Source organism: Rhipicephalus microplus, chromosome 6 (genome assembly GCF_043290135.1).
Source record: "Rhipicephalus microplus isolate Deutch F79 chromosome 6, USDA_Rmic, whole genome shotgun sequence".
NCBI lineage: Eukaryota > Metazoa > Arthropoda > Arachnida > Ixodida > Ixodidae > Rhipicephalus > Rhipicephalus microplus.
This window is the reverse complement of record NC_134705.1, coordinates 149,298,831-149,419,831: the sequence shown is the minus strand read 5'-3', so window position 1 is coordinate 149,419,831 and position 121,001 is coordinate 149,298,831. Positions and strand designations below refer to the sequence as shown.

The 121,001-nt window shown below is 44.4% G+C and overlaps 3 protein-coding genes and 1 long non-coding RNA gene across 6 annotated transcripts; 1 reads left to right on the top strand and 3 right to left on the bottom strand.

Moving 5' to 3' along the window:
• Positions 1-21,162: 21,162 nt before the first annotated feature.
• Positions 21,163-39,614, bottom strand: LOC142765609 (uncharacterized). The gene is made up of 6 exons (XM_075866869.1): positions 39,519-39,614; positions 38,690-38,759; positions 25,414-25,482; positions 22,810-22,923; positions 21,828-21,929; positions 21,163-21,300 (listed from the first exon to the last, which is right to left on the bottom strand). Exons 2-6 carry the CDS (start codon positions 38,742-38,744, stop codon positions 21,251-21,253), a joined length of 390 nt encoding a protein of 129 aa, XP_075722984.1. The 5' UTR covers positions 38,745-38,759; positions 39,519-39,614; the 3' UTR covers positions 21,163-21,250.
• A 3,045-nt stretch (positions 39,615-42,659) lies between these two features.
• Positions 42,660-44,598, bottom strand: LOC142764998 (uncharacterized). Its single transcript, XR_012884003.1, has 2 exons — positions 44,319-44,598; positions 42,660-42,759 (listed from the first exon to the last, which is right to left on the bottom strand). It is a non-coding gene; the product is annotated as an uncharacterized LOC142764998 (long non-coding RNA).
• An 11,691-nt stretch (positions 44,599-56,289) lies between these two features.
• LOC142766049 (uncharacterized) lies at positions 56,290-56,967 on the top strand. The gene has a single exon (XM_075867869.1). The coding sequence runs from the start codon at positions 56,290-56,292 to the stop codon at positions 56,965-56,967; it is 678 nt and encodes a 225-aa protein (XP_075723984.1).
• Positions 56,968-66,745: 9,778 nt separating this feature from the next.
• On the bottom strand, positions 66,746-113,827 carry LOC142765610 (uncharacterized). Of its 3 annotated transcripts, XR_012884329.1 has the most exons (8): positions 113,661-113,827; positions 109,138-109,223; positions 108,476-108,625; positions 104,933-105,034; positions 84,377-84,498; positions 83,642-83,808; positions 69,367-69,468; positions 66,746-67,094 (listed from the first exon to the last, which is right to left on the bottom strand). XR_012884329.1 is itself a non-coding variant. In XM_075866870.1 (5 exons), the coding sequence occupies exons 2-5, from the start codon at positions 109,211-109,213 to the stop codon at positions 97,826-97,828; spliced, it is 369 nt and encodes a 122-aa protein (XP_075722985.1). In that variant the 5' UTR covers positions 109,214-109,223; positions 113,661-113,826; the 3' UTR covers positions 97,601-97,825. The 3 variants fall into 3 exon arrangements, 2 of the variants coding, with proteins under 2 accessions (XP_075722985.1, XP_075722986.1); XM_075866870.1 differs by lacking the exons at positions 66,746-67,094; positions 69,367-69,468; positions 83,642-83,808; positions 84,377-84,498 and adding an exon at positions 97,601-97,866 and having other exon boundaries at positions 113,661-113,826; XM_075866871.1 differs by lacking the exons at positions 66,746-67,094; positions 69,367-69,468; positions 83,642-83,808; positions 84,377-84,498; positions 113,661-113,827 and adding exons at positions 97,601-97,866; positions 113,317-113,370.
• Between the last annotated feature and the right edge of the window lie 7,174 nt (positions 113,828-121,001).

Sequence of the window (121,001 nt, the reverse complement as noted above, 5' to 3'; positions counted from 1 at the left end):
TAAATGGGTCATCGTAGCTGCTGACTACTTCACCCGCTTTGCAAAGACAAGAACCCTGTCCAAAGGCAGTGCCGCTGGAGTAGCAAAGTTCTTCGTCGAGAACATAGTCCAGCATCATGGAGCTCCAGAGGTCCTCTATATCGACAGAGGTAAGACATTTCCTGCGGGCCTATCAGGCTATCATGAGTTATCACTGCCGGATGACCGCCTACCACCCAGTGACAAATAGCCTAACAGAGCGTCTGAATATGACCAGCCCGAAATGTTGGCCATGTACGTCGACGTCGAGCACAAGACATGAAGTGCAATTATTCCGTATGACACTTTGCATACAGCACGGCCGTACAAGAAAGGACGCATATAACGTTTAGGTAGTTCTGCGGAAGGACCCTAGCAATGACGATGAATACCATGTTACCAACGCCAGCGACGCAAAAAACGTCGACGTGACTGCCTACCTTCAGCGCACCGAAGAAGCCCGACAACTCGCCCGCCTACGCATCAAGACCCAACAGACAGCCGAGTGCCATGGTTACAATTTTAGATGACGCTTCGTGCAACACCAGCCCAGCAACCCTATTTATGTGTCGACGCCGATACGCCGAGGTGGACTCAATAAAAAATTGGCCCCGAATCTGCATGCTACCCTGCAAATCTTGTCGAAAGACGATAGTCTTGCGTCTGGAGAGTGTAAACAAGACGTTGATTTGATGTTCTGCGCAATAAAATCGGTGAATGGTATTCTGGAGGCGCTGCGTTAGAGTGTCTCGAGCATGTAGCGGAGGCGAACGAGCGCGTCGAGGCACGTTAGGCAGGACCGCTGTCTGGCAGTTACCTTCAAAAACGAAGGCGTGCGCCCCAGCAGAGAAAAAAATCACAGCATATCCACGGAGTGAATGATGATTGGTGGGGAGCAGCGTTCGTCAGTCTGTCTGTTCATTCGTTCTTGCGTCCGCCTATCTGTGTGATCCTTGGTGCATCCGTCCGTTTGTTCATACGTCAGTCTGTCCGTCCATCTTTTTTTGCGGCCATCCCTCTGTCTCTCCATCCGTCCGTGCGCCCCTCTGTCTGTCCGTCCGTGCGTGTGTCAGTGCGTTCGTCCGTCCATATGTTTAGGGAAAACTCCAAGCACAGCCATCTCACATCTTTTCATCATGTATTCATCATATACAAATGCCCTCATCCAGGAGACATTGTGAGGACCGCTATTTCGGGTATGTACCACTGACGGTTACGTACTACGACGGACGCACAAGCCACGCCATAAGGAGCTTCGCCCCTAAAATGCGCAGCTGTCTCGGAGGTGATACGGTGTAAAGCGCAAAGCGATGGGCAGGTGCCACCAGCATGTCATCATAGCAAAGCGTTGAAAACACTTACCTTTTTGAGCGCCGCGTTGCACTGTCAGCGCAGCGCAATAAACGCTACAGTCCTTAATGTTACTTGTGTGTGACTTTTCTAGTATATAGGCACCCATACAAAAAATCAACGTGTTGTTATGGCGCCTCAGACATGCGTAAAATTGCTTTTTAATTGACAATCGCATATTTATGACTGCTAAATCTTGAGTAACATTGGTGGGCGCTGCGGATGGGGTTGGCCGTTTGGTGCCGTTTGAGGTAACGTTAAGGGCGGAGAAACAGACAAATGTACAGGCAGACCAAAATTTTTCCGTCGGAGGTCCTTAAGAAAGACTATCGTCTTTAAAAACTTCTGTGGCGGTACTTCGGACCATACAGCTTAGTTTGACGTATCGGCCCATGCGGCTAAGAGGCTGTTTCCATGATGTCCCGTTGGCATCACGAACTTTGAACGGTGCCGTGCGCGAACTTAGTTGTCCACGTCACGCACCTTAAGCTGTTTTATGCGCAAATGAACCTAAGTGCTATATTTTTTGTGTTTACTTTATATTTTTTGTAATTTGTTGTTAATATACTTTCTTTCCTTACTATTGTACTTTGATCTTTTGTTAAAGCAGCGGAACAATGCTTCCTTAAGAGGGCAATGCCACACTCCCTTCTCGAGTTTTATAATCGCCCCAACGCAACTGTAATTTCTACCTTGCGCAAGCCGCCCTGATGAACTGTGAAACCCCGAGATAATAATTAAACCTTCCGATGCGATTACGTGCACAAAACAACATTACAAGTTCTTCTCTAATTTACGCGGCCACTAGCAATTACGCTGGAATATTTGATGGCACATGTGTGTTTGCCCATGTGCATAGCCGCTTGTGAGTTTTCCGACGAACGACGCTATGTTCGGCGATGTTAGTCTAGAGTACTAATTGCTTGCTATAGCCCCATTCCATGTTTGTAAACACAGGTAGGCCGACCTCGACATTCGGCGTAAAATTGTAGTGACGTCCGCACGTAACTTCCGCCATAAGTGCTGAGGGCTGCGATGTGCACCAACAAAGCGACGTTGTGAAACGCCATAAGCGTCGTGAAAGCCATAATCGCTGAAGGCTGTGATGTGCGGCAACAAACAAAACTAAGTTGTGGGACGCGACTCACATCCCACCGCATTGCAGCTCGTTGGCATGCCGTTTCTTTCTCTCGTTGCTTGACTAGAAACACCACATGTACCATTGAAAACCCAGCAGAAACTATGGTTGGCAGAGCGTCTTTTGCCTACCAAGACAGCGCCACCACATTTTCGTGACGCAAGTCAGCTGGAATTTGTCTATAGTTTGAGTTCCTATTTCACGGCAATAACTTCGGTCAAATGAACTCTTACTTTGAACACGCCGCCTTTGCCTTCGTCAACGTCACGACCACGTGATATTACGCCTGCACTGTCTCCAGAAAGAATTTGGCGCCGTATCAGCATGTTGCACTGCAAAAGTCGACGAAAGGGGATGGTCTTGTGTGTGGAGAGAGTGAACAAAAACGTTTATGTGATGTTCTGCGCGAGGAAATTGGTAAAGTGTATTCTGGAAGCGCTGCGTTATAGAGTCTCGATCCGTGCAGCGAAGGTGAACGGGCGCATTGAGGCACGTTAAAGCCCCTTGATCAAGGGACTTTAAGGCACGTTAGACATGGGCGCTATCTGGCAGTTATCTTCGAAAATGAAGGAGGACGTGCGCACTCACGGAGAAAGATGTGCGCCTGGCTTAGAGGCATTGAGGCATAGAACGCTAAGTGACAGGCAGGTGCCACCACCATGTCGAGGAAACGCCACGAGCGCGCTTAGCTCACATCGCGAGGAACATCGACTCGGTCGATTTTTGGCTGGAGTCTTGAACCTTTCTACCAGACCTTTGAAATTGTGAGGCCTTTGAACCCAGCGAGTTACCAAGACGACGGAATAACCTAATCTGTCAAGGTATGCTGATATATCAGCAAATTGAAGTGACTCAACCATCTCGCCTCGCCTCGCCACGCTTACGCTGTGTCTCATGGTTCAGCTAGCATGTGGCATCGGGAAAGTGGACGCTCAAGCCAAAATAGACGATTATTTAACTCAACACGGATAGACCCCGAGGAAATGGCATGGTCGACCATTTCGCACGTCGGGGACGAAGATTTGGCACCAACGAAGCCCATCCGCAATGAAATCTGTTCCATCTTGAGGAACAGATGGAACAGATTTCTAAGCGACGAAAGGCCAAGATTATCGCGGCCTCTGCCCAGGCCGCTTCAGGAAAGCAGTCATCTAAACCACCAGCTCAAGGTCGCGCGAGCCAGAGGGGCATGCCAAAGCAGCGTGGAACCCGAATCCTCTTCGGAAATTTCACCCGGACGACATTTTAGTTTTCCTAAAGCCCTGGACTACCCTGGCGCTTGGAGCCACTTTCCAACCTGGTGAGCTCGACCTGTTCTTACGCACTTACCTTGGCACGCAAAATCTTGCAGACTTTAGCTTTGTGCTTTCCCGTGAGCAGAAGCGTCTTGCTGCAAGGACCCAGAACGCCCACGGGGCCCACCGTCGTTTTGAGAACTTCGTCATCAAAACGGCGCTAGGGGATGTGGCCCGTTTTGGCCATCTCCAGCAATATGACAAGGATGTCAGCTATGGCGTCATCTTCATAGCTAATCATGAGACGAGTAAAACCCTCAGGAACAGTATTCAATGGAAGCAGGGAACTATCCTCGACATTTGCAAGTTTGGAACGTCCAACGACACCCGGCTCATCTTCACCGGGAAGGTCAAGCCAAGGACTGCCCTCTACAACTCTGAGATCATCCCTGTCCGGCCCAATCACTGAACCACCCTGCATGCGGCGTCTGTGGCACCGTGGGACACATGGTGGACACATGCTTCAATTCAAAACAAGATACTTGTGGCCTGTGTGGACAACACGTGCCATTTGTCGTGGTGGTGCGGGCCCCTCACGAGTACAATGCGAAATGTGCAGTTTGCGAGGGAGCCATGCCATGAACTCAAAGGACTGTGTGGCGAAATACCGCACAGCCACAAAGTTGGCCAGCTCAAAGGACAACAAGACAAACCAGGGATGTAAGTCACTGTCACGTCAGCCGACACACAGCTCTGGCAGCCATGATGACTCACCACAACATAGTGATCAGTGATCACAACATGAATGCCAGCACCACCTAGCAGTGGCCCCCAGAATCGGGGAGCATCGCCACCACCACCCCCACACGGCGGCCAAGGGAATCAGAGCCACTCCCAGCAGCATCAGCCTCCCAGGAAGCAAGGCGCGGGTGACGTCTGGGCAAGCATCGTCAAAAAGGCAAACATGTGAGCGGTGCGAGTAGCGCTGCCCCCTCCGTCCCCTCTCCTCTATCATTCCATTCCCGCTCAACGGATGACGCAGAGCTCCACAATCTAGTGGCATCTGTCCGCGCACAAAACGAGAGGCTTCTAGCCGAAATCGAAACCCTCGAAAAGAAATTCACTCGGCCTCCTCGACCTGCGCCACACATGGAATATATGGAGAGCGCGGAGATGCCTACGGCGACTCTGTAATCTTCCATTGCCACCCATTATATCCGCCTCGAAACCAAATTTACCACCGTTATCAACACATTGTCTGCACAAATCATATCTTAAATATAATAATCGGTAAAATGCTCAGTTTAACACTCCAGTAGCGGAGGCCTTTCCCAACATGCTTGTCTGCACTGCGGGCAAGAGTAGCGTCAAGAATTTATTTGGCCGTCCAAGCAAATTTTCCCGTCGCGAAATCATCCTCAACGACGATGAAGATAGGGGCTCCCTCTCTGTGACAGAAGTGCAGGACCAAGGGACTGGCTACGGAGCTTAGGCCCCCTCAAATGTAGTTCTCAATACTGATAATAGTGGGGCACCCTTCGTGTAGGCAATCCCCCAGGTATAAATTGGCTTCTCCTACTTTAGTAACTTTGCGGAACTGTCAGGGACTGTGGTCTCGTACTAAGCAGGCATCCTCCGGATGTACATTTCAACCTTTACTGAAATTGCCGCCGTGGTGGCACTTGAGGAGCCAGAAAAGGCACCACCTTGCAAAATCATCCAATGTTCTAACAGAACCCCTCGTCTGGTGTTTGTGTTCACAAAACTACAATGTCATCATGGTCAACCTTGACTTCCATCTGGAATACTCTTATGTAATGGTGGCCCTCCTTCCCATCCGTAAATTAGATCCACCGTTACATATCCGTACTGTATACTGCGCTCCAAAACTGCCAAATGTTTCATTTACGGACCTCTGTAGACGCACACTAAGAGTTGCAGGTAGGGATCCCCTTCTAATTTTGGGTGACTTCAACGCCCCAGCTGAGTTGGGGGGTACCACCATCAAGAGACGCATGGGCACAAGATGGCGGAACTTGCGTCAACGCTGAGCCTTACACTTCACGCCGACCCGCTCCACCCAACTCGGATAGTGAACTCTGTGACACGAGATACGTGTTCGGATTTGACCTTTACCCATATTATACACCATACCTCTACCTGCAGAAGCAAGTCATTCTTTACAAAATTGTAAAGCGAGCCCTCCGCCTCTCCGTGAACACCTTTAACCAGTGCCTTCTAGGCCTGGGCATGGTGAATGTGTTTCGGGAGCTTCAAGAGGCCCACCTCACAAATAAGTACACTCGATTTTCACATATAGTAGCGCGGCGCTGCCTATCACCCCGCCTGCACATATAACAAGTCACATCATGGAAGATCACGTTCAACTCTCATTGGAGTGGAGATGCGCCCTCCACGTGCGTCTTCTTCCAAGAAATATGACAAAAGAAGACCACAATGGCCAGCGCCTGGTGTGTGTGGAAGACGTGACCCGCTATTAAGGAGCAAAACCCAGCGTGCTTTATATAAGTGGACGCCTCCGGCCCACGCCCTGGGAGCTGGTACACGGCCGCTGTCGTATACGAGAACCAAACAGCTAACGGGCTCACGTTTCGAGCCCAGGACATAACCCATGCGGATGAAGTCGCTATTGCATTGACCGCTTGTCACCCCAGGTCGCAAACAATCATCTCCGACTCTCGAGGAGTGTGTCAAAACATCGTGAACGTCTGTGTCGCATACCTGGCCTACCACTTATTGCAACGTTCGGACTATCAGGAAATCCCTGCACCTCACCGGATAGTCTGGGCTCCTGCTCACATTGGACTCGAAAAGATTGAGGATGCCGACGCCGCCGCCCATGCGCTCTCTCACCGAGCATTCCCACTCACCCACCGAGCATTCCCACTCACCTACCCCGATCAGCACAACCTTTAATTTGATTCGGTGTATCCTTTCCGCGAAATTGAGGACTATTACCAATTCGATCACAGCCTTTATCCACGCCCACGCGAAGGCCTAAGTAAAGCGGAGGAGGGACTTTTACTCGACTCTTCACGAACACCATGCTGTGCCCGGCAGCCCTCAAACATTTCAATCCTGTCTTTCCGGCAGCTGCTCACACTGTGAGGAGAAGCCTTCGGACATCTACCACATGGTGTGGGCTTGCCCGTGCAATCCTACTGTACCCCCTATACCTAACACTATCCGAGAGGAGTGCGAGGCAACCCAGCTTGGCTACTCTAAACTTCAGGCCCAAAAGGCCTTGGTTCGACAAGCCCAGGCAGCAGCCGACGCCAATAGGGTCCCGTACTAGGGATTCCCACCTACTCTTTTGTGGGTGCCATCCTGTTATGAGGTTGTCACTGCATACCTCCTTTTTTGTTATATAAATGTTTTTACCTCCACCACCGTGTCGTCTTAGCAAAGCGTTGGAAACACTTTCCTTTTTTAGCATCGCGTTGCATTGTCAGGGCAGCGTGATAAACGCTACGGCCTTTAGAATTATTTATGTGTGCTTTTTTAAGTATAATGACACTCTTAGACGCTATTGACGTTTTGCTATGGTGCCTCAGATATGCGCAATAACTTATTTTTAATTGAAGATCACACAAATATGAACGCTGAAACTTGAGCAATATTGGTGGGCACTGCACGTGGGGATAGCCGTTTGGGGTATCGCTTGGCAGCGCTGCCAACTCTAAGGAAATGTTCCTAGGTCTAGGGATTTTTAGTTGTACCTAGCGGGAAAGGGAAGTTTGTCAGCATCTAGGGGAATATCTCGTTTCCACGTGAAGTAAGCAGATAGACGGGGGGACATCCCGCCCACAACGTCTTTTTGTTTTTTCTTCTACCTTTTCTTTTTTACAGCCCCTCTACCCTCACCCAAAGGCGCTGTGTCATGCCCAGTAGTGACTCCAGGGAGTGCATCCAATCTCCGCCCCCAACGCTGTGTCAGCGCTCTCCTCTCTCCCACTTCATTGCAGTTCATTCTGTGCCATCCGTGTTCGACGTCGATTGCCTGAATTGTGGCTCGAACAAAGAAAAAAAGTGCTCTCTCCTAAGCTCGCCAAGTATATGCTTTTCTTTACACCAACCTTCTATTTTCTCGCCTTTCACCTGCGGTGTTATACTCTCTTTCGTTCGTTGTTTCATGAGTTTTCCTTCTTTGCGAACACTCTAAAGTTTGAAGTTTGAAGTATCTTATTATTAGCAAAGTAACAATTGTAATGTAAATGCAACGTCAACAGCGGTAGCGGCGTCGGTACTGAAGCAGCAAGAGCAGGCCGAGTATATGGGCAGCGTCGCAGCAGCAACCAGGCAGTCTTAGCTCGTGCCTCGCGCCAACGGGTCGATGTCGCTTAAGTAGTGGGCATTCCTCTTCAACAAACAAACAAGAGTGCCCAAACAAGAGTGTCCGGAACAAAGTTAGGGTACGGGTGGTTATCGTCACGCCGAGGTTTTTGTCTTCATTGGTCGATGATTGTGAACGACTGGGCGAGCTTACTGCATTCCTCGGCGCGGCGGGCAGCTTCAGAGATGGGCGTAGACTCCGAGAAATCGCGGTGGTAGGGCAGAATGGTATCTAGTGTGGTGGAAGGGTCTCGGCCATATAACAGGAAAAATGGTGAAAAGCCCGTAGTAACCTGTGGAGCAGTATTGTAGGCGTATGTCACAAAAGTCAGAATGAGGTCCCAGTCGGAGTGGTCTTAGGCAACATACTTTGATATCAAATCCCCTAGGGTACGGTTGAATCTTTCCGTCAATCCATTCGTCCGCGGATGGTAGGCGGTGGTAGTCTGGTGAATGATACGGCATTCGGCATGCAGTGCGTTGACGACTTCAGAGAGAAATACACGTCCTCTGTCGCTGAGAAGTTCACGTGGTGCGCCGTGACGCAGAATGAAGTACCGCAGGAGAAAAGATGAGACGTCGCGTGCTGTAGCAGCAGACAAAGCCGCTGTTTCCGCGTATCGCGTCAAATAGTCGACAACGACAACGATCCAACAGTTTCCGGAAGCCGTGAATGGTAGAGGCCCATACAGATAAATTCCAACGCAGTCGAAAGGCCTGGCTGGGCAAGGGATTGGCAGGATCGGACTAGAGGCGTGATGAGGGAGAGCTTTGCGTCGTTGGCACTGAGGGCATGACTGAATGTATTTGCGCACAAAGCTATACATGCCTCGCCAATAAGACCGGAAGGAAAGCCGAGCGTTTGTTTTGAAGACGCCCGCATGCGCGCACTGAGGGTCAGTGTGGAAAGCTGAACATATTGCAGCACGAAGATGGCGATGTATGACGAGTAACCACTTTCGGCCGTCGGATTTGTAGTTCCTGCGATAAAGGAGGCCATCGCGGACCTCAAAATGAGCCACTTGACGGCGCAACGTTCGAGAAGATGGAGAAGTCGACGGCTCTGAAAGAAATCGCAGAAGAGTGCTGATCCAGTCATCCTAACGTAGCTCAGACGCCATGTCACAGTTTTCTGGGAACGACATCATTTCGTCCACGGCATATAGACATGCAGAGGTTTCGGAGGATACAGGTGAACGTGATAGGGCGTTGGCATCAGTGTGACGTCGACGAGACCTCTACACAGCACGCATGTCGAACTCTTGCAACTGCAAAGCCAAGTGAGCTAAACGGCCGGAGGGGTCTTTCAATGTGGATAACCAGCAAAGCGCATGGTGATCGGTGACTACGTTGAAGGGGTGACCATAAAGGTGTGGTCTAAATTTACCTAGAGCCAATATAATTGCCACACTCCTTCTCTGTCACAGAATAGTTCTCCGCTTTGGTGAGGGTACGGCTTGCGTATGCGACTACGTACTCCTCGAATCCTGATTTGCGCTGCGTGAGAACTGCGCCGAGTCCAACACCGCTGGCATCGGTGTGTACCTCAGTCGGAGCAGTCGGGTCAAAGTGACGCAAGATTGGCGGCGAGGTTAACAGGCGGCGCAACTTTTCGAAAGCATCGTCACACGCGGGTGACCAAGCGCAACTTTTCGAGTCACTGCGCAGAAGTTCAGTCAAAGGGGCGGTGATCATCGCAAAATTTCGAATAAAGTGGCGGAAATAGGAGCAGAGGCCAAGAAAGATGCGCAAATCCTTCAGAGACGCAGGTTTAGGAAACACTGCAACTGCCCGAAGCTTGGCGGTGTCAGGAAGAATACCATCTTTAAAGACAACATGGCCGAGGATGGTGAGCTGATTTGCGCCGAAGCGGCATTTCTTCAGGTTGAGCTGAAAGCCAGCGTCAGTTAGGCACTGCAGTACTTCATCTAGCCTGCGGAGATGCGTTGGAAAATCTGGTGAAAATTTAACTACGTCATCCAAGTAGCACAAAGATGTTTTCCACTTCAGGCCACGCAAAAGATTGTCCATCATCCACGCGAATGTTGCGGGGGCGTTGCAAAGACCAAAAGGCATGACTCAGAATTCGTAAAGGCCATCAGGTGTGACAAAGGCCGTCTTAGGCTGATCTTCAGGGGCCAGAGGCACTTGCCAGTAGCCACTCCGTAAGTCAATAGAAGAGAAGTACTCCGCACCTTGGAGGCAGTCAAGGGCATCGTCGATTCTCGGTAAGGGATAAACGTCTTTTCGAGTTATTTTGTTAAGACGACGGTAGTCAACATAGAAGCGAATTGACTCGTCCTTCTTCTTATGGAGAACGACTGGAGATGCTAGGGGCTGTTCGAAGGCTGGATGACGCCACGCTTGAGCATGTCAGCTACTTGGTCATCGATTACCTGACATTCCGCTGCAGACACGCGATAGGGTCTTTGACGCAATGGCGCATTGGTACCCGTATTGATGCGGTGACACACAGCGGACATGCGGCCGAGGGGAATATGCTGGCATTCAAAGGAAGAACGAAACTTCTCCAGCAGTCGTAGCAGCTGAGCACGTTGCGAAATGGTTAACGTGTCGGCGATGGAGCTGATGAGTAGGTCAGGCCTAGTAGTCTGCGGTGAAGAGGCACAAGTCACTGCGGCGACTTCGTGTTTGGCGGAAGGACCCGTCGACATGTCAAAAATTGCAGAAGGGTCGAGACTGTAAACCCGCCCGACACACTCACCCCGAAGTAGTGTTACAGGACATGACAAGAGGTTCGAGATGAGCAGTCTGCTGACGCCGTCATGAAGTTCTAGAAGAGCATAAGGTAGCGGCGAACACTTGCGGCGAACGAAAAGGGCAGATGGCGTGAAAATGGCACTCAACTCGGCGAGCGAGTTGCAAGATACCAGTGTAAGGGCGAAAGAGTGCGGCGGTATGATGACGTCTTCAGCAACAAATAGTTTGTCCCCGGTTTCAAGAGCATCATTTAACGGAGCGTCACCAAACACTTCCAGTTCTACCTCAGCGCGAGAGCAGTCGACGACGGCCTTATTAGTGGAGAGAAAGTCCCAACCCAAAATGATATCATGGGAGCAAGAATCTAAAACTAGTAATTCGACGACATAGATGAGGCCATCAATCGCGATGCGAGCAGTAAAGGCAGCGGCTGGCGTGAGGTGCTCTGCGCAAGCTGTAGGAAGTGATATACTTGCTATTGGCGTCATAACATTTTTGAGCAAGCGGCAGAGTCTGGCACTGATCACTGAAACTGCGGCACCAGTGTCGACAAGAGCGAGTGCAGCGACGCCGTAAATATATAGGTCGAGGGCATTCGTTGGGGAAGAGAGAGGCCTTGGTCTTTTCGCGGGCGACGCAGTTTCTTCTTCTGGAACTGCGGCAATCAGTTTTCCCGCTCCGGCGATGAAGGACGACGGCGCATTGGGGATGGCGAGCGGCGTCGACGTGATGGCGAGCGACGGTTAACAGGAGGGCGAGGGTCGGCGTACGATGATATCTGGTCAGAAGGCTCAGATCCTGTGAACGAAGGGCGCGGTGACACATAAGGGGCAGGTTCGAAGCTCTGGTGGTAGCTCTGGTGGTGGTAGATAGGGACGCGTCGACGGTAGTATCGTGCTATGTGGCCAGGTAGGCCACAGGCAAAGCATATTGGCCGATTGTCGACTGTACGCCATTGTCCACTACTCTGGAGGGCCTTGGCTGAGCGAACCGAGGAGTAGGTCACGGTGGCATGGCTGGTGGCAGTGACGTAAAAGTCTGAAGAGGTGGTCGAGTGGCCAATTCAGCATAGCTTAGAGGTGCAGTCACCTCGGCACAGGCAACGGGGGCCGGCAATGATGAAGTGTCACGGGCAGATGGCAGAGCCGCGCATACTTGCTCTTGGATAGCCTGGCGAAGGTTTCCTGGAAGAGGCTACTGTGGTTGGCCGACTGTCGATAGCAGCGATAGCTGACGAGCGACTTGAGCACGAACAAACTCCTTGATCTGCGATAGCAGGGACTCAAGGTCAGAGGTGGTGGTTAGGATTGAGAGTGTGTCATCCGCGACGTTAGGGCGTCGCGTGAGGAGACGCTGTCGTCGGAGCTCGTCGAAACTCTGACACAACTCGATGAGCTCAGAGACAGTGACGGGGTTCTTCGAGAGCAGCATTTGAAAGGCACCGTCGGAAATGCCTTTCATGATGTGTCGTACCTTGTCAGTTTCCGCCATCGTCGGGTCGACACGCCGGCAGAGGTTGAGGATGCCCTCGATGTAGCTAGTGATTGTTTCACCAGTTTTTTGGGACCGGCTTCGTATACGTTGTTCTGCGCGAAGTTTCCGCACACCAGGGCATCCAAAAACATCTGCGATGCAGGCTTTGAAGGTCGTGCAAGTGGGGATATTCGCCTCATGGTTTCTGTACCATAGCTTGGCAACATCCGTTAAATAAAACTTCATGGTACCAAGCTTCGCGGGATCTTCCCATTTGTTAGTAGCACTGGCTCGTTCATAAGATGCCAGCCAAACCTCAACGTCTTTCTCATCGGTGCCACTGAAGATGTCTGGTTCTCGCAAGAGCTGGGCACCTGGACAGCCCCTGCGTGGCGAAGCCGGGGGGGGGGGTGTGAATACAGTGTCGTCAGGCATGACGGACGGCAGCTTTCGGCTACGCAGTTCCAGGACTGGGGAAGACCGCAGCACTCTCCACCAAAATATAATGTAAATGCAAGGTCAACAGCGGTAGCGGCGTCGGTACCGAAGCAGCAAGAGCAGGCCGAGTATACGGGCAGCGTCGCAGCAGCAACCAGGCAGACTTAGCTCGTGCCTCGCGCCAACGTGTCGATGTCGCTGCAGTAGTGGGCATTCCTCTTCACTTCACGATATATTATATGAACGAAACGTTTTACACACTACGGTCATTTAGTCCGAAAACTGTAGGGGGACCCACGATAAAAAGCACGCAAAAAATTGAAATTGCAAATGGTTTCGAGTGAGCTAGTAACCAAGTTTCTAGTGAGCTGCCCCGTTGAACCATGTGGCTCCGCCAAGGTCACGAAGGGTTCTGTGAAAAGCGTGACTAGAGCAATCGGTGCATGCATATATGGGGTCACATGCACAGCTAAAAATATGCACAGCTGCTCATTGTCTCTACTGTCTTCCTTTTCCCCGTGTCTTTGTGCTGCCCTTTCAAAGTGTGTACCTTGAACCAGCTAGCCCAAACCAAAATACTTGTCTTGAAGAAAAATTTGAAAAAGAGGCTGGTGGAAGACTGCAAGGATACATGTTAAACGAATATATCGCAGTCAGCATTTATAATGAACATATCTTTTCGCAACCATTGAGCAGGTTGCGAGGGATGTACTGCCAATTAACATATGCTTTTATGGTTAAACTATTTTTCGTAACAAAATCCTCTATCAGATATCATCACAAAGGCTGAGAGTACGTTTTCAAGACATTGTTTAAAGGTTATGTAAGCATGTCTCCCTTCATGTTTTATATGAACACAACGAAGTACTTTCTCTCGGAGAGTTGCAAATAACGAAATTGCGAAATAATAACAGAAGAACAGTAACTGCAAAATAATAGAATTGGTTAATTTTTAAGCTTGCTAGCTTGAATATTTCATGTACTGCTCTTCATATGCTCGTTCTGATTATATTTTTATTATATAGTAATAATGCAATAACAATAATAGTAATATTATAGTAATATTATAAATAATTATACTTTGTCACTTGCATGCTATTACAAGTGCACTGCATCGTAGTGTAAGATTACTGTGTTTTGCATTGAACAGCTAGCAGTGTTCGTAAATATTATATTGCGAATTCATCCCTTCTTCGGCCGATATACAATGCTTTGTAATATATTTACTGTTTCTGGAAATGTTGAATATCTGTGTGTAGACGGAATGATTGCTTCTTCCTTGATGAACTTGTATAAAATACTGCAATACATGTCCTTCTCTCTCACCTCCCGAATGTGATGACCGGTTTACTTTTGTGATTTACTGCGACATTTTTTCACCTTCAGCACGGATGTTTTAGAGAATACTATTGGATGAATGCACTATTATATAATAGAGGTGAACTTTGAAATTGTTTTTCACAGCACTAACACAGTAGTCTTCAAAAAACCACTCTTCATGAAAATAAAGGAAAATCTAGAGAATTTTTTTCACCAGAGAGAGGAAAAAAGTGGCTCTGCAGGTTGGCTGCACCATCGCTTGGTGCCGTTTAAGATATTGTTACGGCGGACAAAGAGACAAATGTAGAGGCAGAAAGGCAGATATACCGAAATTTTTGCGTCAAAGTACCCGAAGAAAAACTACTGTCTTTAAAATCGGATAGAGGTAGAGCAGATGCAGGGGTGAGAAAATTCACTGCATTGCCCTCTGCTCCATCGAATGAGTATGGGAAAGAAAATAAGTTCCATGTTGGATGCGAACTGAAAATGAAGCAATGACGCACTGCGCACTGCGGTCTTTCTTTGGTCCAGGCCTTTCAAGAGGTGGAGGTGGTGACCATAAACAGGCCGTTTTTAAAAATGTGAAAACAGGTATCTGCTGCAGCATTTTAATAGAAAATGGTCATGGTCGTAACCCCGCACGCTGTATTTATTACATTGTGGCAGGTGTCAATGACTAAAGATGTGGGGTGGACTTGGCGCTCTTATTGGATGCTAAAGGTGAAGGCGAACCAGTGGCCTATTCTTCAGTGCGCAGAAAGGACTGGGGACTGCAATTACGTAAGTCAATGCTCCTAATGGCTGTCACAGCATGAAGCTGCACTTTAATTTATCTCTAACTGACAAATTTACTCTGATGACCAACTTTGCGTTTGTATGGTTTGTTCAGATAGTTGAGCTTTATGATGCCTGCCGGCAAATGTAGATGTATTTCCTAAAACCGAATTTAGTTTAATTGAGTGTTGTTAGAGAACTACATTATATCTGTCTACGATAAAAGACATACTGAGCCCGATCACTCTGCAGAATATTTCAAAAGTGAGCACAGTTTCTAAAGAATCACATACTTTGAAATTGAGCGTCCTATTTAGGGCATTATTAAGTGGCTTGCAACACACAATATTTTGGAACAATATAACGCAGACTATCACTAGCGGTGCTTTTAGGAATGTCCAGCCAGGCTCAAAAATTATCCGGCAATTTTCTGGTGAGCATCAGGTTTACGCAATGTCACCAGCAATCAGGTTCATACGCCTCACTACGAATGTGGATTTGGAAGGTTTATTGACGTATTCCTTCATGGTGGGCAGTAGTGCAGGCATGATGAATATACCAGGCACACTGATCATTATTCTTATCCAGCGACACTGATACATATTATGTGGATGTGCATGCACTACAATACAGATAACACAAACACTACAGAGTCGTGGGAATCCTTCTTGAGTGCCTCCGAGCCAGAAGACCAACGTCAGCTCACGCAGCGTGCGGTGGAGGCTGCGATATCCCAAGGGGTCCCCGCCAACCTCTACTGAATTTACGCAACCAGTCTCTGTACTGGTCCCCTCTAATTATTTTTCTGGGATAAATATTAATGTCACCACCACTACCACTGATCACACTGACCTTCAAATGGTATATTTACGGTACAACTCACCTTGCAGTACAGACGTCACGTTTGCTGGACGAAATAGGAGTAGCTTTTATTGAAGTATGCTTGTGAACATAAAAATTCTAGACAACACACTGTTAAGATGCAGGAAAACGTATGTAAGACATTGTGCGGCAGATGATAATTGCGAAATATGAGAAGCGGTATGTAACAAGAGTTTAATTTTGGCGAGTTCGTTCATCGTAGTTGTGTTCTGGTAACAGCGCGACAACTTTAGGAAGAGACAAAAGTACAGGAAAGAGCGCTGACTTTCAACTGAACTGAACTGTCAACTGAAATGAGAGAAATTTTAGAAGCCTTTTTTATCAGAAAGGCAAACAATCAATGCATCAGTCGTCATCATCATCATCATCAGCCTGACTACGTCCACTGCAGGACAAAGGCCTCTCCCATGTTCCGCCAGTTAATCCGGTCCTGTGCTTGCTGCTGCCAATTTATGCCCGCAAACTTCTTAATCTCATCTGCCCACCTAACCTTCTGTCTCCCCCTAACTCGCTTGCCTTCTCTGAGAATCCAGTTAGTTACCCTTAACGACCAGCGGTTATACTGTCTACGCGCTACTTGCCCGGCCCATGTCCACTTCTTCTTGATTTCAGCTATGATATCCTTAACCCCCGTTTGTTCCCTAATCCACTCTGCTCTCTTGTCTCTTAAGGTTACACCTACCATTTTTCTTTCCATTACTCGCTGCGTCGTCCACAATTTAAGCTGAACCCTCTTTGTGAGTCTCCAGGTTTCTGCTCCGTAGCTAAGTACCGGAGAGATACAGCTGTTATATACCTTCCTCTTGAGGGATAGTAGCAATCTACCTGTCATAATTTAAGAGTGCTTGCCAGTTGTGTTCCACCCCATTCTTATTCCTCTAGTTACTTCAATCTCGTGGTTCGGCTCCGCGGTTATTACCTGCCCTATGTAGACATAGTCTTTTACAACTTCAAGTGCACTATTACCTATCTCAAAGCGCTGCTCCTTTCCGAGGTTGTTGTACATTACTTTCGTTTCCTGCAGATTCATTTGAAGTCCCACCTTTCTTCTCTCCTTGTCTAACTCCGTAATCATGAGTTGCAATTCGTCCCCTGAGTTACTCAGCAATGTAATGTCATCAGCGAAGCGCAGGTTACTAAGGTACTCTCCAATAACTCTTATCCCTAACTGTTCCCATTCTAGGCTTCTGAAAACCTCCTGTAAGCACGTGGTAAATAGCATTGGGGGGATTGGGTCCCCCTGCTTACACCCTTCTTGATTGGTAATCTGTTGCTTTCTATATTAAGCACTATGGTAGCAGTTGATCCCCTGTAGGTTTCTTCCAGGATGTTTATATATACTTCATCGACGCCCTGATTCCCCAGTGTCTGCATGACGGCTGATATTTCTACTGAATCAAACGCCTTCTCGTAATCTACAAAGGCTATGTATAGTGGTTGGATATATTCTCAGCATTTCTTTATTACCTGATTGATAGTATGAATGTGGTCGATTGTTGAGTAGCCTGTTCGGAATCCTGCTTGTTCCTTTGGTTGATTGAATTTTAATGTTTTCTTTACTCTGTTAGCAATTACCTTTGTATATAGCTTGTATACTACGGAGAGCAAACTAATTGGCCTGTAATTCTTCAAGTCCTTGTCATCTCCTTTCTTATGTATTAAGATGATGTTAGCGCTCTTCCAAGACTCTGGTACTGTTGCCGTCAGGAGACACCTCGTAAACATTGTGGCTAGTTTTTCTAACACAAGCTGTCCTCCATCTTTTAGCAGATCTGAAGTTACCTGATCCTCACCAGCAGCTTTGCCTCTTTGCATGCTCTCCAAAGCTTTTCTGACTTTTTCAATGATTACTGGTGGGGTGCCATCTGGGTTACTGCTAGTTCTTATAGTATTAAAGTTGTGGATGTCCCGGCTACTGTACAGATCTCTGTAAAACGCATCCGCTATTTTAACTATCCTATCCAAAATGGTAGTTATTTTGCCTTCTTTGTCCCTTAGTGCATACATCCGATTTTTGCCTATCCCAAGTTTTCTCTTCACTGCTTTGACGCTTCCTCCATTTTTCAAAGCGTCTTCAATTCTCTCCATGTTACACCTTCTAACATCGGATACCTTACGCCTATTAATCAACTTTGAAAGCTCTGCCAGTTCTATTTTGTCTGTTGTACTTGAGACTGATAATTTGATGCTTCTTATTGAGATTCTTCGTTTCCTGGAACAGCTTGCCAGTATCCTGTTTAACTACCCTGCCTCCCACTTCTACTGTACACTCCGTAAGTATACTCGTCAGATTATCATTCATTGTATTTATCTAAGGTTGGTTTCCTCACTAAGAGCCGAGTACCTGTTCTGAAGCGAAACTCTGAACTCCTGTGTTTTCCCTCTCAGTGCTAGCTCATTGATTGGCATCTTGCGTATCAGTTTCTGTATTTCCTTTCTCAAGTCTAGGCGAATTCGAGACCGTACGATTCTATGGTCACTGCATCATACCTTGCCAACCACTTCCACATCCTGCACGATGCCTCGGTGTGCACACATTATAAAGTCTAGCTCGTTCTTATTTTCGCCATTAGGGCTCCTCCATGTCCACTTGCGGTTTCCTCGTTTTCGGTAGAAGGTATTCAAGATCCGTAAATTATTGCGTTCTGGGAATTCTACTAGTAGCTCTCGTCTGGCGTTTCTAGTACCGATGCCATAATCTCCTACTGCCTGGTCTCCAGCCTGCTTCTTCCCTACCTTTGCATTAAAGTCTGCCATCAGTATTGTATACTGCGTTTTTACCTTACTCATAGCCAATTCCACGTGTTCATAGAAGCTTTCAACTGAAGCGTCATCATGGCTGGATGTAGACGCGTGAGTCTGTACCACCTTGATCTTGTATTTTTTATTCAGTTTAGTTACAATAGCTACCACCCTTTAATTTATGCTATAGTATTCCTCTATGTTGCCAGCTATGTTTCCGTGAATTAGGAACCCCACTCCCAGTTCTCTTCTGTCAGCCAAGCTCCGATAGCAAAGGACGTGCCTATTCTGTAGCACCATATAGGCCTCATCTATCCTCCTAGCCTCACTGAGCCCTATTAGATCCCATTTAACACCCTCTAGCTCCTCGAATAGTACAGCTAGACTTACCTCACTAGATAAGGTTCTAGCTTTAACCATTGCCAAGTTCAGGTTCCAATGGCGGCCTGTCCAGATCCAGAGATTCTTAGCACTTTCTGCTGCGTTGCAGATCTGACCGCAGCCATGGTCAGTTGCTTCGAAGCTGCTGGGGACTGAGGGCCGTGAGTTATTTGACGTATGCATGTTGGAGGTAGTGGCCAGATACTGCACCAGGGTGGCCAATCCTTCTCTGATCAGAATGCATCAATACACCATCACTTATAAATTCGAGAGAGCATATTTTTTTGTTTAGAATATTTTTCATGGTCACACATGTGTCGTTGCGCTTGAGCACTGTTCTTGTACTCTGTATAAATACAGTCGAAGCACCTTGAAAAAAAATCATAGACAGTCAGCGCTTTTTCTTGCCCGTTTTGTATCTTCCTGAAGTTGTCACGCTGTTACTAGAACACGAACGGTATGTATTCGCCTTGTGCGAACACATACCGTTTAAACAGAGATATCTTAACAAAAGTATCCTATAAAGTGTTTAATGTCTATATTTCGCTGTTCTGAGTTGATATAGACGAAGGGCATCATACATGAGGACCGTCTGCTGCATGCAATCCTCGTATACGTCTTGAGTGGCCGAGACCACACGTGACTGATTTCGTGCCGTCCTTTTATTTTCTTGATAGGTAGTACTTATTTTTATGAGCAGAACAGACAGAATGGGTGGAAACATATCTTGTAAGCCACAAAGTGTTGTCACAATTTTTTCAAACACTGTCATGACCCAAAAAGTTTCGCTTTAAGTTTCAGTGCCATGACTTTGATAAATATTTTAATTGAAATGGGCATGTTTCCTGAGTCCTGCTGCAAACCACTTTCAGAATTGACCCCTACATAAGACATGGAAAAATATTTCTTTCAAATGCCAACATTACGTCAAATTTTGTTGGATCAACAAGGTGACAAGTGCGCAACCAATCTGGGGAAAAAAACATTGAAATACGTACAGCCTTCTATGCTGACTCAATGAGTTGTCGGTTCGCCTATTTGTCACATACGCTATACAAAGAAAAAAAATATACAGATTTGACCTCGGTGCTTACCTTTAAAGCCATGCCGTTAAGCTCCGACGGCGAGTTGAAGCTTACTACGCGCTAAACATTGTTTTAGCTTTACTGCTGTTTCCACACACGATGTAAGGCAACAAGCTCATGAAAATAACGCCAACACATTGTTTCTGTGCTACAGAACTATTGCAGTGTAAATATATAAAAACCGCTTCAGTAACTATGGTACGCTTCCTGAAATTGCAAAAAAAAAAATTAGGTGCAGTCTCTGCAGTCTAGAAAGCACACTCGGGGGGGTAAGACAACTCACTCGCTATAAAACTCTACCACACGACTTGGTCATAAATAGTGTTGCCCAGTTGGCTTAATAAAGTTAAACAGCAAACCATGCTCATCATTTATTTACTTCACCTGTTGCTATATGGGGATCCAATAAGAGGTAATATTGAGAGTCGTTGAAAACACACCACAAAATAGACGACCTGCAGGCAGAGTGCGCTTAATTATTTTTTTTGCCTGGGATAATTTTTGTCTGTACTGTACTTGAACTTTCACTTTCCTGTGCATTTATTTATTTTATTTACTGTACATTTCTGCTAATTAGGGGTCTTTGAGCTTCATATCTGTCCGAATTTGGCGCCAGAATAAAAGGGAAGGGGGGAAGGGAGCGAAGGCAATATGTACCCTATACTCTATCCCTCCTCACGATGTCACAAATATTGCAACGTGACCAGCACAGCAATAGTAATTCATTACTGAATACAGGTTACAACATTTTGTACCGATTAACGTGAAGCAAGACTGAAAAAAAAAGTTTCTTTACGAAATTCGTCCCTGCTCTATATTATCCGTAGCCGTGTATACTCGAAGCAACTCCTATTTTGGAATTACATAGCAGTAAATAAAAATTTACCTGATGAAGAGCACCTTAACGTAAGAGTATTATAAGAGCCAAGCATGTATTTACTACTGAACTATAGCTCGTCAGCCTTCTCGGTTTAAAACAAAACTGCGCAAAATCTTACTCGTATAAAATAGGCGTGCACTCACAAGCCACCTTTCAGGCGTTCCCGACGTCCTTTCTTTGTTCATAGCTGTATTATTTTATTACCGCATTAAATGTCTTCATGCTGTTTGATTGTCGTTGCATGTAAACTCGTGCACCACACGATGAGTCTTAACGCATTTTACCGAACTTTGACAAATTTAGTGTGGCTACGATTAAACGTCTTAAACTTATTCATGACATTTGCAGTTACCTTTATGCAGGTTCACAGTGTTTTCTTCTGACACGTTGTTTTATTTTTTTATTGTTGATTAATAGAAAAAAGCCATTGTGGAATATGCTTACAAAACGCTTGAAAATTTCACTTCAGCCGAGTGAAACCACCTGGCAGCCTCCTCAGCGGTGCAATCCCTGCAGAAATGTAGTTTAGTTAGTATTTTGTAGTCGAGCAGCCCGTGTGCCGGCCTCGTTGATTGAATATTCATGAACGGCTTGGCGTTCTCAGAAGTGTCACTTTATTGAGCTCAAATTGAGATCGGCTGGTTCGATACAATTTTGAACAACTCTCAGCCGCTGGTTGTGCTCGGCGTAGCACGTTGATCATTAGGATACCAACTCGAGAATGTTATAGTGTTGATAAACTATACTGCTGAAAGTTCATGGTTCAATCGCATAAGTATTCGTGAAAAATCAACATACTATAAATTCGAATGGCGTGAAATGCAATGTGAAGGCTTGATGTAGAGTAATTTCAACAAACCTTCGAATCATGCCTAGAAGCGAAGTTCCATGCGCTGTTATGGGTGTTAATACTGCCTCATTCTCAAAAAAAAAAGGCAGTCTTTTGTATTCTGCTTGTGTTTGTCGTATGTGTATGTAAATTACATTGTGACCATAAATAATCAACGTCAAGGATATGAAGGAATAACGATACTTACCGCAATAGCAGTAACAGCCGTATTCATAGCGCTTACACTTCGGTGTAAGTACACTGGCACAACTAAATCCTTTGGGTGGAGAGCAAGAATCTTCTTCTGCAACTGGAAGGAAGACAAGTCAGGAACAATAACGTGCTGAGAACAAAAATATTTGAATTAATCGAAGCGAGCCTTTATAAACCTTACGTTCAGGTTTTGATAGAAAGATAAATTGAAGTGGCCGAGATATACTAAACAAATTGTATATCCATTATGAACACTGCCATGTAACTAAGAATTACTAACTGATAGAAATAAACACTAATTTATATTTTGGAAGTGCTAAGCCTGTATCGCACCACAGTTCCTGTTGTAAATCTTTATGTAAAAGTGTGGTCATGATCTCGTAATAATGCTGCCTTTAATGTGCTTGTATAAATTCAGCCATTTAGTCTCCGCTTACACCAGTTACGTATGGTGAAAGTGGCCGACTTACAAACATTTTGAAGGATGTATTCGATAAAGCGCAAGCTTCGTGCATAAAGCCTCCGTAAATCGGCAAGCATGCTTTTCCTGGAGATAAAGCTTGCCGAGCATATTACTCAAGAGTACACTTCTGCTCTGCAAAAAAGTATCAGCTCATGTTTTTAATATGATCAAACGTTCCTTTAAATCGATGGTGCCTTAACCTAGATGTCCAATTGTACCAGCTTCTCCATTAGTTACACGACCACATATTTAAATTGTACTGGACAGCTTGCGAAAATGCGACATACACCACGCATTGCTGCTGAAGACCCACTTTCTCAGAGGGCAATAAATAGGCCAATTATTTCGGCATGTAAACGGAGGGGCTGATTAAATGCAACAATGGTATCATTTCCTTCTGCGCTTTACAAACCATTTCAATAAAGTATTGTAGTTGCCGGGCTAAGGAAAGTATCACACTATTTTTATTCTAGTGAACAATCTAGCTGCATTCAAACAGGTAATACTTACTTACCACATTGACAACTGCATTTGTTGCAATAGCTGCAAACGGGGCAGCTAGTGCAATTGGCCGTACAAAAGAACATTCTTCTGCCACACTTTCTCGAACATGGAGGTTGATTTACGCCTAATGTTGAAAGAGTTAAACCTAAATTACAAAGCATGGTCAAGTAGCTAAGTTGTGACAGAATAATTTATAGAAATGCTAAAAAAACGAAAAGCGAACAAGTTACAGGAAGAGTAACAAACACAAAGAGCATGGGATTTCGCATGCAGCATTATTTTTAAATAAAGAGATTATAAGCAATCGACAAGATAATCGACAAGAAAGGGGAAGATACAAGAGTGTTGACTCGCAGGGAAAGGTAGCATTATACAGGGCGCCCTGCTATATTTAAAGATTAAAAAAATATGCGAATGCACTCGATGACGACGCGTCCGAAGGGATGTTGCTGAGTTTTGCCTGAAGTACATCATACTCTTTTTGTGTTATGATGACTTGCTTGTTTAGGCCACTCTGTCACCTAACATATGAAGCAGCATAGTTGGGCGAAAATTCCGGCATAAAAGTCGCAGATTATGTCGCAAAATGGCGGTTTAGACATTTTATAACTTTTTTTCCATCGTGTAGGTTACTAGGACTTTTCTATTTACTGAAAACACGAGCGAAACGCGAAGATCTCAGTGAAATACAAAGGCCACAGAGGCCACAAAGAATTGAAGTATCTTGAATAGACAGGGTTTTATCACATATATTTAGGTGTAATGCACTTAAGCCTATTTGGAACCTATTAGCTTAATATGGCCTACTTGGGATCGAAGTGTTAAGGAGAAATCAACCTTTTTGTGCGTTTTGTTTATTAGACCTACATTTGGGATTATACTCGGTCTCACTGGTATAATCGAGCTGCACTGTATTTGACCTAATGGAACCTAAATATGCTGGAATAGGAGCATGATTTGCTCAATACCTGTGTTTCATATGACCTCGCTATATTTGCCTCAGTTATTTCACTAAATATCTATAATTAGACAGCATAAAACTAAAGCATCTTGAGTGAACTTCGTTCACTTAAACACAACTGAGTCGACATTTTGCTTAGTTTCTTTTCCGCTGTTGCGGCTAATTTAGGATTAGTTAGATTCGACCATTTGAGTAGTACTTTGCATTTTCCTGTGCTCGGTTTAACTTGAATTGCCCGCTTTCATGCTGCGAACATATTGTTTTGTAACACTAGTCTAATAAATCTATTTGCTTTTCTCCTACATGTAAAAACAGAGCCATATTGCTTCCTAGTTGCTTTGTGCATACGTAGCATTGACAATCATTTAGCTATATTGGGAGCTTTAAGGCAGGTATGTGTTTTAATTAGCCATATAGCAATATACTTGTCGAGTATAGCGCCATATTTGCACGACAAAAAGACTACAGAAAGACTCAAATGTGGGCCGTTGAAAAGCGTTCGGCCCAAGCTTATCTAGGGGGTCATAGTACGACTTCTTCTTACAGAGTATTTTGTTCATTTATTAAGTTCTTGTAAATAAACTGACAAAGTGTATGCTCTAAATATATCTTTAGTAAAGGTTTTGTAACTTCCTTCGCATGAGTGCTTTTCTGCTCTCTCTGGACCGACAAAAAGAAATCAAAGAACATGCTGCTATTTGAGGACGCCGCACTAAGTTTGTTGAAAGCGTTTCACGCGATATCACCCCATGCAATAAACAATAGAATTCAGTACTTGCCGAGAAGTGGATTCAAGTTTTCGTACTAATAGCTCGTTCAAAATGAAGGGTCACCAGAGCTCTAAAATATTCGGAGAGTCCCCAAGCACCGGCCGATCTCCTTAGCAGCCCCTGATGGTGGTTTTTTTGTATGGCATTCCCAGTTTCAACAATCGCATTTATTGGTTCAAGTTTTCTTTGCGAACACTTTCATATGTGTTCCACCACTCTGCGTTCGCTGCCTTTTGAGCTGCCCCGTAGAAAATGTTCACTTGGTTAATCTGATCACCAGATTATATACTGTAATGCAGTTGACCAATATGACCACTGTGTTTAGAAGTATGTACAACACCGTATATATTTAAAAAAATTGTTGCTTCCAGGTCTTCAAAAGAAGACAAAAATATGTAACACTGGATAAAATTACAAAAAATGTAAGGATTTGGGCAGCATCTGTTAGCTTCCGCACGCTCTCGTCAAACGCAAAGGTTGATCGAATAGTTCAAATGCTCGAAAAATATAATGCGCTGTAACCAAGTAAGACCTGCTTAAACATTCTATTTATACACATTTCTATACAAGGGCGCCCTTCTTTGGGAGCACGGAAGCACTTACTGTTACTGTGGTACCACAACAATCGCAGGGCTCAGCTGCTGAGCTAGTATACAGTTACCCTAAGTTATAGCTATCATGCAGGAGTGAGAGTGCTTTCTGTATATCTTCGCCATGTCGCTAAATCCCATTCCGAAAATGGTTAGAAGTGCACGCCCACACAGCAAATGCCCGCAACACAATTTGCAACTTTTTTTGTCACACCACGCGGAGACACAGAAAAGCCACCACCGTGAACGACAGGTAGAGATTTGTGCAGCTGTACATTTTATAGGGAGCTCACCATACGTCAGCTTTTTGCTTCCATACTCTTTATTTTCGTAGTCACTTTCTTTAGACTTCCACAGTGGACCTATGATAAAGGCGCAATAAAAACCAAGCTTATGCTAATCCTGATTGCTCTCACAAAATGAATACCCATCATCGAAACAACGGAACAACGGAAATGCGCAATGTTTTTAATATATTACTGAGTCAAAGCTCGAGAATTGTGAAACTTTAAATTAATAAAGAAAATATTCTTCAGTGCTCATTTTCTTAGTATTCAGGATTTGCTCTTTCTATGCTTCACCAAGATTAACTGATACCAATTTTAAGAATCATTCTGGAGATACATAAATTTGTAAGTATCGGTCCAGTCAAAACAAATGGCTTACTGACGTGCAGGGTTCATCAGAGGTACCCAGAAAAGCATTCCGGAATAGAGATGTCGAATTACGCGCTGAACATGTGAACAGCGCAACTTAAAAGTAGTTACAGTGTAACTACAAACAATCAACAAGAGAAGAGAGTTTTTCTGACATAGTTTCGCAGTGCTTGTAAACTGCGCCCTTCTACGCACGCCCATTTTCTTCTTTTTTCGCCTTTATATTAAATCATTGTTGAAAGTCAGCGCCCTTTTCTACCCTTGTTTGTTTGCTTCTGTAGTTAAACTGTACCTACTTTAATTTCGCGCTGTTCTGATACTCAGTTATGTCCTACCAACTTGCCCAAGTTTCCACGCTTCAAGAATTACACGCCTTCAAAGCCTGAAAGACATATACTAAGATATTTTGGAAACATATTTGCACAAACTCAAAAAAAGGTATTTCAGAATGCAGACAAGATAATGAAAATGCTGGAAACACTTTTTTTTTATTTCGAGAATTATGATGCTCTACAACGACATTCATTAGGTACAGGATACAACTGTTGTTATCGTTTCACAGCAATGAAAGTTGCTAGTACGGCATATCGGTTGAATCAGTAATGAACATTAGCGAGTCAAAGGAAAGCGTTCGAGCTTTCTGGGCACAACAATTTTTTTTCCTTGAAGGGGGTTGTTTCGTTGATAACATTTGAGTAACAACAGCTTCTCAAAGAATCTACTTACAGGAAACGCCGGCTTGGGCTCAACAGAAGACTCGTCAAATAGGTTGCGTCATATGGCGAAACAATCTGAGGGGCGGCAGATGCCTTGAGAGGCGTTGACATTCGTCCTCAGAACACGACAATGCTGCCTTCGTCATTCTGCTGTCACACAAAGGCCTATTTCATGTTCCGCCAGTCAACTCAGTCCTGTGCTTGCTGCTGCCACTTTATACCCACAAAATTCATAACCTCATTTGTCTACCTAACTTTTTGTCTGCCCCTCACCCACTTGCTTTCTCTTCATATCAAACCTGTGATCCCTAATGACCTGTGTTTATTATGCCGCTGCGCTACGTGCACTGCCCATAACGATTTTTTCTTCCTAATTTCGGATATAGTGTACTTAACATCCATTTGTTCTCTGATACTCTCTACTCTCTTCTTCTTTCTTAGGGTAACACCTATCATTTTACTTTCCATTGTTCGCTGCATCGTCCTCAACTAAAGTTGAACCCTCTTTGTAATCCTCCAGGTTTCTGCTTCGTAGGCAAGTACCGGTAAGATGCATCTGTTATATACCTTACTGTGGAGGGACAGTGGCAATCTACCAATAATGATTTGTCAATGCTCCACACCATCTTCATTCTTCTAATTCACCCTCGTGGTTTAGCTCCGTGGTTACTACCTGTCTTAAGTAGCCGCACGTTTTACAACTTCAAGTGCACTGCTATAGCTATCTCGAAGCACTGTTCTTTTCCAAAATTTTGTACTTTATTGTCAGTGCAGCATATTGTATTAAAACCTAACTCTCCTTGTCAGATTTAGTAATAATGTATTGCGGTTTGTCTCCTGATTTTGCTCAGAAATGCAATGTCATCTGCGAAGCGCGGTTTACTAAAGTACTCTCCATTAACTCGTTTTCCGGACTCTTTTCATTCTAGGCCTCTGAAACCCTCTAGTAAGTACGTGGTGAATAGTACTTAGGAGATTGTATCCCCTTGTTATTCACCCTTGCTTATTGGTTTTCTGTCGCTTTGGTTATGGAGCTCTATAGTGGCTGTTGATGCGCTGTAGATTTCTTCCAGGATGTTTACATATGCTTCGTCAACGCCCCGATTCCGCAGTGCCTGCATGACTGCTGACATCTCTACTGAATCAAATACTATCTCGTAATCCATAAAGGCTATGTACGAATATAGTGGTTGGGTGTGTACTGAGTGTTTCTCTATAACCTGATTGATAGTGTGAATGTCGTCGACTGTTGCGTAGCCTGTATGAAATCTCTCTTGATTTATCGGTTGAAATCGTTCTAATGTTGTCCTAATCCTGTTAGCGATCACCTTTGTAAATACCTTATATACAATGGAGAGCAAGCTGATCGACCTGTATTCTTCAAGCCCTTGTAGTTCCCTTTCTTATGGTTTAAGATGATAGCATTCTTACATGGCTCTGGTGCATTTCCCGTCAGGATACTCTTTGTTAACAGGGTGGCCAGTTCTAATTTAGTCTGCCCTCCTTTGAGCAGATCTGATGTTACTTGATCATTATGCGCAGCTTTGTCTCTTTGCATTTCCCTGAAGGCTTTCCTGACTTCGGTCATTATTGGTGGGTTGTTGTTTGGGGTAATGCTAGCTTTTACTATATGGTCCGGGTTATCGCGGCTGCTGTACAAATCTCTGTAAAACGCCTCTGCTACTTTACCCACCCTATTCATATTGATAAGTACTTTGCCTTACTTGTCCCTTGGAGCATACAACTGGTTTTTGCCTATCCCAAGTTCCCTCTTCGACGCTTTCACACTCCCACCACATTTTAGAGAATGTTCAGCTCTACAAATTCTATTTTGTCTAACGTGTTTGAGGCTTTCATGCTTTGTCGTTTCTTTATTAGGTGATTTGTCCCCTGGGACAGCTTGCCAGTGTCCTGTCTAGCTACCGTACCTCCAACTTCCACTGCACACTCCGTAATGATACTTGTCAGATTTTCATTCATTGCGTCAACGCTAAAGCCAGTTCTCTCGATAAGAGCTGAGTATCTATTCTGAAGTGAGACTCTGAATTCCTACTCTTCCCCTCTCAGTGCTAGCTCATTGATGGGCTTCTTGCGTATCAGTTCCTGTTGTTTCATCTTTAAATCTAGGTGAATTCGAGACGTTATCATTCTATGGTCACTGCATCGTACCTTGCTGAGCACTTGCACACTCCGCATGATGCTTGTGTGTGCACTCATTCAAAAGTGTATTTTGTTGTTACTATCGCCATCAAGACTCATGCATGTCCTGTTACCATTCATTCGTTTTTGTTAGAAGGTACTCAATATTCTTAGGCTATTGCGTTCTGCGAATTCTCCTAATTATTTCCTCTGGCATATCTAGCACTGATGCCATAATCCATTTCTGCCTGGGCTCAAATCTGCTTCTTTCCTACCTTGGCCATAAAGTTGCCGTTAGTATTGTATACTGCAATTTTAAGTTCTCATTGCCGATTCTACATCGTCGTAGAAGCTTTCAACCAGTACGTCATTATGGCTGGATGTGGGCATGTACGCCGGCATCACCGCCATTTTGTATCGCTTATTAAGTTTAATTATTTTTTAATTGATAGCGCTACTACCTGACATAAATGTATATTGGTTGGTTTGTATTTGGTTTTAACCTTTCTGTAAGAGCCCTCCAGAGATGGCTTACAGTATTATGAAACAAATAAAATAATTACGATACATGCCAACCTTTCACTAAACCTTTCGGAAGTCCTCTACGCTATCAGCTATATTTCTGTGGATGAGGATTGCCACCACAGTTCTCTTCTGTCACCCAAGCCACGATAGCAAAGATCATGCCCATTCTATAACACTATTGGCTTCAACTGTCCTTCTAACCTCACTGAGCCATATTACATTCAATTTCCTACCTCCTAGATACTCAAGTAAGACAGCTAAAATTATCCCCATTGATAAGTTTCCAGCGTTTAACGTTTTAAAATTCAGGTCTATGGAGGCCTGTTCCTGCCCAGAGATTCTTAGTATTATCTGCTGTGTCACATACTTGACCGCTGCCGTGGTAAGTTGCTTCGCAGCTGCTGAAGACTGAGGGCCAAAGGTTAATTGGTGTATCCATACGAGACGTTCATTCTGTGGCATAAAGTGACACAAAGAGTTGACGACACAGATACGTCCTAGGTTCCACGATATTTACGTTGAGCTCATCGATTAGTCTCAAGCGTTGGTGCTTGTAGATATTTTAAAATTTTCTGTCACAATTATTATTGATATTAGTGTAATAATAAACCTTTTTTAATTGGCGGTTATTGACCACAACTTTGCGGGTATGTGCCGCTGGTGATTGATAGCTTATACCTACCCAAGAACGGCGAAAACCTGAAGTCTTCAACTAGTACCATTAGGATGCGCTGCCAGGTGTTTTCATGCCGTTCTGTCACAATTACGACATATTGTTAAACCTTTTTTGTGTCCGATGTATACGCACTACCCCGTGATGGATACTGTGGGCGGACAAGACTCAGACCAAAGGTGCTTCGCCCCTAAAGATATGATCTCGAAACCTCTCAAGTGCTTGCACAACGCTAGCATTAAGAAAGTGAAGCTTACCAACACGCGAGTGAAATACTCATCACACGTCAAACGAACAAAGGGGAAGATTATAGATGATCTTTACACTTGAGTAGAAAAATACAGTACACAGTAGAGAAATAAATATAGTATAAGGTTTTTGTTTCAATTTACTATACAATAAGATTATTATTGTCATAAAAATATTGAAACTTTCGATGCGAGTCATGTATATATATATTATTATTATATATAGTGTTACGGGAATATGCATAGTATCGATTTAACAAGCAGACATACAAGATGGAACCCAGTCACCACAGGAGCTCCAACACCGTCTTCTTCCTTATCGAGTTTCGAGTTATCCGTGGCGGCACGTAGCATCACCCCCCAGTGGTGAAGGCACCATCTCGGTGCTCGGTTGGTCCGAGTACTATCGCTTCAGCCGAGAGACATGCACAACGTCAGAGAATGAGTGGGCGCTGGTGCTGTGAAATGGTTCAATTTTATAGGTCACGTGGTTAACTTGGCGCATGACACCGTACGAACCCAAGTATGGCGAAGTCAGCATTTCGCACAGGCCAACTCGTCGTGATGGCATGCTGAGAAGGACCATGTCACCACGTTTGAAGTTGACATGGCGGTGGCGGGCATTGTGCAGCAGTCGTTGGAGGCCTTGCAAATCACTAAGACGTAGGCGAGCAATTTCACGTGCCTGTAGAGCTCTAGAGGTGACATTGCGGGCGTAGTCGGATGTGTGGGTAACGGTAAAAAGGAGCGTGTCGTAAGGTAGCGTGGGTTCTCGGCCATACATGAGAAAAAAAGGTGAGAAACATGCAGTATCGGCCCCGGATGTATTATAGGCAAATGTCACAAATGGCAGGACCGCGTCCTAGTCAGAATGGCCGGGGGAAGCGTACATGGCGAGCATTTCTGTGATAGTTTGAATTAGCCGTTCTGTGAGCGCGTTGGTTTGAAGATGATAGGCTGTTGTGCACTTGTGTTTTGTAGCACAAGAATGCAATATGTCTTGTATAATCTAGGATAAAAAGTAGCGACCCCAATCGGTAAGTAGTTGTCGAGGAGCGCCATGATGTAGAATGTAGGCACCTTTTCTGGCAACACGACAAGGATTTCGATAAATGGCTTCAGCTGTACAAACGGGTGAATGCACTATACAGCTGGGACCCGACGCTCCTTTTGGCCAATATTCTATTTTACCTCGAGGACACGGTCATGAGAAAGACATCACATGTTGGGATATTTGCAAACACAAACTCATTGGCCTCTTTGGCAAGCCAATAGGACGTCGTCGTTCGGTGCAGAAAGAACTCGCGTGCCGACTGCAGTCCGGCACCGAGTCATACGTGATATACATTCAGGATGTGCTCGCCCTCTGCCACACGGTTGACGACAAAATGCCGAAATCCGAAAAGGTCGCGCACATCCTCAAAGGAATCGCGGATGATGCCTTCACTCTCCTTGCGTTCCGCAAATCTTCGACAGTGAACGACGTCATTAAGGAATGTCGACGCTTTGAAGAAGCGAAAAGTCGTCGTATTACTCCCCAATTTTCGCGTCTCCTCCACACGTCTGCCAGGTCTACCTGCGAAGACGCCCGTTTCCCTCCAGCCACTGCTACTTCCGACAATATTGTGCGCATCGTCCGCCATGAAATCGAGGCCACATCTCCTATCGTTGATCATGCCCGTGCCACTGACGATTCTCATGAAACGACTTCTTTAATAAAGAATGTTGTCCACCAGGAACTGGCCAACGCTGGACTACAGACGCTCTGCCCAGTTAACACACCTGACTAATTACCTAGTGTACCTGATATGCCCCACGATCCGTACAACCATCCACGTTACCGGAACTCGGCTGAATGGCAAACCTCCGATGATAGAACTATCTGCTTCTGCTGTGGACGAGTCGACCACATTTCACGTCATTGCCGTAATTCCTGGAATGGGCAGACATGGCCGCACTACGCCAACACCCAGTACCTCCACCAAAATGTTACGGGGAAAAGGCGTCGGAGAAATATGCTTACTATCGATTTACAAGCAGGCATACCAGATGGAACCCAATCTGTACGAGAGCTCCAGCATCGTCTTCTTCCTTATCGAGTTTCGAGTTATCCGCAGCACAACGTAATATATATATATATATATATATATATATATATATATATATATATATATATATATTGTGAGCGCGACAAGCGAATGACTCTTTATTTTCTTTGATATCATCATCACCTGTACATCTTCTTCATCTAAAAATATCATGACCAGCGTGATTTAGCTCGAGCCTGGCTGAATAAACCGGTTTCTCACAAGTGGTGGACTGTGCTTTTCGTTCCCTCAAGTCCTCTCGCACGTTCTCGCTGGAGCTCCGCTCGGGTTCTTCCCTTATTTATTTATTTATACACTTCTTTTTCTTATTTTATTGAACGAGGGTCCCGTACTGGCAGACTTGGTGTGTTTAGGTTGTATAAGAGGGACAATTAATCAGCTGCCCACTCATAATAAGTTCACGTGCTACGTGACGCCAAACATGCGCATAAGAGTGTTTTCACACTGGTCGTTTGGCTTATAGATGGCGCTGACTGTCACTCCTACTTCTAAAATTCACATATAAACCTAAAAAAGTGGATGGAGGAAAGGCCGCTGCGGTAGCTCAGTAGTTAGAGCATCGCACGCGTTATTCGAAGGTCGTAGGTTCGATTCCTGCTCACGGCTGGTTATTTTTTCATCCACTTTTATTTCTTCTTATTTACATTCCATTGGTTATAATAACTTCCCCTGTAAATTTGTTGGCATTACTGTCTGTTAGATCTCATTATATTGTGTTAAAAACACGAAAAAATGAGACCTTAGGTATACACTTCTTTCCCTTATATATATATATATATATATATATATATATATATATATTAATATATATTGTTACACAAAGCAAGGGGGTTTTTAATGGGCCCTGAGTCCGCGATCACCGTATAATGATGATGATCTCCACCGCCATGGCTCGTACCCACTCAGAGGGATCGCAGTGGAGGCAACGTCGTCTTCATTCTCTACCCGCGCTTCCCTTGTTTTTCCTGGCAGTGATACTTCTTATCATTCCTCCTGTCTCAGACGAAGCCTTCTGGGCGAGTCATTCTTGCATCCTTCGTGTAAGCGGCTTCAGGCGGGCAACATGCGTCACCTCTGTCTTGCTTGAACGTCGGCCACTAGTGGTGACACGTGCAATTTCATAGTTGACCTCGCTGAGACGATGGAGTATTACGAAAAGACCGCCGTAGTGTGCCAGTAGCTTTTGGCTCAAGCCACGTCTGCGTATTGGGGTCCACACCCACACTAGATAACCGGGGCATAGGTTACATTCCTGTGTTGACTGTCATAGCGAGTTTTTGAGGGCTCTTGCGCTGCCAGTGTACGTGGGCAGGCAAGTCGAGGTGTCTGTTCCGCACGACACAAAGTTTTCGCAATTGTTAAATCGTCATGGACGACAAAAGGAAAGATAGTGTCCAGCGTATGAAGAGGTGAGCGATCGCAGAGCAGATAGAAGTGGCTGTAGCCTGTCGTTTCGTGTTTCGACGTGTTGAAGGCGTACGTGACGAATGGTAAAACTTCATCCCAGTTTTTGTGACCGGAGGCGACGTACTTTGACAACATGTTGATCAACGTTCGGTTTGTGCACTCGGTGAGGCCGTTAGTTTGTGGATGATACGCAGTTGAGTGTCGGAACTTGGAGGCACACAAACGAAGAAATGATTCGACAATATCAGCGGTAGATTGTCGTCCACGATCACTTATTATCACGAGAGGAGGTCCGTGTCGGAAAATGACTGAATGCAACAGGAACTCTGAAACCTGGACTGCCGTTGTGGAGCATAAGGCAACCGTCTCGCAGTACCGCGTCAGGTAGTCGGCGCATACAATTACCCACCAGTTACCTTTTGAGCAGCGTGGAAATAGTCCCATCAGATCAATGCTGACCTTTTCAAAAGGGGAACCGGGAGGCTCTACAGGTTGCAGGTGACCAACTGGACCCGAGGAGGGCCGCTTGTGGCTCTGGCACTGCGTACAGCTGGCCACGTAGCTCTGAATTGTCTTGCTCATTTTCGGCCAATAAAACCGCTATTTCGTGCGACTAAGTGTTCGTGCGGTGCCTAGATGGCCAGAGGTGGGGTCATCATGCATGAGACGCAGAACAGACGTTTGGAGGGACGCAGAAACTACTAGCAGAAAGCGGGCGCCCGTCGTGGACAAGTTTCTCTGGTAAAGAAGACCATTTCGGACGCAGAATCGGCCTTCGCTTAATGAATTTTTCGCTCCAGGGTAGAGAGCTTTCAAGCGTGTGTCATTACGCTGCTCAGCGGCAAAAGTCATGGCATCAGGAAAGCCAGACGACAGAGAAGCGATAAGGTGGTCAAAGGTATCGCCTTCACAATCTGTCGATGGTAGCGGCATTCTGGAGAGGCAATCCGCATCAGCGTGTAGACGGCCAGACTTGTATGAAATGGTGAAGACATGTTCTTTCAAACGAATGGCCCATCGTGCGAGGCGGCCGGATGGATCACGAAGGTTGACCAGCCAGCGCAGTGAATGGCGATCTGTGACGATAGTGAACGGGCGACCATACATGTATGAGCGAAACCACTGCACGGCAAAGACTACCGCTAGGCATTCCTGTTCGGTCACTGCGTAGTTGCGTTCAGGCTTGCTTAAAGAACGACTTGCGTACCCCACAACGTGTTCTTTCTTGCCAGAACGCTGAACGAGAACGGCACCGTTACCGATGCCACTTGCGTCTGTGTGAATTTCCTTGGGTGACAAAGGATTGAAGTGCCGAAGTATTGGCTGCGAAGTTAACAAACACTTCAGCTTGTGAAAAGCGGCATCGCACTCGGAGGTCCACTGAAACAGGCTGTTCTTACGTAGAAGGCTCGTCAGGGGGTGAACGACATCCGCAAACTTGCGTACGAACCAGCGGAATTACGAGCAGAGCCTGATGAAGCCACGCAGTTGTTTCACAAATTTAGGACAGTCGAACGATTCAACGGCCGCTGTCTTTTGTGGGTCAGGTCTAATGCCATCTTTGTCGACGAGATGTCCTAACACCAATGTCTGTCGCTCGCCAAAGTGACACTTTTTTGAATTCAATACAAGGCCAGCTTTTTCAATGCAGCTGAGCACGAGTTCTAGGCGAGTGTTGTGCTCCTCAAGCGTACGCCCAAAAATTACGACATCATCAAGGTAACACATGCATATATGCCATTTTAAACCACGCAATATAGAGTCCATAAATCTTTCGAATGTCGCCGGAGCATTACTTAATCCGAATGACATAACGTTAAACTCGTAAAGTCCGTCGGTCGTAACGAATGCCGTATTTTCTTTGTCAGCTGCGTGCATCGGAATTTGCCAGTAACCTGATCTCATGTCGACAGATAAAAAGTAGGACGCGGAATGCAGGCAGTCTAGAGCGTCATCGATGCGCGGCAGTGGAGAGACGTCTTTCTTGGTAACAGAATTCAGTCGGCGGTAGTCAACACAAAATCTCCACTTACCATCCTTCTTCCTCACTAGAATGACGGGAGCAGCCCACGGACTGGCCGATTCCTGTATTATTCCCTTTTCCAGCATCTCTTGGACTTGCTCGTTGATGATCTTGCGCTCCGATGGTGCCACTCGGTAAGGTTTCTGCCTAATGAGATGCGCCGACTCGGTGTGGATCTGATAACGTATCCGGGACGCTTGGATTAAAAGGCCTTTGGCTGTATTTACAAAAAATCGAACACTTTCGAGTGCTTAGACAGAACGTTGAGCAGTGTATGACGTTCGCTTTGGTCAAGTAACTTGCTGACCATTTGTAGCAATTGGGCATCTTCGGAACCTTCTAAGCCTAGCTGTTCATTTTGCCTTGTAGCATCAACAAGCGCAACCAGCGTCGTGCATGACTCGGGTCTAAATACTGCAAGTTTCATGCCGCCTGGCAGAATTGCAGGCTCTATGGAACTGTTCATTGTCCACACACCTGCCCGTTCATCAACGACTGACCCTATACAATGGGGGATGAGAATGTTCTTTTTCAGGCATGCCAAGTGAATCGGTTCGAGCGTGGCGTCAAACGTGCCACAGTTGTTACTGGAACATGTCATGGGAACACACACAGCAGAAAATGCAGGAACGACTGTATCCACAGTGACGAAAAAGATGCATTCCTCTGGACAGGATTTTTCCAAGAGTGCCGTTGGGAAAGTACCGTGTATAGAAAGATGCCCACTTCTGCAGTCTACAGTTGCCCCACACTCACACAAGAGGTCAATACCCAAGATAACGTCATGTGTAGACCACGGAATAACCACAAACTCTGTGCAAAACATCTTGCCACACAGCGAGACGTCCACAGTACAATATCCCACCGGACACAACACGTCACCACTTACACCATGAAATGTCACCCCACGGTTCAGGCAAAACATCACTTTTGGTCCTAGCAGGTTCTTAAAATTTACACTCATCACTGAGACTGTCGCGCCTGTATCAACAAGTGCCATAGTATCCACTCCATCGACAGCTACACGAACTTTGTTCTTCAACATAAACGCTGACGGGGCGTTTATGTTGGGGCTACAGTGCTATCTGTGGATAGCACCTGTGATCTTGCGGCCTCACCCCCACTGGCCACACCGACTAGTTTTCCGGCGGCGGTGTACGTGTGAGTCGCCGTGGCGACAGCGGTCGTGGGGCACGAGGAGCTGGTGGTGGCGTCAAACTTCAATCAGAGGCCGGCGAGGGGTAGCGTGATCCGGTAGGTGCGCGTGGTTTCCGTGACGTGGAGTGCGGATGGTCGACATGTTGGTGATACATGTGCCAAGACTGTCGCTGATATGGGCGGTGGTCACAAAAACGTGCAATATGACCTGGGACGCCACAGTTGTAGCATACCGGAATTGGTTGAGGAGCACGTGGCTGCTCAGAGTAACGACCCCTCTCGGAAGGCGTGGGATAGTGGTGCCGCCCTTCAGGGGCACTGTAGGCAGGCGATGTTGGGTAAACAGGCGGCCGAAAACTTCGTTCGTAGTTGGGAGTTGGATGACGGGGGAATCCAGCCTGCCGTTTGCCATGATATTCATAAGCGTCTGCTGCGTTGATCGATTGTTGCCATGTTGGAAGTGAAACAGGAGTCCGCACACGTTCTGGTTCGTTTACGTACACATCCTGAAAATCGCTGGGGCGATGATAGGTCTACTGACATCGAAGCAGCTCTCCTCTGACAATCTGCCGTATGGTCAAAGCAAGGTCGTTAGGCGGAACTGTTTCAACACTAGCCACAGTGGGAACGTTGGACAGGCGGCCGAATTTCGGAGAAATTCGTCGCATCTTGAGGGATTCAAAGGTGCGACAGTGCTTCATCACGTCGGACACGGAGTTCAAGCCGTCTTTCCCAATTAGGAAATTGTACACGTCTTTGGCTATGCCCTTGAGAACGTGTCCAACCTTGTCTTCTTCAGACATCCTCCCATTCACGATCTTGCACAGCTTCAATATTTCTTCAATGCATGTCGTACATGTTTCTCCTGGAAGCTGTAGCCTCTGAGACAATGTCTGCTCCGTGCGTTTCTTCTTTGCATCCGAATCACCGAAACACTTCTGCACTTCTTCAACAAAACGTTCTCAAGTCGTGAACATGGCCTCGTGGTTCTCGTACCACATGAGGGCGGTGTCAGTTAACTAGAATACAACATGATTGAGCTGTTCGTTCGAGTCCCAGCCATTGCTTCTGCTCACCCGCTTGTAGTTCTTGAGTCACACGTCGACGTCTTCTCGTGAGGTTTCGTAGAAGTTTGGCGGCACTCTGTAGTACGGCACGGAACCCATCGGAGTGGGCCTCGAAGCGTTGGATGGCTACTCTTGGGCCATTACGATCGGCGAAGGTGGAAGTCCGGCGAGGCGGCGGCTGCGACGAAGTCTTGGAAGTGAAGCTCCCGTTTTTGGGTTCGTCCTACCCAGTGCCGTCCACCAAATTGTTACACAAGGCAAGGTAACTTACTGGGGGTTTTTACTGGGCCCTGAGTCCACGATCACCGTATAATGATGATGATCTACACCGCCGTGGCTCGTACCCACTCAGAGGGATCGCAGTGGAGGCAACGTCGTCTTCATTCTCTACCCGCGCTTTCCTTGTTTTTCCTGGTAGTGATACTTTTTATCAATCTCTCTCTCTCTCTCTCTCTCTCTATATATATATATATATATATATATATATATATATATATTTGATTTAGCAAATGTATTCTAGCACTTTTCACTTGACTATATTAGGACGTGACCTAAGGTGCAGATCAAAAGAGAAAACTATTCAGCCAGATTTCAGTATTTTGAGCAGTAACAATTTTAAATGCTAGAAAGTTTCATTTTATATGTAAAACACTGTACTTTGTGTCCTATGAATACGTAAGCTCAGTTTATTAAGTTTATATTGAAGCAGCACCCAGTAAACTCATTGTATTTTGGTGTAGTCTATAATTGACATAATGTGTGCACCGCTTTGGTTCTTCGTTTTAGGGTTATTCCTACATATTATAGTCTATACGTACGATTTAGGCTTGCGCATGCGCTTGTACTTACTGGAATTTACTTGAAGTAGCAATATCATCAGGAGGCAATAGAACACTGGGAACATCGTCACTACATGCACCTGGTAAGAAAAAAATAAAGACAATCGCGTAATAATTACTGAATTGGCATAGTAGTGATAGATTCTACCGCTCGAATATTTTTACTATGCTTATCAATTGACCATAGCGATGTAATCAAAGCTCTTGGAAGCACCGATCCGTCCCGGTGGTCTTGTAGTTATGGTGCGGAATTGCTGACCCGGAGGTCGTGGGACCGAATCCCGCCGGCAACTGCCGCATATTAGATGGAAGCGGAATTGCTCGGTGCTCATGAATGTATACTTATTTGCACGTGAAATAACGAACGCTAGGCGGTAAAATGTTCCGGAGCCCTCCACTACGGCATCTCCCCTAATCCAGCGTGGTGTTGGGACGTTAACTCAACGTCTCTTAGACGCAACGACGAAAGATACTGTCTCATCTCCTAGCTTTATGTCCTAAACTACTTTCTTAAAATTACTTCGTTACTAATCAACGAATGTGAAGTGCACGAATGTTGCTGGTTTCTTGCATCTGTCAACAATATTAAATGAACAAACAGGTGCTTTATTAAGAATATTGAATTTTCCTGATGATCTTTCAGCAAATACGTGGAGAGTGGGTCCAAAAACACTGCTTTACACACGCATGATTCCGTATAGAATAATAGGAAGTATATTTGACGTCCTCTTTTTTACGCTATCTATTTAACAAAAACACGAAATTGCAAAAACCTGTGCCTTATGTTGACAGACATAGGGTGACTAATAAGTCATTGTCGTAACTATAAGAGTACTTACTTTCACCGTTGAGACAGAATGTGTAGGATTTATTAAGGTGTAGCTAGTGTGCAGATTATATTCTTGGCACTCAGAAAATATAATGGCAAGCCCGTGCACAACAATACATAATGATTTTAGTAAGTGCGAATACACCGGAAACAGGTTCTGTGTGTTTGTCCATTCTACGTTTCCAAACTTGTGAGAAAAGAAGACATTGCTTTACGTGTTTTTAGACATCCTTCAGGAAACAAAATATCATGAACTTCTAGGCATTGTGAGGACAATGCGACGAAAATATCATTGTTTCGATATTCTCTCTGCGTAAGCTATGCTTTACTTCAACAGGCACCTGCGTTAACGTACAGTATACATCCTGGCCATGTGCCCATGCAACAAAGTCACAAATACAGGCAAAAAAAAATAAAGTCGAGTTGTAACAACTAGCCACATCAGGAGACATGTTGACACCAAAATATGCATGAATCCATCGCAAAACAAAACAGCCATATAGAGAAAGAATATTTTTGCACAAGAAAGGCAATAAAAGAGCAGACCTTAACAACCAATTTAAAGCGTCTCTCATAATCGTATTGTGGTTTTGGGACGCTAAACCCCACATATAAATTGATTTTAAAAGCATGATGAGAAAGAACGAATGCCAAGATAGTCAAGCAGACGCATATCTTGTTTGCTATATTATCGCCCCGCGTGTTATCTTGACGTGGTAAGTTTAAGCCCACGATGACTGAAACAATGCTCGGCGCAGATTACGCCTCGATGTTCGAAAAGCTTCACGTTTGTAGTAGACTGCGCACAGGACGCGAACGTTAAAGAATATTCTAGAGCCTGCGAGACTACTAGTGATAACACTGGTATACCCTTATGAAAAAAATGAATGTACTTTTAAAAACAGGCTGATGTCATTGAACATAACAATCTTTAAACTGTCTAATGTCAGTCTAATGCGCTTTCCTAATGCGTACCTAATGTGACGTCCCCGCAAACACAGACTGAACCCCGGTCCTTTCAAGATTTTTTCGCTCGTTTCTTCAAACCACGCATAAAAAAAGGAAAAGAAAACCTTCGGTGTAACGAATGGGCATTCCGGAGTGGAGTACCTGCAAGGATTATTTCTACTGTTCTCGCGGGTCCCCCCCCCCCCCCCTCCACGCAAACACGAGGACCGGGCGGCGCCTTGTCGTCTGCAGACTGTGTGACTGTGTACGGTGGAGGTAATCCGCGCGCACCCTTCAGATTTGTGGCATGGGGGAGCAGCAGAGCCCCTTTTGTTGGTTCGGGGAATGCGACCCTGCCGCAGCGCCTGTGCCGGGTCCAGTCTGACTTTCCGTCAGCCTCCTTGGCTCCAGGGCTCATTACTGCGTTCTGCGCGGATGGCCACCCGCGGCATTGAATGACGAAGAAGCGGCTGCTACGGAGAATTTCGCGGGAGACACCGAGCTGCATGGAGACGTCGAGACTCGTTCTGGACATCGGCTCATCAAGTACCAGAAACCGGGACAATTGGTTCGACCGAAAACATTTTGGCCCCACATTGCAAACTCCGGACGTTGGCCATTATAGACGACGCACTTTGTCGGAAGCATCGGGACCATTGTTCGCCCGTAATTAAAGTGTCTTGGGACAGCTCGCCCATCTCTCTCTCTCTGAGGCTCAAGTTTATACATTGTTACTTGCTCGGCTTTGTTTGGGAGAGGGTTTTCTACTGGTGTGGGCCGCGGGGGTGGCCGTCAAAGATGATACACTCCGACTGACAAGAAAATATGCCGTGTCGATAGTGGCGATTGGTATGGCGCTCCGGTAGGGCAGAGTTGGGTCCTACAAAAAGGGACTACGAGACGATACGAGGGGGTCAGAGAGATACGATGCGAAGGAAGGTCAGAGAGACGATGCGATGAGCTCGAGATGGTAGAGAAGCTAAGATGGAAATCACTGAGAGGCACGACGTAGGCGACAATGACGAAGACGATGAAGACGCTGACGAATTGGACAGATCAGACCTCGTCGCCAAAAACCGAACTTCGGCCCTGATTCGAGCAGCCAACTCCGAGGCCCCGACTACATGGACATTCTGTGCGACGAACTTCACCTCCCTTACTTAAACGAGCTTTGCGGGAAGGGATGCGACATATTGAGACATTACGTGGTTTTATTCATTGATAACTTTATCATTTTTTTCGTCCTGTGTTTACTCTGTATTGAGGCACCCTTGTAATGTTACCGTTACTTCGCTTATGTATCCGGTTTCGCGTGTCCCGAGTATTTCCTGATGTGTTACAATTTCGTCTAACAGAGAGGTCGTTCACGGACAGTATGTGTGTACGCCATTTGCACTTGCTAATAAATTAAATGAATCAGTAAACAGAAACAGGTCGTAGCGTCTCTTACTTCCCGGCCCCAGCACGAATCCCTGTATGTGGAAAGTGATTGAGACACGTAGCCAAGAGGGAACCAGATAAAAAGGGGTTGAGTGGTCTTCCCTTTCTTTGTCAATCGGTGGCATAGCGGGGGACGTCTCACTAATGTGAGTCTAGTAGTAATTGGGCACTGTAAGTCTATAGAGTTATGACATTAGAGTTTCTGATTACTATAGTCTAGCGAAGGTCTATAGAGTTATGACATTAGAGTTTCTGATGACTATAGTCTAGCCTAAGTCTATAGAGGCCCGACATGAGAGTTTCTGATGACCATTGGCTAGTGTTAGTCTATAGAGTCCTGACATCTGAGTTTCTGATGGCCGTTATCTAGTGAAGTGCTATCGAGTATATGCATTAGGTTGACATCCAACATCGCGTTGTAGGCGAAGGTACTATGCCATCAACAGAACGTTTGCTGAAAAGCAGATCAATAAATCACTTCATTATTAATAAGAAAGTGTGCACAAATTACAGGATTGTAAAAGAAATACCATCAGACCACTTCCACCAACGACCAGATAATAGTTTTTTACACGTCAGAATCTTTCGAAGCCGATAAATAATGCTGCAAGTATATAATGCCTGAATTTGAAAACACACATCACATTGTCAAGTGATTCAGTTCAGATGGGACAACAAATGAAGCTAGTTTGTCCTTGTTTACAATTCTTGCAAAAGTCCTGTTTTATAAGTAAAAACAAAAAAACAAACACGAAATGAGACGTTTCCAGAAATAACTGCATTTGTATTTAATTTTCGACTTTGCACTGATGATAGGGTCTTATGTAGCACCGTCGTGGTGGCACCGCTGCTGTATTTAAAACCTGCAAGAGAAAACATAAATACTTAGAAGGCACTGGAGCATACATTTTAGCGCAGCACATGAATAGACATTACAATTGATGCTTTATGCCTTGTTTAAACAGTGATAGACATTTATCAGTTATATTAAATAATCCCTTATGATTCAATGTCGAACCACATAGCCTTGAATTCATGCTGCGTTGAAAAAAAACTAAACACTCTACATCAGTTCAGAGGGTTGCCAATTGATCAGTAATTGGAGAGAAGCCAGCTATCACGAACAGAAGAATCAGCTGAGTCAGCTTCTCTAAGCCAATATTGCAGAATAACCTCCTTTCACGATTCCAATAGTACCCAATCTATGACTACGGCATGCAACAGTGGGTCTATATTCCGCAACTTTGTTTTACACAAAGCTTCCATATTAAAACCCCTCTTCTTTAACTGAGAACTATTGAGGGCTCATGCTCAGAGGTACAAAGTCATAGGCGTGTGCAGGGTTTTCCTACACTTGGGTGGCAGGTAGGTTCTCCATGGCACTCCCCCTTACTTAGTTAAGTAAGCTTCCAATTTTGTAGCCCCCGTCTTAGTTAACAAGTTGGGGGGGGGGGGGGAGAGGGGCTGCCCCCACTCTTATGCGCACACCTATGTGCAACATGAAATTCAGCAACAAACAGGCACATGAAATGTAGAGCTACGTCTAGGAGATACAGCTACACAACTCTAGTGAAAACAATAAAAAATTATGGTTTTTGTAATCTACAGTATACTACACAGATATACATGTTGTAACATGTTACAGGTCGTTTCTACACATCTTTCTACAAGCAACAGATTGGAGGAAGCAAGCAATGCATTTTTGTACCCTTGATTATTTTTGCATATTATTCAATAGCTAAAAATACATTATTTACGTACCTTGAAGAGGTAACAAAAGCTTTATAAAAAAGGAAATATTTTTACCTAGCTTCATGCTTTAGAGTGCAGAGTTGCCCATGTTCACTAGCCAGTATTGCAAATTATGAAATTGATTGCTGGTCAATATTAGGCACAAGAATCTACACTGGGGTGTGTTGGCATTTACTGAACGTCTTCATAGGACAAGGATAGGAACTCTTTCTAAAGAAAACTTTCAACAGCACAAAAAACATGCACAATAAAAAGGGCGACAACACGAGCTAGCACTACTTCGTGTCCTCTCTGTTTTCTCTGTTGATATTTTGCCGTACCTTACAAAAGTTGCTAGCGATGAATTACCAACCCGACCAAACACTTGCGTTACTCAAGTATTTAAGGAAATAGCACATCACAGTGTCAAACTCATGACTATTTTAGACCATACATACGCCCAAAATATCGCCTGAACTCTTACGTCACAGAGATAATACAATTTATAGTGTATGTAGGAGCTCAGCGAGGAAATAAAATGTACACACAGGAGTGAACAGCATCATAAGCTAAGACGCCGACACAGAAACAATAATGGATGCAGCAGTCCATGTATTTGCTTGCACACCTGTTTCCTCCCAAGTACGTACCAACATGCCCAGTATGGTCAACATATATGTACAGTACTCACGTATTGAAACAGGACATTCGTAGCGCGTGGCCGGCAATGCATGTGCCGCTGCTCATGGGTGCTCGCGGAACCAGGATGTTGCACTGTTGTATAGAGTGAAGGCAAAAACAGCTAAAGAGCAGGCTTACTCCTTCCGGTCGCTAAAAAGTTGGCAGTTAGTTCACGAAGTGCACACTGACAGCGTGGCGCTACAAGGCTCGCGCCTTTTTGCATGCATGCAGCGCGAATCAATGGGGACTGTGCGAACCATTTATATTGTGACGCTAGCAGACAACGCTCTCGATCGGATTCCTTCGACGATGGGGCACATAGGCTGCGCAAGTAAGTAATTGGATACCGCTAAAATTATGCGCCTGAAATGCGCTCGTTGATGTAATAAATAGCTGCACAAAAGCATAAGAAGTTTTTCAAGCTTTTGTCACAACGAAAAAGAAAAGCACCAGCCACGGGCCTGTTTCCGTGCCGCAATAAAACAATAACTAAGTACTTTCTTGTCTCGCCCCACGCAGTGACTAGTGTGGCTATTTTTCGTGGCAAGCATTTGTAGAGCTGTCGGCCACAGAAGAACGAGCGAGCTTCTCACATTTTTATTCAACAATAGGCCGCAGTTTGCCCTAATGACACTAATAAATGATATTATTTCCATGTTGCATGAATCAAAGCATGCCACACTATTTCTTTCTTTTCGAGACAGAAACAAAGAAGTCATTTTTTCATGCTTTTGTGCAGATGTTTATCATGTCTACAAACGCACACAAGGCGCAATCTACTAACTGAATAACTGAATCCTGCGTCTTACTTGCACAGCATGCGTACTGCAATGCCTAAGCACGCAGAACGAGAGGGTCGTCTGCTGGCGTGGCAATAAAAGTGGTGCGCAGCGGCGAGCCAGTTTGGTAGACATGCGAATGTGCGTGAGCCTTGCAGCGCTGCCTTGGTATTGTACACGTGGTGAACTACAGGCTGACAATTTGGCAATCGGAAGGAGTAGCCATGCTCCATAGGTCTTCCCCGTATCCCCCAATACCACAACGCAACACATTGGTTCTGCGAGTACCCACGCGCGGCGGCACATATAGTCGGCCACACGCTCCGAGTGTCCTGTTTCAATCCGCGAGTACTGTACTTCCAAAAGAGCATGAATTCATTCAACAATTTAACTTTGCACTCCAACAAGGCTAATCAAGGCACTATCACGCAGATTACACTTCTCTGCATGATAGGCCTCTATGTCCTCTGAGCTGTGTTACATAAACACATTCATGGTATTTTCATAGATTGTAGTGAAAACATGCTCCAAACAATGTGATGAAACATGAGTATGTGCTGCCTCCCAAGAAAAGCTGTCCCTAATTCAGATGATCAAACACTCAGGCATAAGGATTATCTGAGAAGGCTTTGTTAGAAAGGAATAAGCATGTTGCACGATGTTACTTAAAACAAGATTGCACTACAACATAAAAAAATACCACAAAAATTCTCATACACGAGACAATTCGAAAACGAGCTGAAACAACAACCCCCGTGACTTCGTTGAACACGAATTCGCCGAATGCTTGCGGCAGAATGTGCACATAGCAAAAGTGTGCTTATTTATATTCATTAAATTTTTAGACTTCAATGTTGTTTGCAGTCAATTTAAAAAAGCCCAAAATATGAAGGACACTTCTGCTTGTAAAAAAAAAAGAACTTAGTTAAAAAAATCTTTTATTTTTACTAAAAAAATTTAAGGTAAAGAAATCATCACGGCAATAAGCGAAACTTGATTATAAGGAAGATTTCACTGCACACAATTTCATGACAGTCCAAACAAAATAGATGTTGATGGAGGAAATTTGAAAAGACCAACAAATACTATAAGAGGGAATGTCGCTGCAGCCAACCTCCAACTTATGTGATATTTAGCACAATGTAACACAAAGACCATGAGAGAGGACGCAGCACGTGCCCCACTTTATATAAAATGGTTAATTGCAACCGAAGCACTAAAAAATACATTGAAAGCATCATGCCGTAAATAGTTGTGCTTCCGTTGCAACAACCCATTTTCTTTAAAATGCACCGGTCTCCTCCTTGTGTAATCTTGAGCTGAACATTACCTACTGTTTAACTAACAATGCTGAATGTTTTCTCTTGTTCAACCATTTAACAAGAACGCTTGCCTTGCTGGAGACAGCAGTGATAAAGAACAGCTGTTCCCATTATCAAGACGCCTCCAAGTGTCACAACGTTGGCTCCAGCAATATTCCATGTTCAAGGATTACAAAGATGCATGTTCCATGTCCAAGGAATACTGCACTGAAGTGCAGGACATAGGATTCCCACGCCTAAGCTAAAAGACAGTGTATGCTATACCTCAATAGGTGTTATGTGTCCGAAATATCACTCTGTGGTAACAAAAATAAATGCCTACCACTTAGTAAGGCTTGTTAGGGCTTGCACGAAGACTGCTACAATCGCGCACTGCAACCTGTCCTCTGTGCCAGAACCATGAACAGCTGCCATTGCTGATACATACATAAAAGATACCACAAAAGATTACTTTGACACACAACAAAGGTTATACCACACACGCATAGCGAGTACCAAACATGTCTTAGCAAAGTGTATACTGATACAATAACCGTAGCTGTGGCATTGCGCGTACGCGTCTGCTTCAGCTACGGGAGGCGCGGGGTTTGATCCCCAGCGCCAGCCGGCTACCTACCAGTAGCTAAACAGGGTACAGGCGGGCTTCGAGGGGCTGTGACGCGTCGCCCCAGTGGTGAAGCTTACTCTGCCTGGAGGACTCTCAACCCGTTGCGCGGGACCCGGTATACTGATACATTAAAGCGTAAATCCTTGAATAAAGGGATTAGGACACAATCAAAACAGGCAATATTGGACTAGCCTCTTCTTGCTGACAATTGACAGAGTGCCAATGAATGTTTCGCATTCACAAAACTACGTAATAACACAATGCAGAGCATGCACATGTGTGTGCGTGATCTAAATGATGAAAACAATATTTGCAAAGAGTGCATGGTTTATGCGCACATGGCGTGTGTAAGAAGGAGCCATAGATATTTTATTACATCATAAATGTAAGCTATTCAGGAAACAAACTGTTGGTACTCTGAGGCAGATTACCATGTATTTTGACTTTTGTTCACACAAGCTATCTGTAGGATTTCTTTTATTACATAAGCCCTTCACAAAAATATTAATATTCTGAAACTCTCTGTCAACATCTGGAAACATAGAAATAAGATCTTTTTGCTTCTAATTTACTGCCTCACAAAACAAAATAAATACTAAATTCCTGAATGCTACATATAGGTTATAGATCATCGTCACACAAGCAAGTAGGCAGTATCAGTACAACACTGATGTAAAAAAGAAAGCACGGAAATACAACTTGAAGCACCTGGTATGCTTCAAAGAGAAAACAAAGATTTATATAGCTAACAAAGGTTCACACAAATATTGCAACAAAGGGTGTCATGTGTTAGCTTAATTAACTAAACTGAGTTCCCATATTCTTCTACTAACACTCGATATCAACATATCTTCAATGCAGCGGTAGGAGTGTAATATTAGTTTCAGCACATAATGTGGAAAACTGAAATGCGTATACTTCAAGTTAGCTCTCTTAAAATATTTATGAGGCAGCTGGGGTGATATTCTAACCCTAGAGAAATTACATGGATTTCTGGCACAAGCATTCGGAGGGCAGCGACGAAAACATTCGTGTGTGCTTGACAGGGTTGTGCGTTTTTCTATCTACGTGCCTAGTCGTGCGCGCAAAAACACACATACTATCGAGTTGGGTGAACGTGAACTGCTCTCGCGACACCAGTATGTTTAAAAGCAGACAATTTTACAGGGCGACAAGGGATCAAAGGATAATCACGTGCAGTAAACAGCCAAGTAATGACAGCACGACAAGAGGCTTGCATGACCAAACGATAGATCACGTAGCGCAATGCGAATCTAAAACATGCAATCAACACACACAGTGACTGTTTCTTACGGTGATATAAAATAAGCCACCTCAAAACATACCTGCCTATTGGGTCTCTGGTTTGTCATCCCCGCTGTGCCAACAAGCCGCCCGGGCCATCGCTTCCTGCATACCATTTGTCACGCAATGAAGTAACCCAGTTATGTAGTTCAGCGACTTTCTCCAACTTACCGAAGTTTTGGCATAGGCTGTGCACTCTTTAGTCGCCCGTCAAAAAGCTCACGCTCTCGCATAACATCAGTCGCTGCTTGTCACACCAGGGGTCGATCATTGTCTTCGGAAGCACACTCGACATTGAATCACGTGAACAACACGAGTAATCGATAAATGGAGGAAGAAATGACTTTTTAGAGCGAATATGAAGGCGTGCGTCCGATGTGGCTGTTTGGAGCAGGCAACGTACGGCAACGTCCGCCACTCGATCAAAGCAGCAGAACTTCCCGACACGCGGAAACTATCCTGTAGACGAATTACAAAGGAGGATCAGTATACAATTCACGCAATATCTATCAACACGGCAATTATGTAACCGCGGACTTGCTGCACATGTTCTTGCGTGAAGCTGGTGGTGAGCCCGCAGTACAACGAAGCCTGTTGAAACTGCTGATTTACAAGCTTAACCAAAGTACGTGTACAGGTGGAAGCACTAACGTGTCATTATATAAATATTTTAAAATAACAATCAAGTGTATTTATAACTTTTCAAGCCAAATGAAACCTTCTTAGTTATTAGTTTGCAATATGTGTAGTTATGCAGTTGTTTGTATTTTGTTTTGCATAACAAAAAAAAGGGGTTTCACAACTCATGTCAACAGCAATGGCCATCTATGAGTCTCTGCAACACAATGCCAATAAGTACAGATCTCAAAGGAAATGCTTTTGCAGCAGCGGCTTTGTTCGTGTGCAGAAAAGAATGAATGACATACATTCCTGTTCTACAGAGAAGAAAGGTATCTGACCGGGTGTCCGTTCCTTTACGTCTCTACGCAGTGGTGTTCTGTACACTGTACATTCGCTGTTGGTGTTGGTGCGCTGTTCTGTACATTCTAGTACACTGTAGCTAGGGGTTGGCACACCGAGCCCATTACCCATTTCTGCTCTCCCCCCTCCCCGCGCCTTTCGGGCGATTTTTTTGCGTGGTATACTTAGAGCAAAATGACTATTCGCCTGCTTCCCCCCCCCCGCCCTTCCCCGAGATCAACGAGTGATTCCTTTCGTTACCCTCCCTTGTTTTTTTTTGTTTTTTATCTACGCCGCTGTCTCTACGTTACAGCTAGCGTTGTGACAGCAAAACAATGGCGGGGTGAGAGGCATGAATGCGCATTATAACTTCTCTCTTCCTCTTCATCACGCCTTCTCTCTCCACCACCTACCGGTGGCGGGGAGGGGAGAGAGGGGCACACATTTGGCAGCTGCCACTCCCAGTCATATTTTTGTTGTAAAAGTATGACTGATATTTAAATACGCTTTCTAATGCTCACTACAACGATACGATGAGTTTATCTCCCGTGCTGCCCTCGGTGTCCACTGAGCCCCACCGTGTGGTCTAGAGGCTAAGGTACTCGGCTGCAAACCCGCAGGTCGCGAAATCGAATTCCGGCTGCAGTGGCTTCATTTTCGATGGAGACGAAAATGTTGTAGGCCCGTGTGCTCAGATTTGGTTAAAGAACCCCAGGTGGTCCAAATTTCTGGAGCCCTCAGCTACGGCGTCTTTCGTAATCATAACGTTGTTTTGGGACATTAAACCCCACAAATCAATCATCGGTGTCCACTGATCGGCTTATGGAACCATCCCCCTTCATGCAAATGGCAAATTGGCGCGTCTTAGCAACTGTTTGGGGTACCACTTCAGCGTAAGTGACCAACGCTATGCTTGTTAGATTTAAATACATAATCAAAATTGATGCGGGCAAGGTGGTGGAAAGCACGCCTGAATGCCCCAGTAAAGTTTGCCTTCACATCGCGCTTCTGGCACGAATATATCACCAACAACAACAACAACAACAACAACAACAACAACAACAACAACAACAATAATAATAATAATATTAATAATAATAATAATTATTATTATTATTATTATTATTATTATTATTATTATTATTATTATTATTATTATTATTATTATTATTATTATTATTATTATTATTATTATTATTATTATTATTATTATTATTATTATTATTTTTAGATGCACATGTACAACCTGATAATTATTTCTGGGCACGCTACATGAATAAGTGATTAATAAATCATTGATTACTAATGAAATTGCAAGCCTTAGATGCCTCGCTAAAAATAAAATTTGACCGTTGGCGGCATCTCACATCATGCAATGTAGGGAACGATAGATGCATGCAAAAAGTAATCACCAGGAGATGACGTGTCATTATAGCGCCACATGATAAAGTAATTACATCGCACACAATCCCATCATAGCTTGTCCAAAGGCTGGCTGGCTGATTGGCTACGCAAAGCAGTGTCATTAACCGTGGAGGCAATGCATAACCACATTAGTTGCAGAAAGTTTTCGAAGGGCGGCAGGATGAACACGTCAACTATCATCTTCGAATGGTCTTGCGTGAAATAATGCATAAGAGACCCTGGATTATTATTATTATTATTATTATTATTATTATTATTATTATTATTATTATTATTATTATTATTATTATTATTATTATTATTATTATTGTCTAGCTGATTTACACTTAAGCATGTGTACGAAGACATTCCCTTCATGTCGATGTTATATTTATTGAAACATGGTTGAAAAATCTATGGGAATACAAACTGTTTAGTGTTTTCGATTTCCGAAAGACAACATGTACGTGAATGTCGAGATCAGCAAGTGATTGAATTAGACTTAGGCGCCCGTTAAGAAATCACCGATTGTCGAAATTTCTGAAGCACTCCGCTACGGCGTTCTTCATAATGATATAGTAGTTTTGGGATCTAGAATTCACGCGATTATTACATTTAGTAGTAAGAAATCGAGTTTTTGGTGGCTCTAAAAGATTAACGAAATTTTTTTTCATTGTGATGTGTTTTGACATTAGGACACGCACTGGAAAGTCTGCGTACTTTGATTATCAGAAATCCTGGTGCATGTTGTAATCTGAGTCTCTATTGCACACCTGATGCTAAGAAACATTGGGCTTTGCAGGTCTAATGTCAATCTAGTGACTCAATAGGTGTGCATTAGCTGCACATTAGACTCTCAAAATTCATTTTCATAAGGGTATTTATCGGCACATGTGTTAATGTCGGTGCTTGTTACCGCTTGTCAGTTGATCGACGGCTGACGCTCTGTTAGCCGTTATCAGTGTCAGTCTGTTGCTGTACCCTGACTTTTTGTTTATCAGCCACAAGTTCGGCCTCAACACCAGATTCATCTGATGATCCAGTCTGCTCCCTTTCGTTCCCGTTCCTACCATGTGACAATACTTCTATGAAGCGGATTGGGGGAGAAAAAGAGAGGGAGGTAGAATGAAAGGAGCACATAAAAAACTCGCGTGAGCTTAACCATGCGTCGCTGCAACATTATATAGCACGTGTAGTGAACGCAAAATCTAAGCCCTCAATTCTTGCTAGGACTGGGGCGAAAATGTGCACCAAGAATGAATGCAAGCACAAATACGCCCATGGTAAACGCGAAGCATTTCTTAGTGAACTTCGGCGACATTGAGCGTATCTATCTATCTATCTATCTATCTATCTATCTATCTATCTATCTATCTATCTATCTATCTATCTATCTATCTATCTATCTATCAAGCCGCTTACGTTTGGGTGCTCTCAAGGTCACCCCCTTAATTTGGCGTGAACCAAAATTAGCCAGGAAGCGTAGGATGGTTTGACGGATATAACGCGCTGGTCAAGACATTAGTAATGTCACGACCCCATCGCGTACGTCGTCAAACACAACTCGCCATTGCGTGGTACGTACCCACGGGCGGGTATGTGTCGCTGTTATGCCGGTATGTGCCACACGTGATTGACACCTAATATCTAAGGAGGAACGAGGAGAACAAACATGGGCAATTTTAACGCACGAACAATAAGAAATACCCGACATCAGTAGCGTCGACCGGACAAATGCAAAGAGTAAACGTCAGGGTCCCAGCTGGTATAGAACCCAAGCATTCTGAGTGGCATTGAAGCATTTTACCACAGAACTCTGCAGGCCTCAGAACTACTTTTCAAACAGACGCTAATCTTCCCGAAACGTAAATAGTGGTTGCAGTGCTGCCTACCCGATTTTATAAACATTACATATGTACTCCTTTGATACAGCCGTCACGTTGGGTTAACGTCAGTTGTGCTTAGTTGCCATGCGCTGAAATTTATTTATGTAGAAGTGTCCAGGGCCAGCATCCTTGCGAGGAGCAGCGTTTCATATCAGCTTCTGGTGTTGCTAATACGAATGTTATAGTTGGCACCGTTGCGCAAGTACAAACAACTGGTTTTATAAACATCTGCAACTCTTCAACCTAAGTCTGTGCGTGCAACATTTGTACACATATTTAGGGTCATTTCATAACGTGCCCTTCAATACAAAAATTGCAACACAGTCACCTTCACTTCGCATGCATCGCATAACATCGATTCTTAGGTACGTAGAATCTGCCTAATTTTTTGCGTTGTTTTTCACCTCTCTGCCATAAGGGTTTACATTTTCCTTCTTCCTTTTTTGCGCACTCTAATACAATGGCTGCTTTTATGTGAAATTTATTTTGGAACTTTAATTTGAAATACGTTATTTTCTGCCCCATACATATCTCATACGCTGCGAGCACCCGAATCGGAAATGTAAGCCCAGAAGTTATAGGTCAATTTAGTGCATGTTCCTTTCAAATGGTTTATTTAGGCAGCAGACGTCTTTAATGCGCGCCATGCCGAACACACTTAGAGTTATCAGCACGCTACTCATTTCTGTATCATCCCTCTTTTTTCCCGGAATCTATGTTTCCCGACATGTGTCGTCTGGTTTAGCTTGACACACTATGGTGGTCTGGTGGTTTTAGTGCTAAACTGCAGACATGAATTGCAGCCACAGCGGCTGAACTGAATTGAGAATAAAAAGTCATGTGCCCAGGTGCGGTGCCCGCGTAAAAACTGTCGATGGTCAATCTTTCCGCAGCGATGCACCATGATGTCCCTCATAATACTGTAAATCCCCAAAACTCGCTGTAAGGAACAATTTGCTTTGGCTTGCCATATTTACTTCGCGTTTCCTGTCAGATTTTGGTTGGTGGTAGCCAGCCATGGATTCCTTTTTTATTTAAATTTTACTGAGAAGTGAGAAGCCAGTGAGAAGTTTTGGTGCTTGCCTAATTTCTACAGAATATACGTACTAAAACAGAACATAAAATGCCCTCTAACCACATAGAGCTTCATTGAAAAAAGCGACATGCAAAAAAAAGAAGGGTTGAAACAGTTTTGGGTGAGTGACCGACTTTCGTCAAAAGGCCGATCCTTGAGGAGTACTGCCTAAGCCAAAGAAGTTTCAGTAGAAGCTCTTGCGAGATGAGCAGGACTTGTAAATCAACCGCTACAATCCTAGCTCATTTGTCAATCTGATTACCCACCAGCTTAAGCAATAGTGTTCTAGCGAATATACCACGTGATGTGATACCACCGTCATCATCAGTGCTTCAAGGCTCTGGAGAGGTCGTTCTTGCAGCTTTCGCTGTGACTGCGGTGTGCGTTTCGCGCGGGCCTGGTGGCTTTTTTGTTGTTGTTATTTTACAGTGAGAGCATTTATGAGATTAAAACAAGGGTCCCGTGTGCCGCTGCCTTTGTCCATAACCACCATCGCGCGAAATAGAAAAAAACTACATGAATTTACCAACAACACATTGGGATTTGAATCCGAGTTTCCTGCGTGCCAGCCCAGTATTCGTAGAGCCATTCCAGTGCTTGAAACGCCAGTGCAAACTGTTCTTAAGCAGGCTTGATGTTGGGAAAACAACCACGTAATATTAGTAATAAGGCGTTTTAGAACACCAAAGAAAAAACCAGGTGTCACACAATGCAAATTGTGTAACTTGTGGGTTATTGATTTATCAAACCCGCTACAAAAGCTTTAGGCATAATTCTTTATCTTCGTCAGTCGCAACATAAAATAATTCACAAAATTTTTGCAAGTAAGTTGAGAATACCACGCATCTCTCAAGAATGACGAAGGATGGGATTGTAAACGCATGCCTACTACACAATTTTTATGATTATTTGCGACGTAGTGTGTACCCTGCGAGTGTGCGTATGAGATTACCCAAAGAGTGTTTAGAGGCGCAGTGACAAAATTGAAAACTGGAAATGTTGCAGTCGCTCAACTACTTGGCGTGCAGAGATTTTTTTGGCTGAGTATAAATGGGGTCGGTTACGTATAAGTTATTCTTTCTCGAATGCAAAGAGTGTGCAGATGCTCAATGGTGCGTTACCGGCCAATGATCCGTCAAATTACTCTGAAAATCAGCAGCACTTGACGTGTTGAGCGAGTTCCTAGGCCTCGCTTCAGGAGATGAGTAATGATGAGCGAGCAGCGATGACATCGACAATTTTAGTGCTGTCATCGCCGTGTCTACATGTAGTAACGTCTGGCGGTAATCCATGGATTCCTAGCAGTGGCTTTACTTGCTTTATGTCGCTTCGTTCGTGCAGCGTGTTTATGTGAATCCTTTGAACTGTGCGTTTTTGCTGTACCAGGTTAGGTGATTCGTCATAGAGTCATGACGAAAATGTGATTTAATGATTTATATGCGGGGTATAACGTCCCTAAACCACCGTATAAATATGAGAGACGCCTGAGTAAAGGGCTCAGGAAATTGCGGCCACCTGCGGTTTTTAAACGCACATGCAAATATGAGCACCCAGCCCTCAGCATTTTCGCCTCCACCGAAAATGCAGCCGCTGCCACAGGCACTCAATCCCACGACCTGTAGGTGAGCACCGAGTACCTTAGCCACCAAACCACAGCAGTGGGGCCAAAAATGTGACCCATTGAAGCTATGGGCATCGCAAATAACACTCACGCAGTGCCAATATGTCTCACCACCTAGACTGGCCTAAGCGTGAGTCTACAAGTGCCTCGTCCCTGCTCGTTCGGGCTTCGACTTAAGAATCGCTGCTCAGAAAAGGATCGAACCAAAAATGATTCGCCAAGCCCCAAACCACCATGGCTGCACATTCCTCGGTGTTTTCATTCGTCGCCTGTAAACACTGATGATGACGACGACCAGAACGGGGTGGCGAAGACACGACTATAATGTACGTGCCAAGGAGATGAAATGTCAACTGGAAGGGGCATCACAATTTCGTGTGGCCATGTAATCAGAAGGGGTTGGGCCGCGGGAGGTGACCACTTAGCAGCGCTGGAAATTGACAGGATTCGCACCTGTCTTGAATCAGGTTTTATAGTATACATAATACTTATCTATAGTCTATATAATATTTCGACCCTATGTTGTATTATAAGTACAAAATTGTTACTAGAGGCACGATCACTACGCGTTGATGCAAAAAACCAGACGTGCTTCAGGCTGATGTCACTGCTATATTAACAAAGGCTCTGAAAGGCCGCTCTGTCAGCTTTCGGACCCACTGTGCTTCGCGTTCCATGCAGGTCTAGCATGTTTTATTGTTTGTTTTTTTTATCTCTGAAATAAAGCATTTAGTTGACTTGGTAGCATTCCCGAATCATAAGCTACAATTTTCATTTAGTTATCCAAAATTTTGATGCATGGCTGTATGATTTTACTTGTAACTGCTACGTCATGCAAGCGTGTCGCCAATCATGTCATGACGTCATCGCCATTGCCGAGCACATAAAAGCGAGACACGCAAAATAAACCTTTGTTCTTGCTTGGTTACTGAGCCGTTCACTCACGACGTAACAGTGGCGGCGAGGCACGAATAGACGCGCTGGGAGGAGGCTTTGAAGCGCGGCTGCTGAAACAGGCAGCGATGGCGCCGGGACAGGCGCCTGCATTCACGGAAGAAGGAAGAGGCTGGTCCGCCTACAAGGTACGCTTGGAAGCATACTTTCAAGCACAGGAAATCACTGACGAGGCAAAACAACGAGCCCTGCTGGTGGCGGCTCTGTTCAATGGCGCCGTCAAAGTACTTCAGGGACGATGCCACCCCAAAAGCGTGAACGACCTCGCCTACAGCGATGTCATCAAGCATCTGCAGAGCCACCACGAGCCGCAAGTCAACGAAACAGCACCCGGCAAACGATTCTTCACGCGCACACGGGCAGAAGGTGAGCGAGTGCGGGATTTTGTCGCCGCCCTTCGCCGCATGGCCGAAGACTGCAATTTCGGCGACATGTTGCACCGCATGCTGCGGTACCGCATTGTATGTGGTGTTCGAGACGACGACGTAAGACGTCTGTTGTTGACCCGCGGTTCCCTGACTTTGAAGGAAGCAGAAGAGTTCGTAATGACTGCTGAGGCCGCCGCCGAAAACGCGCAGCACATGCAGCCACTGCCCTCCCCGGTAGCCGACACAACGAATTTTGTCCGGCCGGGCCTCTCACGTTCGAAGTCGAAGAAAGCAAGTGGGCTATCTCGCGATGAGCATCGGCCTTGCACCCGCTGTGGTGCATCCTCGCACCAAGCGGATGATTGTCGTCATCGCTGAACAGTGTGCCATCGATGCCGTGAACGCGGCCACTTGGCACGAGTGTGTAGAGCGTCGGACGAAGACACTAATCGGAGGCAACAAGCGAACGCCCTTTCGCAAGACCCACAAGAGAGTTCGGATGACTGCGAAGCTTTATACACGCTGACTGCGCATCAAGTGACAGACAGCGCGCATGTAAAGCCTATTTAGCGCCAGATAAGTTGGAACGGAGTGCCGCTCACGATGTTGGTAGACATGGGTTCACCTGTGAGTGTTATTCCGCGGTCAGTGTTCGAGCGACACCGAGGCAAATGGCCACGTTTGCAAGCCACAACAATGAAGCTGTCGTGTTTCAAGGGCCCAATTCCTATCAAGGGAAAATTGCAACTCAATGCAACCATGAGTGGCGCGACCATTCAGGCCGAACTTTTCGTCATCGACTGTCCGGGACCAATGCTTTGCGGCCGTGACACTATCCGCAGCTTTAATACGGCAGGCGTGCCGGTACTCACTGGAAACGAGGTGGCGTGTGTGCAGGCGGAAAATGCGGACAGAATGGTGAAAACCATGCTATCAAAGTAGAGTGATGTCTTTGCTCCGGGGTTGGGTTTGCTCCGAGGGCCACCGGTACACCTGACCGTCAAAGAAGGCGCAAGACCCCGGTTTTGTAAGGCGCGGACGGTGCCGTATGCGCTCAAAAAAATGGTATCAGCAGAGTTAGATCGGCTGGTAAACGAAGGGGTGTTATCACCGGTAACATCGGCCGAATGGGCCACACCCGTGGTGCCCGTAGTCAAGAAGGATGGACAGATGCGATTATGCGGCGACTTCCGGCTTACGGTGAACGCAGCTACCATAATAGAGCAATATCCGCTGCCGCGGGTTGACGATATCTTTGCGAACCTCAACGGCGGAGAAGTTTTCAGCACATTGGACTTGAGAAACGCCTATAATCGGCTGCCCCTTGACGAGGACTCGAAGAGGCTAGTCGTTTTTAACACGCACAAGGGTCTCTACTGTTTCAACAGGCTGCCGTTCGGAGTGTCGTCAGTGCCAGCAATCTTCCAGCGGCGCATGGAGGCCGTGCTCTGCGGGATCCGCGGCGTGCAGGTATATCTGGACGACATAATTGTATCGAAAAAGGCAAACGACTGCAGGATCCTGGAGCAAGTGCTACAGCGCCTGAGGGAACACGGCCTGCGCCTACGACGGGAGAAATGCAGGTTCAGGCAAGAGCAAGTCACCTTTCTCGGACACTGCATCGACAGACACGGTCTACGCCCCAAAAGCGACAACATCACGGCACTGCTCGACGCCCCCCAGCCCCCTTCGGTAAGAGAACTGAAAGCTTTTTTAGGTCTGTTAAATTACTACGGCGAGTTTTTGTCCAATGTGTCGACCTTACTAGCACCATTATACGCATTGTTGGCAAAGGGCGTAAAATGGGTCTGGGGAAGACAACAGCAGAATGCTTTCGAGGCAGCTAAACAAGCAGTGAAGAATGCAAAACTTTCGGTGCATTTTGACCCAAGCAAGCCTATTCGCCTAGAGTGTGACGCGTCAGCAGTAGGCCTGGGAGCAGTGTTGTCGCATCGAGTCGGCCGAATTGACTACCCTATCGGATTCAGGTCACGAACGTTAACAAAAGCCGAGAAAAATTATTCCCAGTTGGAAAAGGAGGCCCTCGCCCTCGTATTTGGCGTGACCAGGTTCAGAGACCATTTGTATGGGACCCATTTTGAACTAGTAACCGACCACAAACCATTAACCGGACCGTTCAGTCCGCCGATGGCCGCTGCCCGCATTCAGCGTTGGGCTCTGCTGTTGGGTGGATATCGGTACAGCCTAACCTATCGTAAAGGATCTGAAAACGTAAACGCAGATGCCTTCAGCCGACTCCCTATTCCTCGGGGGCAGCCCGATAACGTAAAAGACGACACTCCCGAATATGTATTATACGCTGAAGCTGTGAACGCGGCACCCATCAGTGCCAAAGAGCTGGCGGTTCTAACCATCCATGATGCTATGTTACAGCAGGTGCGAAAGTGGATCCTGCAGGGCTGGCCGCAGTACCTGACAGAGTCCGAGGAGCGATTCCAGCCGTTCTTCCAGAAAAAGGATGAGCTGACGGTGAATCATGACCTCATTTATTGGGGACATAGAATGGTAGTGCCATCAGCGGCTGCGGGGAATCTTTTGAGGCTCCTACATGAAACACATCCAGGGATGGCGGCAATGAAAAACCTTGCTCGAATCATTTTTTGGTATCCAGGGCTGGATGCTGACATCAAAAGGATGGTACGCGAATGTGAGAGGTGTGCTCAAACCAGTGCAATGCCTCCTGTGCAGGTTCCGGCGCCATGGCCAGAAACGGGAAGGAAATGGTCTCGAGTGCACATCGACTACGCAGGCCCCATCGAAGGACACACGCTACTGGTGGTCGTAGATGCTGAAACAAAGTGGCTGGAGGCCATATCGAGGCGGAGTACGACATCAGAAGCCACCGTGGAAGCGTTGAGGCCCATATTTGCCGGGTTCGGACTGCCACATACACTTGTTTCAGATAATGGGCCACAGTTCGTCTCAGCCGAGTTTTAGAAGCTCGTAAGAATGAACGGGATCAACCACGTGATGACGGCGCCTTACCACCAGCATTCAAATGGCCTGGCGGAACGCGCGGTTCGCACGATCAAGGAAGGCCTTCGTAAAAGCCAAGGGGGTGGCACGTTCATTAAACGTCTCAGTCAGTTTTTATGCCGATACCGACGGACACCGGTAAAGGCTGTGAAGTCTCCGTCCAAACTACTGCTGGGTTATCAGCTACGGACCAGGCTAGACTGTTGCCTTCCGAGTGCAGGCGTCTTGAAGAGCGCTCCTCCACCATGCCGTTCTGTGTAGGACAGCCGGTGTGGCTGAGAAATTTCCACAGCCGGCCAAAATGGTTGCCGGGAGTGGTCACCAGTACCCAAGGGGCTCGGATGGCGACTGTGTCTACGCCGGACGGCGAGCAACGTCGTAATGCGAACCAACTGCGGCTGCGCACTCCAAAGGACTCGAACACGACGCAGCCAGGGGGCGCTACAACATCCACCACCACCGCTAACGAAACCTCGCCGATGCCAGCCGGCATGGTTGACCCCACGCCGGCGGGGTCGCCGCCCTCTAGCCAACCTGAGGCACCGCCGCCGCTTCGCCGGTCCAACAGGCTACGGCGACCACCTCAAAGGTTCAACTGGTAAAAGGGGGAGATGTGCTACGTCATGCAAGCGTGTCGCCAATCATGTCATGACGTCATCGCCATCGCCGAGCACAGAAAAGCGAGACACGCAAAATAAACCTTCCTTGTTCTTGCTTGGTTACTGAGCCGTTCACTCGCGACGTAACAGTAACGAGGGCAATGGGCATGGAGCTCGAGTATAGAAAAGGAAGAAGACTTGCTGTGACTGGCGGGCTTGCGTTCAGTTAGCCCTTGTGCTAAATAAAGCTCTCCTTCGCCGAGTCAACTCCTGCTTGTTCAACAACCCGTTTCAAGTGGTGGAAGTGCTGGGTACATCTGGTCCTCACCCTAGAACTTCGCAGCCGCACGCTCCAACGACCTCCTACAATGACTGATCTGGGGCCATCTCATGCTGCTACTCCAGATCTCGCACCTGTGCCTGTCTTCTGCGCTGGCGCTCTCCGGCAGCACGACCCCCCCATATTTGGTGGCACAGAGGACCAAGATGTGGACAACTGGATTGCCGAGTATGAACTGGTGAGCGTCGTCAATAAGTGGAACGCAGCCGATAAGCTCACAAATGTGAGTTTTTACCTGACCGACGTGGCAAAACTATGGTACAGAAATCATCAAAGTGATTTCAGTACCTGGTCGAAAACCCTCGCGGAAGTCTTTGGCCGTCCTGCTGTCCACCGCCTTCGTGCTGAACAGCGCTTGCGGGGCAGAGTACAGAGAGCAGATGAAACTTTCACGCGCTACATCGAAGATGTGCTATTTCTCTGCAAGCTCGTCGATTCGACTCTGGACGAGGCAGGCAAGATCAAGAACATCATGAAAGAAATCGACGACGGTGCATTCTAAATGCTGGCTGCGAAGAGTCCCCAGACGGTCGCCGAGGTGATTCAGCTCTGCCAAAGCTATGATGAGCTGCGTAGGCAGCGCACTTCTACACGTTGCGCTGCTCAAGACACCGCGCACATCTCATCCCTCGACTATCGCCATGACACCGCCGACCACTCTGCGTTGATGCCAGTCATAAAGCAATTCATACGCGAGAAGGTCACCCGGCAGCTATCTATAATCACAAGAACTACCGAGCCGATGGAACCCTTGTCGCCTTCGCTTCGCCAGGTCATTCAATCGCAAGTTGCCGAAGCATTGCCGCCAGCCTAGGCTCCACCAACTGTTACCGCACCACAAACGTATGCAGCCGCAGATGCTCGGCCACGTGCGCCAGCGTCTCCGGCCATTTACGAAGCTACTCGCCATGTTTATTCGTCGACGCCACCTTCCCGCTCGCTGACCGTCCCGTCTCCGGCTGTATATGAAACAGGTCAGAACGTTTATATGACACCGCCGCCAGCACGACCATTTACGGTACCTTATTCAGCGAACAGTGCCCCTATCGTCAGCCAATGGCGCACTCCGGATAATCCGCCGATATGTTTTTCATGTGGCATCCCAGGCCACGTAGCTCGTCACTGCCGTCGTCGCAGCTTCCCTTCTCACGACATTGCAGGGGCCTCACATTACATGCCCACCATGCCCACTCAGCCGCGATATCCCGTTCCTGCCGATCCACCTCTAGACGTACGTCCCGGTCACCGAACATCCTGCGCAAGCCGTTCACCTTCTCTTCGTCGTCGATCTACTTCTCTGATGTTACGTCGCAACAGCCCACGGCGAGGGGAAAACTGACGGGCGCACTTCCGGAGGCAAGAACTGCGTTGGCAGCAAAAATTTCAAGACCTAACTGCTGTCCTCCGAATGAAATCGAACTCTATATGGATGGTATTAAGGTGCACAGACGTGTTGACACTGGAGCTGCCGTATCTGTAATTAGCGAAAAACTGTGCCGAAACTTGAAGAAAGTGACCACACAACTTACCGACCTATCTTTGCAGACAACTACGTGTCATCATGTTCAGCCTTCAGTTTTGTGCACTGCACGAGTCGTCATTCAAGGTGCGATGTACGTCGTCACATTTGTAGTTTTATTCCGTTCTTCGCATGACGTTATCCTTGGGTGGGACTTTCTTTCGTCAAATTCTGCTTTGGTCGACTGTGCTCGTTCTGAACTCGCGTTATCTGTGCCGGGCTATGACCCCGACGATGGTGCTTCGTGTAGAGTGTTTGCTGCTTCTGACGTGGACATTGCGCCTTTCTCAGCTGTTGTTGTCTCGGTGTCGTGGGCCACCCCCTCCGAAATCGCCTGTGTTGTTTATGCCATCAGTCCCATCTGCGTGCCGTCGAAATATCATGCTTCTGTTTGCCATCGTCATTTTTCGCAATGGTCACGCTGCCATTTATGTGTGCAATCTCTTGGACAGCCCGTCATACCTACAACGTGGAAAATGCCTGGGAAGCTACGAACCTTACGAGTGCATTCTTCCGGCTACTATACCCGATTCTACGGTTTCGCTCCCAATTTGTGCTGTCACTCCTACCAACGCGCCTAATGATGCTCTGGACGTATTCTCGGATGCCATCGACTCTGAGCTCGCACCAACTCAGCGCGAAGAGCTTATAAATCTTCTTCTCCGCTTTCGTTCTTCATTCGATCGTGGCCAGTTAGGCTTAAGCCGAACCTCTGTGGTCGTTCACCGTATTGACACCGGTCAACAAGCCCCACTAAGGCAGCGTCCGTACCGTGTGTCATCTGCTGAACACCGTGTCATCGACGAACAAGTGGACGACATGTTGAAACGTGGCATCATCGAGCCCTCCAACAGTCCCTGGGCTTCACCGGTTGTTCTCGTCAAGAAAAAAGACGGATCCATCCGGTTCTGCGTTGACTACCGCCGACTCAACAAGATAACGCGCAAAGACGTATACCCTCTGCCGCGCATCGATGATGCTTTGGACTGCCTACAAGTAGCAGAGTTCTTTTCTTTGTTAGATTTACGCTCCGGCTATGGGCAGGTACCCATGGCAGAGGGTGACCGCCCGAAGACAGCCTTTGTAACACCGGATGGACTATATGAATTCACCGTTATGCCCTTTGGCCTCTGCAATGCGCCTGCCACTTTCGAAAGGATGATGGATACCGTCTTGCGAGGTCTGAAATGGAAAACGTGCCTCTGGTAATTGGATGACATTGTGGTATTTTCAAGCGACTTTGCGACCCACCTCAGCCGCCTCGAGCAAGTTCTTACGTGCCTTTCCACGGCGAGACTTCAACTTAACTTGAAGAAATTCACTTCGGCGCTCGCAAGCTTGTAATTCTCGGCCATGTGGTTTCTAAGGACGGCATTCTCCCGGACCCTACGAAACTTAATGCAGTCGCGGTGTTCCCAAAGCCAACCACCATCAAAGAGCTTCGAAGCTTCATCGGCTTATGTTCTTACGTCCGGCGCTACGTCCGCAATTTCGCCTTCATTATCGCCCCCTTGACCAATCTTTTTGCCGGAAGTTCTGATTCTTCAGCGTGGTCGCAGGCGTGTGATGATGCATTTCAGGAACTCCGACAGCTCCTCACCGCGCCTCCCATGCTCCGACATTTCGATCCGTCTGCTCCACCGGAGCTTCATACGGACGCTAGTGGTGTCGGGCTAGGGGCCATACTGGCCCAACGCAAGGAGGGCTTTGACAAGTACGTCATTGCCTATGCCAGCCGCACTTTCAGTAAAGCCGAGAAGAATTACAGTGTAACTGAAAAGGAGTGCCTCGCCATTATTTGGGCAATCGGAAAATTTCGGCCTTATTTATGTGGACGTCTGTTTGATATTGTAACAGACCACCATGCGCTTTGCTGGTTATCTTCACTAAAAGATCCTAATGGTCGGCTCGCTCGTTGGGCATTGCGGTTACAGGAGTTCGATATCCGTGTTATCTACCGTTCTGGCCGGAAGCATTCCGACGCCGATGCCCTGTCACGTTCGCCATTGGCTTCAGAGCCTGTCGGCTCGCCTATCTCCACTAGTGCTGCCTTGGCCATCAGCATTTCGGACATGCCTTCCGAGCAACGCAAAGATGCTTGGCTTTCTTCCCTTTTGGAATTTCTCTCAAACCGGACGCCCGCTCCAGTTTCTAGGACGCTTCGCCGTCAAGCAGGACACTTCGCTATTCGGGATAACCTGCTTTACCGCCGAAACTACCGCTCGATCGGCCGTAAGTGGTTGCTCGTCATCCCCCGACATCTGCGCTCTGACATCTGTGCCACGTTCCACGATGATCCGCAATGTGGCCACGCTGGTGTGTTAAAAACATACACCCGCTTGCAGCTGCGGTACTCCTGGCGCGGTATGTACCGTTTCGTTCGCCGTTACGTAAGGTCTTGCCTTACGTGCCAGCGACGCAGAATGCCAACTCAACATGCCACAGTTCCCTTTGCCATGTCCAGCACGAGCTTTCGATCGTGTCGGAATCGACCTTTACGGTCCGCTTCCCTATACTTCGAGTAGCAACCGCTGGGTCATTGTCGCTATCGACCACCTAAAGCGGTACGCTGAAACAGCTGCGTTACCTTCTGCTACCGCAAAAGACATTGCGTGTTTTATACTGCAAAACCTGTTTTTAAGGCATGGAGCACCTCGGGAGTTACTAGGCGACCGTGGCCTCGTTTTTCTCTCCGATGCCATCAAAGCTTTGTTGAGCGAGTGTCGCATCATACACCACACTACCACAACCTATCACCCGCAAACTAATGGGATGACAGAGCGTTTTATTCGTACACTTGGGGATATGCTGGCCAAGTACGCTTCATCCGACCAGTCCATTTGGGATAGCATACTCCCTTTTGTGACATATGCTTTCAACACTGCAACGCAAAGCACCACTGGACTTTCGCCTTACTTCCTTATTTATGGACGCGAGCCATCATCAACAATGGATACCATTCTTCCTTATCGACCGGACCCTTCAGGGATGACTACCGTTTCTCGAGCAGCAGCACACGCTGTAGAATGTCGGAAGCTTGCTCGTGCGTTCACGTCACATGACCAGACGCGCCAAAAATATCGCCACGACGCGTCAACCACGCATATAAGCTTTGCTCCGAACTCACTGGTGTGGTTATGGATTCCTTCTACTCCTCCAGGACTCTCCAACAAGCTTTCGTCCAGGTACCATGGCCCTTATCGAGTTGTACGCCAAACATCCCCTGTCAACTACCTTGTCGAGCCCCTGGATGCATCTCCGGACAAGCGCCGTCGGGGAAAAGAAATCGTACGCGTCTCTCGGCTCAAGCCATACCATGACCCTTCTGTGTACACCTGTCCTTAGGTCGCCAGGATGGCTCCCTCATCGGCCGGGGGTGATTATAACGAGGGCAGTGGGCATGGAGCTCGAGTATTGAAAAGGAAGAAGACTTGCTGTGATCGCAGGCTTGCGTTCAGTTAGCCCTTGCGCTAAATAAAGCTCTCCTTCGCCGAGTCAACTCCTGCTTGTTCAACAACCCGTAAACAGCAAGGTTTGTCAGAAACAAGCATTTTTTTCAGCATTGTGTACAAGTTATTAGAAACTGATCCTGAATAAAACAAAATATTACAGGGTCAGCTTTAAAATATACCAAGATTTTATCCCCAGTAAGCATTGTCTTGATGCTTGTATAAAGAGCTGTATTTACTGGTATATATTTCAGCAGACAGTGTAAACCAGTCAATACGTGTGAAGAGAACATATAGATTAAACTAGCAAAAAAGAAAAAATAAGTAATACGATACTTGTTGCGGCGCAGAGTGGCCCCATAAGCAACCATGCATTACTTGCCCTGTTCTCTTCAAATCGCTAGCCCCGCCGTAGTGGTCTAGTGGCTAAGGTACTCGGCTGCTAATCCGCAGGTTTCTGGTTTGAATCCCGGCTGTGGCGGCTGCATTTCCGATGGAGGCGGAAATGTTATAGGCCTGTGTGCTCAGATTTGGGTGCACGTTAAAGAACCCCAGGTGGTCAAAATTTCCGGAGCCCTCCACTACGGCGTCTCTCATAATCATATGGTGGTTTTGGGACGTTAAACCCCACATATCAATCATCAATCTTCAAATCGCTACGTCCATTGCAAACGCAAATTATGGTAAATTTGTGTGACTCTCCTCCATTGAAAAAGAAACTGAATTGGGCGTACAGCGCTTATCGTGTGTCCTTACTTTTTGCGTCGTTTTCACGTTGCTTTTATATGTATGATTCAATTGATATCATGCATGAAACACGAAGAAATATTTATGATATCTTCTTTATTGTTTGGAATCATGAAGTGAACAAATGTTTAATACATGCCCGAGAAATATTCATTTCGAAAGTGATAGTAGGAGTTTCGAAGGAGTATTGTCATTGACTACTTGCATACGTGGTACTGCAACGGGGAAAAAGAAAGGTTCTCATTTATGAGCTTTTTAAAAAGCTTTGGAGAAAAAGTCGCAAAAAGGGCTGGTCGATACACGTCGCCGTTGCAAACACCCGATGCGAAAGTTTACGCTATATCACTTACAACAAAAAATAATAAAAATTGCATTTTTCTGCACTGTCTATGCAATAAAAGCTAGTTTATTTTTATGAGTTTTCTCGTAGATGGCCACTGAAGATTGATAGGAACATCAATGGCTCCCTCAAGTTGTGTATATGACAACATTGAAGCTCCATAAAAATTTTACGCATCACCCATTTATTGCATAAAAGCTGTTTTTGCTTTGTCAAAGGGGTGTGTAGCATTCCTTCCCAAAACAACTCTCATCTCTCACAGTGGGGCGTGTACTCCAAAATAAAGGTTGTCCGTAGAAGGGAATGTCAACTTCATGCGGGGCACAGATAACGTAAACACTGTGCCCCAGAAGAATGCTCGTAACCTTCAACTAAAATTAATGAAAGCATATGTTTTCTTGTTTGATATCTTGTCACAGTGGTAGCCGTTCGAAAATTGCACTCTATTTTCGACGAAACTGGAACAATAGGAGATGCAGCTTTATGACAATCTCCTATCTCCGAGGAGTGAAAACTGAAAGCAGAAATCGGAACACATTTCTTATGATGCGCTCAAAAGTAAAGCATGACATGAAAAGATTCGAGAGACTTAAACACGTAAAGTAGACAAAGGCATCATATTGCGCACACACCACTTATTATATGAAGGGGAGATACTGATGAAGTTCAAGGAAGTTCTTATATATATTTTAAGTCATTGCACATATTGCTACTTTTTTTCTGTAGTATGAAATTACTCCGACGAAGCAGCCACATTGTTAATAATATGTTTGCATCTACATTGCTTCAACCTGCTGCTTTCTTTGTTGATATGTTTTCGTTTAGGTTCTGAACTGTTTGTGGAACTTGTGTTCGTACATATATTTATGTCACTTTCACTTCGCGCGCCATGAGCTTTCTTCAATTTTTGGTTTTTGTCGGCCCCAACAGTTTTCTTGTATTTCTTTCCCGGTAACTTGAAATTGTCATTATAAGTTTTCTTTTTTTTTTCTTCTTTCTGTTGCTTTGAACTGTTCTATAAAGAGGATTTGGTTGGAAGAATATGAAACAGATTTGAACTAGCGGTCTATCGATACATCTTTCTGTGCGTCCTCGAAAATATTGTATGAATCAGCCCATGTAACTGTATGTTTATACTAGTTTTGTACTCATGTCTCACCACGAAAGAAAACTCATACAAATGTAGGTACTTGCTTGCCTGTGCATGTACTCCCCTTCCTCCAAAAATGACTATGCTGATCACAAATTTATTAATCACGTATCTCCACTGAAGTACCTCGAAATACATAGGGCGTCCAACCCACAGGTTAGCATATATTTTGTACAATTTATGTGTATTGACAGAGATGACAAACAAACAAGAGCCCGAATCAAGCCAATGTTTTGTGAAGCATGGTGATTTTGTGTGTTTTAGGACTGCTTATCTATGCGTCTATTGGCTGCGCATGGTGGTGTTTTATACTTGTTTTTTGATGTCCTAAAAGGGATGTTTCCCTTTGTTGTTTGCGAACGGCTAGTATACCGACTTGCACCTGTGGATACACAACGATAACAGAAAAATATGCACAAAAGTTTCATTACCGGGATAGAATTAAAGGACCAGCTCCGTTGTCTCTGTTAGTGTTGGCGTCCTAGGTTGTGAATGAACAATTACACTGTTCGGGACTGAAAAACTGAGGAAGATGCAAATAAAATGCATAATAACAATGCTGAGCTAAAAGTGAGAAATAAACTTAGCCTGTCTACGTGACAATCGGTTATTCCACAACGGAGGGCTGGCGTAGCTTTAAAATAAACATCATAAGATAGTGACGTAGTAGAAGCACTCCTTTCTACGCATTTAATATGTCTCTAGACAAGAACTTAGAATCACACAAAACGTTTAAATATGTGAACTGCACCACAAGTGGATGGTCTATAGCTGCCCGCCTATTACTAAATGTGAAGTAACCTAAGTGGACGTGGCACTTTACGAATGAATAGCGGATACTTTGCCAATCAGCAAAAAAAAAAAATTATCCCGTGAGGGTCACTTAGCAACTGCACTTTCATCAGACATTCTAGAATAGCTCGACATGGTCAATGTCACTCATAGGAGCGTTTCTTTTTTTTTTCGTCCATTTTGAAGACAATGTGCACGGAGCTAAAATAGGCTTATACATACTGCTTTTGAATGGCGAACCTTCAATGCCCATCCTAGATTTACAGTTTCTGCTAGGTTACTTTTGGCACTATTGTGTTTTTCTTACTTAGGTATTCTTGTACTTTTCACACCCCTTCCCCCCTCCCCCGATCGGTGGTAGCAACAAAGGCACGCATTTCAACATTTTTTTCCGGTAGAAATACACGAGGACGTGGCACCATGTAGACAGACCATTGTCGCTGTGGAAACAGACACTTTTGACAAATTTAGACGACGAATTATTATCAGCGTTTTTCGGCAACGCTTGTACGGCCTGTAGGTAGTAATAAATGGCTGATCACGTATATTTGCTGCTTCGTGGCACCGATGCATGTGCATAGGCTGTTTAGGCTAGTGCTTCAGCGCTTTGCTGTTGAGTTGAATTGCTGCATCTTACTTGCGCGTCGCTGCAGCTCCTGAAATACCAAGTTTCTGTTAAATCTCGATCTGGTTGTGTCCTGGATGGGGGCGCATTTTAAGAGGCTCACTTAATATTTGGGCTATTTTCACATCTTTTTAGAAAGGCTTTTATAACAGCCCCTTGTATCAAAATGAGGAAGTCTGAGTTATTGCTATTTGAGTTTTTGTGCCCAAGGACACTTACCACAGTAGCACAAACAATTGCGGTATTCATTGTAGCAGACGAGCATCATGAGGTACGTGCATTTTCCTTCAAAGATCTTCAGACATGTCTCTGTTTTCGAAGCTGCTGAAAAAAAATGTCTGCAAATTCAGACTGATGCTTTTAACGAACTGTATTTACGCAATTAGTCACTGCAACAGTCAAAGTTAGTCTCACGAGCACGCTTATTTTCAAAATTTGGAAGATTTAACAACGAAGTTCGCTGTTGGTCTAAGAGGCGTTGGCTGAAGCTGGTACTGACATTGTATAGTTTAAGACAGTATTAGATGAGCCTGCGTAATTCATGCATTTAGACTCTTTTCATAATTACGCCACCTGACGGTGAGCTCTTCGTCAGTTTCGATTCGCAAAAAAGCGTGGGATAGCTAGCGACGTCACGAGGGCGTGGAAAGCGAATGCGTGAGTGCTGTGATGTTTATGTGGGAGGCTAGTTTTCTAGCTTGACTGCTTTCTAGCTTGAACGAGCTCCTAGTACTCTCCACAAGCTTTCCGAGCTGCATCCGCTGCATAATGAGCAATATTTTGTACCCTTCAACGGGTTGGACGATCAGTTTGGTTTGTTATGGCTGGCAATGCAAGGATCTGGCCTGCAAGAAACTCTCTTCCGCGTGCCCTCCCGACGCGGTCCACGTTCTGCAGGAACGCAAGAGGTGTCTGTGTGCTCTGCAAGAAAAGCGCATCAGCGTCACTGGGACACACAGCCTGCGTCATGTGCTGCGGTGCCCTCACAGTGGCGGCAGACTGTAGTTCGCGTCCGCGGCGCTAGGGGCGCCTTTTTTCAAAAAGTGACAGCAGCTGGCGAATATATGCGGAAGGGAAGGTGAAGCTCTTGGACTAGGATTCAGTGTAACGAAGTGTGGATTGATGGTATTCAATGATCCCTGTGATCAGACGGTGTCCATACAAGGCCAAGAAATACCGAGGGTAAGTGAATACAAGTACCTTGGAGTATGGGTAAATGAGAGTGATAGATACATGGAGGTACAGGAAAAAGCCTCGGCAGCAAAAGGAAAGAGGAATGCGGCAATAATGAAGCACAGAGCGTTGTGGGGATACAATAGGTATGAGGTGCTTCGAGGTCTGTGGAAGGGTGTAATGGTTCCAGGGCTTACTTTTGGGACCTCAGTGGTGTGCATGAGGGCAGAGGTGCAATCGGGAATGGATGTAAATCAAAGGACTGTGGGACGCCTCGCGTTGGGTGCTCACGGGAAGACGACAAACGAGGCTGTAAAGGGCGATATGGGGTGGGCAGGTTTTGAGGCGAGGGAAGCGCAGAGCAAAATAAGGTTCGAAGAAAGGCTAAGAAATATGAAGGAGAGTAGATGGGCAGAGAAGGTGTTCCGTTATTTGTATAGGAAGAGCGTGGACACACAGTGGAGAAAAAGAACTAGAAGACTCACTAGTAAATATACGGCTGGTATTGTGAGCCATATGTCAACAAAGAGCGTTAAGGGAAAAGTCAGGGAGGCGGAGAGGATTTACTGGATGGCAGCTATGGAGAAAAAACCGGCTTTGAGTAACTACCGAAAGGGCAAAAATGAAATAAGGAGGGAGGCATTTTACGATAATTAAAGGGGAAGCGCTTTACTGTTTGAAGCGAGATCGGGTTGCCTTAGAACGCGTAGTTATAAAGCAAGATTCAGTAAAGAAGAAGAACAATGCACATGCTGCGGGAAAGATAAGGAAACGGCGGAGCATGTTCTGATTGAATGTGGAGATATCCACCCAGGTGTACGTTTGGGCACGAGCCTACAGGAAGCCTTGGGTTTTAGGGACAACAATGGAAAGCTGAACACACCCGCGATTGAAATAAGTAAGAGACGGTTAGAGTATTGGTGGCAGAAAATTAGAGAGAAAGGACAAAAATAAATATTGGAAAAATAAAATATGGACAGTGTGCCGTAAATGGCAGAGAACTTAAGCTGAAAATTTACCTTTTTTCCATTAAGATAGAATTTATCGAAGTAGAGGCATTAGGCCAACATAAAAAAAGAAAAAAGTTTTTTTTTTTTTTGTCGAGCCTGGTGGCATACTTGTCACCACCCCGTTATAAAGGGGACGCTCATAGCATTCATCCATCCATCCATGTTTCAAAAAATTTGAGAAGCGATTGACAGAAATGGGGGGAGAGCGTTGGGCTAGGAAGGTTTTCAGCTACTTGTACATGAAGAATGTGGATACAAAATGGAGGAAGCGAACCGGGAAGTTGACTGGTAAATACTTAGAAAACATGCAGGTGGCCAAACCAAAAAGAACTATCGGTTAAGAAGAAAGTGAAGGAAACGGAGACTGACATGTGGAGAATGGACATGATTAAGAAGTCCGCACTAGAGATCTATCGAACTTTTAAGCAGGAAATCGCCAAGGAAAGGATCTATGATAATACTCGGGGTAGTTCTCTACTGTTTGAGGCCAGGACGGGAGTACTGCGAACCAAGACATATCGGGCCAAATACGAAGGGGTAGACACAGTATGCAGTGCGTGTGTAGAGGAAGAAGAAACTGCCAAACACTTGATAATGTTCTGTAAAGGGCTTCACCCTATAGTTCAGGATGATGGCGCAGAGTTTTTCAAAGCACTGGGGTTTAGGGACCGGAAGGGCAAAATAAACTTTAAGCGGGTAGACTTAAATAGAAGGAGGTTATCTGATTGGTGGCTAAAGTCAAGGCACGACTGAAAATTAAACTCTTCACTGCAAAGTACGAATCCTCAAACTCGATTTTTAAGGAAAAAAATATACTTTTTGGTTCATTAGGGATTACGGCTTGGTGGCGCTAGCCACCGCCCGATCTAAAGGGTGCAGCCATATCCATCCATCCATCCATCCATGGTTTATAAGGGAAACTTGTTAAAGGTACGATTTTACTTTTGCGAAGGGCTGGGAACGGCAAGTGAGCGTGAGGAGGCCACGCGGAATTATGAGGACGAGGAAAAAAAATAGAGCAGAGTAAGACGTAGTACAGCGAAAATTTGAGAAAAAATAAAGCTAAAAATGTACAAAAAAAGAGACAGAGAGATCATCAGCGAAAGAGAAATAACGAAGTAGAGAGAAAAACAATAGAAATGAAGAGGAACCAAGCATCACGCCATCTAGCAACTAGATATCCCTCTACCGAGCAAAGCAACGCATAGGCAGTAGCCAAGAGAGACACCGCATAAGGTGTTGCGCACACTCTCCACATTATAGTGCTGAGCCTCGCTGTGCCCTCTCTAGGATCAGGCCGTGAATGAATGAATGAAACCATGTTTATTCCACTTTGTTCGCGCCGAAGGCGCTGCGGTGGACAGTCAGGGCACTATAGCAGGGGGGGGGGGGGGTAGAGCTGCCTCCGTTTTATTACCGGACGTCATGGAGGCAGCTAAGTGGGGGCCGCTTGAATGGCTTGAATCTTGTGGCTGTCGCGGAGCCGGTCGCCAACCGGTGGCGCCGTGCAAATCGAAGCTGGACGTGTTCACCGATGAGGGAGTACAAAGAGTGATAGACCCATCCTTTGCTGTGCCAAGCTTTCAGCAACTCAGTACAAGCTGCCCTCATTTTTTTCCACGAAAGTATGTTATGCCGGGGTTCACTAGAAATTTCGTTGACGCATTTCCATCACGGAAATGCGTTGAAAAAATTCGCTCGATCATGACGCAATGAAGAAAAGTTCCGTCAGTAAGAGTCAAACGCACTACTTTTTCGTCCGCGACAACAGAACTATTCACGCTACGCACTGCGCCATGGCTGCCTTTTTTTTTATTGCGATAGCAGGTATATGGACACTCTTCACTGAATTTTGGGGCCACTGGCGTCGGCATCGACGATGACGTCCCTCACCACACAGGTATACGCAACTATACATATGTACGAACAAGAAAAAAATTATCGCGAAAGAAATACTGTGATGCGCGGAATCGAACGTAAAATTTCGGAATCGTGAGTGCGAGGCGTTAACCACTGAGCCACGGAAGAGCCCCTCCTTCGTCGCTCACATGGCAGGCTATTTATATCTACAGCTTACGGCTACTGACAGACATCTCAGGGAACTATCGTGTTTTCAGCTTTACGAGCAAGATGGCACAATGAGTGCGCGTAGCTACATCGTCATGACGCAGCAAGGATGCTATCATCGCCCACGCATGGTTTGCTCCGCGGAGAGGAAAGGGCTGGACGCTCCCTCGCACACCCTTATCTCGCGGTAGGGATGATCGCTCGTCTTGGCTGGCCTTCGGCTTTCAATGCAACGATTCTGTTGTAGTTACCGGGTGCACAAAGATCACTGCAATCGTTGCACTGTCTCCGTTTGCGAAAAGGGCGCGCTTTTCAGACATAGGGAAGTAACAACCGAGAAGCTTATTGGCGTTTACCTCTACATGCGAGTACGTTTTGTGCGTCAGTTGTTTGTGAGAAACACGGGGCACGTTTCGATCTGCTTGCCATTCGGCCCGTGACCTTCCAATTTGTTGTTATCGTGTTCATTGCTTCAGCTTTGCAGCAAAGCTGTGACTTTTTTTTATTGTCTTTTTGACTGTGTCGTGGCCACATACGCTGCAAGCTTTCGCAAACGTGATTTTTATACCTAACACTAACCTTTCACGTTCGTCTTGGTAAAGTGAAGTAATGAATCATTATCACAACGCCCAGAATTTGCTTTTCAACACGTCTTTTCTGCGCGTCCGTCTGATTTTGCGCGTTTCCAACCAAAGTGCAATTTTTTCGATTCATTAAAATAACGCTAGGTGGCGATATTATCTCTGGCGTAGGCCTTGCTGAAAGCATCTACCATATATAAATTTTAGAGCATATCCACGGAGTGAATGTTGATGAGTGGAGCAAACAATTTGTCTGTCTGTCTGTCTGTCTGTCTGTCTGTCTGTCTGTCTGTCTGTCTGTCTGTCTGTCTGTCTGTCTGTCTGTGCGTGCATAGGCTATGCTGGATACACCAGACGGACGGACTGCCCTAGAAATAAGAAGCTTCCCCCTAAAATTCATCTGCGTCACCGTGGTGTAACTCCGCGTTCTCCACTTGTGCTTTCCCCGTCAAAAATTTCGGCCAGCCAACTGCGTAGATAGGGCTTCCATTGGGTTTCTTTCTAGTCAGGCAGTGTCATTTAATAATTCAACTTGCCGCGAAATCGTGAAATTAGCCCAACTTTCGCGTGCGTTCAGTGACGGCTCTCCTGACTGTCTTGCCGATTTCTTCGATTATGCTTTCGCCGTTATAACTAATGCAGCTACTCCAAACAATAATGACCACAAAGATTTGTGTACTTTTTGATCATGGGCGTTAGTTGTCGGAACAGAGATGTGTCACCAAGTGTCAACGTGGGTGTGTTCACGTCAATTGGTGCTCTACCTGACAAACACCAATCGACATCGTGTAAGCTCTCTGATATCAATGTACAATGAACATTCAACTACATCTCTAAGGGAAGCTTCACTTTCGTGTTATACTGATTACTATGACAAAGAGGTCAACCATTGTGTTTTAGGGGCGAAGCTCCTTATAGCGGCACTCGTTCGTCACTCGTAGTCGTAGTAGTAGTCGTAGTGTGTAACCAGTCTTACATTTTGACCTCCATGGTGTTGCCGGTGAGAGATTTCTTTTGTGTTGAACAATAAAAAATTCGCAGCGTGCGCGTTACCTAAAAGCCAAATACTCCTGTCTCTCATTCCCCATTAGCAGCCATTGGCATGTACATTGAGCACTATCTGACAAGAAAGGGTTGCTACGTTATACTTGCCGGACGTAACCTCCTTGGTTTTAGAAAGGTTTAGCGAGCGTTGGGCCACAGTCCCATGAATACAGTGAACTAGTATATACCATGAAATCGAGGTGGGTAAAGGTGGGAAGTAGACACGAAAAACAAGCTATAAAAAGTGTGTGTGCCACTTCTCATTTATACCTTTGAATGTCCGCTGGATGGCGGTGCATATGCGGAATATATGATAAAAAGATTCGAGATGGTGGTACTTGGAGTGTTGAATAGATGGACGAACGGACAAACAGAAAGATGCATGGATGGACTCACGGATGGCTTCACCGACGAATGGACGCATGGAACGACGCAGGGGCGGATTCATGGACGAACGCACGAACAGACGCAAGCATGGACGGGCAAATGGACGCACGGGCGGTCACATAGACGAATGCATGGACAGACGGAAGCAAGAACTAATAGACAGACGGATGCTTCGCCCCACTCTCCATTATTCACTCCGTGGATATGCTGCCATTTTTTTCTCTTCGTGTTTTATATCACCGTTTTATAACATGATTTATTGCGCTTATTTCTTTCCCCGTTCCGCCTCGGTGGTCTAGTGGCTAAAGTGCTGGGCTGCTAACCCGCAGGTTGCCGGATAGAATCCCTGCTGTGGCGGCTGTATTTCCGATGGAGGCAGAAATTTTGTATGCCTGTGTGCCCAGATTTGGGTGCACGTTAAAGAACCCCAGTTGGTCAAAATTTCCGGAGCCCTCCACAACGGCATCTCTCATAATAATATGGTGGTTTTGAGACGTCAAACCACACATATCGATCAATCATTATTTCTTTCCTCTTCACCATCGAGGACTGGTTGACTTCAGTGTACTCGTGATTTTGTTTCCTCCTCCTATTTCGCCTCCTTAGAAGTGCATGCCTAGTTGGCATATTGGGGGCAAACTCATGTTGACCATGCTTGGCTGAATGGGCGTCAACAGGATTTAGCCTCGCGGGGCGCAGTTCCATGTTGCATCATTGTAGTAGCAAGGGTGGCCCTTGTGTGGATTTGGGGGTTGTAAAGTGCACGAAAGTCCGTCTTTTGCACCCCTTTCCAAACACCCGTGCCTGCCTGACGTGCTACGTTCTTTTTTGTATTTGTTTTTCTTTTTCGTTCCTTTTTCTCTTTCTTTTTGCCATCTTTCTGTCTTTCGCACTTTCTTTTCTTTCCCTTGCTCTACCTATAGCATTGAGAAGTCCTCGTGATATATCCTTCGCTCGATCCGAGAGCTGGACAGTCATTTACGTGCTAAGCAGCGCAACACTTCACTTGATATTGGAAACAATGACCATCGTGCCTTTAGAACCAGTCAACATAAAATGCCACCTCGGTAGCCTCGGTGAAAGATGTGACTACCACACCAGCCTGCCAACAAAATACTAGCTATTGCAAACTGTCACCCAGAAATACGCATTCAAGTGACGCACTTAGGCAAGTTCAGCGCCTTGTCGTCTCTTCTTCCGCCTTTGCCTGTACGTTTGCGCTGTTTCTACATCCGAGCGTGAACCACCCACTAGCCAAACTTTAGGTTCCAGTGGAGGCGGAAATGTTGTAGGGCAGTGTGCTCAGATTTGGGTGGACGTTAAAGAACCCCAGGTGGTCGAAATTCCCGGAGCCCTCCACTAAGGCGTCTCTCATAATCATATGGTTGTGGGACGATAAACCCTACATATCAACTATCAATGACCAATTTTTTTCCTAGCTGGACGTCATTGAAAGATTAAGGAACAGTTGGTTGAAAAAACCCACCACAAAAAAACTTTCACTGATTTCATTAGCCAGAAAGTTGAACGCACGACTTCGTGGTGAGCGTCAATAAGTTTTGTGCATCACCTATACTGCCTTACAGACCCTCAATCATGATCCTTTACAAACACGCCTTCCCATATTTACATGTACTTTCATTCGCACTGGGTGGTGCCACCGTTCTTGAGAAGTGAAGTACTGCATCATGACACTAACTAGCGTCGACAAAACGCTCCTTGTATGTTTACTATATATTTCTACCCCATTACATCCCGTTGACATGTATGTGAGTGTTTTCTTTTAGTGAGAAGTACGCCAGCGGGCTCTGGGATGCATTTTCACAGTCACAGCTCAAGCTACAAGATCTGACATGGTTCCTCACGTGATGTGCGGTAGCTACAGCGCCCCCACTTTTCCATTTCTCTCAACAAATAACACTCTATGCGAGCCCATGTTGAGTACTAAAGGTAATCTGTTGCTGGGGTAATTTATACGCGAGATTCGCCACATGCACTGTCGTAGTTCACGTTCATTACATAAGCTGCCACCAGTGTTCAATATAGATCACTGACAGAAGTAGCATGGATGAAGATGTGCCGCAACTGTCTACATCAAAGCTGCTATAGACGCCGAATTCCAAAAAGCTTGAACAAGTTGTTATATTTCTGTATACAATGAGCATTGAAATACTTTGTGAAGATACGTGTACTCTCTATGATACACTGATTCCTATGTAGAAGTGATCAATTTTACTGCAATAAAATGACACCTCAAGTGGGTTGGTACACCTTCATCAAGTGTAAATTTAAGTGCTGTGCACATAGCAAGGACAGACGAAAAGGCATCAATTATGTTTGGGCTAGTAGCTGTGCGGAGTGTCATTATCTCTCCTTACCTTTTGATTGTAATTCGCAGCTCAATTATTTCAGCTTCTTAGATCACGCTAGATCACACTAACAACTGCTCGACAGTTTCGGGTAATATTACTAAGTATTTGGAAACCACGTATTAGCATAACGTCATTGGCCTCTTTCAAGAATCCCGTAGCACTGTTGTTCAGATGCCGGCTTTCGTAAACACCACTTGTCTTCTAGCATTGTGATGTTTGCCCCCGCACATTTTCGATATGATTTCAGCGCTGTCGTATTTCAGCCGAAATAGAAATTCATACTTTAGCGTCACGTCCCTTCAGTGTAATTTTATAATAGTATGTGTCGATTATAGGTTTATTGCCCCGCGATGCAACTTCCGCAAATTATTGCTGTGTGTTCGAATTCATAGTAAGCCATATACGGAAGGTTTTTCGATTTCGTTTAAAATTGGTCGCGAAAAGTGCTTGTGCCAGCTCGAACTAGCACCACGTTACATGCCATAATAAAAGTGTGATTTTCTTGTTCTTGGTTTGATTTTTTCCCATTGGTGCGTCTTGCTTCTTTGTGCGTGTTTGTGTGTGCGTGCGCGCCCGTGTGTCTGAGCAACGCCTCCTAAAAAAATTATGCCTGGAACGCGAGCTACGAACGTGCTGCCCAACCCTCTGATTTTACCCTCCTTCTACGTCAGAGACTCTCTGACGGCCGGCCCTTGCGAACACAGCAATGCTCTCACAGTTGCCTACGAGCAGCCGTAATGTCACGTGACAGAGGGGAGTGTTCATGTCGCGTGTTGAGTGGTACGGAGGCGAGCGGTCTCATTCGGTGGCCAGTCGCAACAAATGGCAGGAGACATGGCCTCCAAGATTAACTGCTGGCAGGAGGCTCTCAATTGAAAAGAGAGCGACGTTCCAGGCATATTTTTTTTGGGAGGCATTGGTGTGAGAGAGTGGGAGTGTGTGTGCTTGGGCGTGTGTGTGCGCGCGTATGTGTCTATGCCTATGCGTGCTTGCATGCGCGCGGGTGTGGTTGTTTTGAAAACAACAATCATATTACTGATGCAGTTATTCTCGCCGTACAACTTTTGCACTGGCCGCGGCGAAGGAGGATAGTTTTTGCAATCGATGAAAAGGATTTTGTGCCATAACAAGCCTTGAACTAGGGTTTACTGATGCTTCGAGGTAGACAAACACATCTGACATAATCAAGAAGGGTCAACACATTGTATCTCCAGCCACATGTTGCAACTGTTTTTAAATAGAGCTACGAATGGCACGTAATATCAAGGTTGTGCGTGAAGCCTAGAACAGGGCCGAGAATTTGATTCATGATTTCAGTGTTTAGTGGTACAAAAGATTTGCCTAAAATTACATGAAGAAAACAATATTCAAAATTATATACCAACTATTTCTCGTAATAAACTTGAAATTGTGGGAAAGATGGAACTTATAAGCGTAACGAGGTACACTTACGAGTGCAGTAGCATGCAGTGATACTCTGGAAACAGCAGAGCCTGTCTTTTTTTTTTTGAGCATAAGAAATGTTGCACCGATGGCCATCTAAAATAAAATACAAATTGTTCAAAACATTCATGCACACGCTGGTGCAATAACTATTTATTCTCATGAGTAACGTCGTTTGTTGAAGGAAACTAATAGAACCAGCAGAGTTTTCATTACCTAAATCAGCTAAAAGACATTAAAATATTGGCTTCAAGGAAATGACTGATTTTTTGTCGGAATATTACATTACGGCCAATGAAGAAACGTTCCGCCAATAAAAACATGTTTTTTTGTGAAAGGCAGGTGTTTCAACGAGCCATACAATTCATATATGGTAGTCCTAAACTGCAGCGAAAACTGTTATGAGACCACGAAGACCACGTGCGGCATCGTAGTTGTCCGCTTCCGCCACCGGTGGCCGTAACCACTATCACAAAAAATAGGAAAATAAAATTGGCTGATCCCGCGTATCTGGAAATCGACGTTATGCGAAGCATGCAGAGGGAAGGTGACCGTGTTGCAATTTGTTGTTGAGTGACACGTCATGAAATGACGCTAAATATAAGTACAAATGTTGCACACAGTGACATATGTTGAAGAGTTGCAGATGTTTCTATAACCAGTTGTTTGCACTTTCGCAACGATGCCAACTGGAACATGTGTATTAGCAACACCAGGAGCAGATATGAAGCGCTGATACTCGTATGGATGCTGGCCTTGGACACAGCTACATAAATCAACTTAAGCGCATGGCGAATAACTACAATTGACGTTAACCCGACATGACGGCTGTATCAAAGGAGTACATATGTAATGCTTATAAAATTGGGTAGGCAGCACTGCAACCACTATTGACGTTTCACGAAGATTCGCGTCGATTTGAAAAGTAGTTCTGAGACCTAGCGTAGCACTGTGCTAAAATGCTTCATTGCCCCGCAGTATGCTCAGGTTCATTTACAGCAGAGACCCTGACATTTATTCTTTGCATTCGTCGGGTCGACGCTACGGATATCGGTATTTCTTTACGTTCGCGCGTTGAAATTGTCCATGTGTGTTCTCCTCGTTCCTCAGTATATATGAGATGTCAATTACGTGTGGCAAATACCCGCATAACAGTGGCACATACCCTCCCATGAATATGTGCCACTCGCTGGCGGGAAGTGTTTGAGGACGTACGCGACATTATTGTGACACGACGTATGTGACATTATTAATGTCTTGACCAGCGCGTTATGTTTGTCAAACCATCTTATCCTGCCATGCAATTTTCGGTTCACGCCAAATCAAGGAAATGACCATGAGAGCCCCCAAACGTAAGCGGCTAGATAGATACAGAAATAGATAGATACACTCAAAGGCACCGAAGTTCGCTAAGAAAGGCTTCGCATTTGAAACATGATAAATAAACCCACAAAGACACACTGAAATTCTATTGATTGATATGTGGGGTTTAACGTCCCAAAACCATCATATGATTATGAGAGACGTCGTAGTGGAGGGCTCCGGAAAGTTTGACTACATGAGGTTCTTGAATGTGCGCCCAAATCTGAGCACATGGGCCTACAGCATATCCGCCTCTATCGGAAGTGCAGCGGCTGCAGCCGCGATTCGATCCCTTGACCTGCGGGTCAGCAAGACAGTACCTTAGCCACTAGACCACCACGGCAGGGTGACACACTGGAATTCAAATCCGGGTTCCCTGCGTGCCCTTTTAGTTTTCTACCACTGAGTCACGCCGATGCTTGCAACACCACTGCAAACTGGGCTTAGGCGGGCTTGATGTCAAAAAAAAGAATCGCGTTAATACGAGTAATAAAGCGTTTAACAACAAGGCGCCACACAATCTGAATTGCGCAACGAGTGGGTCGTCGAATGCTCCAATCCATCACAAAAGCTTCATGTAATTCACCTAGTAACTGTGGCGCATACTGTTGGGAATTCTGGCAGATTACAACATCTTCTGGCATATTTCCTCTTTGTTGCCAGTCACAGCATAAAAAAATTTCACCAAACATATTCCATGTGTGCAGCTGGTTTCACACTTCTCTGAAGAAAAACGAAGGATGGCATAGTTACTCCCTGCCTACTATACAGCGATGTAAGGCGTAGAAGGTACCCTGCAACGTGATTGCAGCAGCCCTTAAGTTTTCTAAATATACACTAGAGAAAACTCCGGAGGTAGCATCTGTGGAAGCTTCAACGCATAGTGCTTCAGAAAGCATGGGACTTTATGGGTGTCAGAGCGATTTGCCTAGTCTTCGTACTTTACGTTGGCTCTGGCTTCGCGTGTCTTGAAGCTGCTTTGTCATGAAACAAGAATGGGAAAATGTCCGGAAGATACGCTTCACTACATTCACCCTTAGGGATATTCATTTGAAATCAGTCTACGAGGTTCGAAACCGTTTGTTTTTCATTCGTAACAAAACCAAAATACAAAAATATACGGAGCCACAAGTGCATTCACCGCCCGCAAGCATGAAGGCTAGGCAAATCTATGCCGTACCCACAATTACCAGGGCCGCTGAACAATCAGAGTGGCAGAGCCCCCTCTAGGTAATTTTAGGAAACTCTAGTGCAGCAGCTATACGCAAAGATTGAAAAAAAAATGGCAGCATATCCACGGGGTGAATGATGGAGAGTGGGGCGAAGCATCCGTCTGACCATTCGTTCTTGCTTCCGTCCGTCCATGCATCCGTCTCTGAGACCACCCGTGCGTCCATCCGCCCGGCTGTGCGTGCGTCTGATCGTGCGTCCATCCCTGCGTTCGTCCATGCATCGGCCCTTGCGTCCGTCCATGCGTCCATCTGTCCATGCAGCCAGCTATGCGTCCGTCAATGCATCTGTCTTTGGGTCCGTTCGTCCATCTAGTCAACACTGTGAGTACCACCATCCAGCGGACATTCCAAGGAGTAAACGAAAGGTGGCACACGCACACTTTCTTACAGCTTGCACTTCGTGTCTACTTTCCGCCTTTACCCACCTCGAGTTCATGGTATATACTAGCTCACTGTATTCCTGGCGCTACGACCAAACGCTCGCTAAACCTTTCTAAAACCAAGGCAGTTACGCCTAGCGAGAATAACGTAGCAACCCTTTCTGGTCAGATAGTGCTCAATGTACATGCCATTGGCTGCTAAGGGGAAGGAGACAGGCGAATTCGGCTTTTAGTTAAGGTGCACGCTGCGATTTTTTTCTTGTTCAACAACGCACAGGAGAAATCTCCCACCGGCACCACCTTGCAGGTCAAAGCGCAAGACATGTTACGCAATACTTCGAGGGACGAACGGGTGCCACTTTAAAGGGGTTCGCTCCTCGTAAAGGGCTCTGAAAGGTCGCTCTTCCAGCTTTCGCTGTGACAGCGTTGCGCATCGCGTGAAGGTCTGGCCGTTTTTTCTTCCACTATTTGTTACCACCAGAATATATATTTGATCGTCTGCATACAAGATGAGAACTCCTCAAAATGCAAATGTTTTAAGCAAAAATAAAAAAGAAAAAAAAAAGAGTGGTCACCGTAATATTGAAAGTAATGTAAGTTGCTTGATTGATGTTTGATTTAAAAATTTGCAACAAAATACGGTTTGATTGATTGATTTGTGGGGTTTAACGTCCCAAAACCACCATTTGATTATGAGAGACGCCGTAGTGGAGGGCTCCGGAAATTTTGACCACCTGGGGTTCTTTAACGTGCACCCAAATCTGAGTACACGGGCCTACAACATTTCTGCCTTTATCGGAAATGCAGCCGCCACAGCCAGGATTTGATCCCGCGACCTGCGGGTCAGCAGCCGAGTACCTTAGCCACTAGACCACCATGGCGGGGCAAAAATACGGTTTCTATACGTGTAAACTTCAAACAGAATGGTGAAGTGGTTTATTTGGGCTCGAGTAGGAACATTTTAACGCCTTTATGCCTGGCCGAAAATTGACATCACTGACCCCTTCGTGCTTCCTCCAATGTATAAATAAATTTTAGCATTTGGAACACGTTATCAAGTAGTCTAGTTGGGTATGTTCAGAACGATGTTGCAGTGTACATAATCACTTGCAATGACACGCACTCACAATGTTGTGACTAGATAGTTAACCCGTACAGATAAATGCAACAGATTTGATCCGCTAATTAATACATACTAATGATATACAATAATTGTTGAATTTTAACATCGCGAAACCACGATATGATTATTAAGACATCGCAGTGAAGGGCTTCGGAGACGTCAACCACCGGGACTTAACATTCACCTGAATCTAAGTACATTGGGGTCGAGCACTTTGGCCTTTGTTAAAAATGCGAGCTTCGGAGCCGGATTGTCAAGAAAGGCAATAAATATAATGAATGCATACAGTTTAATACCCACCAACGGCATCATATACTCACCATGTGTGTAGTGTCTCCCGTATATGCAAACAAGCGATGCCACAAGAATGCCGAGAATGTATATTGCAGTTGCTCTTATAGATAAGCTTTCGAACATCTAAGTTGGAATGCCACTACACATGAGGTCCGCATCAACAGGATCATAGAGTTGCAATCTCTTCGTGAAACTGAAAATTTCAGTGAGCACTCATTGATCCAAATTTCTATGCTGACATATGTCTTTAACCTAGGAGCGTGTATTTTTTCTATAATTTTCATCTCTCAATAAAACACCATACAAGCGAAATCTTCGATGATCTTTCTAACATTATTGAAACATATATAACACTGATACGAGGTCTGTTTGAGGCAGTAGCTTGGCACGCTCTTTTTTATATTAGTCATAACGGCAATACATTGGTGAGGGTTCTTTGTTTTTAAATCTAAGAACATGAGTGGTCTAGAACCTACCAAAGGTAAATGCTTTCGAAAATTATGTGTGGTTTTATATGGATACAACTTGTATTGCCCATGTAATAATTCATTTATCACGTTGCGGTACATTTTCCCTGTTCGCAGGTTATCGGTAATTTTTAATAAATGAGGAATATAATCAACCCTTTGTCACCAGAATTGTCAGTGGTCTACTTAATCATGCTATGCGCAGTGAGTCTACAAAAAAGCGGGCAAACAATTGCTGTACTAAAGAAAATATATTTATTTTATGTTTGCAGAATATGCTGCATAATAACTTACTTTCCGGTGATTTCTCTGTCGCCAGCCACTCAGTTCGTTCCCGAGAAAGAAATGATTCCTAGCACAGCTGTTTCACTTATTGTTCGTAAGTGTTCACAGGTGCCTGTTGATAAGCTGAAATTCTGAAAGTGAAAAGAAACGACCATTCCTCACCGAAATGGGTCTGCGATAGCATAATGAATACTTCGATTACGTGAAGAGCTCCGTTACACGTGTGGTACATTTACCTGATATGTTAAATATGACTGTTCCATCAATATGTGCATGCCGGCTAAAAACATATTTGTTTTCTTCCCGCAAGCTTTTGCGAGAATAAAGGATCCCGTCTCAATTTAGCGGCTTTTTGCCAGGAAAGATGTTGTATAACAATAAAAACTGTCAAAAGCTCTGACGTCTCGGCTTAATGACTACTTGCTTGCATTTGAATGTGAATAGAGCTTGCAGCATTAAAATCATTTTTTGATGGAGGAAATATAAAAAAACAATTGCGATGACGCTTTTATTCAACAATATGCATTTGAAAAGAGAATTTAAATGTCATCTTCTATACATAGTTATGAAAATTCGCAAATTAAATTACTCGGATCACTGAAATCGCATATTTCTGGTGTGACTGATACACATATCCACTTCCTTTCCACGTGTACTACTGAAAGCTGAAAAAAGAGCAAAAAATATGTATTTCTTATCGAGTAACTCGTGATAAACATTTTCGATTCACAGTTACGTATTTTATTTATATTTGCAGATAATTTTACAGTGCAGGTAATGCATGCGCAAAAAGTACTTTTTAAGAACAGAACGAAAGGTAAACGCTCAACAAACTCGAAAATTGTCTTATGGTTGCCGGACCAGTGACGCAAAAAGTAATCATCGTCTGATAGCAACCGAAATTGTAAAAATGTTGATGTCACTATGACGGCACATAACCTGATAAATCAGAAATAACAGACAATTAATGCGACGGAAAGTGTATAGGGCATGTTATTTAAAATAATTATATTGTAAATGAGAAGAAAAAGTCGACGAAAATTGGTCAGGTCCCAGCTTGTATTAAGATCACGTACAACGTGGTGCCCACAGGCAAAAACTAGGGTTTCACACTCGTCGTATTGCAATGGATTGTGCGGACTGAGGCTCTCACATTTAAATGCTCACATACATGGTGTTTTGAAACAAAATGTATGCAATATTATCTATAAATTATAGTATAGAGGCATCTGGGTGCTACCTGCGGCATTCCCAGTACTGTGAAAGAAGGCATTTTCCGATGCACATTGATTATATTTATAGAAGTACCTCTAGAAAGTAAAACAATTAGCTTTTTAATCAGCAGAAATGGCCGATCTATTCAAATGGTTGAATTAGTGTCCTTCGTTAAGTCTAGACGCCGTTCGAAATTTTCGAAAATCTGCCACCGTTTATCATCGTGAGACAATGAAATCTGAATAGGTGAAACCAAAAGCGACGCACCAAAGAGCGCTCTTATCAGTCACTTCGAAGACGCCCTCAGTGAAGACACTGTTCTATCGCATTGGGGATGGAGGACGGAAAAAAGAAGGCGAGACAGAAAGCGAGGATCGACAGAAAAAGAAGATTGGCAAAAATGATTTGTGGGAACCTTCATCGTGTGAATATTTTGAGCAGCGAACGATACATGGTCATCTCGCGAGTGATGAGCGACCCGGCGGTCGCTATTGCTGCGCAGAACTGGGCAGCGTGCTTTTCTTGAATCAAATGTGGGCTAAGCTTAGGTAGGGATGTGTTGTTAACCAAAGTTAGTTTCATTGGATGTAAGCAAAAATGGCATCGCACAATCCGGTATGACATTGTTTTGGTCACGTATTTTTTTTCTTCACACAACTTCAGTAACTTTAATCACACCAGTGTAATACTTGTAGCACTGCTTAGATATAAGAAATTGAAAAAATTATCGTAATTTTTGCTCACTTTATAAAATTTTAATAATTCTTAGAAGTAAACTTAACTGGTTGAAAATGTATTTCGTCTTGCCAATACATATAAATGGTAATATTTGTCTGCTTTCAATAATAATAAAAGACACGTCAATGTCTAAAACTGCGTATAAATTAGTTTATTCTATCTTGTAACCTGAACTAATACAGCATGACTAAGTGAAATTAACGGTATTTTTTTATAAATGTAGCGAATTGAGCTAAGGCGATGTGTTTACTATAGTTAGAACGCATACAAGCACTTCTTTTGCTTAAAAACATTATTTTATTGTGTAAGTGGCTTTTGAAATATTTTCGAGGGTCGTCGTGCTTTCAATACAAAAAAAAAGTCGGAGAAAAAGAGCTGACCAGCCCAACAACGCGGAATGCCAAACAGAACAGAGGGTGTCGCTTGGCACAACGGGCTGTAGGGCGCTCGACGTTCCTCTGGCAAAGATGTTTGAAAAAGAAAAATCACTTCATTCTGGAAACTGTTTGACAGCACGGTTCAACGCCGTAATATGGAGAGGAAGTGGTATTGAAAAAGAAAAAAGAGGGGCCACTTTGCCAGAAAACTAGCTGTTTTTGCTGCTTTGACGATGGAAGTCTGTTTTCCGTCCTGCTGCTATGGCCGTAAATGCAGTTATCCTTTTTTCCCTTTTTTTTTTTGTTGGGGGCGGTGGCAGAAAATGGAAGTTAAATTTTCCCGACTAAACAGGTAAAACTGTGATAATATTAACTTTCATGTGCCCTTTCTTTCTGAGAATAAAATGTTTCTATTTTTCTTTGACTAACAGTGCTCGATTACAGGGCAAAATGGGTTGCGCAAATACAGACACACAAAAAAGATAAGACTAGGACAAGTGCTTGTCCCTGTCTTATCTTTTCTGTGTCGTTGTCTGTACTTGCGCACACCGGTTTACCCTGAATTATGAGCCAACTCTCCCATGCATGATTTAATTGATATGTGGGGTTCAACGTCCCAAAACCACCATATGATTATGAGAGACGCCGTAGTGGAGGGCTCCGGAAATTTCGACCACCTGGGGTTCTTTAACGTGCACCCAAATGTGAGCACACGGGCCTAAAACATTTCCGCCTCCATCGGAAATGCAGCCGCCGCAGTCGGGATTTGAACCAGCGACCTTCGGGTCAGCAGCCGAGTACCTTAGCCACTAGACCACCACGGCGGGGCAACTCTCCCATGCAGCTACAAGTTTTAGTGCTCGAATGCCAGACATAATTTTCATCCGGACAAGGCAGCAACGCTGACCTATGAACAAAACAGGGGAAAAGAAAATTTCTGGAATCCTGGTGGTCCATTCGGGATGACTCCACGTATACCACTTTCCGTGACCTCTGGATTTTGGCACACCCCCGTATGTTTAGTGGAATAAAATGCAAATATTTCTGACAGAATATCAAGGAACTCCCTTAAGCACAAGTTGTGTGATGTTCGTACCTGTTATTTTTGATTTATTTTGCTACATACTAGTGAAGATTTCTTTATAATGTGCCTCAAGCTGTTCGTTTTGAAGCAATCTATGCTCATGCAATACCTACTTTGAAAGGCGTTCACTACAACTTGTATCAAAACAGAGTGGGCAGTGAAAATTAAAATAACAAAAACATAAACAAACGCAAATCCAACTTGCCTCACCACAGTGGTCTAGTGGCTAAGTTACTCAGCTGCTGATTCGCAGGTCACGGGATCGTATCCCGGCTGTGGCGGCTGCATTTTCGATGGAAGCGAAATGGTTGTAGGTCCGTGAGCTCAGATTTGGTTGCACGTTGAAGAACCACAGGTGGTCGAAATTTCCGGAGACCTTCACTATGGCGTCTCTCCTAAACATATCGTTGTTTTTGGACGTTATACCCCACATATAAATCAACTCCAACTTCTCTCGAAGACTATTTTGCAAAGGAGAAGGAAGGTATATTTTTCTTCAAGAGACGCCATAACCACAGTAGCTGTAAGGTCCTAATTTGCTAGACGTGTGGCAACTGCGCAAATACTAAAATGCAAATGTGATTTTCAGCAATATTTCATAAAGTTACGAAATGATCATGAGAGGCATTCCTAATGCTGTTTTTAAGAGTACCGAAGTTCTCTCGTTTTGGTGAAAAAATGCTTTCGAATATTTAAGAAAACGTACAGCTATCTATTAGGAATGTAGGGGAAACTTTCGTCCGTTTCGAGCTTTGTTCGCGTAACGCAGGTGTGCTTTTATCACGTAGCGGCTGTCTGACACCACAGTACATTGGATCGATTTCTTGAAATTTAACGTTTGTACTGTCTTATGTGTGATTGTTGTTGGTTTAAAAAGCTAGTTAATTTCGTGTACTCGTAGACTGTATAGAAATTCGCGAGTACCCGTCGCTCCAATTCCCTCAGTTTTTGTGCTTCTGGTATGATTTTCAGTTTTTAAGTATAATCATTTTTTTATAAATTATGCACGGGGAAATCAGCTAAACCATAGCCCCGTCAATGAAGCTTATGAATGGTCCTTCGGGACTGGGGAACAGTAGTTCTAGGTGGCCACGCTTTCACCGTTTCCCGTGCATCGTTTCGTAATTTTGTGGGTTTTCATTTCAAAGCACTGCGCTGAAATTATGAGTGCTGTTGATTTCATGAGATGTGTCTTTTTGTGTTTTGTTTATTGGTGTCTTCTTACATGATTGTTTTTTTGTAATCTTTTTCCAAATGCGGGGTTGTCACCAGTAACGGAAGCCTATTTCAATGAAATCAAACATTATGAACTCACGTCTTTTCTTAAATACATCTGCTAGAGCTCCGCGGAAAAAAATACACAGCAACTCTGTAGTGCTTGCATTAGAATTGAGAATCCAATGATTGATTAAGGGCAACTTAACGCCCGAGAACTCCATAAGATTATGAGAGACGCCGCAGTGAAGGACTTCAGAAATTTCTACCACATCGTGCACCCAAAGCTGAGCACCTTGGCCTACAGCACTTTCGCCTCCATCAAATATGCAGCCGCCGCAGCCGGTATTCACACCCGTGGAGCATTCAGAGTCCTTTCATCTAACTGACACGTGACATGATGAGCATTGATTAAGTAAACAGCGGAGCAAATAGTTTAAAAAATTGTGATCCACCTCCTGAAATTTTCTCCGGTTGAACATTCGTAAACTACTCCGGAGTAGCCACGCGAAATCCCCGAGAGCCGGAGTGCAAAACTCACGAAAAATTATCTGGAGGGGTCACTTAGTCTTTCAGACCAGCCAGAGTGAAATAAACGTAAAAACACTTCGACGGTGCCACGAAATTGCTCCAGTCGGCCGGAGTGAGATATCAGTTAAAAGTTCTCCGGCTGCGCCGAAATTCCTCCGGCCAGCCGGAGTAAAAACATAGCTCGAGAGGTATAAAGTAAAATTCTTTCGAATATGGTAGGACGCTGCTGCCACCTGGGAGTAGTTTTTTTCCAGTGATACGTTATCATATAAAAGACTGTTGAGGGTATACTTTGAATCGTTGTGGTCGGGTTCACGCAGAACTTCGACCGCATAACTACTTCACATATGTTGTTTTACTAATAAGTCAAAATTACGCTAAAAGGAACAGCCTGCGAACCCTTGATGTTCCCAGTCAGCACCGCATGCATACTCTGTATACCATTTCGAAAAAAATTTAGCCGAGGGGGCAACGTCAATGCATCGAATGAAATATAGCGTTGAAGAAACTCGGCGCCCCCAGCGTGACGGTTCTCAAGCGATCGCTCTGAAAGAGACGAAGCGAAAAAGAAAATGCCCTGCAACTTTTCAATGGCGCAAGAGCGACCAGCAAGACGGCGAATCTCGTTGATCGGTAGGTACGCAGCAGAGAAACCGTGGTGCGCATGCGCGCGCAGAGGGCAGATAAAACAAAAAAAATAAACTTGAACAGAGTCTTTTGACTTCAAAAATGGCAGTGGTGACTGCCCAGAGTTTGGCCAGAGCGCCGCCCAAGCGAACGCAATAGAGATTAACCTTGGTTCGAAACCAGAATTCTCACGCCGCTCATGAAATTCTACGCACCACTTCCAAACTGCCAAGTTGTGATTTGTCGTGTACGTGCGCGTTTATTACCCGAATCCTCACGGTGTTTTCGTCACTCGGCGGCTGGATGTGAAATTCGTCGTTGGATGAGAGCGCAAGATGGCGCCTTGCTAACGCGATAGTGTGGCAGTCACCCGGTAACTTATGCGAGCATGCCACTGTGTACAACCATCTAGCTGATGGGCGCGCCGCTTTCTCGGCACAGCAAGACACAAATGGTACGTGAAACTTATGTTTTCCTTGCTTGCTCGTCCTTACCACCATTTCGGGGGCAGCAAGTATCATTCTGCAGACTGCGTCGTGTTAAAGTGCAATGAAAAGATCTAAAGAAAGGAATTACCAGCTTTTATAACAACAATATCTGATGCGTGTTTTGAAACTCTAAGTGCCGATTCGTGGTCGTACCCCGATAAGCGCGTAGATCATGCGGCCCATCGTCAGGAATGGTATGGTGGTGCTGTTGCAGGGAATCAGTCGACTATCTGCAACGCCTGGCATGGCCGACAGCGAGGATACAACCGGTGCAGGTTCGTGAGGCTGATAAAAACGCAACCGAACTGTTCAGCCTAGACGGCGTTCACTGATTTGTTGTGTCGCTCGAGTTCCTCGCGAAAAATTTGCCTCACAGTAGCCGCAAGGTCAAAATGGACACTGTATAGCTGTCCGCAATGCCTGCAACCGTCGCTATATTCACCAACCTGCCAAACTTTGGCGCCATACGACACAGCTTCAAGGTCCCAAGGACCGTCATTTTCGAGGAAGCAAGTACCATTCTACGCACTGCGTCGTGTTAAAAGTGCATTGAAAAGATCAAAACAAAAGAGTTACGAGCACATGCAGCAACAATATCTGATGCGTGTATTGAAATTCCTGTGAATATTGCGGAAGTTTCACGCTGTCAGTCAATTCAAGTGAGTGTGCCCTAATCAAGAATGTATGGCACCATTTTATTTTGTTAGCCGTTGTTATGCACGGAGACGTGATGGTGACTCACAAGGCCATGCTGTCGTCTCAGCTTTTGTTAGGACGTGGGTGTAGAAGTGGTCACGGCTGCAACTTCCAGCCAGGTCAGCAGCTAAGCCGATATAAAAACCTCATGGCTCGCGCATCACAATCCACGCGGCTCTCTTCTTCTTTTGCGCGACAGCTGGCGCAGACTGGTGCTACGCTACACCGTAAAGCATGAGTGGACCAATGCGTTTTTGGGGTATTAGGCAACAACAACGACAAAAACGAAAGCCAGCTGTTATCACGCTGTTATGTAATGAAACGATCAGTAAGGCCAAAATTTTCTCATTTATTCTATTTTCATGCGTATGATGTCAGCAAGCAAGCAAAAAGACTTTTTACAACAAATTTGCTTTGAGCAATTTGTCTATGTCCTGGACAAGAAAATTTAATTCCAAATCAAGGTGCATTACCACAATCTTGTTATATCAATTTAGCTACAAAGATTATTCATCCTAAAGAGACCTAATGATGGCCGTATCAGGAGACAGATACGTGTTTATTAACAGCCTTTGTTGTGAAGCACATGAACTTTATGCTAATGTCTCTTCAATACTCACACATGAGAGTCGGGGCTTGCTACGGTTATTTGTGCATATTTAGAGCATCTAGGAGATGTGCCATTGTGAAGGGTAATTTTATCACAATGATTCAAGTCACTTCAATTTATTGAACCTGGTTATTGAGTAACCTTTTTGTTCTCTGTCGTTGTTTCGTTTGATATTATGTTAATAAAGCAGTGTTGGGGGCTATTCTGTACATCCTGATGCTTCTAATGGCCTATATTATGTTGCCGTAGTGTTTAAGATAAGTACACAGTATTCCGATTGTCGACACAAATTTGGCAAGCTAAAAACGCTGGCAGTGTGTCCAGGTCTTATTTTGTCCGCCTAACAAGAACACTGTTTGATTTTGCCATAAATCAACACTTATTGACACAACTATAGGGCCAAGAGCTTTTTGTGGTTATTGAAGTAGCTAGTGTGTTTGATTACAAACAGAAGACAATCAATGGAGTTGAAACACCAAACACCACCGTATGGGAAAGAGAGACTCCTTAGTGGAGGGCTTCGGAAATTTAGACTACCTGGGGCTCTCTAACGTGCAGATAAAGCTATGTACAGGGGCGTCAAGAATTTTCACATAAACTGCAATGGGTTTATGTACAATTTTAGGTTTACCAGCGTTTGCACCCCTTTCCCAACAGGATAACGTTGTTACCTTCACTGAGAGCGAAAACAACTCGAATGGAATAATAATAATAATAATAATAATAATAATAATAATAATAATAATAATAATAATAATAATAATAATAATAATAATATTGTAGTTTTTGGTGTTTAACGTCCCAAAACCACCTTAGGATTATAGAGAAACGCCGTAGTAGAGAGGTCAATAAATTTGTCTACCTGGTGTGTCTTAACGTGATTTTAAATCTACGCACACAGTCCTCAAGCATTTTCGCTTTTAATGAAAATGTGTCCGTAGCGAGCGGGATTCAATCCCGTGACCTGCGCGTCAGCAGCCAAGTGCTTTAGCCACCAGGCCATTGGAGCGGTTTGAATGCACGAATGGTGGTACACACGACAAATGTAATAATAATATTATGTTAAATTTAAAGTCAGGACAAATGTACTCGTGTGGTGTTTCGTATTTTTTTAGTGTCATTTTTTCGCACTTTGTATTTTAAGTAAAAATTCACACGGAAGTACAAAGCAGCATCCTAAATTCGTGTTTTGGGAAAAAGCCTGCAATAGTATAGTTAAGTGTGAATCTTTCCCAAGACATTATTTTTCTAGACAACTGTGGCGGATAGAATGGCCGAAAGGTGAGAAACAGGACAAGAACTCTTTTAATTAAATGTGGGTTTTAACGTCAGGACAAAATTATTTCTGCGGTGTTTCGTACTTCATTACAATCATGTAGTTTTCGCGCTCGGTATTTTAGGTAAAAACTCACAAAGAACTACTGAGCAGCATCTTAATTTCGCGTATTGGGGAGAATTCTCCAATAGTACAGTCAGGTGTGAATCTTTGCCAAGACATTCATTTTTTTGGATAAAGAAATCTTAATGAACTTCTTCTGTATTATTCTCAAAAATACATTTCTGACAAGGCAGCATGAATGGCACGCCCACTTGTTTGTGTACTAGACAGTCAATTGGGGAAACACTCCCCTGAGCCTCACTGTGCACTAACGGGAACATACATCATATCTTCGCTGTGATGGTGCGACACTGCTGTAGCAATGATGGCAACGGTGCTTTTTTTCTCTCTAACGTTCCTTCCCTCAACCTCCTTTCCAAGTGAAAGCTAGCATACCAGACTCAGCCCTGCTTAACCTCTCTATCTTCCTTTAATATTATTATCTTTCTAGTATGTCTAGTAGTATTTGGGCAAATAAATACTCCAATTGACGCAGAATGTTATGCATGGTACTGAATGGAACACTTTTAACAACGTACCCAATTGAAAAGTTTTGATTGTTTAAAACGACACTGAGTGGAACTGGCTTTATTATGCAAACCTAATCCTAAAATGGGCAGTTCGGATGGTTTATGTGCAATCAAAGTGCAAAAAAGTGAAGCAAAGAAGCCAACAACACAGAAAAATTTAAATAAATGGCACAGGATGATGCCTTACTAGCAACTGATGTGTAATGCGAACCACAAAAAGAATTGCACGCGTTGTACGAAAAAAAAATCACAAGAATAAAGGCTCACACAGTGGCAGAATAAATACAAACATGATTGAAATTCAATACTCATGCTGAACTTCAATTGCTAGTACTGTGCTGTTCTGGTCTCATCATTTCTATATCTTTGTGTGTTGTTTTGTTTTGACGCTTCTTTAAAATATGAACGCAAGTCCTGACTGCTTTGCAGGCTCTGTACATTCATGGTAAATACATATTCAGTGTCACAGCACACCTAGCCTTAGGATCCAATATAACCAGCCACTAGCCACTGTTTATAGGACTTTTCTTTTTTCTTTTAGCCTTGTGGTTGCCTAATTTCAAGTTGACATTGCAGCCATAGTACTGGGATTAATTTTCGATGAGGCCGCTATGCATAAGACATAAAGTGAGTTTCAACTTAAAAAAAAAATGCGCGAAGATGAGACGAAGAAAGGGGTAACAAAAAGAGGCACTGTCATTATTTCGCACTTCTTCTCCATCATTGCGCGGGTTTTTCAATTGTAAAGTTGTGCACCAACTAGCCTGTCTATACCACTGCTCCACGACGTCAAAAGTTACATTGTAATAATGTTCTAAATTGCAGATGACACTAGCTGGCATGAAAATATTGTAAACATATTTGGGTAACTAAGTATAGCAGAAGTATTGGTGTATTGCACAGGTGAGATAATGCCGACGAGTTCCCAACCATGATTCTGGAAAGTTGCGTTAATTTTGACATCTGAGATTAAACTTGTACAGACATATATAAAGACATTGTTGTTATTTTGTGCCTAGGGGCGCAGGTGGTTTATTAAACGTGTTTAGGCGCAAGTTAGATGCAGTTTTTGCAGCATTGAGATATGTGTGTCGAATACATATCAATATGCAGAGCAGCGTGTATTGGTTGACGAGTGTTTTGCGGAAAGACTGTAGCGCGTTTCTGCGATTTGACTAAGAACCCGCCCCTCTCACTTTATTGCAGCGTACCAATCCCTACAAACCTAGTTTTCTTCAGATCATGTAGGCTTACTTATTTCATTGCTTCATCTCTGAATCAGCCCACTTTTGTGTCAGCGATGGAGTAATGTGATGATGTCATCATGGGACGTCACGATGACTTCGTGAATTCTCCGTGATCACTGAAATACGATATGATGACGCCACAACAAGCTCTCCCCTGTCCGCATACCGCTCATTCGTAAGAGGTCACGTTGGTTTGCATGCCACATTTTACGCATACCGTGGTTAGCGATTTCACTGCGCATCGATGCAGTCAACACTTTCGTTTCACGAAGCAATGGATGAGAAATAGTGATGTGTACGGTGGCAACGCTGCAGGATATGACCCTAAGACTCGGGTGCGACAGCGTTTTGAGGTGTTCTGGCCAGGTTTAAGGTGGGTGAGATTGGGGATTGCGGCAATGTGGAACTTGGCTAGGTCAATGAACTCTCATCCTTTCAGAAACGTTGGCGCCTCGCCAAGCCATGCCGTTGAAGCCGGTGGAGCGGGACATTGGGACAGCAGCCTGCCATCAAAAGCTTGAATGCAGGTTCCTCGTCCAGTACTTGCGAGCAGCTGCCACAGAACCAATGATGTCTCCTCTGAATTGGGTTATGTCTTGTGCCTGCCTTAAATCCTTCCGAATGAAATCTTTGGTGGCCGTAACCGTGCATTGATATCTGCACATTTCTTGTTTCTTGTGCATGACTCAAGTGGTCCCAGTTTTCATAATTTTATGAACCTTCTTACAAGTCAGCCAGTATCCAGCCTTCCTGCCCGAGTAAAAGCATTGTGGTGCCAAATCAAGCGTTTACCTAGGCAAGCAATAAATTCATAAGGTATGCCCTGAAAGTAATTCCGGTGAATTTTTGTCACATGACTCAAAGTTGGAGCGTAGTTAAGAGCGTGGTCCAACCAGTATAGGCTGTTAATGGGAGAAACTAGGTTTGCAGGCTTAGTCGTGGCAAGTGCTTTGAGTATCAGAGAGTAATAAACGAGGCTTTACGTGAAAGTGGTTTTTTGTTCTTGCGCAGGTGTTAATGCAACACACGTTAGAACAAAGATTTCCGATTGTTTTGCATGAAACTTGGCAAGACCACTACGAAAACTGTTAATATGATCAAGACTGCTTAGAAAGAGTAGGCCCTGTCAGATCAGTAGGTCGTGCCATGTCGGTCTAGTAGTTATGGTTCTAGACTGCTAGCCTGAAAGTGGTGGGGTGGAATCCCAGCTGCGGTGGCTGCATTTTCAAACGAGGCAAAAATGCTGTAGGCGCGTCTGCTCAGTTTTGGTTGCATGATAAAGAACCCAAGGGAACGAAATTCCAGGAGCCCTTCACTACGGCGTCTCTCATAATCATACGGTGGTTTGGTACGTTAAAGCTGGCATAATAATAATAATAATAATAATAATAATAATAATAATAATATTAATAATAATGTTATTATTATTAATAATATTATTATTACTATTATTATTATTATTATTATTATTATTATTATTATTATTATTATTATTATTATTATTATTATTATTATTATTATTATTATTATTATTATTATTATTATTATTATTATTATTATATTTTAAATGCCGGAAAAAGTATACTTGAGGACTGCAACGAACGGTCATCCACGAAAACCTTATTTTCCAATGTAACGCGAGTGAGGTAACTCTTGAACTAACACAGACAATTAGATCTCCTTTGTATGGCTGACATGCTATATGTTCCAAAAATTTCATGTGGCATTGCTCAAACGAATTAAATGCATGATTCAGTGCACCCACCCCGAAATCGCAGACAACTGTAAGCGGCAGGGCGATGATTAATGGGCCCACAGTACCTTCAATGTTACCCGCTACCTAGTTTAAGCAAGGGTCTAAAGGATTCTTAGGCTCCTATGCATTCAGGACGTCTTCTCCGGCTTTTTCACTGTTTCCATGCCCAAAAAAGCCTGAAAGGCAAAAGTTTTTGGACAGTGGATGGCATGAAAGTGGCTTGCACCGCCATTCTGGTGGATGACTACCGAAACACATTCCAGAGCTGGAAGTCTCACTGGAGCTGATGTACCGATGCTGAGAGATGCCATTTTAATTAGTTTTCTACACTTGCAATGATAAATTATTTTATTTTCGTGAACCAATCGACATTACTTTCAGGCGAAACCCTGTACATACCAAAGGGGAAGCAAGTTTATTGTTATTCGTGGTGTCTGGGATGACTGGCACGTATGAGTGGAATCTTAATGTATGCAAACAGCTGAGAGCACCCAAGACAGCTGATTACTTCACACAAGGGTAAATTACCTAATGCCAGTTCACGTGCTGTAGTCTGATTGAAAGCAATGTAAAAAAGTATTTATTTAGGAAAGCTTTGAGTGGAAGGTAGCGCAAAGTCTCCCGTCTATGGTACCGCTCTTTTTCCAACAGCATGTTGGAAGCCAGCGTTGCTAGCTTTAAAGCGAAATCTGTCTGGATTTTCCCATATGATCGAGGCACTTAACTCACAGAGAAAACGTGTGAGGCTGTCGACCATAAGGTCAAAATAGTTTTTTTTGTATAGGTCTCATGTAATAATTCACTAGCAAAACGTTGCATCCTTGATTCTTCTCATTGCTGTTCAACAAGTTTCAATGATTTGGCTACAAAAAAAAAGTGTAAGCAACAGCCGAGAGCTTCATGGTGTTTTGAAGCATCCATACATGCTAGAAAAATTTTTCCAATGTGGAGCAACATTCGAGCAGGCTACTTGGGCAAACCCAACACAGCATAGAATCCTGCGAAATCTGCAAATTGATATACAAGACAGGTCGGTTATGAGCAATTGACAAACGGTAAAGAAACAATCGACTAATGTTAATTATCGTTGTTTGTTACAGTGTGGCGGTGACCACACACAACACAGTATTATGAAATGTGTGTGTAGTCTCAGTGCACTGAGTGGGACAACTATTCTTGAGGACGACATTAGGGTGTCACTCACCGTGATGAGCGTGTGTTCATTTACCGACACCTCATTTACATTCTTCAACCTGCACCACCTCATGACGGAAATCAATACGTCTGCTTAAGAGTGAAAAAGAGGAGGCACAACGTCACTGTGGTTGGCGCATATTTACCACCATCAAGGCGGTTCGATCACAGAAGACTACGAGATATCATAGCATAACGCCTGACGCGTGCGTTATCATCGGGGATTTTAACGCCTATCATACATTTTAGGGAAGTCAGAAGACCAACATGAAGGGTAGAAACTTGGTGTCCATTGCCTGCGAAAACGAACTTTGGTTACTAAGCGTTGGTTTTATGTGGCTCCACATACAGCAGCTTTGTCGACTTGCCTTAAGTTTCGCGACGCGTAGTGATGCATACTGAATGGTTAACGGGTATTGAAACGCATGAGAGTGATCACATTGCAACATATGTCAAGTTCAGAGGATTGTCACTTCCTAAAGTTTGCGACACGGTTAAAGGAATGTACTGGAAAAAACTTCAGTCTCGTATCGAAGACCAATGCCAAGAACGCATATTCAATTTACAAGAGGCCATCAGAGCACTGTACGAGAGACTGTGTTCATGATCCCATGCTCTGTAAAAGTCATGGACATCGACATAAGGCTGGAGCTGCTTCGAGCATTACGACGATTAGCTGAAGGAAGGTACGAGTGCACGAAGGACATGGAAGATTGACGGACTGTTAGACGTATGCAGAAGATCAACGTCGGTAGGACAAGCTAGAATTCTAACGGTGGATTATTTTCTGCGAGTCACTCGACCATCCTAAGCCTTTATCGCAGTTATGGAGGGTGGTACAAGGTTTGTGATTATCCCCCATTCAGAGGTCACCTTTCAAAGCCTTAGCCTTTTACAAAGTCGATAAAATGTTGACGTTACTGAAGAGTTCTGCACTGAATTATCAAGGCAAACTATAGCCCTTAACAGTTCACCACTTTCGAGCAGTTGTCCAACACCACGTGATTTCTGTATCCACCTCCCGTTCATTATTCAGAAGCTTAAGGCAGCACTCGCTTCGTGCACACGTACCTCCGCACCAGGACCTGACGGAATCTCCTACAGAGCCCTGTGTCATCTGGGTGAGCGCACAGAATTGCTCTGCTTCGACTATATAATGATTGTTGGCTAGAGGAGACTGTCCCCTCAAGTTAGAAATTTAGTCGCTTAGTACCACGGCTCAAACCTGGCAAGTCACCATTGGAACTCTCCTCCTATCACCCGATCGCATTGGCTAGTTGCTTGGTGTAATAAAAATATTATTCTTTATCGGGGCCAAGGCTCGTCAACGCTTGTTTTGCATGTCGTACGAGGAGAAATGGACTTTGAGACGACGCGGTAACAACACACACGACGTTTATGACAGAGCACGAAAGAAAAACACGGAACACAGAACCAGAAAAACCGCGAAGGCGAATAAGTAACAAACTGTCTGATCGAATGAGAAAACTACAGAACGCGAGTTCAAGGTGGAAAGTTCCAAAACCTCACAATTAGATGCGGGCCCCGACGAACGCCGAGAAGCAGAGCAGGAGGCAGCGACAGGTGATCGGAAGCGGGTTGCGTCTCGATGTGCGACGCTATGGTGACGATGACGCTTGGCGGAGTGGGGGCGTGTGTACGATTACGGAGCAGTCAACCCGCATCGGAGACGCGATGCTCCATGCGTGTAATGGGCCAGCCCGTTTAGCGAACAGCTTGCGTCGAGACGCGATGCTCGGCGCAACCGTGACCATTAGTCAGGCCACGTACGTCGCTGTGCCGAACGTCTGACCACGGAGACGCCTCGCCGAGATCCAAGATGTCCTCGGCAAGGAAGAGAACAGCAGGCCAGGCCGTGTCCCGAGATGCAGTACTCGTGCCGGCAATGCCGCCCCAGCTGGTAGTTGGACGACAGTAGCGTGGACAGCCGCGTTCCCTGGCCGAAACCTGGATCGCCTGCGTCCGACGCTTCAGCTCGCTGTCTTCCGTCCACCGCTGCTTCGGCTCGTCCCCAGCCACAAAGCTTACCACCACGTAATGGTCACACGTGGCCCAATCGTGGCACGCCACCTCTATGGGCCACCACAGGTCATCAGCTGATTGGCTGACCTCACGCGCACATTACACGCGCCTTGCCCCGCACTTCCGTCGTTGTCGTGTTCTTCACTCATTACACTTGGTAAGGTGATGCAGAGAATGATTCTCGGCCGCCTGGAGTGGTACTTGGAGTATTATGAGATCTACCCAAATGTCATGGCTGGCTTTCGACATGGCCGATCGTTAATCGATAGCGTCGTCAACCTAATCAAGTACGTCCAACTTGAGAAAGACCATAAGCGCTTTTGCGCCTATCTGTTCCTTGACGTCAAAGGAGCCTATGATAAAGTTACTCATGAAGCTGTCCTAGCCGCAATAGTACAGATTGGAGTGGGTGATCGAATGTTTAGGTGGATACGCAGCTATTTCCAAATGCGGTCCTTTTTTGTGACAACGGAGGCTGCGAACACCTCTGCACGTTTCAGTTGTCTTGGCGTCCCTCAGGGGGATGTACTGAGCCCCGTGCTATTCAATCTAACACTGATCGCCCTCCATACGCACCTACCACTTAATATTTGTCTATCAATATACGCAGGTGGTATCTGCATATGGACATCTGCGGTAACTCACCTGCAGTTAAGAGTGGGAATCCAGAGAGCTGCTATAACAACTGCTTTGTACTTCCGCAATCGAGGCCTGGAAATTTCCTCCGAAAAGTGCGCTCTTCTGGTATGTACGCGCAAACCCATGACAAATTACAGAGTTTCAGTTAATGGTCAAATATACCATATTACCGATCTGACAGATTTCAGGGTGTCACAATTGACAGAGATATCATGGAGCGCTCATGTGTCGTATTTGAAAAAGCGATTGACGGACGTATGCTATCTCTTCAAGTTTGTAGCTAAAAATACTTGAAAAGTTCAGCCCAATGCTATGTACGACTGTACAGGGTGATTTTTCTTGGCTTTCTACGATACAGTCGGCCCGCATTATTAAACACCAGCAAAACAGGTTGACGCATGATAGAAAGCGTTCAGGCACAGGTGCTTTAAATCTGTCTAGGTCTGCCTCAGGGTGACTCAATATAGGCGACTATAGCTTTAGCCAAAGACCCCCACGTGCCGACCCATATTGAAGTTGAAGTTCTGAGAACACACATAAGGCATGACGCTGGACTCCCGGTCACCACTTAGCCTCTCTACCAGCGGATAGGTCTCGTACTTCTTTTTCTCGAACAGTAACTGCGCTTGGTGACTGTCTACCAACTGGTTTTATGCCCACGGCGAGACCTTATATTCCTCCATAGGGCCTCAAACAGCCAGTCATCAACGGGAAAACACTAGGCATCCAGAAAAAACGAGATTTTTCAATACCAGCCCTCAAGCAGCTTGTCTTACTTCTGGTGTGCGAGAAGTACCAATACTGCACCCACGTCTACACCGACAGCTCCGACCTGCCAAACAGCTCAACATCGGCATTCGTTCTTTCATCGCACGTCACAACCACCAAATTTAGGACAACTTATGCAACCACATAACGGCAGCAGAGCTTGCAGCTTTTGGCGCTGGGCGGCGTTTCATTAACGACCAAAGCACGCAACGGTGGACAATCTTCAGTGACTGCAAGGTGGCACTGCAATCACTTGTGTCAAATCTACGCCGTGGCCTGCACGAGCAGTTGGTATTTGAGACAGCATAAACGCTACATCATATAACAGAGAAAGGGCACCAAGTTACGTTTCAGTGCTTGCAAGCCACTGTAGATCTACCGGTAACGAACGGGCTAATCAAGCTGCCCGTACAGCCTGTACAGAAGGCAACAAACAGTCAATACCTCTCTCTAAGTTGGACGCTGCTAGGAGGCTCCACATGCTTGCTCGCGAACGCTTCATGTTACTTTGATATGAGCCTCTTTGTAGCATGCAAAATTACAATTCTTTGATCCTACGTTAAGCTTACAGCTTCCAAGAAAACTTCGACGAGGTGGCGCTACTGCTCTTTGCAGACTATGACTGGGTGTCACGTAAACCCGTGCGTACGGGTTGCGCATAGAGATGGCCGACACCACCGCCTGTGCACACTGCGGAGATGAAGAGACAATTCGACACGTTCTTTGTGATTCCGGAATATAACGTAGAAAGACAATACCTTTCTAGTACACTAAACAAGTTATATGACCAGCTGCTGTCAGAAGAAATTATACTGCGCCATCGTCGTGACTCATCACCGAAGAGGGCCGTGCAAGTGCTACTGGGCTTCTTGCGAACTACTGGCCTGTCGGAACGCTTCTGAGCGGGTGGATTTGTGTGTGCACGTGTGCCCTTGTTTTTCTCCTATTTATTTTATAACTCCCTCTGTCCCTTTTAACCCCCTATTCCCCAACCCCCATTTAGGGTAGCCTATCTGGTACTAGCATCTGGTTAACCTTTCCGTGTTTCTTTTTTCTCGCTTTTCTCTCTCTTAAGATCACTGATTTGCAATGTGCAAGTACTTCGTAAACATTGCGAATCACACAGAAACACTTTATACATGTTTTATTGCAAATATTAAACAGCACGTAACAATATGATTGATTTCTAGAAAAACATATCCTTTTATAAGGATACATCTCACCACACAAAGCTACACAACACAGTATAGCGTGGTTTCTCACACTTTGGCTCTGTGGTTCACTCCTTGAAGTGCCGATGCATGTATAGTTTGCTTATGTGAACTGTGGCTATGGTGCACATATAAAGCGTATATATATATATATATATATATATATATATATATATATATATATATATATATATATATATATATATATATATATATATATATATATTTATATATAAGGGAGAGAAGTGTATACATAAGGGCTCGTATTTCCGTGTTTTAACACAATATTAATGAAATATAACAGAAGTAATGCCAAGGAATGTTCAGGGGAAGGTATTAGAACCAATGGAATGTAAATAAGAAGAAACAAGAAAGAAAAGTGGATGAAAAAATTACCAGCTGTGAGCAGGAATTGAACCTACGACCTTCCTACGAATATATATATATATATATATATATATATATATATATATATATATATATATATATATATATATATATATATATATATATATACCCACTCGGATTTCAAGCACAGGATAAGAGGTGCACTAGACTGTGACTCAGACAACGTCATATACCTCCTGGAATGTGGGGTATGCAACAAGCAATACGTGGGCCAGACAGACACTCCGTTTAGAATTAGATTCAACAACCATCGGGCACATGTACGATCTCTGCCAGGCCTTCCACTTTCAAAACACTGCACAATAAATGACCACAGCTTTGATGACATCAGGGTTACACTACTAGAAAACAACTTTCGAACCATCAGAGAACGGTAACAACGAGAATCTTATTGTATCTACAAATTTAACACGATAAAATACGGAATAAATGAACATCCAGGCACTCTGTCAGCGTTACGACTGCTAAAAGACGCAAACGCTTCTCTCTAATCAGTCCGGTTTCATTACGACAATAATATTACCCGCTAACAAAGGTTTTAGCTTATGCATCTGACAACATAGAAATGATTTGCCTCATCAAGCACAGCCGGAACGCAAAGATAAGTGGTCCCGGATGTCGTATGGTCCCCCCCTTTTTCTTTTCTTTTTTTTTTCTTCTTTAAGTTTTAACGCACATTCTGTTCCTTCACTGACAAGGAGCTGACAGCTAGGTGGTTTCGTTACCTTTTTCATACATGCGCGCATGTCTTCCCAGTGTGACGCATTTGTGTGGTGACTGTCCCGGATGTCGTACAGTTCCCCCCCCCCTGTTCTTTTTTCTTCTTTAATCTTTAACGCACATTCTGTTCCTTCACTGTCAAGGAGCCATTGCATATAATGAATAACGATGGCGGCGCCTCAATCACCGGCTTTTTCATTCCTCCTGACGCCATCAGCACGCACTCGAAGCGCTTAAGGTCTCCCCATTAACTTGTCTTAAACTTCAAAGAGGAACGAGCTGCCAGCGGACTACACGGAAAGGTGAAATACAAGAACTGCGGCACACTGCCCACTTGGGGAAGAGTGCGTGCGGAGGAGGTATTGTTGACAATGATGACATTGCGAATCTACCTCTGCCCTACTCTGTTGAGATGCTGCCCCTTTCTAATTACGCCGTGTCGGTCTTGCTTCTTCTCCTAGATTTTTATATTTTATTTAATGTTTCTCCTCCCGTTTCGCTGTCTCTTCTTCTTTTTTCTCTCTCTCTTTTCTTTCTTTTTTTATTTTTTTACTTTTCCTTTGACCCCTTCCCTCCTGTCTCGACAGGCTATAAGAGGACACGGAACATGTGTAAATATTATTATGTGTTGAAAAAGACGGGGTTCCCGTCAAAACGTCGGCACAATAAACAGCTGTTATGTGAAAGCGCATCTACATTCACATGTATATATATATATATATATATATATATATATATATATATATATATATATATATATATATATATATATATATAATTATGCCGTTTGTTTTCAAGGCATCTAATCGTGCAAAAGGGTGATGAAAGGTCTATTTTTCACCTTCGATTGCATAACAAACGTTTGTCTTGAAAAAAAAGCAATATGTCATATTCACATACTTAGGGTCATTTTCAAAATACCCAAAACCCAACATAAATTGTTTTGGATACCCATGAATTGATGACTCCAGTACAGTGCTTGAAAAATAAAAATATCGATGCATCCAGTTACAGCCCATACACCCCTGGGTTACGTCCGTGATCTAAGGTACGAGTAATATCGTTCTGTAATTATCACCATGGAACTCACCACAATGGCACAAGTTTTCTGCGTCTGTGTGAGCGCAGTTAGGTCTATGTGGTAGAGGACATTCATCTTCCCATGCGTAACTGCAGTGGTGCAGCCATGGCACTGGAAAATCATATGTGAAATTGCCTGCTCTTAAAACTCATATTGTGCGAACACTGATTTACAAAAGCAAGAAAGCTGCGCAATCATACATGTATGCGTGTGCTTCGTATTCATAATACATTAGAAAATAGCTGCTTCTTGGGAGAGTTAATGTTCATCTTCAGAAAGCAACCCATGAAATAGTACTTTAACGGTGAAGACAGTGACGCCATGTTTACATTATGTATGAGCACAATAGACCCACTCCTAAAATACTTTTGGTACAATGACTGAACACACAGGACACAAAAACGTATTAAATGTTTAATAACTTGACACTGTCACACTTTCGATGATAGCTGCTTAAACTTTTGCTATCGAAGCTGCTTTTGTTTGAGATGTTTGTTACATACTGGCTTTCACTTGTCTTATAAGTTTACTTTGGTGTGCACTTTGCTCGTTGTCGACAAACTGTAAAATTTGTAATACAAGTTTCACCATACATCATCATCTGCGTCATGAATATCACATCTGGTTGTTGAACATACGCGCAATATGCTTTTCAAGAAGCTTGAATTTGTGGCTAATTTCGTGCTTTGGGAAAAGCGGAGACGCGCTGGAATTCGGCTTTATGGCGGTGTCAATACAAGAGCTTTGGTGTACAGCCACTACTTCATAAAAGACTACAGAACAACGTGGTCCCCGCTGTTTTGATGATAAGCCAAGCAAGCGCAATAATTAGCGCCACATGACAACATTGCGTAACGTCAGCTGCGATGTTTTAAGCTAAATGCGACCCTGTCAGCTCGGATTTGAACCAAAGAGGAGGTAAAAACATTTGTGAGCAGACATTCTCGGTCAATATTGCGCATGGAAAATTTGCGCCATAAGACGTCGATAACATCTTTCAGCTTGCATTCCGTAATTCAAGAGCTTCGCGTGCAATGCGGTTGTGCTTCGTCAGCAGGGACCTTACAAATAAACATTGTTATATCTTTTTCGCGCTTTGTCTCCGGCTTTGCCTTAACCATACTTCGCAGCTTGCCTCGTCATGAAACGTATTATTGAACTGTGGCATCACATATTTCGCTATTATACTGGGCCCCATGGTTTCTTCTACATGCGTTAGGATTTGTGCACGTGATTGCCAAGACGGTAAAGTCACCAATAAAAATTTTGGCACTATTTTACTAACTGAATATGAAATAAACCTAAATCAAACTCACTCTGGACATGCCTTTCTTATGGTAATCTTCGGAGTCATTTCAATTTTGTAAATCTAACATCCTCAAAGTTATCGAGTCACGTCATTCATCAACTGTTGCTGTCAATCTCATTGTCTCAATCCCAATTTCGTATATATTTACCATCTGGGATAGCCGTACACAATGGTAAATATCATCGGTGTACCTCTGACACATTTTCAGCGCTCTTGTTTGAATAATACAGCACTCGTTCTTTCACACTTTTTTGGGACAATACTGAAAAGATCGTGTAAAACTGCTGCACATTCATATATGTAGAATCTGTCCTTGTCTCTTCTTCTGTAATTACGTCGTAACTACTCGTAGTCTTGTGCTGTGAAAATATGTTGATTCCCAATGAACAACTAGCCCAAGCATCTGTCTTTTGAAATTAGAATTTCAGCCCTTCGTAAACACGCGCCTGCTCATGCCCACTATCATGATTGTGATCTTTGGAATTTTGAAAGTTATGAAGGGTTAGATTGAGAAAATTATGAAAGAAATAAATATGGATAGTGCGTACAGGCGTCCATTCAGCTATGCGAACAGAGTTTAACTTAAATAAACTTACAGAAAAAATAATAGAAAACACATCATGAAATCAATATGCACGAAATATGCGTACGAAAAATATTACTGTGCACCTGATATCCTGCAGTCGAAAACAAATGGCGTATTGATAAAACTAATAAGGTAAAGTACTTGTAGGCCAAAATAAGGTAATAGATTACCACAAATAAATAAATACTCAGGGCATTACCGCGCTGGTTCAAGCAGTGAAGATCCAAGATGACATTAGTTTCTATAAATCAATGTCTAACGCCTTCGCTGATAGTCTCGTTATCTAATACTAGAGTTCTGAAAAAAAAATCACCGCCACGGTGAACTAGAGGCTAAGGTATTGGGCTGCTGATCCGCAGGTCAAAGGTTGAAATCCCAGCTGCCGCGGCTGCATTTCTGATGGAGGCGGTAATGGTGGTCAAAATTTCCGGAGCCCTCCACTACGGCATCTCTCATAATCATATGGTGGCTTTGGGACTGTAAACCCCACATATCTATCTATTGAGTTCTGAAAATTGCAATATGAAACAACCGCACGAACTCCATGCGCTGGCATTTGAACCTTTCATTTGGAAAAATTTCGTAATAATTGAGCAAACCGATATTACGTGATGCTTCCAAGAAAAAGTGACTTATGCCGTATTATCAAGCTTTGGGGAAAGTGAAACAATGTGAATCAACCATTCTTTGTTAATTTAGTTTTTGTGTCTTCATCATCGTCCAAAGGTCTTTCCCCACGTGGTAGCTGGCCAAAGGTCGCTGTAGTTTGTGTGGGATCCTTTGAGGTGAACATAAATATCACAACCGATAATGAATATTACCTTTCATATGACGCACGCAAGGGTTAGTGCTAGGTTACTCGTCCTGATGGCTTAGTGCAGAATTGTCACCCTGCTTCGCTCGAGGGTGCCGTTTGGCACCCTCAACAGAGTTTTATTTTGATGGTGGACAAATCATAATAACATCTCAGTGCTTACAAAAAAGAAATCAAGAACGTTAAAATGATTGAAAAGCACCATGAGTCCCGTAACAGGACCTATAACATAAGCCCTTGAGCTAAATATACTTCAAAATAATTATTACAATATTACAAATATTTTAAAATGATTATTCTTATTATTTAGGTAGTTTTTGTCTAATGAAAGTCTAAATACCATTTTTGTGCAGGCAGGCAGGCAAGCAAGCAGGCAAAGAGGCAGGCAGATAGATAGATAGATAGATAGATAGATAGATAGATAGATAGATAGATAGATAGATAGATAGATAGATAGATAGATAGATAGATAGATAGATAGATAGATAGATAGATAGATAGATAGATAGATAGATAGATAGATAGATAGATAGATCTGCGCATGCGCAGGCTTCTACATATAAAAATTTTTTTCAGCATTCATTGCCCACTGAATGTGAACATCCGAGGTTAAAAGTACCACTGCTGCTCAAAAGAGAATAGCTTGCTGTAGATTTTGGAAGTGGAAATATTTGTTACTGATCTAGGTTTATTTTTCACTTGTTACTTGCCTGTAACACAAAAATAATTGCCTCACCATTTGAACATTCTGTGTTCATGAAAAAACATGCCTCATTCTAAGCTATAAATATATACAAAGAGCGATGTTTTCTTGCTCAAACACAATATCATGTACCTACTTACCGCACTTGCAACCGCACTGGCCACGAAGTAAGAGGCAACATATTTTATAGCCTGGTGGGCAGTCAGTTGATTCGCAGCCATGGTGGAATATGGTATGAGCAGGGAGATCTCTCAGGTTTGTAGAAAAGCCATTCTTGGCATAATGGTGCTCTAACAGATAGAAAAGTTCACTCTTGAGCTCTTGTGTTCCTTGTGTTCCTTATGTTCTGAGCTGGAAACGCTGCTCATGTTTTAAGGCACTTATAATGTTCATTACACCAAGTCGTAAAATACAATGACAGTTTTTGAAGCTCTAAATATTTTTTTTATTTATAGTTGCTTATTGTGCTATCTTACTAACACATGAGTAAATAATAGATGCCTGCAATGCTATCACTGTCATCCTGTGGATTACCTTAGTGATGCGCCTAAACCAAGCTGTGAAAATGAAACCACGTTCGGAAAACTAGCACACACATATCTGCTAGCAAAGGTCTTACACACAGCCAATTTGTTGGGATGAGTTTTGTTGGTACTACTTGCTCAAGAACATGTTCAAGATTACGCCGTTTATAGGCACGTGTTAGGTCTAGCCAAAATTGTTCCTCTGTTATGCCTCAAACATTGTCTGTCACTTCATGCTCGTTTCTTTACAAGCCACTGAAAACCGAACTCATACTTACTATAACGTTCTTTGTGGTGCATGGCCATAGAGGTAACACATCCAAGGAGCACGACAGTTATGTAAATTTTGGTCATCGCTTTGTACCTGTGAAAATATGTCGCTTTGCAATAAATATACAATATTGGAGTAGCGGTAGCATTCGAAAATATCGTAGTCTTACGTATGAACATCATGGCTTGTAAGTCGGACGGCTGGTGGTCGAAAGAACATAACGTCTCATATTTTAGTTTTATTATGCTAGTCTGTATAAAAATGTTTTTCGTTTTTACTTCTACAAAATTGTCACTGTTAATTTTGCCTTACTTCACACAATGTACAGTATATTTAGAACTGGTTTTTTTTTTGGGGGGGGGACGAAAATGTTTCCTTTTGATGTGACTGACACAACAACAACAATGTGTAGCATTTTCATGCCACACGCTGTCGGCGATGGTTCAGGACAGCTTTACAGCTGAAGAGTCGTAACGTGCTCCAAATATAGTAAATAGTCGCGAATGAAACCCTGGTACTGTTTTACTTTGAGACTAGAAAATTATTCAATTTAATTTTTGAGTTGATATTTTTTGTTAATTATAAAAAACAGGAACTACAAAAAAGGACCCCTTAAGAAGAGAACAATTTAAAACCTAAATTTATTCTTTTAAATTATGCAGCTTCGTCAGTCAATAATACACACAATGCTTGATCACACAGTGCATTTCATTCACTGAAATAAGAAACGCCAACATGATATTAGCGAAGCAGCTAAGCTTGTGTTTAGGAGAAAAGGTTCATAGAGTTTAATGCAAATGAACATACGTTCTGTCACAGACTTTATATTATATTCACAAGGGTATAGCAAGATCAGTAACGAAAACCGACTTATTTGTATAGATGAATATACTAGCAATAAGGCTTAACGATGGAAGGCTCACACATGGGGGAACTTAGCTTTTAATTTAGGATCCTTCCAACAACTATAGAAAATAAGCAGAGAGAAAGGGATAAGGCAGGGAAGTTAACCAGAAAGACCTCCAGTTGGCTACTGTATACACAAGCAGATTAGAAAAGAGGACAAGAAAGGTGAGACAGAGGAAGGAGGAGTTAGAAGGAAAAAAAAGAGAGAGACAGAGGGTGAACTCATTTCATTAATTAAAGTTCCACCAAAAGTCAGAGGCCCTCTTGCAAACCCGTCATCCTCAAAAAAATGAGATTTGGTGCAAGGACGAAGCAATGAATGCGATAGCAGCAACTTTGAATGTAATGCTGAGAGCGGCAAGCAGATCGAAACGTGCAATGCGCTGGTCGCGCGCTGATAACGCACAAAAACAACATACACAGGACGAGAGTGAATTAACAACATCTACCACTCGACCCTTAACGTGCTGTTTAAACAAAAACGACGCACGAAACGTAATCGCAAGTACAGATGAGTGCCAACTAACACTGTGTCACCGTTGTTACACTTCTCTGTGTGGGATAATTGCACTCTCTTTGCAAACGAGCCCTGTCCAGCGGCGAGAAAAGACCTTTGTGGGCCCGGCAACTAACGCACTCGTTCCGGTGAAATACACGTGTCAAAAAATGCTGATAATCAAAGAAGGAGACAAAAACAACTTTTTTAATTACGAACGAATTTCCACATTACCTATTTTCTCTAACAGCCTAGAAAAAATTGTACTGACAAGGTTAAGAAAGTTTATTGAGAAATTTGGCATACTCAACGATGCTCAGTTCGGTTTCTGAAGTGGCCATTTCACAGAGCTTGCTCTCCTAACTCGAAAAACTTCGTCCTCAGAGCGTTCGAAGAAAGGAATCAGTAATATGCATTTATATAGACCTCTACAAGGTGTTTGGGGGACTTAATCATCAAATATTATTATAAAACTAGAGTTGTATGGTGTTCGCGATTTACCCTTATATTTAGTCGCATCATATCTCAGGCTTGGATGCAACGGGTGGAAATTAACAGTGGCTATCCTCACATTATCTTATAAAACAGGGGTTCCACATGGAAGTGTTTTAGGTTTATTATTGGTTATTCTTTACATAAATGGCTTAATAAGTATTGAAACGAAACCAGTACACAGATGATACCGTACTATTATTCTTTATATACGTAGATGACACGATACTATTACTTCATATTCAGGATTTTCAAAATAGAACAAGTGCGATAAACGAATTTCTAGAGGGTCCCAACACGTGCAACCTAAATTCAATACAAATAAACGTGAACAAAACCAAATAAATCACATTTTTACCACCCCAAATGAACATTTCGCTAACGGGTAATTCATTTTTGGGGAATCTCGTCATAGATATTGTTGACAGCGTCAAAACTCTTGAAGTGCATTTTCAACATAGTTTGTCGCCGGATACACATGTCAACCATCTCGTTGGTCGCATGTCAAGAGCCATAGGATCACTTGCAAAATCACAATTTGTGGTCACAGTAGTGTTAAACTACAGCTCTATAATGCATTGTTTTCTTCTCAAATTAGCTACTATTTTCTTGTTTGGGGCACCACGACACAGACAAACACAAATAGACCAGATGTGGTACAAAAAAAGCTACTCGTCACGGAGCTGGAGTACACCAAAAAGCACACACCGAACCTCTATTTACACGTTTTTCCATAATTTCTGCTCACAACCTTTGCGCATACAACTTAGCGCTCACATACAAACGTTGTCCTAAACTTTCAGATAGAACAATTCGTACATTAGCCCAGCCTAATAAAGAAACTCACTTATACCCTTTCCGAAATGGAGAAAACTCAATCATTCCATACACATGTTTAGTTATGACTGAGCAGGTGCTTTGTTACAGACTTCCAAAACTGCTAAAATACTTAACATACCACAATATCAAGGTTACATCAACCGTAATAAATGCATCAAGACATTTTTGTGTCTCTTCGGTAGTTTATGCCAATAAAAAATTGTGGGTTTTTTAATCTTGTGATTTTATATGCGTTTATAAAATGTTCTTACTTCTTTTTTCTTCCTTCACAAAATATAACTGAGATATTTACTGTGCCTCTTTAATTTCAGACGTTTAGCATGTGGTTTTTCGCACGTACCAATAATTTTTATGTAAGTGAACACAAAAACGCAAAATGTGCAACCAAGCGGTATCTGTTAGCATACATGCGTGTATTAAATGTTTTTTTGTACCACATTTGTTGTTCTGCTCTATACCTTGTAAGGGGGGCCCGACTGTGAATCAGTGGACCACTGGGTAAAGGGGGCCCCCGTCGAGTGAATGGTGATTCACTTTTTGTGCGGGCCTCTTCTATGACAGGAAAAATTGAACGATAGATGAAATGAATGAAATTGAGCTGAACGCCAGAGGCACATGATTCTTTCCACCGAAGGATAAGCTTGCGCTCAAGCATATGCCCCCCCCCCCCCTCCCTACTCTTTCGCGGGGCAAAGTACGCGTGTGAGATTAGCGTGCGTCGGCTTGTTGGATAGAGTTGGGCACCGAGTGCAGGCCGCTTTTTTTTTCATGAGTTTGAATATTCATATCAATACGCATACACATACGGTGAGTGCCGGTGGCGGCTGCGAAAAAAAAAAACAGCCGAGAATGGCCATACAATTGCTAACGCAATAAAAGCACAACAGGGTTTCACTGCCTTTTGAGCTGCTGAGAGATGTGGACGGTGCTGTAATAGCACCTAGAGGTGCGCTGAACTGCTATACTTTGCAGAACGCGTTTGCATCGGCATCGTCTACTGAGAATAGGAAGATACGGACATGACGACGCTCTCAGAGGGCTGTGGTGCTCCGTAAATTTCTTGTGTAGGTAACGTCTTTTTCAACAGATGTATTTTCACCAACAAGAGAATGAAACGCCACAGTTTATGCCATGTCTGGTGTTTTACTGATGTTGTTCAGTTACCCGCATTATCACAAACGCTCCTTTAATGCTGTAGATGCCGCCCGACTTTTGTTTAGCCATGAAAATGAAGCCAATGTTTTAACGATGTGTTACCCTTTTTGGTGATGCGATAGCCAATGACTGTGTGGCATTACCGCATACTAGCTTCTGTTTCTACCCTTTCTTTCGTTTCACACTAGATCGTCACAACACCAATCCAGCCTTAGCCTTATTGCTACTCATTCTCATCTATCACAAAGACACTGGAGGCCACGCGACTAGGAGCATCAACAAGTAATGTCAAAGCACCTTTTTCGGTTATGCTTCGTGGGGAATAGCACAGTTTTCACTCTACTGTCAGGATTTTTCTTCAAATAGCATACGCCCGGAAGTCTTGCCTGGCATCCATTGTATCCTTGTCGGAAGTACTTGCTTTGTTCTTATACCTGCTTCAATTCATTGCTGAAGACGCTTTCTTTACAGAAAAGTAAGCTTTTGCGTGGTGATCGGGCGTTATTATCCTAGCAATCGAGATTCTTATAATTAACTACACTCATCTAGCAATAACGGAACTCTGCGAAAAATCTAACAGAATTTACTGGTGACAACGTAGCATTTATAGAGGACTGTGCGTTTTCTCCTAGAGTTCTTACCTGAGCTTGTGTCCTTTCACTTAAGCACATATGACCTAACACTACTATTCTTATTGGTGACAGGCCACTGTGTAGCCACCGTTGCTCCGCCATTGATTGCACAAAAAGGAAAACAGTGTGTTGCCTCACATTGTTTTCAGTGAACGTATCAAACTTGATCAGCCTTTGCGTAGATGTACTTTCTGGGAAATCAAGAATGCAGCTACTCAGCGCTTATTTTTATGTGTTGTTGGTACCCCAAGAAATGGATCTACCAATTTATTTTTATTCTAGTGTCCACATGACCCTCCTATATCATGCGTTGACGGGAGGAAATTTTGATTGACAAACAATAGTGAGAAGAAAAGCTGAGTAGATAAAAAAGTATACACAGAATCGACTCGCATTGTTTCTGGGAGTAGCTAACAATGGCTCAAGGCCACAGAACAGCTTGTGCATAGCAGTTCTTGCTATTGTTTATTCCTATCACGTGGTACTAAAAGAAAACGTACGAAAATATTTATGTTAAGCTTCACATTCACCTTCTCACCCTTCTCAATATCGTCTAGGGAATACGTCCGTTGTATTGCAATATTTGCACCGTATATCCACCACATTTTTATGCGGTCTCAAGGATCAATCTTCTTGAATTATTATGTATCATGATATAAGTGGTATACACAAAAAGTATGCGCATAATGAAGCATTACGTGATTGGCATATGTGACTGATCATAAATTGTTTTCGGTGGTAAAGCGACGTTGTTTAGATGACATGGCTCTTGATAGAGAAAAAAAATGCGTTCCCTGCCATAGCCAGCAGAGGCACTTGCTAATACTGTGAACTTTACGCACCTCTAAATGCACACTGAAGTGCACAAGGAAATGGCCACAACTCTTTAACTGTTGGTAACGCGTGCCATGCGTAATATGGTGTTCCGGGTTTGTATTTGACTGATAACAAGTCCTTTCGTCCACTGTTATAACAATTCTCTGAAAGTACCAACCTAAATTAAAAATTCAAAGTAGCATACACCATCTGTATCTTCAATATTTTTGGCTTGATAGGGCTGAGTCTAAATAAACTTGTTCCTTGAAAACTTCACAATCTATTTCGTGAATCACCATGAAATTCACTACGCCGCATGGCAAAGAAAATGGCTGTCTTAGTATGACATGTCATATTAGGACGTTCACATCATGAGAGGTAAGACATAATGAAAGCATATACATCAACTGAAATGATATGATACGACATGTGTTGAGATGCATGTCATCGCGTGAAACATATAAACAGCATGATATCGACGTAAATTGTATTTAGATATTTAGCACTTGATTTTATAAAATCAGAAACAAAGCTGCACCCAACCCTGTAGAGGTTTTTTTGATGCTGATGATGTGTATTTGATTCTTTGAGCGTTTGCGCGTGCTCATGGAGTTAGAAGTGCTCAAAGGTTGCTCATCCTGCTCAAAGGTTGTTACATGAAAAAAACTGCTAAGCGCTGCATTCACTTTACTCTTTAGTTCAACTGCATTGCAAGTACACACATGACAGCTTATAAAGATCACGTTCCCAAAATAACAATTGTACGCTGCTGTCAGAGTTCGCGTCAAAATGCAAGTAATTTTGAAGTGCTGATACAAAGTTGCTTACGTTTTAAGCCTTCTGTTTGGTGCAGTAAGAAATACTCGTTTATATGAAGCAAAATTTGAATGATGTGTCACCATTTAATTTAACAATGTGAGACGATGGTGAAACACGCCTGTCCATGCTGTCAAATGGAGATAGAAGAAGGTGACAGTGATGGGTGACGTATGCAGCAATACCAGAAGTGAAACAGGTGCGCCTGTTGTCCAGAGTTCTTCAAGCGTCTGGGCGACAGTAAAACAGATCCAAACATTTTGCGAAGGTGTACGGCTGATCCTTCGGGGTAGTGGGCAAGGCATGGGGTGACGTGGCAGGGTGAACATAAGGCTTAGACTGCGGTGTCTTCTGAGGCGTGGCGTAGGTGACCGCTTTAGTGACGGGTGGTTATCGAAACATCGGTGGGAAAGTCCAAGCAACTTGAATTGTAGTGGTGTGTTGAATGTACGAAGCCAAAGCATCCGCAAGCTCTTGCGTTAGAGGCAGTAGTGGAAGTTGGCACTCTAACACTTCGCGGATCAAGTGCTTTACTAAAAAAAGTAGCAGCTGCTGGTCGACACAATGAGTAGCTAGGTGAAAGCATGCGAGTGTTGAAAGCATGCAAGCATGCGCCTACGCAACTCGTGGAAGCTCTGACAGAGTGAGACGATGCAGCGATCGGTGTGGGATTTCTCGTGCGCAGCATCTGAAAGTCCTCGTTCCCGATGCCCTTGAAGATGTGTTTAATTTTCTCTTCCTCGGGCATGAGCAAGTTTGTGTGGTTGCATACATTCAGCACATACACAATGTCCATCGTGAGATTCTCTCCTGCTAGTTTTTCAGGTTGAATCAAACGCTGCATGACGTGAACCAGGTCGCCAAATGACGTCGGCAACAGAAATCTTGAAAAGAGATCACTTATGAATCTCAGCGTCGTGGTTATAAAACCACAGTTTTGCAAAGTCGCAACGTATATTGTGACGTAGCCAAGCCTCATTTATACGCCAAGTTGTTCCGGGCGCTGACTTTTCGTGCCTTGATAACCAAGCTTCCACGTCTGATTCAGCGGAGCCGGTGGACAAGAAGGATGTTGCTGAGCATACACTGCCGCGCAAGTGAAGCGGACGGCCGAAGGTCCTACCAACGGGAGCGAAGTTTTTTCTATGTCGAGTGTCTGCCTCGAGGCATAATAATTTCTCATAAATACACAGACAAGTTTTCTTCGTGTATGAAGTCTAGTAGAGAACGGTGGTGTAGTCCACGAAGCCAGCGGTCAAAGTCGGGTGATCGGCCAGGCTTGAGACTTGTTACACAAAGGTGACGGCGGCGACTTCATTGTAGACCAGTGCAGGTTCACAGTAAGTGTGTGGCTGTTACATCTTGGATTGGGGCGCCACCAAATGGGCATGATGTGCCATACGGGCCTCGATACTTTTGCGCCCAAAGAAGTGGTACGAATAATCCGCATACCTACATAAAAAAACTTGGACCATCTCCCGCTCAAGGGAATCATGTGTAGGCGCGAAGCAGCGGCCTTTTACGCTTACAGTGGCGGTGAAGTTGACGCTCGTGCTCATCTCGCGAAAGCCAAGTAAAGAGGCTCGTGATTGAATTCCGAACGCACGATCCAGCGACTACATATAATTGGGGGGGGGGGGGAAGGGGAGCAATGAATGGTTGTGCAGTGAGAGCCGTAGTGTTTTTTACTAGCCGACACTTGTACAAAGAAAAAAAAGCCAGGCCTACGCGGTATAAGCTCAACACAGTCACAGCGCCAGCTGGAAGAGCGGCCTTTTAGAGCCTTTTCAAAACACTCATTGGGTAACTACTGCAAGCACACCTGCTTGGTACCCACTAGGGCATTATAATAAGCTTTTGGGTAGTAGGCTGGCATTCACTATGCTATTTTTCGTTATTCTTCTGAGAAGCGTGGTATCTGCTAAACTATTGCTACGAATTTTGTCCCAATTGTTCATGTAGTGGCTGACGACGATGACGTATTATGGCTGAAATTCGTATGCGCCACAGTTAATAGGTGAACAAGAGTAAGCTTTTGTGATGGTTTGCGGCATTGCATGGACCACTCGTTACGCTTTCGCGTTGTGCGACGATTGGTTGTTCTTTCGCTGTTGTAAAACGCTTTATAGGTAGTACTAACGCGATTGCTTGCCCGACATCAAGCCTGCATAGAACAAGTTTGACAAGTCACAAGCACCGGCCAATAACCAGAGAGGAAATTAGATTTGCAATAACAACGTTGCAGAAAAACAAAACTCCTGGCCCAGATGGCCTTAGTGGCGAATTTTACATAGCTTTTCAGGAACTTCTGATACCTTTCCTTGAGCAACTTTTTAAAGAGGCTTATGACCGTGGTGAACTTCCTCCTTCTTTCTATCAGAGCCACACAACATCAATCCCAAAAAGTGCTGATCCTAACGCATTAAAGGGAGTTAACGAATACAGGCCTATATCGTTATGTAACGTTGACTACAAAATATTTGCTAAATTGTTGACAAATCGGCTACAGACAGTGATTTCTAAATGTGTAGGTGACCACCAAACATGTGGAATTCGTGGTCGCTCCATACAGACAAACATTCATATTGCACGTTCAGTTCTCGAGTGTATAGATGGTAGCATGGACCAAATCGACCTTGCAAAAGCATTCGATAAGGTACAGCATGCTTTTTTGTTCCGGCTCCTAAGACACCTGCAGTTGGGCGATGTACTATACAATGGTATCTCACTCTGTTATAAGAAGTGCACAACTAGGCTAATTGTAAATCGCACACTTTCCAATATAATAGAGTTAAATTCATCTGTACGTCAGGGATGTCCGCTGTCACCTTTGCTTTTTGCAATTTATCTGGAACCATTAGTTTTAAGTGTGCTTCTAAAGTCCAGCATAAAAGGCTGTTGATATGATGCTGAGGAAGTTAAAGTTCTAGCTTATGCAGATGACATTGCCTTCTTTTGCGCTGATAAACCCAGCGTTCAAGAAGCAGTCAACACTACTTTACGCTTCTGTGAAGTCGCTGGCGCCAGCATGAATTTTGATAAAAATAGTGAATTCTGGCTAGGCATGTGGGCTACAACTCCTTCGGTCTTCGCAGATATTCATTGGTATGCGACTACTATAAAATACCTTAGTGTGCCTCTCGATAACTATCGTAACAGCGGCCCACACTGGACCGCAGCGATGACTACAATCCGCCGAAAGGTGGCAACATGGCACGGACGGGAGCTTTCCATTTTTGCCAGAGCGAAAGCGTGCAATATATTCCTTGTATCGAAGCTTATTTATATTCTGCAGGTGTTGCATTGCTCTCGGGTACACATTCAAGCCTTTCATAGGGTATTTGCCTGCTTTATTTGGAGCTTTTCCTGGGAACCCATGAGAAGGGACAATCTTTTTCTTCCACTCAAAAAGGGTGGCCTTGGCCTTGTGCATTTGTTCGTGCGACAGTTGGTGTTGCGATTTTTCTACCTCAAGGATGTGTGACACTCATTTCTATTAGCGGTTCTTCGTAACCGTCTATGTTACCACCTTCCTTTTATTCATGTCACAACAAGCGTTGTTAAGGAATTGCCGCTGCGGGGATTCCTAAAAGAAATTTTTGATACTGTCAGTTTTTTGAAAGCCAGGTTTACCTTAGAGTATTTTTATACTATTGACAGAACAAGTTTAACCGCTGCACTTGTGAATAACCTTTTCCCCGAACCTGTTTATCGAAAGCCATATTCGCTTCTGTCTGGTCACGATGTATTATTTCGTGTACGTAGAATGTGTATATCTCCTTCAGCCAAAACATTTTCCTTTAAACTGCACACTTCCACACTGCCAGTGAAAACGTGGCTGAATGAAAAATCAATATACGTACCCTGGACAGTGAATTGTCGACTCTGCAACCAACCTGAGACTATAGAGCATTGTTTAATTCATTGTCGTGATGCTTTTTATTTTTGGGGCATTCTAAAAAGAACGTTAGGAAAAGAACTTCCTATCACAGCCCATGGTATTAGGTTCCTTCCGTTCAAAAAGAGTCTGACTGATAGTACTCCTTATGACTTGTTCATGTTGTTGGGACTTTATTCATTATGGAAAAGTCGCATGATCTATAGACACGCCGAGCCACCACGGTCGACGAGATCTGTATTCCGAGAAGCAGCTGCTCAAGCGCGCACTGTTGTCGAGACTTTTGACCCCGTTCCGGAGTGGCTTCCCGTTCTTGACGCCTGTGTGTGTTTGCCTGACTTCTGATGAAGTATGTTCTTTGTACTTTACTGGTGACAATGTCATTTATTAAAAAAAGCACCGGTATAGCATAGTGGTAGAATACTAGGTTGGCACCCAGCGGATCCTGGTTCGAGCCCCACTGTGCCATTGGTGCTAGGTCATGCCCACCTAAGACAAGTTTGACAACAAGTTACAAGCACCGGTGTAGACCCCGTTCTGCAGTGGCTTCCCGTTCTTGACGCTTGTGTGTGTTTGCCTGACTTCTGATGAAGTATGTTCTGTGTACTTTACTGGTGATAATGTCATTCATTAAAGAAAAAAACCGGTGTAGCTCAGTGATAGAATACTGGGGTGGCACTCAGCGGTCGTGTGTTCAAGCCCCATTTGTCATTGGTGCAAGGTTTTTTTTTTCTTTTCTGATTTCGCGCAGTGTGGTTAGAGATACCGGCGGCGGCGGACAACAACAACTGTACGCGAGAGGAAAAGCGATCCTATAACAGCTTCCGCTATAAAACACAAAAGCCAACATATCCATCAATCATGGATTAAGACGATGTTTGCACTCTTATAAGGTTCTGATACCCTCCCCGTCGAGAGGCACTTCGTATACTGGGTGGCAGGCATTTCTAACACAGTCTCTCCATCCTCTTTCAATGGGTCTGATGTTGCCTGAGCCTCACCAGTGGCCTTGGTTTTTTGCATTCCCACTAGGACTTTATTTTAGTTCTTCTATCGTTACCGATAGGATGTCCAATTCATTTGGGTTATTACTGCTTATTGCGTTGTCTTGCTGATTGTCTCACTTGCTGTACTGATCTATGTACAACTGCTCTGGTACCTCAACTATTGTACCTATGTTTGTAGTGAACTTGCCTACCTTTCTCTCTTAGTGCATATTGCGGATTTTTGCCTATGCACAGTTTCGTCTTCACCGCTCTGAGTTCATTGTTGTGTCGTCAGCGAGGTTTCACTTACGGGGTGCTTCGTTAGGGATTCGAAAGATTACTAGAATGAAATAGCTTCGCGTTCCATGGGTTTCACACACAAAAATTTTAAATGATTTATTGAGATAATTTAGATGTACAAGTATTAGGAGGTTTTATGCGAAAATATAATTCTAACTTGTCTGGAACCAGCAAAACAAATGATAGATTGAGTAGCGCAAGCGCTGCCGAAATATGGCATACATTGGCATGCCCTATCTTCTTAACGCTACCTTCATTCAAAGTGTTTTTTAACTCAAAATAATGTTAGCGCAAATGCTCTCCTTGCAATTTCTTTTCTTCATTCCATTCATTACCTTGGTCCCCACACTTTTTTGCGATCTAGATACTATGATGTGTCATTTGCAACTTGGTGACATTATAAACTTTCAGATTTATTTTTGTCTTTAACTGTCAGTTGGATTCATAGATTTAGGGTATTAGCGTAGCACTCACGTGTTTCGTTATTATATGCTGAATTTTAGAGCATATATGCATTATTCGCCATGTGCCCAC

Bases quoted from the DNA above. Each gene is read 5' to 3' on its own strand.
- LOC142765609 (XM_075866869.1), bottom strand. From the start codon at position 38,744: ATGTTCCCAGTGTTCTATTGCCTCCTGATGATATTGCTACTTCAAGTA. The intron at 25,483-38,689 runs GTAAGTACAAGC...CCTTTATCATAG, and splicing joins GCTACTTCAAGTAAATTCCA to GTCCACTGTGGAAGTCTAAA. The intron at 21,301-21,827 runs GTAAGTATCGTT...ACATTTCTGCAG, and splicing joins CGGCTGTTACTGCTATTGCG to GGATTGCACCGCTGAGGAGG.
- LOC142765610 (XM_075866870.1), bottom strand. From the start codon at position 109,213: ATGACCAAAATTTACATAACTGTCGTGCTCCTTGGATGTGTTACCTCT. The intron at 108,626-109,137 runs GTAAGTATGAGT...TCTATCTGTTAG, and splicing joins GCACCACAAAGAACGTTATA to AGCACCATTATGCCAAGAAT. The intron at 97,867-104,932 runs GTGAGTTCCATG...ATCAATTTGCAG, and splicing joins AGAAAACTTGTGCCATTGTG to ATTTCGCAGGATTCTATGCT.
- LOC142766049 (XM_075867869.1), top strand. From the start codon at position 56,290: ATGGCGCCGGGACAGGCGCCTGCATTCACGGAAGAAGGAAGAGGCTGG.